At 44.3% G+C, this 102,500-nt stretch overlaps 2 protein-coding genes across 2 annotated transcripts in view; both read right to left on the bottom strand.

The window, feature by feature from the left end:
• Nucleotides 1–25,079: 25,079 nt before the first annotated feature.
• On the bottom strand, nt 25,080–88,338 carry LOC311309729 (E3 ubiquitin-protein ligase rnf213-alpha-like; the record flags this gene model as incomplete). The annotated part of the gene is made up of 68 exons (XM_084439052.1): nt 25,080–26,178; nt 26,431–26,609; nt 26,729–26,818; nt 27,509–27,706; nt 27,797–27,874; nt 27,976–28,177; nt 28,710–28,890; nt 29,018–29,101; nt 29,307–29,439; nt 30,670–30,921; nt 31,401–31,495; nt 31,937–32,111; nt 32,307–32,463; nt 32,733–32,833; nt 32,947–32,981; nt 33,093–33,168; nt 33,447–33,692; nt 34,135–34,245; nt 34,351–34,473; nt 35,250–35,438; nt 35,838–36,074; nt 36,488–36,602; nt 37,522–37,624; nt 37,796–37,962; nt 38,158–38,340; nt 38,677–38,777; nt 38,900–39,020; nt 39,412–39,599; nt 39,708–39,920; nt 40,048–40,205; nt 40,436–40,566; nt 40,698–40,889; nt 41,012–41,153; nt 41,242–41,395; nt 41,562–41,626; nt 41,733–41,855; nt 48,677–48,801; nt 48,880–48,993; nt 49,106–49,230; nt 49,335–52,949; nt 53,042–53,197; nt 53,283–53,464; nt 53,554–54,832; nt 59,579–59,743; nt 59,834–59,971; nt 60,053–60,270; nt 60,375–60,534; nt 60,643–61,262; nt 61,404–61,556; nt 61,701–61,874; nt 62,006–62,198; nt 62,353–62,475; nt 62,567–62,665; nt 62,814–62,981; nt 64,504–64,663; nt 64,796–64,851; nt 64,935–65,127; nt 65,234–65,449; nt 65,644–65,903; nt 66,012–66,301; nt 66,474–66,676; nt 66,859–67,029; nt 68,924–69,111; nt 71,090–71,806; nt 75,291–75,448; nt 86,305–86,363; nt 87,442–87,563; nt 88,294–88,338. The coding sequence occupies 68 exons, from the start codon at nt 88,336–88,338 to the stop codon at nt 26,025–26,027; spliced, it is 15,897 nt and encodes a 5,298-aa protein (XP_084295178.1). The 3' UTR covers nt 25,080–26,024.
• Nucleotides 88,339–99,910: 11,572 nt separating this feature from the next.
• The window catches only part of cacna1ha (calcium channel, voltage-dependent, T type, alpha 1H subunit a), a gene marked incomplete at its 3' end in the record, with an annotated part of 95,854 nt that continues 93,264 nt past the window's right edge, over nt 99,911–102,500 (bottom strand). The window contains 4 exon segments of the mRNA XM_084439051.1: nt 99,911–100,087; nt 100,089–100,286; nt 100,289–101,113; nt 101,881–102,059. Of these exon segments, the coding sequence (XP_084295177.1) occupies nt 99,911–100,087; nt 100,089–100,286; nt 100,289–101,113; nt 101,881–102,059 (1,379 nt within the window).

Genomic DNA, 102,500 nt, shown 5'->3' with positions numbered 1-102,500 from the left:
TTAGTGCTCGGTCAGCGACATCAAAGTGCGCTTGAGCGAACACGAGCAGCCTCAAATAAGACTTCAGCGGCCCGGTGACGCGGTCGTCTCCTGCTCGCTGCCAAACCCAAGTCATCTCCGAGGGAGGAGGAGGAGGTCCCGTGATGCCGGCTGAGGTCATGATGTCCCACGCTGTGACTCCAAACCAATGTCCTCATCCTCTGGCGTTCGTCCGTCGCCCACAGGAAGTGACCGCGACGTCTGCGCGGCCAGAGAGACATCAGACAAGACGGACAGACGGACAAGGTAGGCGAAAGAAAGAAAAAGAAAGAAAGAAAGAAAGAAAGAAAGAAAGAAAGAAAGAAAGAAAGAAAGACCCATGTAGATCACTGGTTTAAAGTGAGACACGCTGCGCTCTGTCAATAGGCCGCTGCCAGCCACAGTGGTAAACACAGCCTTACCCACAATTATAGCACATCTGTCCACATCTAGACTAGTGCCAGATTCAATGGTCTAGAATCAACCTAGAAATAAGGCCGGAGCAGATGTTACACAGCTATCCCTGGTTAATATATACATATTTGTGGTCGATGGTTTAAAACACAGCAATAAGCTGTTAAACAAAGTCAATAAATCTTTTCGTGAGATTATTATATTTTGCTGTATCATGTACTAATATAATATGCCTTGTATGGTAGAAAAATCAGCCCACCTCTTTTCTCTAAAGGTGCATCAGGGATCCAACCTTTCAACACTTTCCACGGTCGTCGTACATATAGGCTATACGGCCTGTCATAAATATCACTGAACTGAGCGCTAGAATAACAGGCTACGGGTTACGGTGCACACAGCCCACAATCCACGCAGGGCCGAGGCTAACTTCACACCGAAGTTCCTTGACATCCAGCCAACGCTGGGTCTCTGCCGTACCCCGGGCTTTCCGTTGCTACGCTACCCGATGTGGCGAAAGGCCAGCGTAGCAGGACGCAGAGGAAACGGCTCCAGGTCATCTGACGGGGCCTGCGCTCGGCGGTGGCCGCTGTCATGGCTTACTAACTTTCATAGCTGGGTTTATAGAGGAGGTACAGGGTGGCACAGGCGTTAGCCCCCCCCACCGTGGACCCAGGCATCCTGTACCCCCCCCACTGTGCGCCCCCCCCCTTTCTGAATTCTCCATGACCCCGGTGCAGAGGGGGAGGCCAGGGGCGCTGTCTAACTGGTCAGGGACTGCAACCTAAGCTGGATCCAGGATGGGAGCCCCGTCCGACCCCGATGCCCAGAGGGGGCCCTTACGGCCCCCGGCTCAGACAGCTCCATCTCCCAGGACCAGGGGCCAGCTGATGGGTCTGTTTCATTCGAGCGCAGGGACCCTGCGTAGGGGTGGTGTGCTGACAGATACACAGGAATATAGGGGGGAATAGAGGGCTTCCTCCCTCAGAGCTTACCCCCACCCCGCAGCACACACACACACACACACACAAAACACAAATTCTCTAACATGGGCTACAGCTGTTGAGCACATTAATTTCCACACAGCCCGGTCGCAGCCGTGTCCACAGCGACACGTCCGCGCCTGTTAGGGGCCGCGGCACCCTGCCTCTCTGACTGACAGCTTCCCGTCACCAGTCATCACCTCTCGATCGCTAGCGTACCGTCCAAGCAAACAGTCCATCAGCGGCACGCCGGAAGATTCTGTCTCTCGGCGCTAGAGTCAACAGCCTCGCGGAATATCCGCTGATCGCTGGACAAAGGCTGTCAAAAAAAAAAAAGTCTGATTATTTGTCTGCTGAAGTCCACTGCTCTGGGAGTCTTAATCCTCCCGGACGATTTATATTGAGCGATTTATTAGAATGTCTGTGTTGTCCTAGGTGACTGTGTGCGTGCGTGTTCATGTGTGTGCGTGAGAAGGAGGAGCACTAGGTTATCTATGTCTGTTTTCTAGTCTGAACTCTGAGATGGAGGGGAAGTGTTATTCCTGTGCCCTCCCCCCTCTTGGCCGGAGTGCATCCGCCCCCAGACAGACACACACCCGGGGCTCTATAAATCTGCTGGTCCTTCACCGGCCCCCCCCCCCCAACACTGTTTACTCTGGATGTTTAGTGGCACAGAACGATTATCAGAAGAAGAAAATGATCCCCTCAAGACGTTATGAGAGATAAGACACATATGGAATGTATGCATGGAAAGCACCCCACTCTAGCGCAATGACAACGAAAGATTACTGTAAGCAGAACTTGGTACTGTAGCTCGCTTGACACAATATCTTGGCAAACTGGACACCTGCATCCAGCGGGTCATTTGTGCGACAATAAGCGACCGTTCTGTTTGGCACTGCGTTACAATGTGTTAACATGCCGTACAAATCAGCTGGATAGTTTTTTCAACAGCTTCAGAAATCCCCCAAGCAGTGCCTTCTCTACCGGAGACCTGCTAGCTAGTGATCTATCTGTTTAAGACACGCGGTTGACACAGTCATATATTCTCCTGCTTGTTTTAACGGTGAAGTCTGTTCTTCAGGTCTGACACAGAGACCAGTATTTGCTGGTGGGGTTGTCTCTGAGGTTTATTTAATCTATTCGGGCAGATGAGCAGGGCAGCTAAAGCGGGGAGGAATGGGTCCTGTCAGTGATAAGACCGAAGGAGAGAAATGGCCGCTGTTATCATAGAGAAGGATCACAGGGGTCAGAGAGGAGAGATGGGTGTGCGGTGTGGGTCGGCCAGACACGTCTCGAGTCTGATAGCACATCTGAACTCGCTATGAAAACAGAGCAGGTCTCCTGTAGCCAGAGCGACCCGACTTCACGTGCTCCCCCCTCACGTTCGGTCTCCGGTTGAAATATAATTTGCCCTCTTTGTCAAACGGTGAATCAACAAACTTCGAACGGCCCTGCGTGTGGGTGAGTGTAGTCAGTGTTGAGTATATAAGATGAGTCGCCTCTGAGAGCTATAAGGCTGTGGTTGGAGGCCCAACGCCAGCTGGCCAGTCTTCCTACGACAACTTGAGGAAGTGCCCAGAAATTCCCCCTCTCTCTCTCTCTCTCTCTTTACCTATCTATCTCTCTTCCTCCCTCTCTCTCTCTCTCTCTCTCAGCCGTTCTCTTTCTCTCTCTCCGTCCCCTTCAAGTGACAGGTGATAAAATGGCGGCCCCTGAGTGTGTGAAACACCTTGCTGGCGTGGACTGTGATCTCTCATTGTCTGCTTATCTGGGAGCCAGACCTGTGGTACCAAGACCGATGGGCTCGCGGAGAGAGCCGAGGCCGTGTGCTAAAGTCATCACGCCATGATGTAACACAGCAGTGCGCTAGCCCAGGGCCCCTCTCTCTCTCTCTCTTTCTCTCTCTCTCTCTCTCTCTCTCTCTCCCTCCCCCCACCAGTTTAAAAGGAAATGAAATACTTATTTGATTTTCATTTCACTCTTCGAGAGCCTAACCTCCTCCCTTGTCTGCCCCGATGACCATCCCTTAAATTTATGATTGTTATTCTTTAAGATCATCTGTATAATGTATATATGAGATTTACATGGCTGACCCCGTTCGGAGCTAGTGTCATGATTTGACATAGTAAGCCTGATGCAGAGAGCCCCAGGCGCTGAGAATGGCCCAGTGGACTTAGAGGATCTACTGAAGTGTACAAGTGTCCTTTTAGTGAAATACTGCTAATTCCCTCTGTAGAATCTCAAACTTGTTTTCATTTGCTTTAAAAAAAAAAAAAAAATGTGTGCGTGTGTGTGCATGTGCTTGTAGTGTGCATGTGTTTGTGTATCCACATGTGTGTTTTTGTGTGTGTGTGTTTATGTGCGTCTTTTCCTACTCTGTTCTGCATACTCTAATTATCCATTAATTATCAACATTGTGAACATAAAAAGTCCCCCATTCATATAGATAGACAGTCCAGTAAAACTGTTTTCCTGGGTGAATAATCTCAAACTGGAACGGTGATTGTCCTTGCACAGCTTCTAGTCTTTTTCCTACTTGTGGGAGTGCCTCTCTCCATACTGTACCACCCTCTCTCTCTCGCTCTCTTTCTCTGTCTTTCTCTCTCTGTTATCGGGCGGGGCTGGAAGCCTTCCCAGGGTCTTATCAGCCGGCGTGTTCCAGGGCCACCGGCCCTCCTGTCGGGCCTTGGGGAGGGCTGTACACTGCACTGCTGCCATTCTGCCCCTTCGTCACTGATAGGCGATAAGGAACAAAAAGTAGCAAAAAAGTATCTTTCCGGCTGCTTCCAGATAATCCACAGCTCAGATGGGGGTCCTCATAAACCCACTGTGCCACATCTGTGTGGGTCTACAGTATGTACTGTAAGTGTCTAAGTAACAGTAAATATATATTGTAGCTAAGTAAAGAAACGGGCCTTCGTTCATGGACTCAATGTTCACCTATGTGTAAAGAAGATTGATAAGAACAACAGTAGATCATCTAGAAAACCCATCAGATTCTTCCTGGTGTTACAGTAGTTTTGTGGAGTCAAACGCGCTGCATGTGTTGCATGTTGAAACCTCATGTTGAGGTTTGGGGAGTCTTATGTTTTATGACATCAGCTGTTGTCATTAGCTCATCCTCCTTATCCTTGACAGAGCCCCTCCACTGAGCCCCGAACGCCTGGGGAGATGAGAGAGAGAGAGGAGGAGGAGGAGGGAAGCCTGGGAGAGAGACCCCTACTGCAGGTCAGAGGGCTTAGCGTTGTCCCCGATCCCCTCTGTGAAAAACCACAGAGAAGCCTGTGCCGTTCACATGTGACAACGCAGGACTAGTTTGACAACTTTACAGCCCATTATTTCTCTCTCACACACACACGCAGACACACACGCACACACATTTTCACATACCCACTTCCTCCGATCATCAAAAGTCTGGAGAGTGAAAAGACGGATGCCCCACAATGATCTGGCCCCATTGGCTGATAGTCCCAGCTGCTTGTGGACCATAATTCAGCAATTAGGGCTCTCGCTGGCAAGCGGCCCACACCACCGGCTGTGCCGGCGGCCGAGCCAACTATCTGATGGCTTCGGAATACTGATGCTCAGCTGTGGAGTCTATGTGGGACGCTCGTCCTTTCCAAAACTTCAAGGCCCCTTTCTTTTTACCCTTCCCCCTGCATTGTTTTTCTGTTTTGTTTCAGGCTTTGTTGTTTCTGGAAAAGGGGGGTTTAGGCTAATGAAACGAGCTGGCAATAAATTAGAGCCGAATGAGGGGCTGGTGTGGGAACTTGTGCTTTACAGGGGTCTTTTCAAAGTCAGCCTTCAAGTTTGTTTAAACAATAAATTGTTGTTCGATGAGATGCTGATTATGTGCGGAGGTGGCCATGAGAACTGGCAGCGGCACACACACACATACACACACATCTTTAATCAGATGTGTATTTCTGAAAAGCGTCAAACTTTGCGGAGGATACATACGCTTTTCATTGAATCTCGAGCTGATTGTCAGTTTATACTGATATCGGGATCGTCGCATTCACACGAGGGTAGGATCATTTAATGGTTGTCATCAATTTCCCCGTGTTGTTGAGGCTCTTTTTTGGAACGGGGAGGATGTACTGTATATTTGCCTCATATATCTGTCTGACTGTGAGGTGAAGAGCGCACAAGGCCGCAGTCTGGGGCCCAGACCGAGGCTCTGCAGGATATCTGAGCAGACAGCGGCACCGTCAGGAACGCGCTCAGAATGGAAATGTCTGTCTCGTTTCTTCAGAGGGGTTTTTATGGCAAAATACATCTGGGGTCTATGATGCGGGATATGATGATTATGGCAGCGTACAGTACAGATAAATTAAGTGTCTGTCTATCTATCTGTCTATCTATCTATCTATCTGTCTGTCTGTCTGTCTGTCTGTCTGTCTGTCTGTCTGTTTGTCTGTCTGTCTGTCTGTCGCTTTATCTCTCTATCTATCTATCTATCTATCTATCTAGTATATCTTCTCATATAATGTAGGTTTTACGGCGGAGAAAGAGAATGTAAGCTAGGGCGTTAAAGACAGAGAAAGAGAGAGAGGAAGGGAGACAGACAAATAGAAGTCGAGAGGGTGGGAGAGAGAAGGGGAAAGAAAGAGGGAAGGTGGAAGAGAGAGAGAAATAGAGAGGGAGAGAGAGAGAGAGGGGGAGAGAGAGTGGAACACAGGTTGAAGATAGTGAGCACCTAACAGCATCCATGTAGTCAGTCAGGTCATTAATTACATTTAATTGCATGTGACCTTCCTGTTATCACTCCTGTAAAAGCAGCTAAACATCATGTAATTCAAGATACTTTGCAATTAGTCACTATTGTTTGTCTAAGCTTTATATATAAACAGTTTGGAAATCCATCATTTGCAGCATTACAAGTTAGAGTATATAAATATGCTATTTCTCAAAGCCAAGGTTACTTCTGGAGCGTATTTATAAATGGCCTGATTCAGACATTTCATACAGTTCATTATAAACTGAGATTTTCGAAACCAAGACCCAGAAACCTTTTGGAACGCAATCTTGATTTGCCTGGAAATATTGCCTCTGTCGACAAAAGAAAAATATACATGTTTCATTTTGGAAATCAGAGACAGAACATGAGGCCGCCGCCAGCGTGCGGCAGTAATAACCAAATGATTGCCCCTGGCAGGAAATGACACGGGTGTCGTTCCTGGGCATCGAAGGGCGGTGCTGACTTGCCCAAAAACGGAGCCTGCCAGGAACAACAATTGCACACAGATCTCCTTATGTGTGTGACAGGTTAAAGCAGCAGAGACTGGCGCGCCTTTCTTCCTCTCATTATTGTCCATCTCTTTCCCCTGCTAGAGAACCCTCGGCCCTCCGAAGCCATCGCTAATGGCCGAGACAACCAACAAATCACAGGCTATACCTGGACAGGAGCTCTGCAGATCTGCGCATGATGGTACCGTAGGCCTGGTTAAATGAGATGGACGATCAGGAACTATGGGGTGACAGAAGGTATAAAAGCTGCAGGTAATGGGGCACTGATGGCTTGTGATGGGCCAAGTTAAATACCAGTCTGTGTACAGAAAGGAGCAGTTTCCTCCCTGTCTGCCCTCTCCACACAGTCAAATAAGCCTCATAAACACATCGTACGGTAGAAAACGATTGGATATTACCGATGCATTCGGAGCCATGCGGCGCAATATGGCACGCATAGAAGTACAGACCTTATTTAATCGCATTCATTAGTCAGAGTAAAACCATCCATCATCCATCAAGAACCCCACACGCCGAAAGCTTCTGCAATAGGCTACTCGGAGGAGACAGGGACGTACGGGGAGTGCCAGGCCAGGCCACGTCTGGGCACCCCCCCCCCGCGCGGTCCCCGCCCATGCGCCCTCTCTACACCCCTCCCACCCTAGTGCAGGTTTTCAGTGCAGCCAAACTACGAAGTGCTGAAAGCTTGTTTTCCCGGCAGCGGAACTCTGTAGAGATTCCATTCCAACCCCCCCCCCCCCCCACACACACACACACACATCCCCCGCCCACTCATCTGCACACAAAAACCGACAATCTGACAGCGTTATTTCCGCACCGGCCATTATTCATCCTTATTATGGTTGAGGCTGAGGTGAGCCAGGCCGGTCAGAAGTGTTTAGCCAGCGGAGTCTGAATCAAGGTCCCCGCCGGCATAGGCCCCCATTCCTCATATCTGCGGGCACGTGTTTGACCGATTTATGGCTTCACGGTTTATGGCTTTGTGTTTAACTGGAGTCATTAATATACTTATCTTTGACACTTCGCACTTATTGGGTTAAAAGAGACGAGAGGGTCCGGGGGCTTGCTCCGAGCCCGCCTCATTTGTTTGAACTGAGGCCACCACCACGCAAGCCATACTTAGTGTATAATTCGGCTGGTTTCTCGTTTCACCCCCCCCCCCCCCCCCCCCCACCCAACAGACTCTCATCGCAAGGACAAATATACACCGAAGTGTTCCTACATTGCATCTCGTGCCCTTAATGGCCGCACTGCTTATTTTGCCCTGGTGCTTGGAAGTGCAGCCCGCAAGCTCTCCAGAGAGCGGAAGCCTGGCTCAGCAAGGCCTAGCCAGGGGCCTCAAGGCCACTCCCTCTCCCTGTGCCACTGTACCTCCAGTCACGAATCCATATCTGCGGAATTATAATCGAGGATAAATATTATCAAGTGCAACCAGAGAGGGTGCTGTGTATTTGTGCTGGGGCCGGGGCCCCGAGGGCCGTGAAACGGAACACCGCGGCGGCCCCTGACAACGGGGCCAACCGGGAGCAGGCTGGGCCTGGGAGCATCTCCCCGAAGGTCTCGGTGAACGTCATGGGAACGCCGAGGTTCAGGGGTCAAGGTAGATGCTGACGCCAGCCCCGCGCCCCCAGGCTCTGTGTGATAGGCCTCCTAATAAACAAAGATGGCTGAATGAATAAGCTACCGCAGGGAACAGACCGTCCCGTGTGTGTACGTATTTATCTGAGGGTGAGATCATAGACCTGTCTGCGTGTTTCAGACTTGTGACGGGTATCCCTTTCCGACTAATTAGTCTCTCATCGCAGAGGCAGGGCAAACACAAGCCCTAATCCGGGTTGTCTAATCTCGTACGGGAGATCCCTCAACAGCTCCATAGACGGTGGCAGAGTCTCCGAAGCTTGTTCTGACACTGGCACCACTCATAATCCTCTGGTAAACAGACACACTCACAACCCATTATCTAGCCACAGCCAGTAGCCTGTCAGATAACAAAAAAATCTCAGGAAAGAGGCAATGAATGATGGGAAAAGAGAAAGAAAGAAGACAGAAAATGTTAGAGAGAGAAGGGGGGGGAGAGAGGGAGAGAGAGCATTGGGACCTGTTTCAAGACTTTCATTGTATTATGTAATATTATTTTCAGTGTGCCAGGCATCTGTGTTTCTCTTTCAGTGGAGAGCTTTCTATGGTGAAAGCCACAGTCTCACTTGGGTCTGATATTTTCACTCTGACGAAAACTGATATTGTACATTTTATGTTTGATTTATCTAACAAGTTTGTCATATAATGAAATATATATATATATATATTTCATTATATGACAAATATATATATATATATATATAACTGGAAAACTGGACAGTTTGCTACATTTTGGGAAAACTCAAATCCTGAATGTTGCTGTTCATAAGTACCATTTCACAGATGACCAATGTTTTACTGGTTATGATACTTTAGAGAAACTACCCATCTATCCCTCTCCAACAGGGATACAGAGAGGTCTTAGGAGTCCCCACATCCCCAGGAGCTGAGAGGTAAAGGAGACCCTTGGGTACCTTAAAACGTTTCTTAGCTCCTCTTCAGTCAACTCCACAGGTTGCTGAGGTACGGTAGATCGGGCTGGTGTTTCTCGGTCGCCTCCACGACCACCTCCCCTTAACCCTCTCCTCTGGGCTCTGTGTGGCCTGCGGTGCTGGGACCCATTAAGAGCCCAAATCCAGCAGAACCAAAGTGCTAATCCTTCACACAGGAACTCCTGGGAAAGTGGGAACAGCTGAGGATCTGCTGGAGGGCTTGGGAATGAGGAGCAGCTGCCGCTTGCCTGTCTGCTAGCCCCACAACCAGGGGTCCAGGCTGCAGTCGCTGTGGGGGGTAGGAGGAGGTGGCGGAGCTGGTGGGGGAAGAGATGAGAGGAGAAGGAAGGGAAGAATGGAGATATGAGGGGAAGAGGATGGACTGGATAGACAGGGTAAGCAAGACATTAATTTAGTGCGATGGCAGTTTAGAGGGAATTCCTGTAAGGCAACAAGCAACAGAATAGAATAGAATAGAATGGGACTTGTGTTTGACAAGACTTGAGAAGATTTGTAGTATCTAAAGCCATTAAAACGACCTGTCGACAAGTTATGGGCAATATCAAGTTGCAGAGCTGATCCTAAATATCCCTGTGTGCTCTAGACCGGGAACACAGCAGAAAGCATTTCTATTTCAGCACCTTATAAAAATACTCTTCTTCGGCCTTGAGACATAGTGTTCCGAAACCATTTCCCATCAAACAAAATACAATCCTGGTGAATGTGCAATGTGGAGGGGGGGGGGGGGGGGTTTGGCCCCAATAATTGTATCCAGTGACTGTAGCTTTCCCAAAACAAGAGAGACGGAGAGTGAGAGCGGCATGGGGCTTCTCACTTTGTAAACGTAACACAGCACCTGATACCACAACCTCTGCCTGCCCCGTTTCTTATTGTTATTTGGGAAATGCTAGACATATTTCTGGGCCTCTCAAACACCCTCTCCTCTTACCAAAACAAGCCAATTCAATATGTGGTATTATTGCTGTGGAGCGCAAGGGGCAGAGCTGTCTACCGGCTGCAGACGGTTTGGTAATGCAATTCAAGCTCGCATAATGAAAGTGGTGTGAAGTCTGGTTAAGATTTCATGGCCTGGGCCCTGCTTGATGCAGCAGGCTCCACTTGGCCTGTTGTGTGATTACGGTTGTCGTAAATTAGGAAAAATCCTTGGTTTTTAAGGGTATCTTTAGTTTTTGATAGATGGCATGCAGTCAGTGCCTTAATGCAAGCAGCAGTGTTTTGCTATGACTGATAGTAAATAATCAAACATGAGATTGAAACAAATTGTGGAATGCAAATGTACACAATCCATAGTTTGGATGGCCTAGAAACTAGCTTTGTTATCTTAACTGTCACAGTGGACCCATAAGCTTAAGATTTAAAATATTTTTTCAACAGACCAATTACTTGTGCTGCACTGTTACATGGATCAGCTTTTACAGAAATACAGTATGGAAATCTTTTGGAGATTGTCATGAGATGGCAAGACATGGCAAACTTCCCCTTAGACCTAGACTAGACCAGGTCCAGCCTGGACCTTAACTGAAAGGACATGAAATTCAACATCTGCTAAATTAAGATAGGTCTTGTTACCTGGACACATCAGTTCCAATTCTTCCGATGGTAATCCAGCACAATAAGACCGTGATAGCCAGTTAGCTCATGAGCTTACAGCTAGCAGCAGCTTCCATAACATTAAAGGTCGCTGTCAGTGGCTAAAGCAGTTACACTGATGATTCCTGTAACATTAGCTATTTTGCTGCTGTTGGTTCAACTGCTGTTTCTCAGACATAAACAGAGGCAAACTCAAACTAGCAGCGAAACAGCTAACATTACAGGAATCATCATAACGTTAGATGCAGATGTCCAGCCAGCTCTTCCTACCCCTGTCTTTGTTAATCCAGCACACTAAGACTGTGATAGCCAGTTAGCTCACAAGCTCACTGAGGTCACAACTGGCAGCAGCTTCCATAACATAGCGGTAGCTGTTGGTGGCTAAAGCAGGTAGCTAACGTTACAATGGTGATTTCTGGAACGTTAGCTATTTTCTCACTGTGAAGTTTTCAAATAAAGCTATAAAACATCAAAGCAATGGTTTAGACTATTTAAGCTGACTAAAGCAGCTGTGGGGAGGTCTGGGCCCTTGTTGGAATGGGGGCTGGGTCGATGGGCCGTCGGGAGGGGGGGGGGGGGGGGCATTGGGGAGGTCTTGGCCCTTGTTGGAACGGGGGCTGGGTTATTGGGTGGGTGGGATGGCGGAGGCGGGGCACTGTTTGTCAAATCTGCACTAGAACGCGTTCAGGTCATTGGCCGGGCGTAGGTCGTCAGTGGGCTGGGGGGATTTGGGTTTGTAGTTGGTGATCTGTCTCAGACCTTTCCAGACAGAGGGCGTGTTCCCCTCTGAGAACTGATGTTGTCGTTTCTCTGAGCATTGTTTAGCCTCCTTTACTGGCTTGCTAAACCTGTACTTTACATTACATTACATTACAGTCATTTAGCAGATGCTTTTATCCAAAGCAACTAACAATAATTGCATTTAACGTAGGAAAAGCCACTGTACTACTACTTGCCAGAACTCACAAGTGCATCTCCTTTCTAAAACAAGTGAGTAAGAGCATAATCTAGTGCTGAAGGCCAAGTGCAAAAATAGCAATCTAAAATACATTTGGTGCTTAAGAAGGAGGATCATTGTAGTACTTCTTGAAGAGAGCAGCGACTCTGCTGTCCTGACGTCAGTAGGCAGTTCGTTCCACCACTGCGGGGCCAGGACAGAAGAGCCGTGACCATGTCAATCGACCGCAGGGGCCTTGGAGTGACGGGGCAACCAGTCGCCCCAAGGTAGCAGAGCGTAGCGGTCGGGAGGGGGTATAGGGTTTGACCATAGCCTGGAGGTAGGAGGGGGCTGTTCCTTTCATTGCCCTGTAGGCTAGTGCTAGAGTTTTAAACTGGATGCGAGCCGCTACAGGGAGCCAGTGTAGGGAATGGAGAAGGGAAGTTGTGTGGGAGAACTTGGGGTGGTTGAACTCCAGGCGAGCGACAGCTTTCTGGACAAGCTCCAGCGGTTTAATGGCTGACGCCGGGGCCCCAGCAAGGAGGGAGTTGCAGTAGTCCAGGCAGGAGATGACCAGGGCCTGTATTTGGCCTGTTTAAACTGTTCCTTGTCTCCACACTTCCTCTTTCTCCAGCCTTAACTGCCTGAGTATGGCTGTGAACCAGGGCTTGTCATCGTTGTAGCTAATCTTGGTGCGACTTGGGACACATGCACTCACAGTGGCTGACGAATGATGTTACAGTAGCCATGTTTCCATCCACTTGTCAATCGAATTGTGTGAGGATCGCTAAAAATATGAATGTGAATAAAGCCGGTGAACGTGCGTTTCCATCTAGAGCTTTAAATCGGATAAAGCATTTATCACAAAAGACTTTTATCGAACAAGAGTACAAACTTTTTGTTGATTTTCATGATTTTTAATCGAATTTTACTGTTTCCATAAGGCATTTTTAATTCGATATAACTTAATTCGCATAAAACGTGTGGATGGAAACATGGCTAGTGTCTGTGCGCTCATCCTGGTTGTTTCCAGCCTCCATACCCACCCACCCACCATCACAGCCAGCGTGTTCTAGCAGCGCGCATGATTCCTCCTTAGCTTCTAAGGCTGTACCTGACTCTGAATTTTGTGAGTCGATTCAGATGTGCTTGTTCAAACCAGAGATTTGATGATTCAATCATCAAGCCCACATTGTCCATCTACTTCAGATGCTCCCATGTTTTTATGCAGTGTTTCCAATAGCCTACTTTAGGGTTAGGCGATTTGACAATAGTCTCCTCATGCACGTTTCAAAGCGTGTGCAAATAGGCTTAGGCTAATGCTTTGGGCAGCAGTCAACAAGGAAATGCTTCGGCTGTCACTAAAGCATTTTCACAGATGTTAGGGTTCAATCTGTCTATGGGAAAAAAATCTTAGTTACGGTAATACAAGAAGATTGATCTAGGAAACCATTTTGACCACAATTCAATGTTGAATTAAAAACTTTTGCCTTCTGGGTAGGATTTGACCGGTTTCTGAATTTATGGGAACTAGCCTTCTACACAGGCCACACCCCATCTAGCCACAACACTGCACAGTACTGTATGTATGTGAGTGGTGTTCTGCTTTCAGAGTCGAAAGGAAGAAACAATAAGGAAAGTTAACCGTGACCTGGAAAACTGGATCCCAGGCGAGGTGAAGTCGTAACAGGAGGAGGAGGAGCAAGAGGGGGCGGAGGAGCAGGTTGCAGGAGTCGCAGGAGGTGCCTCTTCTGTCTGTAGCTGAGCAGACCTGTACTGAACCTGAACAGCACTCAGCCACGCCCACAGAGGGCCAGGCTCCCACCCCCCAGGTGAGTGAATCTAACTGAACAAGCCGGCTCTGTTGTGGGGCAACAACTGAACTGAACAGCCTGGCATGTGGTGGAGAGGAGGATGAGGGGCAAACTGAAGTCTAGACAGCCCCTCCCATCCCCTCTATGACGGGCTGTGGCAGATGAGGAGTACTTTCATCCATAGGCTCATCCCACCCAGGTGCAAGTTGCAGTTCAGACGTTCCTTTGTGCCAGCAGCCGTCAGACTGGTTGAGCGTTCATGTTCAAGGAGGTGTGCATGTGTGTATGTATATATGTGTATTACTAGATATATCCATACGGCCTGTATGCATGTATGTATGTATGTATTCATGATAGAAAGAGACTAAGGCTCTACAGCAGGGGCACTCAAATCCAAAAGATTTTTTTTGCACCAATAATCCAAAGGTCCGTCTTTTAAGAAAACAATTATAATACAACCCCCCCCGACCGGTTCACATCTACCCAACAAAGGTCATTCAAACCATTTCAAGTCCTGTCTCCTCTCCTATCTGCTCCTATTGTCTCCTTCCTCACCTTGTATAACGTAACTCAAATCGATCTTTATTATTTCATGTCTGACCTGTATAACCAGAATTTATGTGGATGTGGGTTTGTGAGAATATTTTTACCTGAACACTCTTCCTTTCCTGTCTCCTCACCTCCTGTCTTGCCTGTATCTCCTCACCTCCTGTATCCGCTGGAAAGGTCGCTTCAAAATTACTGTTTTGTTACAAAGTGGCATTTCAAATTGCCATTTCACAAGAGCTACCGTTTCTTGGCATATTAAGCACATCGGTTTAGTGTTTGCTGGAGGGAGGTTGAAGGCATATTTTTCAATCCATTCTTCTGAATTGTCTATTTTTACTGTCGACTTTTCTTTTGGCCACCTTTGAACATGCCAGCTACACTAGAAATAACTGAGGCTAAAACTAACGTTAGCCTAGCTATTAGCTAGCTAGCTGCAGATGTAACATTAGCTGCACTGTCAACTCATCTGCGCTGTCCACTCACATGAACCCAGTGTTGCCTGATCGGATTGACAATTTCCCCACCGCCCAATGTGATCAAACGTAGCCTACATGGATGGAAAACCTCCAAATTTGCCAACACTGCCAACACCAACCCCTCAAAGCAGAGGACATTTGAAGTGTTGCTTGCAGTGGAGAAAGTGGAGAATTTTGCCTTGTTGCAGCAATGTCTCAGAAAAAATACAATGAGAAGTAGACCTAGGATAATTTGCTCAGTCCAGAGACAGTTGTGGTTCGGTCTGGATTCGGCCCAGAGTCCGGACAATGAGGATGGATGCTCTGGAGTTTACGTTCCGTATTGGGGCACAGTAAGAGTCAGTGGGCACAAATTTAACATGACCGCCACTCAACATCAACGCAACGTAAACAGGAAGTGAGGTCTCATTGCTTAATGCATTACCCCTTTGACATTATACTTAAAAAAAATACATTCTCTTTTATTCACCACACCATGTTGACACACAAATACACACAGTGAATGAGTGGCGACAAACACACAACACACACACCGCTGGAAATTATTCTTTGCATTTCACCCATTCCAGCCGTCCCAAGAGCAATGGGCAGCTACTCCACATAGAAAGGCCCGGAGACCTTCTTGCTGTGAGGCGACTGCTAAGTACTGCGCCACCATACTGCACGTGAGCGATTTTTGGATTCGGTATCTTGCTCAAGGACACATCAGCACACTGGGCAAACGGGGATTGAACCGGGGATCTTGCTATCCATAAGGGCGAATGGGCACAATTTAACATGGCCACCATTCAAGGTCAACGCAACGCACTTGTGAGTTTACACTTAATGCTACCTGCTGACTCAATCAAATATGTGTTCATGTCCAGATAAGCCTTACTTCACCACCTAAAGGGAAGTGCATAGGGCAGGCAATGAAATCTGTCCAGAACTACGCAAGAGCAGCTTTATATACGTACACATCAGCCATAAGCCAGACTGGAGAGATTCATACAGAGAGCAATAGTTTATATTTCAGGTAGCTCTCTCCTTCCCTGCAGATTCAGCAGACCTGAGGTCAGCAGGTCGCAAGCTGGCCTCGCACCCCCCAGCTGGGGTCCTGGACCCATGGGAGCTAGACGTCACACAACCAGGGTGAGGGTTCACTGGTTCACCTCCTAAAATCAGCTGGAGGCCTATCTCTGACATAGCTCAATGTCATGTTGTTGTGCACACAGATTAAGCTTAATCTTTTGTCTTTTTAACCTCTAAAATGGAGCTTGGATAGTTGAGGAGCAGTGTTACATTCTTACTATGATGTTATTACCAAATGTAGTATGGTGAAGAAGAACATACAGTCTGTGTATAACACACAGCTGGTAGATGGAACGCAACACAATACTCTGGGTGTGGGGCATTCAAAACACAATACAATGTCCAAATCCAATGTACCTTTGGTCATCAAAAAGGATTTATTTCCACACAAAACTCATGAGTATACTACAACAAGAAATGGACAAGACAAGGGGGGAGAAAATAAACAACATAACACTCCTCCGGACGCTAACAAAGGGTAGGAGAGGGGGGCAGGGAGAAAGACCATGCGGCGGTACCACACCACAAACACAGCCCTAAAATTCCCTACCCTTCTAACCTACCTACTCCACACACACACTCTAACTAATTAGACCTGCCCGGAACCTAACCTTCCTGCTACAACAAGTGCACCACACGCGTCTTACTTAATGTGTATAGACAGTGGTTACCTACATGGTGCAAAATGTAGACCCCAGGGTGTCTTACCTAGCCCTTCTCCCTGGACCAAGACGACAAAGGACTAGGGGGGCACGAACCAACAATCAAACTAGGTAAAACAAATCAAAAGTAACAGGCAGAAAACAAACATAACAACTCCTCTCCTCCAACTCCTACACAGGACACTCTTATAGGAGACAGGGAGACACATGATTGGACAACAAGGAAGGTAGATAATTGAACACAGGTGGGAAATCAATGAGGGACACAAGGACGGCACACACTCAGGGCAACGATGATTGACAGGACAGGACAAGGCGGGACCAGGAACCACATGCACCACCGCTGGCCAACACCTGGGGGAGACAGGAAGGAAAAACAAACACAAAAACAACACCAAGCATCCTTTCCCGTAACAACTAGTCAGACTACCGAGGCCAAAATCATCACTGCATTTTATTTCTATGTTCAAAGTACCTGAGGGCGTGTTTGTATGACTTTGTTATATGTAATGTTCCTCCCAGGTCAGCAGAGGGCGGCGCAACAGGGACCAGCGATAGCAATCCCTTTTTTGTACGTGGCTGGAAGCCAGCACCATAGATAGCGTTTGTCGGGTTGTCACTCCCTCCCTCCCTTACTCCATTAAATGTTGACCTGCATTTCTCTGTTGGCCCTCATGTGGACCTCTGTTGGGATACCGTCGGAATTCCGCTTGCATGGCACACCCTCCCCTGTCCCTTTTCCCATGGTGGAACTCGGTTGGGATACCATCAAAATTCCGCTTGCAACCGTCACGGGAGGGTAATCTTGAACAACCTAGTCACTGATGACCAGCTCAACACGACACCCCGGGTCACAGGTCAGGTAAATTTTGGTTAAAAATGGGAAGCTGTATACAAACATAATGTAATGTTAGCCTATCCGCCAGCTACTATGTTGTAGCCTTTTAGTTGTAAGTATTTTATTAGTATAGAGATGGATAACAGTGTGAGGGATGACTGCATTTGAGCAAGGTGATGAAAGTGTACTGGTTCAATCCCTTTATGGTGAGATTCTACTACAATGTTTTATCATTGCTTAGAAATGCCTTTGAAATCGAGAGTTTAACATGTTTTTGAATGATTTTTTAAGATGCCCATCCACATCCATTGTATTACCAAAACGGTGGTAGAGCAATTATCAACTTTCTCGAAAATGCTAGCTTTGTCAATGTTTTGATCTGAACCATTGTATATGATCATAAGTAACCTTAAAACAGGGCTAAACATGCATTTTCCCTTTACTACTCCTTTAACTCAATCATTTCTGGTCTCTGGTGTCTTTCCACATGCTTGGGACTGATCAGATGAAAGAGGAGCATCAGTTACAGTGACCTCCTGAAGGCTAAAGCAGGGGCAGTCCAAAACACCTTCCTCCCTTTTACGCAAACATGAAAGGTCTCTGTATTTCATCTGGCCGGGTGGATTCTCATAATGCCTTTTACAGCAGCTATTGCAAGTACCTATAGTAAAGAGTATGGACTCTTTGGCTATGCTATAGAGGAAGGGGTGCCGTTAACGCCCACTCTGATGCAACGTCACAAAAAAAGGAAATGTATAAACCCAGACGTTTGGTGATAACAATATAGCTTACTTTGTTGTTCAAAATCTCCTCTAAACAATTCTAGTTTTCAAATCTAACGGTTTTGTGTCAGTTTAAACTGGGTTGCTAATTTTCACGATAGCGCTGCAATTTGGAATCCTGGAGGAGGGCTCCGCTAACGCCTATTCCACCCACTCCTATGTACAGTAGTAACGTTGGTACAGTAATATGGAATTCCCATACAATGACGAGGCATCGCTAAGCAATATTTTCAGGATGACACTTAACATAATTCATAGTGATGATTTGATGTAACTAAATATGCATAGAAATAGCTGAGAATATTAAGGTAGACCATGATATGTAATTGTAGGAGAGTCGGTTACTTTTCTGTTGCAGTTTAAAATGTCACTAGCACTAGCTAGCTAATGTTAACTAACACTTGGATAATATTGAATTAAATTACACTCAACTTGACATTTAGCTGCACTGCTGCATATGATTCACTCAGTGACTGCAGTTTGCAGTTTGAATTTGCCACTCCATGCTAGCACAACACTTTGCTGTGTCTACTAGCCTGATAGCGCTCATCTTGTTGTCTTGTTCTAAAGCCGGAAACTGGGGCGCTTGTGCACAATGGTTCGTTTGGTGCTATGGTGTGCTGCTTCTACCAGAAGATAGCAATATATTATAAGAAAAGTTATTAATCTGTGATGGTGTGCTGTGTTGTGCTGCTTGTGCCAGAAGATCGCAATTTAACATAAGAAAAGTAATGTTCAACACAGAACTTATCTGCGGAGGGACTACTGCCTCTGGTCGTGTTCACTACTGCCTCTTGTGGTGCTGTCAGAACATGACAAGTGTGTGAGTTCCCGAGGGAGAAAGAGACAAAAGCAAGTATAGGGGGCTTGGCGTAGGCCTCAGCACCCCAAAAAAGGATACTTTCAAAGTAACATTAAAGGTACCCTATTATGCTCTTTTTCACCAAGTTCATCTCTCGGGTATTTGAATATTTTTTGCTGGAAATATCACTTGAATTAAGCATTCTATCATATCTCTATACCCATCTGTTTCAGTCCTGTTCTGGATACGTTGTTTCATGTGTCTGTATCTTTAATGGAAATGAGCTGCTGCTCTCTGCCCTCTCAACTGCCTCCAGAAATTCAAACAATAGCTGTGCAGAGGGATGGTAGGTCCTACTGTAGGCTACAAGTGACTCGCCTGCTATACAGTAGCCTGTTCTATCGTGGGGCTGCTGCAAAAGAGAGAAAATAACTCATTTTCAGATTTCTGTCCATGAGAAAACATTTTTTCCAGCAGATGTCTTAGTTACAAAAGATTGAACTAGGAAAGCAGTTTCGTGTTTACACATATGGTATTTAGGCCTATGCAGTTTAGTTTGAGAAAAGCCCTGCTTAGCAGTTAAATACAGAAGTGTTTGCTTGTCATCACAGACTAATAAACCTTTATCTTTCCATGGGATTTTTTTTCCAGCAGATGTCTTAGTTACAACAATATTGAACTAGAAAAGCAGTTTTGCTTGTGGGATTTATTCCGTTTGGAAAATCAATGCAATCGTTAAACATGAAAGCTTTTTGCGCTGTGAATTTAAACATGGCGGTGTTGAAATAAAACGTTGACAGTAGGCTCCCTGCTCAGCCAATCAGAAATGTTCATCATTGCCGCCCCACCCACCAAGTACCATCCCCCGGCAAAAGTACCACCTCGCCAAGGGTGGCATTCTTAGTTATTTCTTTTACTTCACTGTGAACTTCCCCGTAGACCCAGGTTCCTGCGATGTGAACACAGAGTACCCCAAAGGTTCTTAGTTCCTGTGAAAAAGTACAGCGGTCTGAAAGCACCTTGTGCAAATGCAGCAAGACATTTCTGAGTGGCTAGTTAACTTTTTTTTTCCCCCCAGATGGGGTGCTCGTGATGTCAGCAGCCCAGGACAATCTGAAAGGCTTGTTGAATCACATATTCAGAATTTGGCTGCCCACAAAAATGACTGGGTCATCTTATTTCAAACTTTCCGTGTTAGGAGGCCCATCTGAGACCCACATATATGTGCACAAGCACTTAAAAAGTGAGTTTTTCATAATAGTTCCCCTTTTAATTACACCACTCAGACCAATGTTAAAATCGAATCATATTTTTTCCTCCATCTGTGCAAAGAAAAATTAACTCGTTCTGAAAACCTGAAATGACGTGCTTCGAATAATCCCTTGTGGTGTGTTCCCACTTTACTAGTAATTGTATTTTTACTTCACATATCTAATAGAACAACATGGCAGCAGTGTTTTTAATTTCTTCCTTGTGCTTGGAGGGCGACCCAAGTGTTGAGAGCAGGGAGAAGTGCATACAATTAGCTAATGTAATTCACAGATGTGCTCTATTGGCTAGGGGTGGAGTTCCTCTCCGCGACAGACAGAGCAGACTGTGGATCAACCTGAGAATCTGGACCCAGGTCTCAGCTCTCACCCCGGCTTGACCCACTCGCGCATACATTTCAGATGACGTAGTAATTAAAATACACTAATTTGATAATAATGTAATAACACCAGCACCCCGGAGGGCTAATTTAAAGAAAACATTCTCCCCGACCGCCAGTACGGCACATGCAATTCCCCATAGAAGATACAGTAGCGATGGTCTCTGGGGGATTTTGTGGTACTGATTTCATAACGCAGCCTAATCATTAAAATCTCTGCTCCCTTTTGGCAGGGAGCGACTGTCTGGCGTCAGCCTCGCCGGTTGACATCGGATCCCCAAGGTGTAAACCTGATGAATATCTGATGTTGTTTTCAAAGGGTCAAGTAGGAAGCTCGTCCTATATACTAGGGAGCAGTGGCGGTCCAGGGATCTGAACCGAACTGGTCTTTGTTTTCACAGGGCTCAGCGGTGGAAGGCTAGGAGACTAGAGGGCAGCACCCATACGGAGGAGGACTTTGGAGGCTCTAATTCAGGGGCATGCCTTGATGGCGGCGCAGCGTTTGAGGCGTGACCTTGCGTGAACCATCTCCGCCGTGCTCTCTGACCCCCCCCCCCCCCCCCCCCCCGCACCGCCCCGCCCGTGGAAAACAACAAGCATCTTCTCATATTCACAGCTGGAGGAGGTGCACTTAAAAGTTAAAGTCCCGCTCTCGAGCAGGCATCCAACATTGCAAATAACGAGAGCGGAGATCACAGCCCATTAGGCCACGCACGGCGTTTTCTCTTCCATTCACTTCCCTTTACCCTGGTGCTAAAATTATATGCAGCGATTCCTCTCCCACCTCACTGACAAAGCAGTGAAGATATTCAAGCCTATGCAGGAGAACAGAGAGAAGGCCGTTGGTGCCATCTAGTGGTCTTGGTCACCCTGCAGCTCAGAAGCCTTGTGCACTGGCCCCTCTATCTGCCCTGATAGTTTTCCGCACATACACCTGTAGTAGGCTATGCTCACAATAAAACGGCAGCTTCTTCGAAGGCCGAGAAGATGAATGTCAAGATCATGCTGTTAAGCTTTCCCAGGAGCACAGAATACCCTACTATGCAGCGGGGAGCTGCAGCTCCATGAATCCCCTCTTGTCCATCTTCACACACACACACACACACACTCACACACACACACACACACACACACACACACACACACACCCATCACCCAACACCAATTGTCCTCCATCCATGAATATCATTAGATGTGCCCGCTGCCATGCTGCATTTCTGCCCCTAATTTCTCCTCATGGAGGGGACAAAGACAATGGCGGGGCAGGGCACCCGTTTGGCCCCCTTTGTGTCCCGTCCTGTCCTTTGTGCCGTCCGTACTGCGGCTCAGAAGCCCAGAGGAGTGGAAGGGAGCGTGATTGAGCTTGCTCACTGAAGCTTGTTCCGCACAGGCCTGCCCGAGCGCTGTGAATCACGCCTCGCACCCCAACCGCGGGTGGCGTGTTCATCTTCATGCGCTCCCACAGCAGGCTTCGCTAACAAACACGGGGCCGGCAGGGGCCAGAGAAGGGGGTGGGGGGTAAGGTTTCGACCTCAGACAGAAAGACAGGGACGGAATGTGCCAGGCCGGCGTGCTTGCTTGTGTCTGGGCACCATAGCATCCTGGTCCATCATATATACCGTCAAAGCCTTTCTGAAATGCTCTTTTGTGTAACGTGATATTGTCACTGAGGATTTAACCCAAGGCTCGCCCACTTTGTGTCCACCTTGCCGTATGCGCTGTGAAAGGGCCCACATTGTTCAAAATGAAGCAGTCAATCAATCAATCAATCAAAGCTTTATTTGTATAGCGTATTTCATACCCAGAGGCAACACAATGCGCTTTACAGAGAACAAGGGAGGTGGGCATACGACCCACCTCTACATATTCCAGAGGGAAGCAAAAAAACAGTAATCACCCGGGGGCCAGATAAGTGAGCTGTAAAAACTCTTCCCTGACCCCTCTCAACAAGGCGATCGAGCAAGCTCCAGGAGTATGTTTGTCTACTGGCTAAGAACATTTATAAAGCAATACATTACATTAAATTACATTTCAGAGTAAGAGAGGCAAAAAAAGCATCAAAGGAGAGACATATGACACCATTCAACTACAAACAATAAAAGCTGAGTTTCTGTAGGCCGAGGGGAATCCAATGATGTCCACTTCTTAACATTTTATAATTTTTAATGACCGCTCGATGAACGTCTACCAATTTCATTCCACTAACGTTAGGCCTACTCTAAAATATGATGAGACGAGCATCCGCGTTGAGGCAATAGGGGAGTTTGTTCGTGTTAGCTAGCTAGCGTTAGTACTATATGCAAACAAACACAGCATAATTACTTACAGTTTCTGCATTATTTCCACAGACAGTTGGTATTGCTTGATCATTCAGAAAGAGTTTATCTGAATATCCTGCATTGTATGACACAGGTTGGAAAAGCAATCGGGCAAAAAATGGCTAGCACACACAGTCAGTGTTTTGCCAATTTCAGCGGGAACATTGCCATCAAAAATAAATTGTGTCCACTCAGCTCTGCTGTCCTTCGAGCTTGGGAGAAGATCCTGTGCTGCTTAGTACATCCAAGAACAGAGCATTTTTCGTGCTTAGACATTATGCTAGCTAGCGGGGTCCCCGAACGTGACGTAGAGTGACACTGGAGATTTGAATGGCTTGCAGGGACTGACTTTTTTTTTCTAATGTTTTCATTTCGACTGACCACAACATAATGACTGGGTTGTTTCACTTGATACTTTGTGTGTTAGTAGGCTCATCAGAGACTCAAATGTACATGCAAACACAATGAAAAAGTTCGTTTTGCAAACGTGGACCCCTTTAAATATGGCATAATGCCACAGGCTTAGTATGGTGTTTGGTAATCTTCCAGTCTGAACCTCCATTGCAGGATATCGCTTACATAGACTGGCAAGCGCACTCAGGGCTCCATGGTCGTCAGGCCAGAGGGTGGTCGCCAACATGGTTTACTTTTTAAGGGTTCTCTGCACCCATTTGACATTGTTATGCTAAACAGTGCTTTGGTAAAGAGGAAATCAAATTAAGGAAGGGTCCCAGCAATGCAGCTCTCTGGTCTTATCATGTTCATCAAGCTGATCAGAAACACATTGAGCTCCCACCAGCGCAGGGTCAGAAAGTCAGGTGACCTGGGGGAGACAGGCATTTCCTGTGTGGTCAATCACAGATGCTTCCTCTAGCCTTTAGCCAATGATGTAACAGCTCCATGCAGCGGAATTCCACTGTCTCACTTAGGTCAGGGAAGGTAAAAAAAAAAAGCAGACACAAAATAACGCATAAAGTCACTAATAGCAATAAAGGTTGATTTATCAAACTTGGTGAGAAGGTGACAACAGTTGGTGCGATTATTCGCAAATGAAAGAAACACAAAATAACTGTCAATCTCCCTCGGTCTGGGGGCTCCACGCAAGATCTTGCCTCGTGGTGTTTCAATGATCATGAGAACGGTGAGGAATCAGCCCAGAACTACACAGAAGGATCTTGTCAATGATCTCAAGGCAGCTGGGACCTCAGTCACCAAGAAAACAAATTGGTAACGCACTACGCTGTAATGGACTGAAATCCTGCAGCCCCATAAGGCCCCCCTGCTTAAGAAAGCACATGGCAGGCCTGTACAGGCCCGTCTGAGGTTTGCCAGTGAACATCTGAATGATTCAGAGGAGGACTGGGTATAAGTGTTATGGTCGAGACATAAATCGAGTACTTTGGCAGCAACTCAACTCGCTGTGTTTGGAGGAGGAGGAATGCCAACTATGACCCCAAGAACACCACCCCCACCGTCAAACGTGGAAGTGGAAACATTACGCTTTGGAGGTCTTTTTCTGCTAAGGGTACAGGACAACTTAACTGCATCAAAGGGAAGATGGACACGGGGGCCATGTACCGGCAAATCTTGGGTGAGAACCTCCTTCCCTCAGCCGGATCACTGAAAATGGGTCGTGGATGGATATTCCAGCATGACAATGACCCAAAACACACAGCCAAGGCAACAACGGAGTGGCTCAAGTAGCACATTAAGGTCCTTGAGTGGCCTAGCCAGTCTCCAGACCTTAATCTCAAAGAGAATCTGTGGAGGGAGCTGAAGCTTCGAGTTGCCAAACGTCAGCCTCGAAACCTTAATGACTTGGAGAATATCTGCAAAGAGGAGTGGGACAAAATCCCTCCCGAGATGTGTGCAAACGTGGTGGCCAACTATAAGAAACATCTGACCTCTGATTGCCAAAAGGGTTTTGCCACCAAGTACCAAGTCATGTTTTGCGAAATGCAGATAATGCCAATACTTATTTAACTAATTAAAATGCAAATCAATTTATAACGTTTTTGTGATGCATTTTTCTGGACTTTTTTTTATTTTTTTATTAGGTTAAAATAAACATACTATTAAAATTATAGACTGATCATTTCTTTGTCAGGGGGCAAACTTACAAAACAGGGGATCAAATAATTATTTCCCTCACTGTGTGTGTGTGTATATATATATATATATATATATAACTATTTTAACTCTTAGGAGAAGTATTGCATATAAAAGTTTCAATAAATAGCCAAGAGACAAAGGTTCTATAGTAGCCTACATCTTTTATTTGTAATACAGAAAGACTCTTGGAACAATGAAATGGAATACATCAAAACTTTGGTCTTATTTGAAATTTAACAGCAAGAACAAAAAGGTGCCAAAACGATCAGCTTGATTATTCCCTAAGGCAGTGATCTGAAAAGTGGAGAAGAGCAAGCAATGGAATGTTCCAGCAACTTTTGCTGATAGGTGTAGTAAACAAACAACTTATGAGGTAAAAGCAATGAAAAGAGATAACCAAGAACAAAATGGAGAACCAAGAACAAAATGGAGAATCGGGATTATGTTTTTATCATTTGTTTGTTTATCAAATGATTATCAATTATTTTTTTATCTTTTTATATTATAGTAGTTTTTTTCCATCATTTTCATATTCGTGAACAAACTAATGATCTTAACTGCACATGAAACATCAAGAGCAACCACAACAATAACACCAATGATTATCTTATTGATTGGTAATTATTTTTTGATTTAAACTAAGTTTCATACTGAATTGCATCCCTGAGTCAAAAACAGCTTTCTAACAGGTAGAATTCAGTTTTTTTCTCCACTGTCACCATGTGACAGGGTAATTCACATTCAAGCAAGTGCAAACACATACAATAAGGTTGGAGACTGAAATAACAAAGCTGCATTGCATTCTCAAAATTAATCACAGTTCAGTTTTTAGACTTTAGAGTAATTGCACATTAAAGTGTTCCTGTGTTGTGGCACTTGGATGCTAAATATGCTGTTTTGGCAGCATACAAAAGGCAGTCTTAACGTGCTTCGTGTAAACTCAGTTCATCACCAATCCTGCAAGGTACAAAGTGGTTTATAAAACAGGACCATGAACATGATCTGAGACTATGAGATACAATATATATATCTGTACGATATAGGTATAAAAGGCCAAACCGTAGATATACCATTGGTATAAAACTGGTGGGTATAAGAGCGGTCAGAGTAATGTGGATGGAGCTATGTGGTTAGAAGCAGTCAGAGTAGAGTGGATGGAGTGGATGGAGCTATCTCTGTCTACGCTCCTGTTTGAAAGCCACAGTGAACTTCCAGGCCTCCAGGTACTGGGACAGGAGTATCTCCTCAGGGAAGAACTCCTCCACTTCAGGGGACACGTCCAGGTCCTTACGCTCCATGTAGGACACCAGCGTGTCTCTCAGACTGGGAGTGGAGGGAGGCAGAAATTCAGTCATTTAATTTCATGTTTTTGGGCAGAGATGTGCAGTTTAAAACTAAGCCCATGCCTGAAATACGATGTCTGTACCAGCATACTGCCAACGGGCTAAAATGTTCCACAGGATATTTCAAACTTTTATTTTATGTTCTTTCCCCTATAGCCACAGTATTCCAGGGATTTTTTTTGCTAAGATTTGACCCGATGTTGCTGCAAATTCCGGTCCCAGTGTGACTCACCTCCACTCGGGCCTGTAGGTGTCGGGGGCGCCTGGGCTCCTGAGGACCAGCAACAGGAACTCGTGCATCTCCAGCAGGAAGGAGTCGGCGCTGCTCTTGGAGAAGAAGCCGGTCAGCAGCCTGCGATCCTCCTCCCCCAGTGGCTTCCTGTACACCCCAGAGACCCCCACGAACGGGTCCTAGGGGTAGGCGGGGGGAAGAGGGGGGGTGGGGGTTATGTCACATGACAACAAATAACCTCAGTCCGTTGAATCGCAAACGAACTAGCAAACGAAGCAGTGGCGTTGTGGTTTCTCACCCTCTTAAGGCGGAGCATGTTTTCTGACTTGAGGGAGGTCAGGAGCTGCCACAGGGCCACGCAGTGCTTCAGGCTGCACCTGCTCAGGGTCTGAGGGGAACAGGACAGGAGAACAGGGACTGGGCTTGGTCAAATGGGAGGAAACGGTATAACCCAGGCTTGAGAGAGAGGGAGAGGGAGGGAGACAGACAGATTTGGCCTACATCAGACCAGCTCAAACACAAACTGAAACGACACAGAGAGAGAGAACTGTAGATGACAAAACATGGCGAGAGAGTAAGTTGGTTGAAATCTGTTTTAATACCATTAAAGGTAGGATAGGCGATTTCGGAGAAACCAGGAAGAGTGAGCTAGATTTACTTACCTTGATCAAATCTACGCAAGCAGCAGGATACGAAAATGCACTTCTCAGTCATATTGTAATAAATAAATCAGTCAAGCAAGTCTGAATCCAGCCTCGCTCTACTGAACTACCAGGAAGAGGAAGCTCGATTTTGAAAATCCAACCAATCCAAAAAAATAGGTAAGCTTACAGGCAGGTAGACCACCAAATTATTTCAATGCGGCACAGTGAAATGTTCGGACGGAAAATCACCTACCGTACCTTTAATTCCCAATGTACGTGGAAATAACTATCAAGTTACTCAAGCAAATAATTTTAAATGTTATCGAAATATATGAATACATGATCGGTCTGAAAGAGAGAGGGCGGGAGAGAAAGAGATAGATAGAGAGAGAGAGGTAGAGAGAGAGAGAGGGAGAGAGAGAGAGGCTGCTGACCTTCAGGATGTGCGGGTCGGTCTGATCTCCCATCTGGAGCACCTCCACCAGGTAGCGGTCCAGCTGCTGCTGGGCCTCTCCCCCGGTCATGGCCAGGAAGCCCAGGGCCACCTCCACCGTGGCCAGGGCCTCGCACACCTCGCTGTAGGACTGCAGCTCCCCCGCCAGCCCGGACAGCGTCAGAGACGCCAGCGCCTCCTGGAGGGGGGAAACGCACGCGCGGGTTACATGGCGGGGGGGGGGGGCCGAGAGTGGAGAAGACTCAGAGAAGACTTCACCGAGACTCACATGTCCAACTTTCTCTTTGACGTCCTTCAGTATGTTCTCATAGTTGCGGTCGTGCCGGTTCACCAGTGTTGGGATCCCCTGATTTGAAGAAAAAACGTTGAAATATCAAAGGCACTCGTACGTAACTGTTGAACGAATGCACGTATCATGCAGGTAAGCGTGTTTACACAGCTGCTCACGTTCAGAGTGACGAGGGGCTTGCCCTGCAGGAAGCGGGTCAGGATCTGCTGCTGGGTCTTGGGCAGGTCGTACTCGTTCAGGGTCTCCTGGCCGCGCTCTATGCTGTACTGGCAGTTGGACAGGAGCAGGGGCATCAGGTCCCTCTCCACCTCGTACCGGATCACGTGAAGGTCCGTCAGGTCCGCCGGGCTCACCGTGTAGCTGGGGGGAGGGGAGGAGTGTCAGGTTGATGGTCTCAATCGGTCCGCGGGAGGGTCAATAATATAGTAGCTCAGATTTTCCTTTCTCTCTCTCCAATATGAAATAATACATAATACCACCAGAATGCATGGTGTGCGCTTAAGAAGAAAAAAGTGAGCGGCTTTAGTTGATTTTGATAGTGTTACCTTTCTTATAATGTAATATTTATGCTATGCATATGCGCTCTGTAGTGTTCCTATGATATAGCTAATACAGAAACAAATCCAGGAGCTTGCTCGATCGTCTCGTTGAGAGAGGTCAGGGAAGAATCTTGACAGTTCTCCGATACTGGCCCAAATGGGTGAGCTGTTTTTATGCTTCCCTCCCTAAACCCAACTTTCTTTCTGTGAAGCGCACTGCGTTGCCTTAGTGTATGAAATGTGCTATAACTTATGGTTCGATCTGATCAGTGGTGTACGCTGGGAAAAAGAGACCCCCTGCACAAAGATATACTGTAGGTGAAATAAATAAGACGGATCAACAGCGCCCCCACCTGGTCTCTTCTCCCGTGTGCTTGTCCACACAGTAGATCATGTCGTTGTGCAGGGCGATGAGGTAGCTGACCAGAGCCGTGGAGCACAGGCCTGGGCCGTTGCGCCGTGGCAACAGCACCTGGAAGTCACTGCTCATGTCCAGGTCCTCTTCACAGAACTCACTGGGGATCTTAATCTCACCTGCACGACCCAAGCACAGGGATTATAATCCATCTGGCTCGGGGAGAGTTTTGACAAGAAGTATCGTTCTGGAGTTTTGTGTTATTGAGCCGAAATGATGTCCTGCTGTAGTTATCTGTGATCCTACCGTTGGTTGCCAGAGACACCCTGAGCTGATTCCAAGTCGTCAGGAAGATTTTGACACGTTTCTCGTACCAGGCTGCGAGTGAGGCTGGGATACGACATTAAAAAGGGCGTTTGTTAATAATCGGTGTCGTAGACGTGCGCCCTCAATATCACCTCCTTGTCATGCAAGACATACATGAGTTACACATAAACAGCGTGGGCCGCAACGACGATCTGGGGTCTAACGAGTATGTCTGCGCGGCCCAGTGGTAAACATGTACACGTGTAGCTGTGCTGTAGGTGGGAAGTACCCGCTCCTTGGCTGCGGATGAACTCGGTGATGGAGCCGTCAGGGAGGTCTGTGACGTTCTGTAGCTTCCTCACCAGGTCCCTCTGCAGGGCCAGGATGTCAGGCAGGAACTTCACCAGACGCAGCTCCGCCTCCTGCGGCCAGGGGCAGGACGACACCGTCGCTCATCAAATAGAACGTTACAGAGACCGACCGGCTCTGACCACAGCATTTCTACTGTATGTTTCAGGCCAACGAGTGCTGAGCAAATAAACACCAGTGATACTATACAGGGACATACTGTACGTCTGTCATGAATGTTTTAGTAGAAAAAATATATGTTGTCATAAATGTTTTCACATTCTGCTGCAAAACAAATGTCCCCATGAGGGATAGCAACTTTTTTTTTCTGCTACTGCTACTACTACTACTACTACTACTACACTACTACTACTACTACTACTACTACTACTACTACTACTACTACTACTACTACTACTACTACTACACTACTACTACACTACTACTACTACTACTACTATCACTACTACTACTACTACTATCACTACTACTACTACTACTACTACTACTACTACTACTACTACGCTGCTACTACTACTACACTACTACTACTACTACTACTACTACTACTATTACTACTACTGCACTACTACTACTACTACTACAAATTAATACAAAATATATAGACTATAGAGGCAAAACAAAGTTCCGCCTTATAATGAAGGCAATGTTTCTCCTTAGATTTTTTTTCAGGTTTGGTGCACCATGGGGGGGGGACACATTAAGGGGGTGGGTCTGGTGGCCCAGAGGGGAATTTTGGGTGTCACAAACACTACATTTCATGGATTCTGGTGAATGCGCCAGATGGTTTCTTTGCACAGCCATCTGGGAACTCTCCGTTGGAAACTGTTTGGAAAAGGGCAGGCACTTTAAAAAATACTTGGCAGGTGATTCGGTCCATCGCCGTCTATCCCGCGCTAACTTCAACCGCTCCTCGCCGTCATCACACCTCAACCCGCCCGGCGTAGCCGTTTGTATTTCAAATTCCTCAGAGCTGATTGGCGAGATCATTTTCTGATCTGGCACACGGATCTCCACGGAGAGTATCCAGACTGATTTGTGAGAGAAAGAATGTGAGCTGGCGAAATCAGGACGGTCTCACGAGGCTAGCTGCTATCTAGCTAGTTAGCTCACTTGAATGCCAATTTTATTTTATTTTTTAAAAAATTTGGGGGCTAAAGAGCCACATACGGCATCCGGACCCGCACTTTGCAGACCCCTGGTTTAAGGCAATGACAATACAACAGCACCCGGCGTGTCTGTGGGTTTGTCGGTGGTTTTGGGTCGGCAGATGTTTCTCGTACCTTCTGCAGAAACCTCCAGAGGACGGGCAAGGTGTCCTTGCCGTCGTTCTGCTCCACGATGTGGGCCAGGCTGAGCAGGGACACCCTCTCCCTGCAGCTCCACACCACCGAGTGATGGACCAGGGACGGGCGTGGCAGCGAGGACAGGAACAGCCCGGGGTCCCCGAACACCAGCGTCATGATGGGGCTGGTGGACACCCGCGTGTCGGCCCGGATTAACCCGTTCACCTCGTTCAGGTGCCTGTCCAGGTGCTGGAAGGATGAAGGAGGATAGGAGGAGAGGAGTTAATGAAATTTCAGTCCCACACCAACACCATTTGTTCTTTTCTGTTTTCCTACCCGTCTGTTCTTCTTCAGTTTATTATTTTACAACTTGTGTGAACTACTTTGTAGTTCGTTCTCATAAGACCACCGCCATTTGTTTGTGTGTGACATCACTTCCCTGTCCTGTTCGTCCTGATTGACGTCACTTCCTCTCCCACGAATATAAGAAATATATTACACTCCCTCGTTCATTCATTCATTCTGAGCTAAGGAAACACTTCCTGTTCTAGGATCCTTTTTGCAAATTGTAACACAGAATAAACCTATTGTCTTCGTTGGATAAACCGGCGGAGAGGAGAAATGGGGGGGAAAAAAGGACAGGGAGGAAAAAAGTGTTCGAGGGTCTCACAGAGGTGCCAGAGGGCTGTTTGTCTGTGCGGTGCACGTCAAGATGTTCCCGTGGCTACCTTGAGCTGCAGGGTGATGATGTCACTGCCGACGGTGGTCTCCCAGGCGTTTCTGGCCTCTTTGGTGGAGAGCAGGTTATCATATCGAACAGGCCCTGGAACATGGATGGTAAGCAGGTTATCATATCGAACAGGCCCTGGAACATGGACGGTAAGCAGGTTATCATATCGAACAGGCCCTGGAACATGGACGGTAAGCAGGTTATCATATCGATCAGGCCCTGGAACATGGACGGTAAGCAGGTTATCATATCGAACAGGCCCTGGAACATGGACGGTAAGCAGGTTATCATATCGAACAGGCCCTGGAACATGGACGGTAAGCAGGTTATCATATCGAACAGGCCCTGGAACATGGACGGTAAACAGTCTTCAATGGAATTCAAAAGTTCTTTCAACTCAAAGTTCTCCCGATACACTTAAGGGGGTCTACCCCTCTGTCAAGCACAGCTGAAAGTGAGTGAGAATGGAACCATCTGATCTTGAGGTATACGAGGACGGATGGGGGACGGTGAGACTTGTTAGTGGTCTCTTACACTGTCCAGGCTGGTGAGGCTCCAGCAGGCTGCTGATCACCAGGTGGACGGCGCTGACCGTGTCGTCCACTCCCTTCCCCAGGGACCTGGTCAGCTGACCCAGGTCCTTCTGCAGGTGGTCCACCAGGAACACCCCTGGGTCTGGCACCTGAGGCTGGATGATAGCGCCGATGGGCTGGAACCAGCAAAGAAAAAGAGAGAGATCAAAGGGAGAGGGAGAGAGAGAGAGAGAGAGAGAGAGAAATACTTAAGAGTTGTGGTACTGGCTGAGCTTTGTGTGTGTGTGTGTGTGTGTGTGTGTGTGTGTGTGTGTGTGTGTGTGTGTGCACGCGCGGAGTACGTGTGTGTGTCTGTGTGCGTGCGTGTTTACCTGAGGGTGGAGGCTGGCCCCCATCAGCATGGCCATGTGTGTGAGCAGGCGGACCAGGTTGAAGGGTACAGGGGACATGTCCTTGGTGTCCCGCATGGCGGGGTCGTCCCTGCGTCGGGGGTCTCCCAGCACGTGGCCAGGCTGGGTGCGGTCCCCCCTGAGGACGGGCACAAGACAGTCTCATTCTCCGCGGTTGGAACTCAGCAGCTAAAGTAGCCAACTTACAGACACGTATCCATTTGGACTATATATCCATCTGTACTCAGTCCTGACGACTTGGGCCTTGGGCCCCAAAAAAAAGGCTTTGCTACTCTATTTCCATTGGTCTACCAAGCGTATCCATGTATCGAGTCAGTAAAGATGCGTAGTTTTGTGAGGCCTAATGGCCTCTCTCAGCCGACTGCAACGATCGCGCCCCCCACTCACATGATCTGAATTGCAGTGAAGCCCTGGACCGGTCTGTGGTTGAGCCCCCCGATCTCGGCCCCGCAGTCCAGACAGCGACTCTTCTCCATCGGTTGGCCGCACTTCGAGGACGGGGAGAGAGGTCGGCGTGAGAAAATGCGGCCGGGCTACGAAGAAGCTAAACTCCGAAACTGAGGCCGAATAATTCCGACGGACTGAGCGAAACTCAACGTACCTCGCCGATGGTGCAAGGGTGACCGTTTGGACAAACTGTGGAAAGGTTTAAGAAAGCTTGATGACTATTGGAAGGGGACAGTATAACCACGTCTTGAATCTTGCATGTTCAAACGGCCGTGTTGGGTTTCCCAGGCCTGTACTTACAGTACCACTGCAGTGGCCCCATGGCCTGATGAGCAACTGCTAGCATGTCCTCTGGCATGGTTGGGAGGAAGGCTCTCTGAAGAAACAAACATAAACAATACATGTGAAATTACTACAGAAAGAGAGAGAGCGAGAGAGAGAGAGAGAAAGAGGGAGAGGCGGATGGGAAGGGGGAGAGAGAGGGAGAGAAAAGAGGAGAGAGTGAGATGAGAGAATGCGAGAGAGAAAGAACGCCAGTTCAGCCGCAGGAGTCGAACCAGAAAGACAGTTAAGCTGCAGTTAAGCTTGTTGGAGGACAAACTGAGCCCGGTGGGCACCAGTTAAAATACGGACGGGGGGACAGCCCGTGCCCACCTGCATGTTGACCGGCGCCAGCGCCAGCTGCTGGAGAGGCACCAGAACCCCGTGGGGGTGCCCACAGAGCAGGACGGCGGCCAGGTGCACGGTCATCTCCACCGCCGCGCACTCCGCTCCCGGGGCGCCGGGCCGGACGCCGAGCGGGCCCAGTCGGTTGGCCACGAGTGCCTGGGCGAAAGCCTTCGCCTCTGGGCTGGCCAATACCCTGGAGGCCTGGATGAATGCCACCAACGCTTGGCATTGCTAGGGGGAGGACAGGAACATTCAAACTGAGTAGTGAACTATAAAGACACAAGCCTTGTTTGTTTATGCTCTGAGGCGACGTTAAAGGGGTAAGTGTGCTATTTTGGACATTTAGCCATTTAGACATCTAACCCTAACCCTATTTTTGGTCCGTCTACGATGAACCTGAAACATAGAGACCATAATTTCACTGATTCTTCCAGTTTTTCTGCAGGCTCTTACTGGGCTACAATGGGAGTCAACAGGGCACCCGTTCATGTGTTGGAAAATCTATAAATGTGCTTTTCCAAGACAGGAACTATACTGGAACTAATAGTGGAACAATCAGTGAAAAAATGATCTATGTTTCAGGTTCATGGTAGACAGACCACAAACAGGGCTGAATGTCCAAAATAGCACACTACCCCTTTAAGAGCATCAAGTTTGCTGTGGGGCTACTGACCTCTGGCTTGGGGTGGAAGGTGGGGTTGGTAGCTCTGTAGAGAGAGGTGACTTCTCTGAACAGAGCCAGAAGCAGGTAAACTGCCCTCTTCTGTGGCAGACAAGTACAACTCTACACACGGGCACAGACAAACACACAAACATGCATTATTTGTAAACAACGTAAAATATATCGCTTGCATGTCAGTTGCGTATTCAAAACGAAGTACAGCGTTACCTTGCAAGCCTCGTCTATCCCCTCCGCTTTGCCATCCATCATGGTCTTGGCAACAGCATCTCGGACAGCCTTGTAATCCTCTCCACACACGAGGTACTGGTCTATAGGGCTGCCCTCCTCAACCTGAGACAGAGCACAGACAGAGGGAGCACAAACAACACAATGGTACAATAGAACCGTAATGAAAGACGCACACAGTTGCAGCAGGTCAATAACAAAACACACACATGACCACCTAACAAGATACTGTACAGCAGCGTTTCGCAACTGGTGGGTTGCGACCCATCGTTTTGATTGGGTCGCAGCCTCGTGGCGGTTTCCCTTTTCTTTTCTTTTTATTTAAGGGATTTTAAAATATATATATATTTATAGAGAAAATGTTGGGTTTTTATTTTGCAGGACACACAATTCAATTCAATAATTTCAATAATTTATTTACGAGACATGACAGGAAGTGGGCTAACGTTAGCGTGTGCCAATGTTGTGTTATGTGTCACTGACTGACACGCGCCGGTCAAAATTGACACGTCAGTATCACAGCGGATCGGATGGCTGCTGTCAATCGAGCATTGTACGCTAGTATAGCTAAACATGGCGAAACGCAAGTACGACGCAAACTACCTTAAATATGGGTTTTCCTACATTGAAGACAGTAAAGGGCAAAAACCGCAGTGTGTTATGTGCAGTGAGGTGTTGGCACATGACAACTGTATGAAGGCATTCTGTATTGTTGCACTATCTTTCTATTTTTGTGGAATAAATTTGAGTGCTGTGGAATAAATGTGGGTCGCGACTTCATGATAAGGAAAAATGTGGGTCCTGAGGCTCCACCAGTTGAGAACCACTGCTGTACAGTGTTGGCCTCAAAGACACAAAGAGAGAATGTGGCCGACAGTTACCCGTTGCAGAAGCTCTTCGGGGAAAAGCCAGCGGACGTCGGCCACTTTCAGAAGCTTCTGGACAAACTCCACTCCATGTTGGCTGCAGATCTTGCGGATCAGATAGACCCTGTACCAGTCATTCCCACTGCGACGACACAGGTCCACCACGCTGGACAGGAAGGCTTCAGTTCCATTCTGGAATCCCTCCTGGGTTTCTATTGAACCATAAGGAGAGAGAGGAGTCAAATATTTTGTTTTCAAGCGGACATAGCCGATTCACACGCTAAAGAAGACTGCCTTGCCCAAAACATCCGCGTGGCAATTACAAAGTCAATTTGGAGGTCTGTCTTGAGCTTTTTTTAATTTTCGAATTTTAGGCTCCAGCACCCACTCCAGTTATAATATTATCGTGGGTTTAGGGTGTTGTATCATATTGTTTATGAAAACAGTCTAACCAATCAGATGGTATCACTGTTGGGCTTGTAGCACACTTACACCACAAGTAACTCATGGGTCCTAAACTGTCATTGTGTTTCTTGGTAGCACACAACAATCCAAAGATAGTTTTGAAATGTTAATGCGTTTGAATCCTGTATTGCTAAATACTTGTACAATGGTTATGCAGGATGAGGTACCTGCAGCAGCCAGTTTGTCCACCAGGAGGCCAGCAGCCATGTCCAGACACGCCCGTGTCCTGGCCACCTGCTGCAGGTACTCCACCGTGGCAGCCTGGGCCGAGGTGGCGTCCGACTGCAGGAAGTCCCCCAGGAAGACGCTCTCATCCCGCAGACAGGCCTGCTGCTCCGCCACCGTGTGACACTGCATCCTCTCAAACATGGAGTCCTGGAAACAACAGAGAACAGAGAAAATCTTGGGGTCAGTTCCGTTTCAATTCAGTAATTTCATGTTTTAGATTGAAGTAAAAATTCCCATAATTGACGTTATGTTATTTAAAAAATATATACTCTAAGAGATCAATGATAAGAAGCTAGTGCATTAAATTATTGTATTTCACATTTTAGATTAAACCATCATTCCCTGAACTGAAAGGGATTTGATGACACCCTGCTCTCCAGTTCATCAGTCAAGCATCAGTCAAGCCACAACATCTGTGGACTCCATCTTTATCTGTACAGTATGAAGCTATGATGATGTGTTCATTTTTTTTAGATTCATACAGTGGGTTTTTAATGCTGTGTTTTCATGTAGCTATCATTGGGAAGTGCCACTTTAACAAAATAGTCATAGTCAAGTACCTCCAGGCAGTTGACGTAGAGGGAGTAGAGTTCGGTTTTGTCCGTCTCCTGCAGGATGTTGCTTTGTTCAACTGCCACCAGGTGCTGCTGCAGGTAGGACTTCACATGGTCGAAGCTTCGCAACAAAAATGAGATTCAAACAATGGCCAAATCTGCGTCCTGAAGGTACCTGCACACTGCCCCAACCAACTCCCAGAACCCAACACTCTAAGGTTGGCAGTTATACAATGTTGGAAGTTTAAAATGTATTATGTTCTGTTGAGATATTGTCTGCGAAACGTGTTGCCACCATATGGCATCATCATCCTACAAATATAATATTCTCAAACTTATTCCAACAACAATAAGATCAGAGGTTGATATGGCATTATCACAACGTATGCAATTGTCTTGTATTGTATCTGTACTCATGGAATTTCAAGTCAGACTATGTGTTTTTCCTACTGATATTGAGTTATTGAAGAATAATTGTTTATTTCCTACTGTTATTGAATTATTGAAATGGTAATTACCTTTTTCTTAATATTATTGAACTATTGAGTGATATTTCTTTGATGAATTATATTTTGGCTCTATAGTCTGTAATGGCATGAAGCTAATAAAAGCTAATTTAGTCATACTAAATTCATAAACGTTGACCTAGTTAAAGAGACATGGCTGTTATATTGTGACATAGAATGCTATATTATTATAGGCACACATGCGCTACCAGTAGGCTCTTCCTGTTGAACTGCTGACATATTGAACTGTATTGACTGGCGTGTTTCTTAGAATTCTAGACTCAAAGTGCATAAATCAAACACTGTTTCAATTTATTGCGATAAATTTGATTAAATTTGATCACGGTTTATCATTATACCGGTTATCGTTACATCCCTATTCACCAACAACAAAAAATAATTCCAACCAGCGCCAACAATCACCAACAAAGAGCACACCGATCAAACATGGGTGTTGGTTGGCGTTGGTTGGGACAGTGTGCAGGCACCTTACAGTATACATTTAAGAACAGACACTAGATCCCTGCATCTCACCTGTACTTTAGCAGCAGTTTGAGGACTACCGAACGAACCACTGGGTTTTTATCAACAGAGTCATCGAAGGGAGAGAGAGCCTTGGTCAACATCTGACGACGTCCTGGTCGAAAGGAACAATATAATAAGACACACACACACACACACACAAACACTACTGTCCACTGCACTGAGAATAGGCCCACCTGGCCTATTCTGACACACACACGCACGCGCGCGCACACACACAGACACACACACACACGCACAAAGGAAGAACAAGTCAGTTCCATACTTCTGACGCAGGAGAGGGGTTGGGCCTCCACCATGAGGAAGGAGAGCAGGTGAAGGATGATGTTGTGGCAGGGGGGAGAGTTGTCCTTGAAGCACACCGTAGAGACCAGGTCTATGAAAAAAGCATTGCACTGCTTCCTGAACTGGGCGTTCTGGCTGATGAGTTGTCTGCAATTAAAAATAGGAAACAAAAATAAATCACAAATGGCCTTCTTCATCCTATAATATTGATTAAATTGACACATCAAAAGGGGTCAACTTGTGAGCCTGACAACAGTGTCACTCAATCATCAAGCAAAATTAAAAATTAAAAAAAGCATCTTGTCTTCATTAAACCTCTGAAATCCAGATGACTGTGCTCACCGTATTTCCTCTGAGGACCTGAGGTCGAGGTCGTCAGGGACAGGCTCAATGCAGAGAGGACAGAACATCTGGCCTGGGATCAGCCACTGTCTGATGCAGGCCAGGCAGAAGATGTGATGGCACGGCAGGATTAGGGGGTCCTGGGGGTCGTCCAGACAGACCGGGCACGGCTGGAGGCCGAACCTGGACAAAGCGTTACAACAGAGAAGGATTAGGCATCCTTCACTCATAACCCATAGTCTAGTTTGGTTTTTCACTTCCGTTTAACCCTTTTTTAAACCCGACAAGACCCTTGAGGTTAAACACCTCTTTCATGAGAGAGGTCTGACAAGACTGTTGGTGGGTAAAGTAAAAATAAATTATAAAACAAAAATACAATACAACACAACATGTAATCCCACGTTTCGGCCTTGTTATCATACAATATACCTGTATCTCTAGTAGGTGATGTTATGACTGAGGTAAATACACCTGCTGTAAGAGCAGTACACAGCAGAGAAAAACACCACCATACTGTACCTGAAGATACGTTCACTGGCTCCATCTTTGCAGGCTTTCAAGATACCGATCACCTCTTCAAACGGCTTCTGCATTTTGAGGTCTGGATTCTTTTCCAGTACCTTGATGGGAGTGACAGATAGAACACATGATACACGATATCAATTTGAAGAGAACACCTCGTTCTGTATTGTGCAGAGCAATTCCAGTGTTTGGTGTCAGCAAGGAGATGCAACAGGCTTACTTGGCCCAGCTGCCGTGTGTGCTCCAGGACAAGTGTGTTCAAGTTCTCCTCCACCCCCTCGATGCCCAGCAATATGTGCTCCACAAACAAGGAGAGGGAGAAGATGCGGTTCCACCCGGTCCTAAAAGGAACCACAGGAACATCAACTCACACAGTCTGACTGATGTATGGCGTAGTGTTTAATATCAATAGCAATCAAGATACAAAAGTGAAGAAATAAATACTTTTAATGACTTTGCACCTCTTCAATCTGAAATTGTATTGAAATCGTGCAGTCTGCTAAAGTACATCTGATCGGGGCTTGTAAAGTAGCTAATCTAGGACCGGTTGTACCTTTTTAATGTGACAGACAGTTGAGGACCTGATCTTAGATCAACACTTCTACTCTGAAACACTGTATAGTCAATGATGTTCAATCAATCAATCAATCAATCAAAGCTTTATTTATATAGCGCATTTCATACCCAGAGGCAACACAATGCGCTTAATGATAAGATTCATGTGGAACTCACTGGACTCTGCGAGCCATGGTCCTGCATCTCTCCCCGTAGTGCCTCATGCTCTCCTCGGAGAAGACGAGCTCTATGGGGACCTGGAGCTTCTTGACTTGCCTGAGCCAGGCCTGTCGCTGGGAGTCTGTGTCCAGAGCCTCTGGCTCCAGGAACTCCACACAGGCAATCGCTGCATACACATCCTGAACCTGGGGGGTTGGAAATTGCATTTCCATTTGTGGCGTTTAAAAATTGGGAGTGTTTGGGTTGCCACGACAAGCGTAATTACAGGAGGAAGGTTCAAGGCAGAGTCTCACCAGCTCCAGCCCCTCTCTGGTAGGGGTGTTCCTTAGGAGATATTCGGCCAACTGGGGCTCCATGCGGATCATCCTGGAGAGGTTCTGCAGCCTGTTCTTAAACTCATGGTAGGCCGCATGGATCCAGGGCAGTGACGTCACTTCGTTTTCCATGGCGTCGTCGTGACGCAATCGCAGTTCGTCAACACAGCAGTTCAAGGCAGCAGAGAGAAGCTGGAGGGTTTGAGAGAGTGTTCATTAACTCATACACACACACATTCACAAAACACAATATAATAACAACCCATTAGAAGAGTGAACCATAAAAGGATTATGGTGGACATATAAAAGATGCCACTACCTGTAGATTGTCCTGGGAGGCCAGGTTCATGGTCATGCAGATGAAATCCTGAAGGTATCTGTGGAAAAACTCTGTCTGCATCTCCTTGTCTGCTTTCCTGATGTATCGGCCCAGTGGAGTCTTCCAGAAAAACTCCTCAAACTGATGTTGGGTTTGGCCTGTCAGATGATGGGCAAACACAATATTATTCACATGACAGTGAAACGAGTACAGTGTGATGTTAAGTTGTACTGATGAAAGATAGAACAGTAATCTAAAAGCTTGTCAGGCTCAACTCTTTTCAAACACACCGACTTGGAGGTGTTGAGGTGCTGTTGCTCATGAACGATCATAAAATAAAGAATGGACTGCCATCACATGCTGACAAATATATCTAATTTGCCATTACCTTCACGTTGCAGAGCATGAACCCAGAGTTCATCCAGGTAGTCCTTGATTCTCCAGCTGAAAGGCATGCTGCAGCCAACATTCTTATCCAAGGTGATGTAGTTCTGAACCAGAATGGTACTGGACTCAGCGCTGTGAACAGATAGGTGGTTTAAGAGTGAGAGAATTTGTTACAATGGGTCAGTTTCACAGATCCAAGCCTGGTCCTAATCTTGGATAATAGTCTTACTTTATGACAAAGTTACACCACTAATTCTACTTACTTTCGGTCCACTCTTGTACAGGGGACATCCAGTAGTTTATCATTCCCAAAGATGTCAAGCCACAGCTTCTTGACAGGCTCTTCAGAGTTGGTGTCCAGCAATATGTCCAGGTTACGGTCGCGGTCGATGACAGAGACCAGTTGAGCCAGGAAGGGAATGACCACAGCTTGGACACGTTTCCATAGGGTGTGTCTGTCAGGGTACAAAAACAGTTAAGTAAGGTGTGAGTCTAAAGTTCAAGATGGACTTCCAAATCCATTAACTGTTTTGCTGCCTTGGTTTTCGAAGGTGAAAAGTGCTAAGTATCGTCTCACCTGAATGTTCCCCCCTCCTGCAAGGCATCAATGTTGGACGCTTCCTTGATGACCCAGTTGTTTTTGTTTGATGAGAGGGTATTGCCATCGTAGGTCACCAGAAGGGAATGAAGACGTTTCTTCACAGTTCTCAGGAACTCTCCTTTGTACATAAAAGGAAAAAAGTTAGTATCATGAAAGGATGGTATTAAGATAATTAACAGAACAGAGTTGACACATCTGACTCATACCTCTTATTTCCTCATTGTCAGTCAGGAGAGCCAAAAGTATCTCCACTCTACTGGTGCTGCGGGAACCTCCCTCTACCTGGTCTCTGAGCATGCCCACTGCACTCTGCACACAGCTACGCACCAGTGCTGTAGTGTCAACAAAATTCTCCCAGCCCTGTGAGTAAAGCAGTGAACACAACATCACCAAACATGAAGAAGCTGCTCAAACAAAATACTGGTAATGGGAAAACCATTATTAAACAAACCAATAAACCAATAAATTATATAAAAACATTGGAAAACCAATAAATTATATAACACATCTCTCAATTTAAACTCACAGTTTGGTCCACATGTTCCATCTCATGTTGCTCTGCCTCCGTGTACATGTCATCGACCTCCATAGCTGTGTAAACATTGAGTTCTTGTTATTTTGAAAATATGAATTAATGTTTACAGGAATAAGGACAACACCCCAAGAAAATGTCATACAAATGAGTGTTGACATTCACCTTCAGGCTGATCCTGCCTTTCTTCAAACAGTTGGCTGATCGTCAGGTTTCGCAAGGCTTTGATGTCTGACACGATATCCTTGGACCTTCTCAGATCATCAATATGAACTGATCTCCAGGGATCTTTGGGAATTACACATTTCATTGTTACCTTCAAGTGTATCATGTTGAAGAGCTACATTATAAGTAGGGGTGTAACGGTACATGTATTCGTACCGTACCGTACGGTACGAATACACTCTGCTACTTTGAACCTTTCACTCTCTCTGCCATCGCTTCTGTCACTGTGAAAACGAGTCCTCGCATCGCACGCGTGTGTGCGCCCCCCACACTCCCCCCCTCAGTTCGGCTCCCTCACACAGCGAAATAGGCTATACATGGGGACCTTTGTAATCCATCTCCCATCTAATTGTACCGCAAGTTACTTAGGCCTACCATATTTTGCCGAGCACATAAGTCATTTGATATAGGCTAGGCTACAGTTCCGTGCGACCTGTCTGTGATTTGGAAACGAGTAGCCTAGTGTCATCATATCAGTGCACAACTCACATTTGTCAGTGGGCTCGCGTTGATATTCAGTCGTCCTCATTACTGTCCTCCTGAGGTAAAACTATTAATTCTGTTTGTTTGCCTTAGCCTAATACAGTGGTTCCCAAAGTGGGGGTCGCGACCCCCCGAGTAAAAGTATAATATTTACATTCTAAATAACACAATGCAGATACAGATTTTTTTTTAAATGTCATCAGCCTATAACGATCTTCTTTGTCCACACGTCACCCCTGAGGCGACAACATCCCATCAGGCAAGCCCGATTTAATGCACGGGCTTACCGGGGCTTCAGCCCCAGGGCCCAACGGCGTAAAGGGCCCACAGCCCACTGTGGGCCCTTTCCGCTGCACAGTCCGCTACGGGCGTGTTGCGTTCCTTGGAGCGGACTCGAAGTGGTTTAAGTTCAAAGCTCCGCTAATATAAGCGCGATTCGATTGCCGATTTGATTGGCTCTGTGACTGGAGTATTTACATACCGTGATTTGATTAGCTGGTAATTTGACTGGCTGCTTGAGTGAAGTTTTGTGAGCGACTTCGACTTGAGAGACGACATAATATAGCCAAAGATGTCAATGGAAACTCAAAGAAAAGTGAAAGTGGGTCGACTAAACGTAAAAAAACAAAGCGATAAATTAGAAAGGGAAACACATTTACTGACAAAAATCCCAAAGTTAACGGGGTATTTCAAAGTAGCTGCAAGTGCTGGGCCTGAGGACGAAGACCCTGCGTCAACATTGGCCGATGAGTCACCGGCAGTTAGAGCTGAGGAGACGGGCAACATCTGCCACAAGCAGGCTAGGCCTTTTGCACTACCAGATATTTTGAGCTTGTAAACGAGAATTACAAGTTTAATTAACAAGGTCGATTAACGTTCTACTCCATTGTAACAGGGCCATAATCAAAGCTATTAATTACACCGATGTAGGCTACGCCTACGATGGATGCCCTGTCAAAGTAGCTAGCTACCTGCCTGGCTGTGCAACTGTGCAACAGGGCTATGTTCTATAGCTAAAGCATAGCTTGACTCGTATTTGTAAATGTAGCGAAAGCTTTAGCTAAATTCAGCTGCTGCAATGCTTCATAAGAGATACCAGTCAGATTAATAAGAAAGATGGACCTGTCTTCAGTATTTCCAAACATGGATATAGCCTTAAGGATTTACTTAACTCTGCCTGTATCCAATGCCTCTCGAGAGCGCTCCTTTTCAAAACTCAGACCTCAAAAACAAACTGCGCTCTACAATGGGACAAGAAAGACTGAACCACTTGACATTGATGTCTTTGGAAAATGACATTCTTAGAGCCCTTTACTGCTCTAATTAAGAACTTTGCCAGGCGTAAAGCCAAGAAGAAGCCTTTTTAAAGGTAAGAATGCATTGAATGCAAATCAAATTTAAACCTAAGGCATTATTAGCCTACCTGCGCGTTTCTATTGATCAGTAGGCTATCTTATGCTTGCTGTACTTGTGAGTGGACAGAATGATGCGTGCAGCCAGGTTGTATGTGATGAATACGTTTTTGTTCTTGATGCTCAGGGCTTGTGTTGGTGAGGGAGGGGGGTTAAAAGGAGCGTGCCTGCGTCATTAGTTAGATGTTGGCGCTAGAGTGTGGATGTTGAGTTGCTGGACCGGAGTGTGTGCGCCTAGCTTAAGAGTAGAATTGTACATTTTGACTTATAAATATGAAACTTGGCTCAAATAATAAGCAAATTAATAATGCAAATGCTGAGTTGCAGAGATTGTTACAATATAGTAAAATTGTGTGTGTGTTGGTAGCAGTGGCGGGGGTGGTGTTGCTGGTGGTGGTGAGGGTACTGTTACTGGGAGGGGGGGGGGGGGGGGGCTAGGAAAATGCCTTGCCCCGGGGCCCATGGGTGCCTTAATGCGGGCCTGCCATCAGGTCATTTGCAGCGTCAAATAAATATATTTCTAACGCGTGCAAATTGCTAATTAGCCAAATCCTAAAAAGCTTGCATTATTTTCCTAAAATGAAACGTTGGTTAATACCGACCAAAGATAAAGCAGAGAGGGCAGCAGAGAAGAGCGGGGAAGCAGTTCCACCAGAGAGGCCACCGACACCTGAGCATGCCGAGTCTTGTGGTAACTTTACGGGAGGAGACCACCGTGTGGCTAAGGCCAAGGGAACCCACAAGCAGTCGGACCACCAGTCTGCCTCCAAGAGTCGAAAGTATAGAGAGGAATATATCCGGTATGGATTCGCATGCATCGTTATCAACGAAGTACAACATCCCCAGTGTGTCGTGTGCACGGAGTTGCTTGCAAATGAAAGCCTAAAGCCCGTAAAAATGCTTCGACACTTGAAAACCAAGCACCCATCCCTCGCTGAGAAATCACCAGACTTTTTCCGCCGAAAGGAGCGAGAGTTCCTAGGCCAAAATAAAGTGCTAACGGAACAAGCAACAATCCCCACCAAAGGGCAAAAGGCATCATATGAGGTGGCGTACTTAATTGCACAGGCAAAAAAGCCACACACAATCGGGGAAACCTTAATCAAACCCGCTGCTATAGCTATAAGTCGGAATATGCATGGGGATAAACTGGCCCGTGAGATTGAATCAGTGCCGCTGTCTGACAATACCATTGCCCGGCGCATCACCGACCTAGCCCAGGACATAAAGGCTCAACTGATTGACAGAGTAAAGAAAGCAGGGAGATATGCTTTGCAGTTAGATGAAACCACAGATATAGCAAACGAGCCCAGCTGCTTGTATTCGTCAGATACAGTTTTGATGGAAAACTCGAGGACATGCTAATGTGCACTGCGCTGGATGGGACGTGCACAGGCCAGGACATTTTCACAAAACTTGACAACAAACTAAAGGAAAAGGGGCTGTCCTGGGACGAGTGCATCAGTGTTATACTGATAGTGCTGGGGCGATGCTGGGGAAAAATAAAGGACTGAAGTCAAGAGTCTTACAAGTGGCGCCTCACGTAAAGTTCACGCACTGTATGATACATAGAGAAGTTCTTGCAAGCAAAACACTCGACCCTGAGCTTAAAAGCAAGGGCGTAGTTTTGGTTTCAACATCGGTAGGGACCATATAACAGTGTAGCCTGCATACACATTTTTTGCTGGGGAAGAGAGGTTAAACCTCTTAAATATGCATATATTTATGAAATTGAATAATACTAATACAGTGTATCACATCCTGCCTGCTGCTGCGTCCCTCCACTCTCTCTTTCTCTCTCGGTTGCTGCTGCGTCCCTCCACTCTCTCTCTCAACTGCTGCTGTGTTTCATATATAAAAATGATTTGATAAAAATTGAGATTTTCATTGGATTTTTAGACTGACATTCAACTCATAAATTCTTGATATATCTGTCCATTAGGGGAGTCACAAAATACCAGAAATTTAGTTGGCAATACCAATTGAGAAATTCCACAATCCTGGATACCCAATTCGATACCATAGTTGGAAAAAATGTACTTCAACATACACTACTTTATCTTACTTTATTCACTTAACACCCTCCGGCCAATATGTGAGGAAAATTATGGGATTCCAGTTAGCAAGTATAGCCTAAGTTAGCTAATAACTGTAGGCCTAAGAAAACAGGCTACACAGGGTATAAAGAAAAACAGACCCGAGTCCTCATAAAAGTAACTTTAACAGCTCGATCACACGGGCTGGCTAATCTCTAGTATTCCGTTTCCCCTATAATTGTAACAAGAACCCATGTCAGGCTAAAACAATGTATTTATTTTTACATCAAAACTTACGACTTTAATATCACTGACGTTTTTTAGCATAAGTTAATGGGAATTTAATATGGCGAAAATTAGCATCACGTCTAGCACAGACTGGGTTTGACAAAGCTATAGCTAGCTAATAGCCCGGCTAGTATGCTGACACTAACGGTTGTTAGTTGTGAGGACGCCGTGATGTCCCACTCAATTAAATCTCTGGTCGGCAGCTAATGTATAATAATGTAATGGCTGCTGCTATCCTAATGTTACAGGATGATAGAAACCGTCTTAACAGTTTGCTAGCTAGCCAGCTATAGGCTATCACCAGTTGATAATTTGCCACAATGTAAAGACAAGTGATGTTAGTTTAGGTAACGTTAGCTAGCACCAACCTAGCTGGTTTTCACGTGGCTAATGCCTACATTAGCTACTTAGTTTACCAGTAACTAGCTAACCTAGCTAACGCTAACGTTACTTACAGTTGCGGAGAAATGCTCCTAATATCCCTCATCCTCTTCGGAGGGGGAGGCGATCGCCTGGCGGAGGCATAAAAAATACTGGGATGGCACATTCACGGTGGAGGAAAGGGGTAGGCGGTCTAATGTAACTCCGAACATAATGCAAAGTAATTAGTTAACTCACTCAAAATGTTACCAATTATGTCCTTCCAAACTATGGGAAGGCCATCTAAATGATCTAATATCCTCCACTCCAAAGATAATGCGAACAAGATCGCTTAAAAGTTGGTAGGGACAATTTGGGCCTCCCAAAATGTTGGTAGGGACATGTCCCGATCGTCCATACGCAAACCTACGCCCTTGCTTAAAAGTGTTCTTGATACTGCGGTAAAAATGGTCAACTATATAAAATCACGGCCACTCAACACCAGACTGTTTGCCACTCTCTGCAACGAACTGGGCTCGGAGCATGAGGGCCTACTGTTCCATACTGAGGTGAGGTGGCTTTCCCGGGGAAATGTTCTCACCCGGCTGTATGAGCTGCGGGATGAGGTGCGCTCATTTCTGATGGAGAACAGGTCCCAGCTCGCTGACCACCTGACTGACCCTGACTGGCTAACAAGGCTAGCGTATTTGTCTTGCATATTTGGCAAACTGAATGGGCTTAATATGTCATTGCAAGGTGAAAACACAAACATTCTGTCGCTGAATGATAAAATCCACACATTCGTGAGGAAACTAGAACATTGGACTGCGCGAGTTGAAATGGGAAGGATATGTTTCCTGAGCTGGACGAATTCATGGAGGAAAATGAACTGAGCGTTAACACCGTGAAGAAGTTTATCACTACCCACCTTCAAGCCGTCCTGGAACGCTTTAACAAGTATTTCCCAGAGGAAACGGCTCCGGAACAATATGACTGGATAAGATCACCATTCACTGTAATATCTGGACAACACCTGCGATCCGACCTGGAGGACGTACTGTCAAGCGATCGATCCCTGAAGACAGTATTTCAGTCCAAGACGCTGGCTGAGTTCTGGATTTCAGTCGAGAGGGAATACCCACAGCTATCCAAGGCCGCAATGGAGGTACTGATGCCGTTTGGATCTACCTACTTATGCGAAAATACTTTCTCGGCACTGACCTACATAAAAAATAAGTACAGATCGCGACTGAACGTGGAGGATGATCTCAGAGTTGCCGTCTCCAAAATTAAACCCAGACTGGACTTACTGTGCGCCAAGCATAGTGCCCATCCATCGCATTAGGTAAGCTTACTAAATGTAATTACTATATACATTAATATTATAGTTGTTAGGCTGTTATGTTATTTTGTGTTGTGTGCCGTTTATGCCCGTGTTTGAATAGCGTAGGCCTAGTAGTGCGTGTGCGCGCGGACATTTAACCACCTCCGGGGATAGTGGGGGTCGCGAGTCTCTGGCACCGTTATTATGTGGGTCGCGGGCTGAAAAGTTTGGGAACCCCTGGCCTAATACACCGTAATGAAACACAGGTAGGCTAAGGGAATAATTTATATATCACAGAGGTTCCAATGTAGGCTATAGTCCTTGCAATGAGAGAAATGAAACTCCGAAGCTGCACACAGCGCGCGCTCATTTGTACACGCACGTTTGCACACATAGTCTATATCTCTGTGGGAAAAAAGGCAGATTTATTTTTTAGTAAAGATTTTAAATTATTTAGTTTAAATTTTTATTGCATTTAATTTGTTTCAAATAATTGATTCAAAAACATATTTTTAAGTAGGCTATTCGTTTTTATTTCCTTTTCTACTGCTGGGGACATCGTCACTCTTCCCTGTCTGCTGACAGTGTTGACATTTTTCTAGCCAAAAATATGAAGGTTGAGTGAAGTGGGGTAAATGGGGTATGAATGAGGGAGAAACACTTAAAAGAAAATGAAACAGCATTGTAAGCTATTCCACTGGTCAACATTCTTTTTTTGTTTTGTTATGTTGTTGTTGTTTTTTTTTGGGGGGGGGGGGGGGGCAGTGATGCAGCCTGAAAGGTATTGCTGTTTGTAAATAAAATTATATTAAAAAGATTGATTCAAGATCATTTTCAAAGAATAGAAAAGGAATCAGAGTAGTGCAGGCGCGCCGCTCTTGAGCCGAACCGAGACGTCCATACCGAGATACGTACCGAACCGTGATGTTTTCGTACCGTTACACCCCTAATTATAGCCTATGTATTTCCAGAACACCTTACCTCCATGGAATCCGACATAGGAAGTTCCTCCTTCCATTCTTGGCAGTTTGGTAATAAAGTAGACAAATACCTTGCCACCCATCTCCTCATTTTTTAATTTGCCGATTTCATTTATGGCAGAGTACCTAAGAACAATAGACAAACTGTTAGAACCCTATTTAGTTCTATAGATTGATAAAGCACATATTTTTGACATGACCTACTTTGCTGATGCAATGAGATTTGCGCTGTGGGATGCTTCATCAAAATCAGACTGAATGATGAGTATCCTGTTGCCAGATGGATTCTGTCTCTCATTTTCTCTAGTCAGAAAATGCCTAAAGCAATAATATTGAGTTTTATAGGCAGACCACGTATAGCAGTTAGTTTCAATTCATACAGAAGAATTTCACAAATTATCGTCTTGTCTAAAATATGCTAAGAACTGACCTGATCTTCTTCAGGAAAGAGTGCTCTGTGTCAAACTGCTGTAGGGCAAGAAGCTCCACGTTATGCACCACCTCCTGCAGCGGTCCAATGTCAGATGCTGTCAGAAGTCTGGAGAAAGTTGTCACCTACAGTAAAGAAATTGATCAAGAATTATGAGTGATGTAAAGTAAAATGGACAACTGAGAAAAATAGAGTTTAGGTACAGTATGAATAGTCAATAAATATTTACCTCTGTGAAAGAGGAGTGGCACTGGTCAGTCTGATGTGTGTGAGAGAAGATGAAGTCAGGCAGAGAACTGTGCTTCTGCTCTTCGAAGTAGACCTTCGCCAGATATTCACTCTCCACTTTAGGGAGACTGGCACAGTCCAGCCGTACAATAGAGTCTGGGGTGGCACAGTTGAGCATTATGAGTTTTGCCTCATCCAGTACCTTTCTTTGGGGGTCTGTGGTGTCCTCCATCTCTCCCTTCTGTTTCTCTGTCACTTGAAGGACCACAGAAGCACATGTGTCTGAATGGTAGCCGATGAAAATATCAGGTGGCAGGTACTTGTGCGTCAGTGGAGCCATGCCATGTTGGCTGTTGAGAGCAATGAACTTTCCCACCCATTGCTCTAGTTCTTGGACAATTCTCCTTTGCTCACTCTTGAGGACAGTGTGGATGTCCAAGTAGTGTTTCTCCAGCCTGTTGATGAGAGGGATCGGGAACTGTCTGTAGACCACCTCTTTTTCTTCAATGACAATGAGCCTGAAGTCTTTGTGCACTCTGCATTTGACACGATGGGTTCCCAGTCCCAAGTCCACATACTTCTGTCCTCCCAGGCTGACATAGTACTGGTTGAGAGCATCATAGAGGCTTTCATAAAGATTCTGCAAGTTCAGGAGCACAACGGTTCGACCGGTTTCCATGCAGATCTTGACTCTGTTGATGTTGCGGCAGATCTGGGTGTATTCTTGGTCCTTGGGGAAGCTTGAGCCAAAGATGATCTCAGGCTGGCAGGTCTCTGAGAAGAAGGTCTGCTGTAGGATCTGTAGTGCAGCATAGTTTTTAGTCAGAACCAGCAAGTAGCGGCACTCTTCCTCCTGACCAATAGCTCTGATGTTTTCTCTCACAAGCTCAATGGTGCTGATGCTCTCCAGATCTGGTTTGATCTGTAGCCTGTTGCTGAAGACGGTGACTGCGTCCACGTCATCTCTGCCACTGAAGTTTCTCAGAACAGCCTCCACAATCTTCTCTGCACTCGGGGTCTGTTCTGTAGCCTTAGTGATGGCAAAAACCATCTTGATCAAGCTGTAGTAGTCACGCAGGCCAAAGAAGCCTTTTCCCTGTTTACGGCAGATCGTCAGGTAGGCCCTGGCAAAAGGCTGAAAGAAATCACTGACCTTGGCCAGAATCATTTCGTCGGATGAACATATGCCTTTAGCACTCTTGATCAGCTCCTTCTCATCTGGGTCACCACGGGAGACAAAAATGCCTCTGTTCATCTTGGCAGGGTCCAATGCCCAGTTGGAGATGCCAATGAATCCAACCTTTTTGTGGGGTAGGGGCTCATCATCGATGCATCCCTCTTCCAACAGCGGATGGAGGGTTTTCAAAGGCATTTTAGGGGAGTCCTCAGCCAAGCCGATTTCATCCAACACCACCACAGAAATGTACTCTTTCAGATTCTTTCCCTCCTGGAAACGGCCGCATTGCTTGAACGTGTTGATGATGCCTTCTGGTGTGGAGTGAGGGCTGCACTGGAAAGACACCAAGTGAATCTGTTTCAGCCTCTTGTAGAGGTCGGAGTGTGCAGCTTGGCCCTGCATGGCATCAGCAACCAAGGTTTTTGACAGCGATTTTGAGCTTCCTGGTTTTCCTACCAAGAAGAGTGGGATTCTCAGCTCAATGCAGATCACCATCATGAAGACATTCTCCTTGAGTGCATTGTTTCGTGCAATCGTGTGTCCCATAGGCACTCCATTCAGAAGGAGATCCTGCATGACCGAGATTTCTTGCATCAATTTCACTGGAGTGTATGTTTCAGGTAGGCTTTTGCAGATTCTGCGTCTGTACTTCTCTTTGTTTTCCAAGCAGGCGTGGTAGCACACTCCAGCTGCTATCACCAGTGACCACAAGACTGGATCCCTTTCCTCCAGATCTCTCTGGTTCCTCTCACCCCTTTCAGCATTCTGTTTCTCCTTGAACTGCTGAAGCTCCGCGAATAGCATCTCATGGTGTTTGTAGAACCAGACAAAAGCTTGCATACAACGTTCCACGTCCCTCAAGCTTACAAAGCTGCATTCGTCTTTCCTTGTCCGCATGTACCTCTGCGACGTGGACAGGACATCTGTGATCACTGCGACATATTCTGTACCGATTGTGTTGGTAGCAACCACCCTCTGAACAATTTGTTGGATGTACATTTTCTCGGTATGATCATTGAGCTGTCCGAAGTCCCAAACCAGAGGGATCATGCTAGGTGGCAGCGACTGTACTCTGTACACCAACTGGCGGAGAGGGATGGACCCCAGCTTTTCATCCGTCTCTTCAGCTCCGACTCGGTATCCGAGGCCAGCTGATTCCAACCTCTGAATCATTTCATCGGTGTGTTTTCTGTAGGGGTTGCATGCAGCAATGATTTGCAAGCCACAGTTGGGCGTCAAACGTTCTCCTTCGACGGTGTTGTCACAGAGGATCTCCTTAATACTGCTGATGGCTTCTGTGGTGTTGGCCTCGTCAAAGAAGAGGACAGATTCAAAGCCGTAGTCTTGTTTGTTGGTAAATGCAATGACTTCTGCCTCTCTGACTTTGGTGTAAATCATGTTTGAGCTTGTTCCTCCATGCACTTTCACCAGCTTAAGGTTCTCAGTAGCAACTCCACTCCTCCGCAACTCACAGAGGAACTTGATGAGCCTCGTCTTCCCACAACCTGTCTCTCCCATGATTATGACGGGAATGCCACACCTGAATCGCATGTGGATTGCCAACATCTTCAATATGTTGTCAGTGGTCAGCTCATAGGTCTCATCAGGATCAAGAGGCCACTGGATTCCCAGAACATTGCAGATGCGTTCAATTTTTTCTCCTCGAGGAAGTTGATCAAAGTCAATGTTGAAAGGGACCCTCTGTAGCTTTAAGCCTTCGTACAGCTCTCTCGTCATGATGTTCCTTCTGATCACACATCGTGTAGATGGATCAATGGCGTCAACAGAGTTCTGTTCATTGGGTTGAAGGTGGAAGCCAATGAAGGTCATGGACACATGATCATCATTGAAGAAGATGTACGGATGTGGTTCTGACTCCCATCGCTTCCTGATCTGGAATGGGGCCAGGTCTTCATCAGTCACTCCAGTTAGGTCCATCAGCTGCCTCCCAGGACTTTGATCAGAGATGCTGAGTGATGGAGTGGCAAAGTCCTTTGCCATCAGAATCATGAAGTTCACCACAAAGGTCTTGAATCCCTGAAGTGTGTCCCCTGTGATCAAGGGATCACAGAAAACCGATGTCTCACAGTCCCTTAGCTGAAGGTTTAGGAACCATGCAAAGTTCCTCAACTCCGCCCATGATGGGTCCATGATTCCACAGTGCATGAGGAGCATCTGTAGACATTCTCCATATGTCCCTTCAACTCCCTTGTACACAAAGGTATCAAGATCCTCATGGTTATAGAACCGTTTGAGGTACTGGTATGGTCTTTGAAAAGCTCCGCTTCTGAACTCCTGATCATCCATGAGCGGGTCCTCTGACTTCACATGGATGGACTGATCTTCTTGCATCCTCATTTCCAGCTCCAGAACCTCTTTTGGAGGACGGCAAGTGATTGTCGGGAACACATCCAGAAATGTGGAGTTCGCACTTGGACCCTGTGAACACAGAAAAACACAAAAAGTGAAGGTCTCACATCATTACAACATGTAAATGTACAATCTTTAACACAAGAGACTTAAAACCATACCTTTCTCAAGGCATTTATAGGCAACTTCACTGGTGACTGTAGGATCTCGATGACATAAAGTTGCTTGCCACTGCATTTCCACATCCTTCCCTCTGAGTCCATCAAGTAACGCAGGACCAGCAGTTTGAACAGGAATTCATAGAGGCCTTTCTGCACCTGTTGGAACATTTAATAAAATAAACACCTATACTTTATATAAATATTTAGAACCCCCATCGCTTTGTTAAATATGTGTATTTACCGAGGATGTGACATCAAACTGGAAGATGGTCAGTTCCGTTTTCTTGGGGGTACTGAGCAGAGACTGAAGAATGATGTTTTCATCAACCTTTGGCTCAATCAAGCGGATACATTTCAGCAGTGAGGGTTTCTTGGTGCCTTGCCTCAGTTTTTCATACATCCTCTTGATATAGAGTGATTTACCTTCAAGTAAAAAAAACAGGTCATCAGACTAGAATCATGGACAGTACATCACAGCCCTTTACAAATACTCATATGCATAACACACTCACCGACACCAGCTCTTTCAGATGACACAACTCCAACACACAGTCTGTCTTTAAACACGGCAGCAGCACTGCACTCCTCTGTTGGGACAGTGAAGTGTCTGTTGAGGTATTTCTGAATGATCCCCAAGGGCTCCTGGGGCACCATGTGCAATCTGTATTGGCTGAAGGCTGAGGGAAGGTATGCATGCTCTCTGTCTGAGCTGCAGATGATCACAAGCCTGTAGTCGTTCCTGCTTTGCATTTTCATTTGCTGAAAGAAGTTCTCGACTTTGGAGCTCACTTCGTAGGTCAGCTGATCCCCGTACAGCATGGTGTGGATCTTCACTCCTCTGTAGCCTGTGGTAAGGCAGCGTCTGAGGAAAAGCTCCACCTGCTCGAAAGGCGTAGAGGAGTTGCACAAGAGCACCTCATCGTAAGTGGGCAGTGGCTCATGTTTGCTAGTCATGTAAATGGAGATGCAGGATGTCAAGACTTCGTCGTGTGGACACACAATGAGGTTTGGGTTCCCGACAGCTAGACCATTGGGCATCTCTCTCACAATGAGGTTTTCCTTCCTCTCATCAGAGACATCTTCAATCCTGTCATCATCGTTGGCCAGTAGCTCCAGAAGTCTTCCAAGGCTTCTGACATCAAGGGTATTAGGGAGGAAGTTCTTCATGTCTTTCATGTAAGCATTCCACATCAAATCCAGCTTCCTTGTGCCACTAGCTTGTTCCACAAGACTTGGCAGATTGTCTGGGGGATCCGACTCAACCATGAATACTGGACTTCTCTCTACACTACTCGACACCTCAACAAAGGTCTGAAAGTCAATGTCCTCATTTTGCTCTGGTGGTTTGGTGAGGATTTCGTACTGAAGCACATGCCACACCTGTCTCATATGTGAGGCTTTGCAGCTGGGCTTGACAAAAGAGAGCATCATGAGAACTTGGTCCTCCAAACTGGTCATTTTCTGCTGAGTCAACTTACTGCACAGGTAGACAATTTGCTCGGCGGTGTAGTAGTTCAGGTGGTAAAAATGAGATCTCTGTTTATCTATGAAGTCCTCCCAATACTTCAGACAGGTCTCCATTTTCCTGCACAGTTCAGGAAGCTGCTCCACCACGTTTCCCTCCACCATAATGACAGTGATGACACAGTCTAGATGGAAGTCCATAATAACCCCTGGAACGTTGCTGCTTGAGTTACAGGTGATATGGGCCTCCCAGTGTCGGAAAAGGGGATTCCCTGCAGTATAAAGGGCAATGAATGCCACAGCTAGTCTTTGAACCCCGGCGAAGACCTGAGAAAAAGAGCAGAAAGTGATCCATCACTTATTACTCTTGATGCTTACTACTCATGTTGTTTAAAACATGGCACACCTCCCTTATAAAGCATGTTTACTGAGAATTGATTAGATGCTAGGATTGGGTGATATCAACATTTTTAAACCTTTAAAAGACCCCCCCCCCCAAAAAAAAAAAAAGAAAAAGAAAAAAACTGCGGTACTCGGTATTACAGTGTTATTGTTTTATGTTTTTTCCAAGATCATCCAAGGGGGAGGAGTATGAAAATTTCAAATTTACTACAGCAAACAGCACACTGTCAATGTCAAAACAACATAGCTAACACTACTCTAAAAAAGATTAGTCAATAGCACGGTGGTTCTTAATATTTGAAGAAGACAGAGCACCCACATGGCAGACAGAGAATTGTATGCTTACATTTCTCTAACATTAGGCTAGCAGGTGCCGGTGAATAAATTAAATAAATTGAACTGTATTCTCGAAATGTTACCAGCTAGCCAGTTCAAGTACCCTACAGTGAAACCCCAAATGACCATGCTTGCCCAAAACTAGCTGGTGTAACCTAACATCTAGACTTCAATGATTATTAAAATAGAGAACAAGACAGAGACAATAATCCAGTGACTGGGGAAACTTTAGTTGACTTCAAGCGGGAAGATAGAATAGAATGCCCAGACTTGTATGAGTAATGTTACCGCCTACATATGACTAGGGAGAGGTATCGGGAGGCAGTATTTTTTGGAACCGGTATGTTATTGGGTCATTACTGAAATATTGATAAGCTCATGGACAAACAGTGCTGCTATCGGTATTTAACACGTTTGTTCCATGAAGAGATGGAGCCACATTCATTTCATGAATCAGCCAACAGCTGGCATCCGTCCCCTAATCATGACTAAGCTGCTGGTGACAGGTGATGTTTAATTGTTGTTTATTTCCCGAGGAAGTAGGCATAGTGGCGGACAAGGCAAAACAATACTTTAGCAAATCTACAGTACCGACGGTGCTAAATGCAATTTATGTAAAAAGTTAGTTGTGTCCAAAGGGGGTAACACCAGCAACCTCATGAAACACAAGTTTCACATTCATGATAACTTAAAAATAAATGTGAAACAGTCCAGCGTGTCTGACTGATTTAGAGAAGCGGCTAATGCTAACGCTGATAGTAGCAGAAGAGCCAGGCTAAAGATGCAGGTAACACTCATTATCATTATTATAAATACGTCTGTAGTGTTTCCCCTTTTAGTGCCGGGGGTTGCATAATCTTTATTTTTTGAGTTTCTGATTGATTTTGCTAGCTCACTATCAGCTATCAGCTACACATACACGTCTAAACAATGATGAAATCAGTCCACACATGATTAAATCATTAAAACACAGCTAAACTGCAGGTCTCACTTGTAATCTACAAAGTAGCAGGAAGAAAAGGTTGCTCATTTGGAAAACAAGAGGTGATGTGACTGCTTGCCTCTGCACACACAACTTCAACGCGCATCATCAAGTCGCCTTTTTTATGGCTTTTCTTTTGAATGGATCAAAATCTACCAGCATAGCTTCTGCGACCTACTGGTCGATCGCGTATTGGGCACCCCTGCTGCAGGGAGATGACCACAGCCCTTAACCCCAGTTCCCACTCCCCTTCCAATGCACATTATCAGCCCGCTGGAAAAAAAATCTCTGTGGAGAGAGAATCCCCTCGGTAGTACAACACTCAACCACTATATGTGCTTGAAATTAACCAGAAGTTTAATAAATAGGCCATCACACACATGCCAATCATGAAAGCCTAACATATAGCACACACATCGTATCGGATGAGAAATAGACGCGACATTGCGACAAACACCTATAATATATTTTATACAATAAAATCTTTTTTTTAATCTTATGTTGTTTTTGTTGCTGTTCATTTAAGATCAAGACCTTAAAGGCTTTAGCCTACATTTTTCAATTTGGACAGAACTGAATGCGCAGCCCATTTGCCATCACTCGTTAGGCGTTCATGTTATTTTTATTTGATTATTACCTAGGCCTATTATAGCCACACAATAAAGATGCTTATGATTAAAATGAAATGTTGTTGTAATGGCAGTGTATGCAATTTAATGCATTTAAATCATTTGGATGGAATAAGGTGGAAACCATGTTACACCTAACCAATGTTTTACCAGATTTTAGAGAAATCGGAACACATACAGACATGTACTGTGTTAAAAAGTTCACAACAGGGAAGATCGCTGCAATAGTTTTCTAGACATTGCCCATTCAATCAGTGCGTGACCCAGGTGAACGACATGTTCGGGGAAGCCATGATGAATTTAAAGTATAATTTTGGAAATTTGGGTTTGGAACCAGCTGTAGGATTGCGTAACCTGGGAACATGCAGACAGGACAAAGTAAAAATTTGAAGATTAACTAGCATTCACTAATTGATTTGCATTTTCTTTTATATGAACTTTTATGTGTTGCACTTTGTCTTGATGCTTTTAATGTCGCATGCAAAGCACTTTGAATTGTTGCTGAAATGTGATATACAAATAAACTTGCCTTGCCTTGCCTAGGCAGTAGGGTTGCAAAATTCCGGGAATATTCAAAGTTGGAAACTTTCCATGGGAATTAACGGGAATTTATGGGAATTAACAGGAATTAATAGGAATAAACTGGGAATTTTGGGGCTATTTATACCAGGGTCTATTTATACTAGGGAATTTGTTTAGAAAGGAGGTGCACTCCGGCTATTAGTAGTAGTGAGTAGAGTGGTATTACAGTCGCTTTGGATAAAGCCAGTCCTGCTTGTGAACTTGCTGGCTAGCATAATTTAAGCATAACAAGGGTAATGCGCACCAGCCATGTAATGCAAACTGAGATGGAAATGTACTGTATGGTTAGAGTAGGCTACATGGACCGCTGTGCTTAATCCTCCTTCTCTTTCTCATACATTGACAAAACCAATGATGATATGATAAGGACACAAAAATGGACCTTTATTGACATGTTCTTGAAGCATGTAATGTGCATTGCACTTTAACTTTTGAAATGTTTAATGTTTTTAAAGGAGTAGTAAAGGGAAAATGCATGTTTACCCCTTCTATGCTAAATATTTTAAAAAGCCTTTCCAGATGAACTAGAATCTTACTTTATGGCGAATAATATGTCAGAACGCCAACTAACACCTTGGTGAGTTTCTTGTCTTTGAAATTGAGAGTTTAACATGTTTTTTGGATGATTTTTCACGGTGCCCACCCACATCCATTGTATGACCAAAACGGTGGTAAAGCCGTTTTCTCATCATTTGGGGCGACCATCTGTCATGTGGGGTAACCAGCGTTTGGCAATATCTGTACTAAATTCAAAATAGAATATCCATCAGTTTAAACTCAAATATTAATCAATGGTATACTATGCTTAAGTAAATACTATCTGTACACATTTTAAATCAGTTTTATGGCTTTTAGAGTAAAAATTGGTATTGTAACTGCATTACGAGGGAGACACTGCCACTATAGAATAAACTTATAAAATCATGGTTTACAAAAAATGAAAGGATACACAAGCCTGTCTTTCTTAAACTGTTTATTTAATTACTGATACTTGTTAAAATATTAGTAATGTTAAGGAAATATGTTAATTTTGAGATAAATTACGGTCGCCCCAAATGACTTTTTTTTAAGCCGTGTGCTATTAATTCAACTTTAAAAACACTAAAATCTCTTAATTAGGGGTTTTTGCATAAATGCATGTGTACACTACATTCCAAATGTTTGAACAATGGCCAAATATATCCTTATTTTTAGTGTTTTAAAATTGGCCTATTCAAAAGTCTTATCCGTCAATGACCCACCAACTGTATATACCTCATCATAAACAGACATAAATATAAACATTTTGTATTGTCATAAGCAGACATTTCTAATACAAATTTTAAAGATACATTTTTTTGCTTAGTCTATTTGTGAGTGGATTCTACAGCCCTCTTTTGGTGTGCAGGATTCTAGGGATTTGCTGTGCATGTGATGGAAGAATGCCACTGCACCTGTGATGGATAAATGCACAGTACTGGGTTGAAATTCAACTGAATTTGCATTAAATCAGTTTGTTTTAACCAAGATCATGTTGCAAGATCTAGAATTGCATTTTATGTTTTTTCCCTGACTAGGCTACATTTAAGTTCCCTGCTATAGGGGTCTGTGGTGGTGTAGCGGTCTAATGCATTGTGTTCCAGTGCAGCTGCCCACCGGGAACCGGTGGTCTTGCCAGATCCAAGTATGGCCGGATCCCAGAGTGGCCTATTGGGTCAGGGTCAATTGGCTACCAAATTGGATGAAAAATTGATAAAATCCTAAAATAAGTATATAAAATAAAATAAAATAAATTGTTGAAAAAAAGTTGTTATAGGCTACAAAAAAGGTCAAAATTTCCAAAATTCCTGAGCTTAACTTCCCTTGGAAAATTTCCAGAAAGTTTCCGGAAATTTACCGGAAATGTTTCACCCCTTTGCAACCCTACTAGGCAGCCTGAAAATAAATCAAATCATATACTGTAGGCCTAGTCTATCCTAATAAAATAACAAAGAATAATTTATGCCAAATAACAAATTACTAGTTAGTTACTAATGAATACTAAAGAATAATCAGTTTAATTTAGAAATGTAGGCAAGGCCTGAGAAAAAGAAGGAAAAAAAAGCATTGCGGTGTACCGTAATACCGGAAAATTGCCCAACCCTATTAGTTGTTTTGACATACCTCAGCAAATTGGTCCACCTCACACTGCCCCTGGTCCCCCTTCCCTGACATGAGCATGAGTTTGTTCTGCAGCTCCCTCAGGTCCTCAAGAGAGTAGCAACGCATTTCCTGCCCCCCCTCGTGGTCCTCTGGAATCTGCAGCTTCAGGGCTGTGTCCATGCTCAGCTGGTTAAAGAAACAGAAAAATGCTCACTCTCCCTCTCAATAATAGGCAGCGTTCTACGGAACATCCTGTTTTTTAGTAATTCTGTTTACCTTCTTTACATTCTGTGCACTGATGACATAGATGCCCTTGTTGTTGATAGCAGATGCTAAAGAGAGAGAGGACAGCTCCACGGACCCATGGCTGTCCTTCACAGTCTTCAACCACTCAAGGTGGCGAGCAGTGTCTCTCTGGAATAAAAACATTGACTGGTCAATTAAACTTTAACAGCACCTCCAAAATCAAGATCAAGTTTCTCCTTTTATTCTCACCAGTTTCTTTGGGAGGTTGCAGTCATTCTCCAGTGCCCTCCAAAGCTTCTTCAGCACATCATTGAGGGCTTGGAAACCTGAGTCTAGCTTCAACTCATACAGCATTGGGGAGTAGCCAAGGACAGCATCATGGAAACAGGCTACTCGGTCAACATCAAGGTCATTCTCTCCGGCAGAGATGGAGGCCAGGTCAACAAACACTTTCAGCTCATTGATATCTGGAATGACATAAGCCATTGTCATGTTTCAAATATGTATGCAGCTAAATTATGAGGGGGAAAAAACATTGCAAAAAGACTAAAGAGCAATTATCTGACAATACCTTCGAGGGCCTCTTTTACCCAGTTGACAAAGTTTCTTCTGAGGCCGAGCTCCTGAAGGCACACTCTGCGAGGCTCTGTAATGTCCACCAGAACCCTCTTAGCCTGCATCAGATCATTGTCTATACGATTCAGATGCTCCCTCCTGAAATCAGCATGCGTCTGGAAGTGGTGTAACAATATAAAAAAAATAGCTGATGAGTATTGAGAGCTGTTATTAAATCTGTGGGGATGGAAGACATGCAAAAGAACAAGAGAGAGGTCACTTACAACTTCTAGCAGAGTCTGCAGGACTTGGAAGTCGCCTTGAAGGTGAAGGGTCTCCTTGACCAGCATGATGACTTGAGCCGACTCCACAGCGAGGTGAAGCTCATGGTACTGCTCGATCTGCTGGGCCCGTCTCTGGATCCACTGTTTGTCGTTGGAGTTGTCGATTTTGCACATGATCTCCAAGTCTTTGACCAGCTCCTCGTACCTGCCCTTGTAAGCCTTGAAGAGGGTATCAACCTCCCCAAGCCTAAGACTTCCCTTTTTCAGGCATTTGTAGATCTCATGGTAGTGAGCATAGCAGGGCTGGAAAATGTCATGATAAATCTCCTCTAGCGTTACCATGAAGTCAACCGCTTCTCCCTCTTGTTGTTCATCACCATCAGGATCTCCACTGGCCAGTATTCTGGCCGCCTCCTCCCAACACATTTTAAATATGAAGCTGTCTTTGTAGGTAAGCAGAACCCCTGCCATGGCTCGTACCTCTTCATTAAGGTCGAATAATGTGACCTCACCAGCTATTGGAGAAGCCAGCTGTTCAAAGGGATGAACCTCCATAAACTGGTCTAATGTCATGGTCTCAATGTTCACTCGTTGTCGTCCTTCCAATTCTTCTAAATCAACTGCAACACATTTACATCATTAAAACCCATCAGCATGCTATAATGATCCAGAAAATCTGTGATTCGATCGATTCAACCATAAATCCATTCATTCATGAATTCGTCAGTCATTCATTCATTCTCCCTTACAAAGGCACACACCTCGGATATGTTGCAGAAGTTTGCGACTCATCGTCAGCAAGACCTCCACCAGCTCCCTTTCATGGTACACAGCCTTCACCTCGTTCTGCCTCCACTGCAGCAGCCGCCTCATGGGGGTGCTATCCTTGTATCGCTCATTCTCCGAGAGACAATCTGAAAATATTTTTTTTATTTTTTATTACAAGCCATTTGTTTCATTAGGTCACAGTCACGTCAGCAGGAGGAGGCCCCTTCAAATATTATCCATCATATAAATGAAACTACTGCATGAAGACAACACAACAATATTAGACCCACCTATCTTAAGCAGTTCTGTGAACGTATCCCTCCTCTCCAGGATGTAGTTCAGCAGGTTAATCTTGATGTTTCCATGGATTAGCTGGTTGGTGATGGCTGTGAAGGATGAAATCGCTACAGCAATCCTTTCTCTAGCCACTTCGGTTAGATGCTCAATCAGCTTTTGATCGGGACCTAATAAAAAATAAATAATAATACAAAAATTGATATTTAGTGAGAGTTGGGACACTGAAATTGGCCTCATGGGCCTCGGTAGGATGGGAGTGACACCGCTACAAGGACAGTCAATAGTTTGGTGCATGTACCATGCAGCTGGAATATGTTCCTGGCGGCAGTCCAGGAGAGAAGGTGTTGAAGGACTACCTCCTCTTCTCCTGTGTATCGACCAAGGCGGTCTTTTGGCCAAGATTTCTCGATTAAGGCAGAGATGAGTTTTCCAAATTTCCAGCTCGATGTGGTCATTGTGACCCTCTCAAAAAGTTTGCCTTCAGACTTACTCTGTATGAGCAGAAAAACATAAAACAAAGAACATGATTTAAGTCTTATTTACAGTAGCTATGCTCCACACAAACACCATCATCACTTACCTCACATTCAAATGTGGGTGAGGACCGGGCAATTAAATGCATTAGGCGCACCAATAGTTCCATACCTGACACAAGGTGGTGACAGCTTCGAGGGCACACTTCTCAATACTCCTGGCTACGTGTGGGTGAGAGTCATTCAGCTCCTCCATCTTTACGCAGTAGACCTCAATTTGATCCAGGTGGGCCTCCTAAAAATGTGGTTTAAATGTTTTAGACATAACTCAGATGGATACCAGAGACACATATTAAAGTACTGTATATGCTGGTTTCGTCTGTTACCTGTTGAAATTTGCCCTCTAAATCTTTTGTGAAGGTTTGTCTCCATTCATTTGTGAAATCCTCATTCTTGAACTTGAGAGAGAGAATGTTGTTCCACATCTATGAAAAAAAAGAACTTACGTGATTTTTTTATATGGCATTCATTGATGAACTTCAGCAAAAAAACAACAGACGATTGACAGAGTAGTTCGGGATGCAGGAGGCAATACTCAGGCAATAAGAGAGGGCATAGTTTAGATCATCTCACCTCAATCTCTGAGGTGAAATCTTTCTTGAGGTACAAGGAGTTGACATTTCTGCTCAACAATTTGCCTCTGAAGGAGTGGCTGATCCAGGCCCTCATGATGGCCATGGCCTCATACAGCAGCTCTAGGTCTTTAGCTTGTGTATGATCCCTATCCACTTCCTGAGTCGCCTTCAAAAAAGTAAAGCATTCATTTTGTTATCAAAAATCAGCCGTCAAATACCAATGATATGTGTAAATACATAGAGTTATATGTTTAAATATATTATGTAACTAGAGATAGAAAACCGGAATGGCAATACACATCTGTATAGCTTGTTATCACTAAGGCTGCTAAAAAACTAAAAACGTTTAGATTAGTCTGTTGATTATTAAAATCTGTTTGCTAACTGAATATAAGCTAAATATTTATCAATCAATAAAATGTTTCTAGTGCATTACAGTGCAAATAGCAACAAGGGTATTTTTCAGCATATATTTTAGCCTAACAATGATTTACCTCAACAGGGGAGCATGCTTAAAATAAATCATGGATAAGATTAGAAGATTGGGGCTACAAATGTATTTGTAACACTTCTGTTTTTTAGCTGTACAGAACTGATAGCATTTAAAATAACTGTTAAGAGTTGCTTGTGTGTGTGCAGGTGCAAGCAGTAAAAGGTCACAGAATATACAAAACGGACAGGATGAGAAATCTACAGGAAACCTTTTTAACTTAGGCATAGCCTTTTGGCTATAATTCTGTTCATTAATGCACATTGTCCATCTTGATCAAAGAAAAAAAATAAGATTAGGGAAGATGTAGCAGACAGGAGATGAGGAGGTGGGAGTGGAGTACAGCAGATAAGTTTAATGAGCAAAAAGGCAAAATTAATAGTATGCTCAGAATTATGTGAATGGGAAGCTTATTCACCAAAATAAGGCAATGCATGAGCTCACACCTTGCTTATTCGCCATTATGAAGGAAACTGTGTCTGAATGTATCTTTGTATTTTGATCCTCAACTCTCTGGGAGTTAGACTACATGCAAGCTTGCATTAAAAGTTGGTCTCCGGGATGTTTTTGTCACAGACTAGACTATCAAACCTAGAGGGACATCCTTTCGCAGTCCTAGTTATCGGCCTGTGCGAGGGGCAGTATTAAAACTGAATCTTATCTATAAATATCCTTACATACTTGCCATATATCCATGTCCACTGTAAATCATGGGCAATGGTCTAAATCATGGGTTCCCAAACTCCATCAATGTGGGCCTCCCCTCTGAAAACAGTGACACACCCGCGCCCCCCCCAACCCCCCAAATTTGTCCATTTTGCAATGCAGCGTTAGCTAGCTCATAACGTTACACAGCTAAGTTGGCTCGGTGGCACCTCTTGCTAGTTCACGTTATGACGTTTTCGCACAATACATTAATGCCTGCGGGGTGAGGCTCTCTCTGCACTATCCACAAATTTAGTATACATCTCGCCCATTTATTTCGATTTTCTGACCTTTAAAATCACGTTTCATTCATAAAACCCATAGAAAATTCAAAAATAAAAAATGTTTTCCTTTTTTTTTTTTTTTCAACCATCCCTCCGCGCCTCCCCTGCATTTCTTTGGGGCACCTCTGGGGAGGCCCGCCTCACAGTTTGCAAATGCCTGGTCTAAATGAATCACTGGTTGGCAGTGACTTTATCTTTCAGTACTGTACCTGTGACTGGGACTGGTCAAAGTCTGAGACTGACGTGACCAGATTCATGGCTGCTACAGGGATGTCAGTGAAGTTCTGATAGGAGATCGCTTTGCAGATCTTGTCAAGCAGTTTCACTGCTGTTGCCAGGCACTCTCTCCCATAAACCTCATTGTAGTGACTGGAAACAAATTAACAGTGGATGTTCAGACCATTGAACAAAGACACAAACTTGGAAACAAACGTTATGTTAACTTTTTTTTTTCACCATTTACAGAATAATTCCATCATGTCAAGTGAGTAGGTAACTGACCTGTATCTTTCCTCAATGAGACGACCTTGAACATGCAAGAGCGTGTCGGACACTTTCTGCAAGGCGGAACACAATATTTATCTCATAACGGGTCTTTGACATTCTCTTAGTCTACTTACGCAAAAGGGCTTTGCCTCACCTCATAGTTGCTAAAGCTAATTTCCGAAGGGGCTCTCAGGTTGAAGACATGAAGCATGTCCAGGAGCTCAGTGTTGATGATCGAGCTGCAATCTACCAGTTCATCCAAGGTCATCACACACATCCAGGTGCGGCCTGTAAGTCTGTCCATCTCCACCATATGGCTATTCTTTTTCATGAGGTTCAATATTGCCCTAAAAAGAAAAGGAATAAAGTTAAATTCAGACAGTCAACATGCTCTGGCGGGTGAGAGGAGTGTTATTTGCCAGTATCGTATGCAGATGGACACAACTACTGTACCTCCTGTCCTGGCTGGTCATCAATGAAGGGTTTCCCACTTTGAGTCCTTGAAGGCCTGCCCAGGATGGCTCATATCTGGGATTGTTGGTGACAGAGGGTGGCTGGAAGGGTTTGGAGGAGCCCTTGAGAAAGTGGAGCAGAGGAATGGCCAGAATCCAATGTGGCATCCCCTCTGCCTTCACATTGTTGATCAGAGCAGTCAGCATTTCCAGCAGGCTGTCAAGGAGAACATATCAGCTTTACGCTCACAAACCCACTGAAACACAACAAAATAATGAATAGCTGCATGCATGTAATAGCTGCACGCCATACAGTATCTACTGTGGCATCTGGGTTTTACACTAAGTGTTAATAAATTACAGCAAGAGTGAAGCATGACACTAAAATTCAAGCCAACACCAAATACCCACTTCTGGAGACCTGAGACATCATTTGAAAAGTTTGTCCAATACTGGAGAAACTCTTTTTCAGGCAACTTGGGCAGAGTGAGGGCGATGCAGAGGCGGGAAAGCTCTCCTTTGTCCATCTTGAGTGCGTACTGTCTCCACACGTACAGCATGATCACGGCAGCTCTCACAGGATCCTGAATGAAGGGAGCCTTCATCTCTCCCTCCTTCTGCAGCTGAGGAATCACATTCACCAGCATGAACTGCTTCAGCAGCTTTCTGACCTAAGAAAGGAGACAAAGACAGGAGACCGTTTTAAGCGTATTGTATTACAATGGGTGAGGGGTCTGCGTGGCATTTGAACAATTTGTAGATTATTTATCAAAACTCACATCCTCTTCATCGTATTTCAAGGATGACCACCTCTTTTGTCTTTCCTCATACACAAAGGGGTTTGCATATATCTGGAAAAACTGTTTCAGTTGAGTGATGAAGCTTTTGAGATTGATGTCACTCCAGCTCCTTATGAGATCAAATATAGTCTCCAGCATGATCTCTCCTGCGATCTCTCTGCCCTCGATGACACTCTTCCTCTGTTCAGGCCAAATAGCGGCTTTGATGCGTTTCATTACGTTTGTGGACGGCTCTATGCAGATAATGTCATCATACTGGTGCCAGTCACCTGAAATCAAAACATAGCAGTATAGTATTAATAGCATTCCAGATAGCCGTTCACATAATCCAATGCACAAAATACAATGCCAAGTCCACCAGCTGCTGGGAGTCATGAGTAATCCATGTGGCATGAAACCAAGAATAGGTATGGCTTGGTCAACTTGGAAAATTGGACTCACCTTCTGAATTAAGCAGATGGGATTTCACAAAGAGACACCTATTGGTAGGGTGTGTGGAATCAAGTTTGTAGATGTACTCATACTCGTATTTCTCCTTTTTGTACTTGTAGACAACATACTTGTACGGTATGGACACAGATCCTGCTTTAGCCTTTGTTGTGACAAGATTGCCTTCAACTAAGAATCCATGCTCTCCAAGGTCCCTGCAAATATAGGGGATAACAAAACAGGTTGAAACGAAATGACTTTACATATGCACTTGTGCAACGAATCATTGATGTGCACTAACACTGTACATCAAAGGAGATATTTTCTTTTTGTCCTCATATAAATCTATATTAGCAAAGTATCAGGTTAAATCTGCAGTGACCACTGGTCTACCTACTTAGTCACAAAGAGCTCTGTCCCAATGTCATCCCACGTCCCAATGTGCTCTCCTGCCCTGATGAAAATACGATCCTCAGACGGATCAAGTTTGAAATCCTTTGAGAGGACTGCATGGAAGTAGATTGTGAGTCTCTCGTCCGCAGAGACCTGTGTCTTCGCTGAGGTAATCCTGAAATTGGACAGAGGAAAGACAATCAGGTGGATGATGTATAAAAAGTAAGTATGAATCAGACCTGGGTCAAAATACTATGAAATCATTTGAATTAATTCATGATTTGCTTGAGTCTAACTGGAGTGTCAGGTGGGTGGGGGTTTGCCATTTTGGGAAAAGACAATTGGTTCCACTATCCCAGACAAGAACAATCAAGCGCATAAGTAATTTAAATCCTTTCAAATCATATTTTGATCCAGGTCTGGTAAGCACGATAGCTAGAGGCATAGCAGTGTTTCCGCTGGTAAGTTTGACACGGCACAATCCTTGCCGCCACACCATACATTTGATATAAAAAATAATAATACAAATTAGGCTATATACTGTATATTAAAGTCTTGAATTAAAAATGTTACTTTCTAAATATTTCTGTCTAAATGTGCTTTCAAAACCATGATAATGCCATGCCCGCATTTTTATTTTCAACAAAAGCTTGGGCCGCGCGCTCTGTGAATGCTGCTTTCTGTGGTCAACTCAAAAGACTGCGTGTGTGCATTCACACACACATTCACACACCAATGGCGGTAGCTGCCATGCAAGGTGCTAACCTGCTCATTGGGAGCAATTTTGGGGTTAGGTGTCTTGCTCAAGGACACTTCGACATGTGGACAGTCGGAGCTGGGATTCGAACCACTGACCCTTCAATCATTGAACGACCCACTCTACCAACTGAGCTACAGCAGCCCCGACAGCTCCTGCCCCTCTGGCCTATTTGGTCTTATCATTCGCTGATGACAACTGGCGGATCCTAAAGCCTAAAGCCTACATTTCCCGACAATATTTGAAGAGGAACAGAAAGTAGAATGATGTTGAGAGCAGTCAGGTAGGCTAGCCTATTGCTTCCCCGGACCAGTAAACTCAGTAAACCCAAAAGGCAAGTGCCTCATGCAGTTGTCTGATCGGCCAAGAAAAAAATATAGTTGAAGTTTGATAAATATGTAACATTTTCTAAAAAAAATAAAGTGAAGAAACATGACTTGGAGCTACACATGCACCCAGTAGTCTAGCCTATGTTTGATCCGAAGCGGAGCCTCCATCTACGTAACCTACGCGCTGCTGTCAGTCAGTCAGCAAGCATCGTCAAGGAAACGGCTCACACCACAAGCGCGAGTACAACATGTGAATCAGAGTCGCTGCCCTGACTGACTGACTGACTGACTGAGCGACCGTCTTTTTGGCTGGCTGAACCGAAAGTTTAACGATGCTAGCTTGCGTTAATGTTCCTCCAGCCACCTAAAAAGTGCCAGTCAAAGCAACAGCAAATGCAACGAAATATCAGTTAAGCGTAGCCTAATCTAGCCTATTATTTATGTAAGCTATGTAAAAGCAGCGATTGTGGTAGGAGAAGACAGGACCAGTACATAGTTGAGGGACAGGTGAGAGAGGAGAGGATAGAGGTTGTTGAGAGGAGAGCAGGAGAAGAGAGAGGAGAAGGAAGGGGACAGGACAGAGTGAAGATGAGAGATTAGAAAGATTCTGACGATTTAGACGGTATGAGTTGAGCATCAATGGGCATCAAACATTAATTTTTATTAAATAAAACATTCTTTCTTTTATTCTCACCCCATAACTCAAAATTAAAGAAAGCATATTTCATGTAGGCTAAACACGCTGTTTCAGTATACTTTTCAATATATGTCTCATGATTTTGTTATTTTCATTCTTTAAAATTCACCAGAAAATACAGGAAACTAGGTCTCTGAAACTTTTTTTGTTCTGGGGGAGGACGCCCAGACCCCCCACTTTGGTATAGAAATCCTCTTGAGTCTTGAGCTTGGCACCACCACACCAATTCCACAGGAAACACTGGATAGTCACCCAGTAAGATTCTTGATAGTAATTATGGAGATACCTTTTGGGTGGTGGAGCGTCCCGAGTCTTGGTTTCAGAGTCATCACTCGTGTCGTCTTTCCGCTTCTTCCTGGAGTCTGGACTCGGTGGCGTAGAGGCGGCGTCTCCTTTCCCATGGGCGGACTGCTGGACCTCCATGTGCTCCACCTTGACCTGCAGCGGGTCAACACTGGAACCTCTGTCCTGCCCCTAATTCATAGGAGCAACCGATACAGTCAGGGAAATAAACACTTACAGTACACAGACATGAATTTACAGTTGTGTTCAAAATAATAGCAGTCCAACATCACTGAGCAGATCAATCACTGTTTTTGGTAGAAATTATATTTGTACACAGCAAATAATTTACTAGTAGGTGGGGTAGAGTAATAGAAAACCAACAGACCCAACAGTCATGACATGCATACTGCTGATTCTGTGTAATTGAATCATTAATTGAAAGAGGGTGTGTACAAAATAATAGCAGTGTGGATTTCAATTAGTGAGGTCAATTATTCTGTGAAAAAACAGGTGTCAAACAGGTGGACCTTATTTAAGAAAGAAGGCAGTAAATGTTGTACATGCTGGTTATAGTGCATTTCTCTCTGAAAATTTTGAAGACGCCTATGTGAAGCCAAACTATCGTCAAGAAGTCCCCGCAAAGTCCCATTGTTGAAGAAGCGACATGGGCTGAAGAGGTTACAATTTGCCAAAGAACACATTGACTGGCCTAAAGAGAAATGGGGCAACATTTTGTGGACTGATGAAAGCAAGATTGTTCTTTTTGGGTCTAGGGGTCGCAGACAGTTTGTCAGACGACCCCCAAACACTGAATTCAAGCCACAGTACACTGTGAAGACAGTGAAGCATGGTGGCGCAAGCATCATGATATGGGGATGTTTCTCATACTATGGTGTCGGGCCTATTTATCACATACCAGGGATCATGGATCAGTTCGGATACATCAAAATATTTGAAGAGGTCATGTTGCCTTATGCCGAAGAGGAAATGCCCTTGAAATGGGTGTTTCAATAAGATAACGACCCCAAACACACCAGTAAGCGAGCAGCATCTTGGTTCCAGACCAACAAGATTAACGTAATGGAGTGTCCAGCCCAATCCCCGGACCTTAATCCAACAGAAAACTTGTGGGGTGACATCAAACATGCTGTTTCTGAGGCAAAACCAAGAAATGCAGAGGAATTGTGGAATGTAGTGCAATCATCCTGGGCTGGAATACCTGTTCACAGATGCCAGAAGTTGGTCGAATCCATGCAGCACAGATGTGAAGCAGTTCACAGAAACAGGGGTTATACAACCAAATATTAGCTCAGTGATTCAAAGTAAAGCTAAATCTTGAAGCGTTTTTTCAGTTTTCAGTAAATGTTTGAGTTTGTAAAGACAAATGCAGACACTGCTATTTTTTTGAACAGCCTAATATTCCTTTTTCTTCACTTTCTGTAAAGTAATAACAAATTTGATACATTTTTATGAATGGAAGTTACGGGTTTGACTGCCATTCCAGTGCATTTTCACATGTAGAAGCTTGGAAAAACACCGGTTACGGGTTGCCTGGAACACGCCATAACTGATTACATTGTGGGGGTCACTGACCTCACAAAAGGTGTTTTTGGCCTGCTGAACATGATATCTCAAGAACGGCTTGACAGAATTTGTACATATTTGGCCAAAATGTCCAGTTGGACTTAATTAGATTAGATTTCGGTATTCAAATGTCAAAGGTCAAGGTCACCGTGACATCACAAAAGGCACTTTTGAACGCTAATGCTAGCTAGCTAATGCTAACAATAGCTAGCAAACACTAATTCTAACACTAATGCTAGCTTTAGCTAGCTAGCATTAGCATTAGCTAGCTAGCATTAGCGTTAGGGTTAGGTTAGCAGTTAGTTAGGGTTAGGGTTAGTTAGGTTAACTGCAACTTGCATTGTTGGGCAGAGGCATTTAGCTGCTGCTATGCGGTTTTTCTAGTTCTTCATGTTTTGATTTGGAATAGAATGTGCAGTGTTCCCAATGCATTTGCATGTATGGAAATAAAAGCTATTATAAGGAAGGATTTTGAGCTTCACTCACTTTTTTAAACACACTGCTATTATTTTGAACAACTGTATATAGGAATAGATCTTATATAATGTAAGGATGTATTTGAAAAGTCAGAGAGCACAATTACCTCCGGGCTCTTTTGAGGCCCAAAAACCATATCTGTATTGGCAGCAGGGGTTTGTTTTTGTTGCTGCTCCTGTCTGTCAGCTTTCCCTTTCTGTTTGGTTTGCCTACTCTGGTCGGCGTTCTGCTCCACATTAGCATGCTGGTCCAGCTTAGTTTGTTTGGAGTTGGCTGTGTCTTTCTTGTCCTTTGTGCTATTGGTGGCCGTCTTTTGATCTTTCTGACCAGGGGTCTTTGTTCGCTCCCCTGGCTTGGGAGTGGTAGAGGAGGACTCGTCCTCGGACCTGGGCAGGGGGGTAGCGGTGCCGGTTAGGGCTGGCTTGGAGGTCTTCTCAGCAGGTGACAGAGGGGCATCCCCCTCTCCCTTGTTCTGGTTACCTGGCTCTGCAGCAGACTGTGTCTCCACACTGCCCTCTGAAGAAGAGGCACGATCTTGATGGCTGTGGCTGTCAGATGGGCTCTCTGATGGTCTGGTTGTGTCCGGGGCTACCGGTGTACTACTCGGAGTCGGGTCAGGGGTGACGTGAAGAGAGCCAGGACTCTCGTCCATCGCATTGACCGAGCTGCCACTGTCAGACAACTCTGCTTCTTCCTGTTTCTTAGTCATCTGGCTGTCAGCCAGAGAGATGTCAGAAAGGTCAGAGGTCAATGGATCCAAGAGCAATGACGCAGGGCCTTCGTTTCCATCCTTCTTCTTTTTGGTCTTCTTCCTCTTTTTTCTCTGTTGGAGACAATGGTCGAAATATAAGTAGATGTAACATAGCTCACACTGACCTGATATAAGTTTAACCTTAGGCACGCAGCTGTACACGTCTCAACGTAACCTTCAGGAGTATAACTGGTTGAGTTTGCAGGTAAATTACAAGGGCTATCGTCAGATATTTCTCATTGCTACAGGCCCAGGTTTAATTTAAACTTTATTTATACAGGGGAGGCCCTTGAGAGCAAGCTCTCATTTACAAGGACACCCTGTTACAGTGCATTTTGAAACAATACAAAAAAACATAAAAAAGCAAGATAATAACATAATTCCAGTACATATAATAAGACATTAAGAGAAGCAAGAGCAATCCCTATGAAACCTATCATCTAGAAGAACTCTAAATGACTCTACGGAGATCAGCCGGTCCAGTTTTAGTGAGTCCTGGAGCCTGTTCCATTTCTGAGGAGCGTAGAAGGAGAAAGCAGTCTTTCCTGATTCACTATTCACACGGGGAAGATAAACAGTCGGATGTGTGACTGTGAGCATGTTTGGTAATTTGAATCATTAGTACTTAGGAGTGAGGACAGATACATAGGGAGGTTGCCGCCCGACTCCATGTTCTCCCTACATCAGGGTCACATACCTGGGGCCTCATTTATCATTGTGGATACACCCCATTTCATTTACACCTGATTTGACCTGATGTACTTGCTTTTCTCCGCAAATAATGTGATGTATCATGACAAAACTCGATGGGAAATATTGTGTATATATCTCACAATATTTCCCACTGAGTTTTGGCATGATACGGTACATCACATTATTTGCAGAGAAAAGCAAGTACAAAAATCAGGTGTAAATGAAAAAGGGTGTATGCACAATGATAAATGAGGCCCCTGGATTCCTCTTATATCCACGAAGAAACAAGTTGCAAGCATAGGTAAAAATCCATGGAACAGGACAGACAGTGCAGATATAGACAGACAGTGCCGATATAGAAAAACGATAATGCAATAAATATAATAATAATAATAATAATAAATATATTCCTTTGAATTAGAATTTCGTTACAAAGAAACACATAGGCCTATCAATTCAGAAAAAGGATATGCAAATAGTAATTTATCATTTCACAATTTGAGATTATGATAGAAAAAAAAAAAATCTATGGCAATACTGACAGCCATTGCTATATCTCCCCCAAAGCAACATGACATTTCATATTGTTGGCTTTAGGTGTTTTGGTCTTGACTCTGCGTTGCAACAGCCATAACAAAATACCAGATGGTCTTCAATTGTAAATGATTATTAAAATAGAGAATGAGACAGAGACGATAATCCAGTGACTGATGAAAGTTTAGTTGACTTCAAACAGGAAAACGGAATAGAATGTGCAGACTCGCATGAGTAGGCTAAAGAAAAAAAAAAAAATCCAAATCAAGCGCAGTCACAATTGTTTTTGTTGATGTCCTCACCTCATCTAGCGGTGGGCAATCTAAGCCTCTATCTCTCTCTCTCTCTCTCCTCACTCTTGGCGACCTGCAGTCTCAGGGCCCGGCTGACACACGGAGCCTGAACTGACACATAGACCCTAGGTCTATCATGTTCTTAAATAGCCTAATACTCTTGTGCGTCAACAGTGTCCTTATTTATATATCAATAATAGATCAATAGGCGTGGAAATGACCGTACGCCCAGTTTTCTGTCCTGCGATTGCCTAGTAAATGAGGGCCAGAGTGTCTTTAGCCTACTTAAATGACTCAATCACACAGCACCATACACTCTGCTGACTTGCACTGAATGGATCAGCCAGGGTTGCATAATTCTGACTTTCTTTTGATTTTCTGATTGATTTTGCTAGGCTATCAGCTACATATACAAGCCAAAACAATGATGAAATCAGCCGACACGTCATGTGTCAGCCGACACATGACTAAATAATTAAAATACTCAGCCGAACTGCAGTACAAACGGTCACACTTGTAATCTACAAAGGAGCAGGACGACAAAGTTGCTCATTTGGACAACAAGAGAGGTGAAGTGACTGCTTGCCTCTGCATATGATCTTCAACGCGCGTCATCAAGTCAGCTTTTTTATGGCTTTTCTTTAGAAAGGCTCGAGATCTACCAGCATAGCTTCTGCGACCTACTGGTCGATCGCGATTGACGTATTGGGCACCCCTGCTGTAGGGAGATGACCAGTCCACAAACCTCAACCCCAGTTACCACCCCCTTCCAGAGGGACATTATCAGACACCCTCATACCTACTTGGCATGCAGTGGAAAAGAGAAACATCATAGCTGAGCTTGCCAATGTATGAAAAGTAACCATAACCAGCAATGGCTGGACAAGTATCTCACAGGATTACTACATGTACATCCCAAAAATTTTATATTGTGAAAAAGCTCATTATTTTCCGTAATTTAATTTAAAAAGTGAAACTTTCATGTATTCTAGATCCATTACACAAAGTGAATATGTCAAGCCTTTTTGTTTTAATCTTTATGATTGTACAGTATGTTCAGTATGTTCATTTATAGACTCAATACTTGGTCGGGGCTCCTTTTGCACAAATTACTGCATCAATGTGAAGTGTGGCATGGAGGCAACCAGCCATGAAATATTTCACATCATGTGTAATGAATCTATAATATATGAAAGTTTCACTTTTTGAATAAAATTACAGGAAATAATGAACTTTCCAGAATATTCTAATTTTCTGAGATGCACCTGTATATTACAGTGACAGTCCACTATGTAAATGAAGGCCAACTGAGACAGAAACATCGACCCAGGCAGTGTATGAGTCCCAAAGTGGTAGAGTAGTATCTATAAGAGTATCGGCATCGATAAGCAATATCTGTATCGATACCGGTCTGGATAAAATCCTAATGAAACCCATCCCTAGTTCTAAGTTCTAAGTAACCAACCCTAAAAATAATAAATAAAATAAATATCTCTCAAATCCCACAATCCCCCCTATGATTCTAAATATCCCATGATACAGAATCCTTTTTGGGCTCTGTAATTTGCGCTCTTAAGCGTTTGCAACTAATATTCCTGCTGCAAAGTCAGCCTCTTAATGGCAGCCCTACAAACTTTGCATTAAGTTTCATATTCTTATTGAGGTGGTTACATTACATACTGTTGATCTTCAGCCTCCATTCTTCCCAGTTAAATACTTTCACAAGCTGCACATGCCCAACACAATTAGAGGCTTCACCCACCCAATGATAATGGCTTGGCTAAAAACATTAACAAAATGTATTTAATAAACTCCCATGATGCAGACCGGCTAAAAAAACCTTTAACAAATACAGGTCCATGGTACATATGACAGACAGACAGACAGACAGACAGACAGACAGACAGACAGACAGACAGACAGACAGACAGACAGAAAAAAAGACAGACAGCCAGCCAGACAGACAGAAAATGTCTCTCCCGCCCCTCCAAGGCCCCTCGGGGGTGAGACAAAAATCTGAGATGGTTGATATCCACCTTTTTCTTGGGGTTGGTTTCAATCTCTTCATTTGGTCTTGGGGATTTGTTTGTGTCCTGGCTGTCCAGTGATGACGGGTCATCCTTTAATTCTGTCTTCTCAGCCTCTCCGTCCAACGCTTGTTCTGAAGCCTTTGGAATAGTTCCGGCACCTTTGACTTGAGATTAAGATAAGATAAATTAGAGTCCACACCTGATGTCCACACCCAATACTGTAATAGATAAATTCAAATAAGTGTATTCTCTGTTCAAGTCATTGTCATAGGAAATCAAAATTATTATCCTGTGTGTTGTACAGTGTAACAGCTGTCTCCAGTTAATTTGCCCTGACACCTATTCTCCAGGCCTTAAACGATTTGTGGCAGGTGAACCCCCCCCCCCCCCCCCCCCAAGGTCCCCTGTTCCCAGTTGTCTTTCATATCTGTTGATGCATAGTCCAGCTGTTAACCCTCAGACCCATCCTACTCACTGATAATTGTTTAGTGAAGTTTTGCATATGTATGCATGCATGGGTTGTACCCACAGTGTTTATAATGGTGTGTTATGAGGATATTCTTTGCTCTCTTGGTGGATTTCCTTTCCCTGAGAGCACGGCTTTGCAAACTTGTAAACTATTTGGAATAAAAATAACCAGCTTGGACTTACTATGATGAACCTTGGCATTCTCGACTACTCTTTTCTTAATTATTAGAGCAAATCGACTACAATACTAAATGTAATAGCAGTTTGATATGCTCCGTTTATACTGTTGGCTTTTGAGGGAAATTGTTCAGTTGACTCTGCGTTGTGTTTGTACCAACAATAAAAAATGACTGCTCAACCAATCACACTATGAGGATTTCTTGATGAATGAAAATCCAACACGGGTGCAGCGCTCCGTTATAAAATAGATGTTTATTGCATATCAAGGAAAAAGGTAAAGTTCCAGCCCAGCTCTCGACGCATGCAACCATCTCTTACAAAGGAGACACAAGAGATAATACATTCCTTCCTCCTTCCTAAGTTTCTCCTCCCCAGTTTCGTAATCCTAAAATGCCAACACCACCAGGTCATAGTGACCCCTCTGGCCTGAGAGTGATACATCTGGTGGTCGTACCAAGGACGCACAGCCCAGAGGCTTTTAGCGAAAACATAGCATGTCCCTAAGGGAGGGGAGCATGTTAGTCTCATTGGGCCTCACTCCCGAACGAGGTTCAGAATTTCTTAGGAAGCATTTCTCCTTCAACTCCACTTACACCGTTTCAAAGAAGATTCTGGCCATTCACCATTGTTCTCACATGTGGGAACTAAGAACACATGTGGGAACTAAGAACATAATCTACAAACACGGAAGAGCAGTCTTAAGCAGGCTACGAACTATTCATGCAAAAGACATGTTCATTTTAAATGATTTGTAGCCCCAATCTTAACTTATCCATGATTTATTTTAAGCATGCTCCCCTGGGAGTTAAATCATTGTTAGGCTAAAATATATGTTGAAAAATACTCTTGTTGCTATTTGCACTGTATTGCACTAGAAACATGTTATTGATTGATAAATATTGTATGGCAAGTATGTAAGGATATTTATACAATTCTGTTTTAATACTGCCCCTCACACAGGCCGATAACTAGGACTGCAAAAAGATGTCCCTCTAGGTTTGATGGGTGAGAGTCTAGTCTATGACAACCAGGCCAGGTCAAGCCTGGCTTATGTGTGTTGGCTGGCTTGTTTCTGTGCGGGACTGGTAGGATGGTAATGTTTGATAAATAAAGATAGGTCTTGTCACCTGGACACATCAGTTCCAATGCTTCCAATGCTAATCCAGCACAATAAGAGCGGGATAGCCAGTTAGCTCATGGGCTCACAACAACTAGCAGCAGCTTCCGTAACATTAATGGTAGCGGTAAGTGGCTAAAGCAGTTACACTGATGATAACATAAAGTCATCCCCACCAGGAACCCCGGTCTCCTGGGTGGGAGTCCAATGCTCTCACCACTACTCTACTTGTGCAGTGGAGATCGGCGGGTGGGTTTTGGTGTCCTTCTTCCAGTCCCTAGTGTGGGTTGGGGTTAGAATATGGGTTGGGGCTGGGACAGGTTCTGATCTATAAGGCAAGGGGTAAAGGTTGGAGTGAAAGGATGAACATGTGGAGGTTTGGGGTATAGTCCCATGAAGTCATCCCCAACGGGTCTTCAACCCCAGTCTCCAGGGTGGGAGTCCAATGCTCTCACCACTACTCTACTTGTGCAGTGTAGATCGGCGGGTTGATTTTGGTGTCCTTCTTGATTTTGGTGTGCTGGGACTACTGCCTCTTGTGGTGCCAACAGAGAAATGCAGGCCAACATTGTCCGCAGTAACGGAGGGGAGGGAGGGAGGGAGTGACGACCGGACGAACGCTATACTAGGTGCGCTGGCACTGTAAGTCACGCACAAAAAAGCAGATACATTAAGCTCATTTCTCCATCACCACCTAAAGCTGTGCCAGTCAACAGTCAGTCTAATCACTGAAAATAAACCACATAGGCGTAGAGCGACTGGTGCATCACATCCTATACAAAAATTAATTACTATAGGATTTGAAGTGTCCTACTCCTATTGTAATGAGGACTGTCTGTCTATAATGCAGTAGCGTACCGTGGGGTCTTGCACAGGGTCTTCTCCAACATTGTTATTACTCCCAATGCCCCCCAACCCCCCCCCCCCCCCTGCACACCCCGTACACACACGCAGATAGGGAGAGAAACTACGCATGTAGGGGTCAGTGGAGTCTTTTGGTTTTGATGTTCTGGGACTACTGCCTCTTGTGGTAGCAGCAATTGAATTGCAGGTCAACAACATGCCGCAAGAAAGACACAAGACGCAAGAAGCATGGACAAAAAGGATTCCCTCTCCTTGGTGTGTCGGCTTACAGCCAATACACAAAAACATCCCGCCTTCGTTTCTAAAGGATACCACAGATTTTCTCAATAAACTTTCCGCTATTCAAGATGTCAGTGACACTGACATACTATGCAGCTTTGACATTACTAGCCTTTACACCAATGTACCTAGTCAGCAAGGTATAGAAGCTCTCACTTATTTTCTCCATTTAAGAGATAATCAGACCCCCCCCACTGGTTTCATTGTGGAACTCACAAAACTGGTCCTCAGCAAGAATTACTTTAAATTTGAAAATTATTTTTTCCTTCAATGTCAGGGCGTGACTATGGGTATTGCCTGTGAAGAATATAGGTAAAAGTCTACAGAGTCTTAAAGTCAATGTAAAGCTGTTTGTGTGTTTCTGTTCTCATGTGGACGGTCTAAATGTGCAGTGGTAGGGATGAAAGGAGACAGGTGTGCTGTGCTGGGGCCGGGGGTCAAGAGGCCACGCTGGGACGTCACAGGGTGTCCGATGCTTTTCATAGAATGTCATAAAAGTACCACTGGCCAAACAATCAGTGGGATTGAGACTTCAGATGGTGGATGACAGGTCATGCACCTTGTGCCTGACAGGCTACGCATCTTGTGACAGTAGGGCCCCTCCGGGGAGCCAATCTGACTACACTAGACCTTAAGGGAGGCGTGGGGGTGGAGCAAGAGGATACTATTTAGTGTCTTGAGTTAACCTTGAGACCCTGATTTGGATGCGGTAGACTCTCTGTGCTTGTGGCTGCCCAGCCCTGATTAGACCAAGCGGGGGAGTAGGGAAGAAGATTGAGGCCTCGTTTTCTGCCCACAGCTCCAGCCAGCCGAGAGACAGGGAGAGACAGGGACTGTACATGTGAGTTTAAGTTCTGTCCAATAAATCATTGTTTGCTTCCAATCCCGTGTTGGGGTGATTTTATCAACACTATCACAACAAACAAGGCTATCAACATCGTGGTCCATATTAGATTTGCTGCAACTTTTATTAAGGCTTATACAAAATTACACAACGCAGAGCAACAGAAGAAGAAGAACGCCAAAAGCACCTGTTCTCCAAACTACGCCAACCTGTTTATGGGAAAGTTTGAACATGATTATGTGTATCATAATAACCCTTTTCTCCCTCATCTAAAGGCTTGGCTCCGAAATATAGATGATATCTACTGTATCTTTTCGGGCACTACTGAAGAACTGCAGGCTTTCCACAGTCACCTAAACTCCAAAATGGCCTCCATCAAGTTCACCTTGGAATACAGTCTAGACAGTGTCATTTCTGGATGTACTTGTTAGCAAAAAAGATATGCTCAGCACCAGTGTCTATAGAAAACAGACAGACAGAAACACACTTCTACATTATGCCAGTTACCACCCCAGTGGCCTCAAGAAGGGCCTTCCCTATAGCCAACTCCTGAGTGAAACGCATTCGTAGTGAGGATCAGGCCTTTGACACACAAGCTCTTGACATGTGTAACCGTTTTAAAGAGAGAGGCTATTCAAATCAGTTTGTCAATAATGGCTTAGATAAAGTCAAGAACATTGACAGACACAGCCTGCTATCCTCTAAGCCCCCTACCAAGAAGGACTCCAGAGTAGTGTGTGCCAGCACTTTTTCCCCTATTTCTGCACAGATTAAATCATGTGTCAATAATTGATTGATTGATTGAAACCTTTATTTATACTCAGGTGAGTTCTGCGGTGAGGCCACCTCATTTGCAGAGCTGCTGAGTGTACAACAAAATAGAACAACAAAACAACAAAACAATGTACAGTGCACTTAGTTAAAAACAGTTACAACATGTATCATAAAGAAATGAAATCAGGCATTTAAATTCCTTTAGGGAAGGAAGAACTTCCAGCTTTAACTTGGACTGAATGTCATTCCAGGACTTTGGGGCTGCATAAGTAAATGCTGTCCTGCCAAATCCTGTACTAGTCCGTGGAACTTTAGTGTGATCCAGTCACTAGAACGTGTTTGATGGGCTGGAGCATACCTGTCCCAAAGGGCAGCTATATACGGTGGCTGTTTGCCGGTCAATGCCTTGAAAATGAACAAGAGCCAATGATAGTCTCGCCGAGCTGCCAGGGATGGCCAGCCAACCTTACTGTAAAGGAGACAATGGTGTGTGTCATACCCATCCCCAGTAATAAATCTAAGTGCAGAGTGGTACACAGAGTCCAATGGTTTCAGGTTGGTAGCTGAAGCGTGACGATAAATTACATCTCCATAATCAAGAACAGATAAAAATATTGACTCAACAACTTTTTTCCGACAGAATCGAGGGAATCTTTCGAGGAAAATTGATTTCTGTACAGAAAGCCAACCTTTTGGTGCAGCTTAGAAGCAAGTTTCTCAATATGAGATTTAAAAGTTAACTGTTCATCTATCCACAAGCCCAGATATTTATATTCAGTGACTCTGCTAATTTGTGTACCATTTAGTGATGCTATCTGTAGACTATTGTAATCCACATTTTTTGCCCTGGAAAATATAATGAATTTTGTTTTATTAAAATTGAGAATAAACTTAAGTTGATATAGGGCATCTTGCAAAGCAATAAAAGAGATCTGCAAGTTTTCAGTAGCTAACTGCACAGAATCCGCCATACAATAGATAACCGTGTCATCAGCATATAAATGGGCTTGACAGGATCCATTCAAAGATGATAAAATATTGTTTATGTAGATTGTGAAGAGGACAGGGCCCAGCACCGAACCCTGCGGAACTCCCTTGCCTATGGACAGAAACTCAGACCGGACATGGCCAACTCTCACACACTGACGCCTGGTTGTTAAATAGTCATGAAACCAGCTAAGGGCATTGTCATCCAGACCAAAGAAACATTGGCATATTCTGGCTAGCGACCTGGCTGTAGGACATTAATTTAAAAATATCCCCATCTTTGCAAATTAACGGGCTAGCAACCTTAGGAATAAGTTGGTTAGAGCAGATTGCTACACCCCTCCACCCAATTTTCTATCAACCTTGCCAGGAGGAAACATCCCCTGCACCAGTTGTGCCCTGTGCAATGCCATGATTAAAGGTGACACTTTTATCCATCCTCATACAGGCAAGGTGTACCATATCAAACACAGGATTTCATGCAAAACTAAGTTTGTTGTTTACCTGCTCAAATGCCCCTGTGGTCTGGCTTATATAGGCAAAACCAAGAGAGAGAGCTAAAAACCAGATTGAGCGAACACAAGAGCTGCATTAGAAATAAAGATGAGAAATCCCCGGTCGCTAGGCATTTCACAGCAGCTGGCCACGATGTACACTCAAATTTCAGGGGATTGAGGTCATTCCTCCTTTAAAAAATGGGGGCAATAGGGATCGACGCCTTCTCCAAAGAGAGGCCATACCCTGCAAACTGAGAGCCCAAAGGGCCTAAATGAGGAGTTACTGCTAGGATGCTTCTTATAATAGTCCAGACTAGGGTAGCTCCATAGATGTCTTTCCTAGATTATTCTACATGTTGTAGTCCTACATGTTTCTTATTTCCCTTTGTTGGGGTCTAGTAGCTCCTAACCCTCTATTTATTTATTCCTTCCCCTTATATTGGGTACAGTTTTTATGTTTTTATGGTACCCACCACACAATGGAGGTTTCTTAGATCAAAGCACCAGTGATGTATCCACTTTTGGACCACCTTATCCTCTCTAACCCCCATTGTATTGTTTCCTTTTCTAATGTATTGTACTGCAATGCTTTGTCAGATGACTTTCAATATTTTTGTATCTAATTTGCTTAATCCCTTACTTCCTTATTGGAACCTATAGCTTTCTTATTGTATAATTGGCAGTTCACTGTCACCTAGTCCCCGCCTAGGGGGCAGTATTGCTACAAGTACACACTCACCCTGTGACCTTTGGCCCTCGATGCCCTTTGGCGCTTGATTCCCAGAAGCCATATATAGGCATTGGAATGTTTGTCACATCATGCTGAAGAAGGCCCATGGCCGAAACGTTCTGTGTCTGCCCTTAATAAAAGAAGACTGAGAAATCATAAGTGAGTGAAGCCTCACTCCGACGGCCTCGGAGCTGATATTGGATTGCGGCAGCCATGCAGAGAGGGCCCTTAGACTAGGCTGAAAGTATCTAATGTATGCTGAACTTCTGTAATAAACCTGTATCTGTCACCGCTTCATATCCCGTGTTGGAGTGATTTCTTCAGTGATTCTTCATTGCAAGAAAGCCAATTAAGACCGTGGTTATAGTTGGGTGATGCTGCACCTCTTTATTGAACTTAAAAAACACAACACAGATAACAGACAAGAAACATTATCAAGACAGACAACAGCCAACACCTCCCTAAAATGTTGGCACATGTCTAACGCTAGCTTAGAGCGCACACAGACCAAAGAAGGAAGTGATCACAACCATGATTGTGTGTGCATATATGGACTTTAGCAGGCATGTGGATAAACTTGTTGAGTACAATATAGCCTAGACTTTCCATTGCTCAAAAGTGATAATTATCTGCATAGACTAGGGTTGCAAAATTCGGGTTGGAAGTTGGAAACTTTCCATGGGAATTAACAGGAATTTATGGGAATTAACTGGGAATTTTGGGGTTATTTATGCCAACTGTATTTACCTTGTCATAAACAGACATAAATATAAACATTTTGTTTTGTCTTAAGCAGACATGCAGCCAAACATTTCTAATACAAAAAAATACTTCTTTTTTTTTTATTAATCTATTTGTGAGTAGACCTTTAATGGATTCTACAGCTCTCTTCATGTGCAGGATGCTAGGAATTAGCTATACAGGTACATGTGATGGAGGAATACACAGTGCAGTACAAATTCAACTGAATTTCCATGAAATCAGTTTGTTTTAACCAAGATCATGCTGCAAGATCTAGAAGTGCATTTTGTGTTTTTTCCCCAAATAGGCTACATTTAAGTTCCCTGTTATATAGGTCTGCGGTAGTGTAGAGGTCTAATGCATTGTGTCCAAGTAGAAATTGCGCCAATTGGTTGCCTTATTACCCACCAATTGTATGACCCTCTGACGGCATTTCCAACCACATGGCTTTTGTTTACTATTTCTGGACCATTTGAGTATTGGCCTTTATGAACGCAAACTCGACCAGTTGGAAAAATGAAACAATGTATAATCCTTCAATTCATTCGAATCAGAAAACGGACCTTTAGGTGTGAACGCGACCTAAGAGACGCATCGCCCCCTGTTTCTACAGTGTCAGGAGGCCTTTAACTATGATCAGAGAATACCAATCAAATCTCTCAACATTCAACAAATATTCAAATTTTGACAATACCTGTATTTCTAAAACACTGATAGAATGTGATCGAGATTACAAGCAGGCAGTACTGACCAGATGCTTTGACCGGAGGCTGTGAAGATAGTGCTCGGCCACACTCACTGCAGAACTTGGCTTTTGGCTCCACTGCAGTATGGCCACAACTGGAGCACTTCATCTTGAGGTTTCAACAGTTAGTGTATCTGCAGGGGAAACGACACTATTAAAATAAATCAATAATAAAGCTGTGTTCAGACTGCATACACGCACTGAGAATTTCCCAGAATTAGTTCCCTTTCACTTTCGATTCAGTGTGAAGTAGGATAGGTCAACCATGATGCCAACTGTGCAAACCCTGTGCTGAGACTGTCAAGAATTATCAGCAGGAATGGGTAATAAATGACTCAAAACAAGTACTGTGAATTCACTCACTCAAACTACTTTGGTACTAAATACCATCATGGATGTATTATTTAAGAAGCAAACGCTCAACAGTGACTTCATTGCAGAGGACCCTAGCCTCAGAGATGCGGGTGTGCCCCGCCCACCGTCTGGCAGTCAAATCGCAAACGAATACTCTTCTATATTTCAACCAATCAGATGTTGCGGTTTACTTGCGGTACCTATTTCCTACTTCTACTGCGATGAAGTCCGCGAACTACAGCAACGTTACCTGCACGAGCCAAGTTTTGAGTAAAAGTTCGGACTCCTCATGATCCAGCTCGTCCTTGTGTAGCATGAAGCACTAGCAGGTTCGACTCATGGCTCAACTACATTGTAGCCTATACCTCTGCTCTGGTTGCCTGTCCATTTCTAACAGCGTCACGCGCTAACGTGTAAACATCACGCACACACCGACTGATGATGCCGTCATTTATGCCATACATGAAATAACAAAATCTTGACACGAATAAAAACTGTAGCTTGCTGACTTACAGGTCACTTCATGCCATTAGATTCAGCGTAGCTTGCTAGAAAACGGCTACCAAGCTCTGGTCAAGTTAGCTAATGTCGGCTAGCTAGCCAACCTCTAGCCCAAATGGCCATAGAGGCTCTTGTAACATTAACGTTACCTGTCTGGCTAGCTAATAACCCTATTGCCAGACCTAAGGTTACATGATACTTCAGGCTCTTTCTTTGGCTAGTCTTTTTATCTGGTCTGCGTAACGCAAGAGGCTTAGCTAGGTAGCTACGTTAGTTGACCAACCATGATAATGGGTACGCCAGATTAATTTGCTGATCAATAAATGTTGCTTTCTTGTTGCGTTCATCAATCGCGCATCCAACGTTATCGTTACCTAGCTAGTCACGCGAGCAGGCTGTATTCTTACCGCAGTTTTTGTAGGAGGCCTCGAAAACATGATATCTCTTCTTGGGTATGTTAGATCACTGGAGAGACTCGAGTCGGACACTACTGAGGGTAAAACTTTCGTTTCCACAGAAATGGGCGTTATCAAGCAGAGCGTCTTTCCTATGGTCCATGTGCGTATGCAATGGGCATTCGACTTCTGAAAGGCTATCTTCGATGGATTCATCCCAGTCCCTTTCAATGAACTGATGATATTGGTTTGCTAAGGTTTGAACTACGAGGTCTGAAAACAATTAAATACTGTAGCTGACTTGTTGTTGTTGGAACTGGACAGACCGTGGATGGGGAATCCCTGCTCTCCCGTGGCGAGTTTCCCGTTGAGACATTAAATGGTATTTTACTCTTCTAAAACGGTCAGCCAACTGCTTTTCAAACATATTTCATGAGAAAATTGATGTAACATTAGCTAGTCACGTTTTCTTTGCACCCTGGGAGCCACGCAAGATTAGAAACCATGAAGCAATTACTCATGTAAAAAATAAAATAATACTAGGCTATAGTTTGAACAGTAAATCAACTGTGTTTTGGACTAGTGTGGCATACAATCCAACATACAATTAGAAACATTATAAGAGTAGAAACAATGATTTAATGTATTTGATTCACACTTCTTGATTCTCTTCTGATGTATCTGATAGGGGGGGGTGAGATCATCACCAGAGGAGTGGAGTGGGAGACGTGATGGAAGTGTAATAAAGAGAAGAAAACAGTCGTGGGCAAGGAGATGGGTGATGGGTGTTCTGGGAGGAAGCCAGGGTCAAAGTTCTCTTTTGCACTATCCTGTCTCGTCCCTGCACCCCGTTCAATGTTGTCTCCATGTAATGCACCATTGACCAAAACAAATTCATTCAAAACAATGTTGTAAAACTACATGGGAATAAACATTTCTGATGTTTGTAGAAGGGCATGACACAGTCCTAGATGGAGTTCAATGAAAAGTGTTTTGAATTTGATATCAACAAATTTGACTGTTGGAGTCTTTAAGTTTAGTTAGAAATTGTGCATGTTTATTTTAAGTTCATCACTTATTAGTTATAGTTATACATTTCTAAGTTCAATGTTTAACACAGTGTGAATGCATTTGATCTTTATTTACAAAAAGGCAAAATAGATTGGATTAAGTTTCAAATGCCAGGAGGGTTATTTACAATGGGTACTGTCAACATTTGTGTACATGCATTTAAACAAGTAGAACTAGATACAGCTGCACTTAATAATGTGGATGAACTGGAGTTGCGGTCAGCTGGCGGTGTAGGGGGTCTTCACTGTCCTCTAGTGGTGAAATGGTAGTATTGAAGGCTCTGAGAGACCCAGAGTTGTGTAGGTAATGTCTGCCTATTTCCTAACCAAAACAAACCTCCAAAACGTTATTGTTACAATTCATAGAAGCACCATGAAGTGAGAGGGTCTATTTACATTTTGCCAGACATAAGTTAGCTGAGAGTTACTGTAACCTAATACAGTTTTGTTCATGCCAGGTTGGAAAAGTGTTACCTGAACACAGCACCATAGATGGAAGAATAATCTTGCATCTGGTCCCCCTTAGAAGAACCCTGCATGGACACCAACAAAAACGCAATACACAATTATAATGTGCATAGTATGATACAGGAATACAATTGATTGTGAATGTATCTTGTTATAGATCATAGGGAAACCTGCAGAGTGCTGTAACTTAGGTTGGGCTGCTTCTTCATTAAAGAGCTGTAGCTCGTTGCTCCTCACTAACAGGACACCTGAACAAAGGCAGTTGATTAGGATGAGGGTCATTTCATAATGTCGACTGATGTGTAGGGATGAGACGGTATACCGTAAAACCGTGAACCGCGGTATAAAATGTCCACGGTATTAGAACCGTGACATTCCCTGTGTTTACGGTATTACGTTTACGGTATTACACAATAATGCACTGCTGAAACTTCACATTTCAAGTTGCTTGCAATTTTGTAATTTAATATAAGCTTGCTAAACTGAGCTTAATTACAATAGTGTATATTAAATAGTGTATATGTTAAATAGTTTTTTTTTATTTTTATGTGTGTGTTGGGGAGGTGAAATGCCGTATACCATGAAATACCGTAATCCGTACCGTGTAACTAGATACCGTACCGTAATGCAAAAATCCATACCGTCTCATCCCTACTGATGTGTCTACTGATACATCTCCAATACAGTATACATTGTTGATGAATGATCATTACTCTCTTAGTGAAGTCATATCTCAACAGGACCTTCCTGGTTGAATACCTTGAATAAAATAGGTAAATAAATGTCTCACTGGCTGGCCTTGTGCTTGGTGGCGATGTGCACTGTTGAATAGATGACTTGGGTTGAGTCCTCCTCTCTCCCCTCTTCCTCTGGTGACGGTCTTGATTCACTCAGGGGGCTGTCATCATGGATCCCCTGAAGACAGCTGTAACTCCGGTTGGGTCGCTTCTTAATTAAAGAGCTGTAGATTGTATGCTTATCCTCTCGCTGCTCCTCAGGACACCTAAACAAAGACAGTTGGTTAGGATCAGGGTCATAATACAGTATGTATTTTATTGATACATCTCCACAATAAATGATTGACCTTCCTGGTCTATACATTGAATAGAAATATAGATTGAGTAGCCTAAATAAATATCTCACTTGGTGGCCTTGTGCTTGGTGGCGATGTGCACTGTTGTGTAGATGACTTGTGTTGCGTCCCCTTCCCTCTCTGGTGACAGGGTTGATTCTGTCAGGGGGCTGTCAACATTGATCTCAGCGGTCTATGAACAGTCATTCAGAGAGAGAACACATGAACAAACATGTTTGCAGGAAGCAGAGCTTTAAGTTACAGTTTAATTGAAGGCTTTTCACCCAAATTCTCATGTCAATATTTATTTCCTTCTTCCTCACAAACAGTAGGCCTGCTCTCAAAAAACACAGACACACAGAGATAAAGATCATCATGCAGTACAATATGAGCGCTTTAGGTTTCTCAGGCACCAGTTGCAGGGCTCTGTTGGCCTGCATAGGTTTTACCACAAGCGTGGCTGTATAGTAATTGTGGTTTAGTTTAGTCACGCTGACGACTTCTATCAAGCACACATAGCTTGTGTTCTCACTTTGCACTGCACATGTTGGAGCTTTTCCAGGTCAAATACCTAAACAACTGATTGTGATTTATTTATGATTAATGCATTGCATAATTAATGTGTGATAATACATAAAAATGTGTCAATTATAATTCCTATGAATAACAAATAATAACAAACCAATATTGAACATGTTGTGTGCAGGCATTTACTAAATTCCAGACTATAGCCTAAAGCTGCGGTAACTACAATTTTGTAATTTTGACACCTGCATGTTCTCCATTTTCACCTCCGGAATTGAGGCTGTCATCTTCCTTCTGAGGAGACAAACCAAGAGGACAATGGATGATTTGAAAAGTAAAAAAACAAAAGAATAGGGATAAAGATTTGTGTTGGGTGTGAGCTTGGTGATATACAGTACCCACCTCTTCATATAAAGAACCATCATGGCCACAGTGAAAACCATTGAGGCATTAGCAATAATCCCAATGACTTTTACTATATCCATACCAGGCACTGCTGAAAATAAAATAATTTCAGAATATAAGCTTTCTTTAAAAAAAAAAAGAGTGTAGGACTAATTGTTTTGTTTTTATTACATTAGTCATTTAAATGACGCTTTTATCCAAAGCGACTAACAATAATTGCATTTAACGTAGGACAAGCGAATGTACTACTCGCTAAGTGCATCTCCTTTCTAAAACAAGTGAGTAAGAGCATAATCTAGTGCTGAATGCAAAGTGCAAGAATAGCAATCTAAAATACAACAGGTGCTTAAGAGGGTGGATCATTGTAATACTTCTTGAAGAGATGAGGATTATCAAGCATGTTATGACAATACAGAAAATGTAATTGCACTTGCCTGTTACAGTCACAGTGGAAGAATTATTATTCCCATGTTTGCTGTTAACAACACAGTAGTACCGACCACTATAACCAGAATGAACATTATTAAAATGATACTGGAACTTGGACCCAACTAATAGATGCTGGTCTCCAACTATTTCAAACCAAGAATAGGTCTCCACTGGTGGGTTTGCAAGGCTGCTGCAGGTCAGAGTAACATTACTACCCTCCTCAACTTCAGAAGATGGTTTGATTGACACGGATGTGTTTCTAGGCCCATCTAGGAAAGAGATCAACAGATACAGTGCAAGGTTTCATCAGAGCCTGTAGTCTGACTGATGAGCAGACAATGTGAATCTTCTGTGTCAGCCAGGCAACTGAGGCCCACCATTTTTTTTTTTTTTGTGACCACATTTTTAATTTACATGTGCATGAAATGCTTTATGCTAATGTATCTAGTACTCACATTCAACATTGACATTGAAGACTTGTGAAAGCGTTTCACTGTTATGTTTCAGGGCACAAGTATAATTTCCAGAGTCTTGCGGGGACACACCACTGAAGTACAGAGTTGACCCTCCATTTAGGGGTTCTCCATTTTTATACCAGGTAACTTTAGAGTTGAAGCCATCACAGTTGTTCCTACAGGTCAGATTCACCATATCTCCTTCCACCATTGTCCCATTATCTCTGCGTGTTGCAACAGAAATCAAGTCTAAAAAGTATAAAACACTGTAAGTCTACATTCAGATCTATTGGGAGACATTCACAAATTAGGCCAATTTAACTTAAAGCAAGAAATAAAACTTACCAACAACTTTAAGAGTTAAGCTAGGTTGACCTGTCCATTTGTCACGGTTAGTCTCAAATCTGAATGCATATTCCCCGGAGTCATTCTGTGCTGCTTGGCTTATTTTAAATGAACAATTGTGATCTTTATCGCCAAGGAAAACAAAGTTGGTGGAACTGTATCCAGTGGCGCTAGTGCTGTCGTAGATAAAAGGTCCATCAAAAATGTTTGACATCCCATGACCCCACATCACTCTCCTCACTGTCTGGCCTTTGGGGTAGCCGAATGAACAGGGAATGACCACAGGAGAACCTCTCGTAACACAGGTCTGCTCGTGTTGATAATCCACATGCCAGTGAGCCAGAGTGCACAGACCACCTGGAGGACATCAACTACGTATCAATGTATGTTACTTCAATAAAACAGCCCAGTGTTCCCAAATGTAGTTTACAAGCCATGAACAACACGACAAACATGCGATGAGATATCTGCATTCATTCCCCTCTCATTTTAGTAACATCTTAATCCTCAATCAGTTGTTTGATTTACTTACCTGGCAAAAACAGAAAAACCAGCACCCAAAGGTGTTTTGAGTGTCCAATAGACATCTCTGAGGCCTCAACATACAATTAGGAGCAGAAACGACAGAAAACGTTACAGTACCTCAGGCTACAGCTGCTCTATATAAATGAATGTTGGAAAAAGCCAGTAAGTGGGATGAGCTTTTGGTCTCCGTGATGACATGTTCCGGGTAACCAAATCAGGTCATTGTCACTGCAAGCGCAGAGTGCCTCGTCAACCCTTTCCATCTCAGAGAGCGAGATATGAAACTGAGTGTGGCGAGAGAGAAGGGGAGCTGTGACCCAGATTGTGCCCACAGCGCCAAAAAAAAACACAACCTGTCCCAAAAGCTACACAAGACCAAATTAACAATGCTCTTATCGAAAGGCCATGTCTGTGATAGTGTACATAGCATACATTATACATCACAACATGTGGCACTCAACTGTCTGTGCATGGCTCACATCGTTGAGGTGCTCTGCAGATAGAACATATGGCAGAAATGATTTGCAGACAGTGAGACTAGAAAAACACATAGGCAGAAGTGAATAGGCTGACTGTAATGTGGAGAATAGTGTATGAAGGGCTTTCTACCTGCGAGTCAGAGGCCTTGCCTACAGGAATAGTTTAAATCGTCACGATTCAAGACATGATTCAATTAGCTAATTTAACAACAAAATATGAAACACCTAAAAGAAAATGTTTCAGAAATACATCTCCAAAACATATATGGTATCAGCAAAACAGAACTGTTTCCAAAAAAAGAAAGACAATGAATTTAAAACAGTCAAGCTAAATTGAGATCATTTTCAGCAACATTTATTTCATTGTTGTAATAGCCTACTCTGTGCTTCTACTCCTCAGCCATTTTGACCTTTTGTCAATGTTTATGCAAGCTGTTTATCTTTAATCGTCAGAGTTTCTATGATAACCCCCAGGGGTTAAAATGGGATTTGTTATGTGGGGCCCTGTGTTCACGGGAGTTGTCCGGTGTAGGCCTATATTTAATTGTGTTGTTCTCTGTATTTTATATGTCCTTGTGTCTTTCTATGTGAAACTGTGCTGCCTTCTTGGCCAGGTCAGTATTGTAAAAGAGATTTTATCTCAATGCTTTTTATCTGGTTAAATAAAGGTTAAATAAAAATAAAAAGTGTGCGAATGGGTGCGACTGTGGCAGCGTGAGGTCGTAAAAGCGTCGGCCCATAGTCGGATTTCTTCTCATCTCTGTGCTCTATTTCAAATGTCACAGATAGGTCTGTCCACTGTCTCTTTCAGCCAGCAAGCATTTTCATACGGCTCTCTGCAATATTCTTCTGTTGAATCTGCCACACGCTATACTGAGGTCCCTGACAGAGTAAAATTAATGTGTAAAAATAGCCAATTGGTGTTGTTTTTTCCTTATTACTGTGGGACAGTCCACCAAGCAACTCAAAACAAGAGTGAATACCAACAAAAGAATATTGCAGGCGGTTTTGGAACATTTTATGGGCCCGACCCACACGTTTAGCTGTGTTGCTCATTCCACAAATGTACGATCCTTACAAGTTGTACCTTGTTGTAAAGGTGACTAATCAGGCTTTCCAACAATATAAAATACAATACCCCCTGTAGCACCCGATAATGTAATAATCAACCGATAATGTAATAACGCCTGATAATGTAATAAAAGTTTGACTTAAGTCCATCGAAAATGTAATAAAACCTGATAATGTAATAACTTAACCAATAATGTAATAAAATGTCCTGACTGATAATGTAATACCATTTTTCTGATAATGTAATACCTTATTACATTATTGGTCAAGTTATTACATTATCAGGTGGGTCTTTTTTTTTCAAAACTGGTAATGTAATACTTGACTGATAATGTAATAATTTAAAAAGTGAATGTATAATACTGTTAGGGTACTTTGTGGTATACTTTAGCATACTTTGTGGTACTTGTGGTATACTTTGGTGTGTCTCATGATACATTGCAGTATACTTTGGGGTGCTTTGAGGTACTTTGTGGTATACTTTGGGGTACTCTGTGGTATACTTTTCAGTACTTTGCAGTACTTTGTGGTATACTTTGGGGTACACAGCAATACTTTGCAGTACTCTGCAGTATACTTTGGGGTACTTTGAGGTACTCTGCGGAATACTTTGAGGTACTTTGTGGTGTGCTTTGGAGTACTTTGCGGTACTTAGTGGTATACTTTGGGGTACTTTGTAGTACTTTGCAGTACTTTGTGGTATACTTTGGGGTACTTTGAGGTACTTTGCGGTACTCCGCGGAATACTTTGAGGTACTTTGTGGTGTGCTTTGGAGTACTTTGCGGTACTAAGTGGTATACTTTGGGGTACTTTGTAGTACTTTGCAGTACTTTGTGGTATACTTGGGGTACACAGCAATACTTTGCAGTACTCTGCAGTATACTTTGGGGTACTTTGAGGTACTTTGCGGTACTCTGCGGAATACTTTGAGGTACTTTGTGGTGTGCATTGGAGTACTTTGCGGTACTTAGTGGTATACTTTGGGGTACTTTGTAGTACTTTGCAGTAAACTTTGGGTACTTTGCAGTATACTTTGGGGTACTTTGTGGTATACATTGAGGTACTACTTTGCTGTATACTTTGGGGTACTTTGCTGTATACTTCGGGGTACTTTGGTATTTTGCAATATTTTGCAGTACTTTGCGCTTTACTTTGGAGTACTTTGCGATACTTTGTGGTATACTTTGGAGTACTTTGAGGTACTTTGTGGTATACTTTGGAGTACTTTGAGGTACTTGGTGATTAGTAGGGCCCTTCAAAAAGGGGTTCAGTATTTTATCTTAACCTATATAGTAGGAGACAGGATTTAATTTAAGACATAGATTTAATAATATGAATTGAAAGCAAAGTGTATGAGGCAAATTATGTGAGGCTGCTGTTCATCAACTATAGTTAAGAGCTGCTATCCATTGACTATATTTCAGATTGCAATACCATACCAACTTCTTATTAGCATGAACTACCCTTTATCCTCACATGTCACCTACCTCTCCAGAGCACATGAGACAAATGGATGGAAGTGAGGTCTGAAGATGTGTTTATGGGGAAAACCAATGAGGTGCACACAATAACTGACATTCAGTGCCACATTGCCCGTTTGTTTATACAAACTTTTTATCATGTTATTCCAGTTTTTCGGATAGCCATAGATGTTTTAAAAATCATAATTGCACTAGCCTTCACAGGCATTACATTAATGAGGACAGAATTAGTGAGGACAGAATTTAAGGTAGGCCTACTCTATAAATCCAGACAGTACCAGTACCAGATTTGTGGACAAGCCCATCCTGAAGCTAATCAAGGATGTCCAGACCAGACACCAGATTGATCTTGTAGATATGAATAGATGGAAAGTATGGTATGGCAAAGCCACATAAAGATATATTCTAATGGTGCCAGACATCTTCAGTAGATATTTCTGGCTTAAGCAGCTGACAGGGAAAGGTAGCAATGAAATAGCCAAACAAACAACCACATTTATATTAAACATGGTCCTCATACAGTAATCCAAAATGACCAAGGTGCTGAGGGAACTCATGCAGTAGCTTAAAGTAAAGATCAATGAAATTTCCCCTTATCATCCACAAAGTCAAAGAAAAGTAGAGAGTATGCATCGAATATTGCATAAAAATATGTTGTATGATCTAGGGAACTTAGAGGGTGAAGGAGTAAACATAGCATATTCAAGTCAAAGTTTTATCGGTAACATGCAACATACCCTAACAATGAGCAGTGATGTTTCCACTAGCTGCTAAATATGTACACTAGGCAAAGTAAAAAGGAGAAACGTACTATACACACCAAACATATTATGTAAACCAAGTCCAAAATATAAAATATTTATTAATGGAATGAAATAAAATGAGCTGAGATGACATATGAAATTGGACAGTTCACCTAAATAGAGAAGTATACATATGGATCTAGAGAGAGTAAATGTATGTATATTCACGTTTATTTACAGAATGTAGATTTTTATAATCTAGCAGGTATAAATATACAGTGCTGTTGTGCAGAGTATAGTACTGACTCTGCTCATCTCTTAAGGACAGAGATGAGCAGAGTGAACTCATTCCGGATGTGGATGGTCTGAAGGTAGAAGCTTCTTCTGAGCCTCTGTGAGTTGATCTTCTTCAGTAGGCAGTACCTGAGCAGAGACAAAGAGGCTGTTGTCCGGGTGGCTGGGATGTTTCAACATTCTCCTGACCTTGGTCCTGCAGCGCCGTGTGATGTCCTGGAGGTGTGGGAGATATGTTCTGCTGACCAAACACTCTCTACAGTGACTTGTCCTGCATGGTGTTGCTTCCATAGCATGTTGGTAGTGTTGATGTTCTCAGTCAGACACCCTCTCAATCATGCATATGCAGGGATGTTTGTTGTCCATGTCTAGTGATCTGTACATCAATATACTGTACTTGTAAATACACTGTCTCCACAGGGGTCCTACTGCTGTTCAGGCAATTGGCCGCTCCTGCTTCCTGCTAGTCCACTAGAATCACTTTCATCTTCCTGCTTCCTGCTGTGGTCCACTAGCATCTCCATTATCTTTCTGACGTTCAGGTGGAGGTTGTTGTCCTGACAACATTTAGTTTGGCATGCCACCTCCTCCAAGTAGGCCTTCTCATTATTGTTGGAGATCAGGCCTACCGCAGCTGTGTCATCAGTGAATTGATAATTGAGCTGGAATTGCTATGCAGTCGTGTTTGTACAGAGGATATGAAACAGCCCAGTGTTGAAGGTGAGAGGGTGACTTTTTCCAGTGTTTAGGGTGAGAGAAGATGATGCCCACTCTCGCCCCCTGAGGTCTGCCCGTCAGGAAGTTGAGGATCCACCTGTGCAGGAAGGGTTTAATCTCCAATCTCCATCCTGCGTTTGGAGATGAGTATGGGGAGTTATGGTATTGCAATTTGAAATATAGTCGATGGACAGCAGCCTCACATAATTTGCCTCATACACTTTGCTTTCAATTCATAGAATTAAATCAGTTCCTGTCTCCTACTATATAGGCTAAGATAAAATACGGAACCCCTTTTTGAAGGGCCCTACTAATCACTAAGTATCTCAAAGTACTCCAAAGTATAGCGCAAAGTACTCCAAAGTATACAGCAAAGTACCACAAAGTACCCCAAAGCATACTGAAAAGTACCTCCGTATACCACAAATTACCACACATTACTGCAAAGTATGGGTAAGTACCTCAATGTATACCAAAAAGTACTTCAAAGTACTCCAAAGTATAACGCAAAGTACCCAAAGCTTACTGCAAAGTACTGCAGAGTACCGCAAAGTACTCCAAAGCAGACCACAAAGTACCTCAAAGTATTCCGCAAAGTACCGCAAAGTACTGCAAAGTCCCCCAACGTTTACTGCAAACTACTGCAAAATATCAAAGTACCTCAAAGTACCCCAAAGTATACTGCAGAGTACTGCAAAATATTTGCTGTGTACCACAAAGTATACCACAAAGTACTGCAAAGTACTGCAAAGTATACCACAGAGTACCCCAAAGTATACCACAAGTACCACAAAGTACTCCAAAGCACACCACAAAGTACCTCAAAGTATTCCGCAGAGTACCACAAAGTTCCCTCAAAGTACCCCAAAGTATACTGCAGAGTACTGAAAAGTATTGCTGTGTACCCCAAAGTATACCACAAATTACTGCAAAGTACTACAAAGTACCCCAAAGTATACCACTAAGTACCGCAAAGTACTCCAAAGCACACCACAAAGTACCTCAAAGTATTCCGCAGAGTACCGCAAAGTACCTCAAAGTACCCCAAAGTATACTGCAGAGTACTGCAAAGTATTGCTGTGTACCCCAAAGTATACCACAAAGTACTGCAAAGTACTACAAAGTACCACTAAGTACCGCAAAGTACTCCAAAGCACACCACAAAGTACCTCAAAGTATTCCGCAGAGTACCGCAAAGTACCTCAAAGTACCCCAAAGTATACTGCAGAGTACTGCAAAGTATTGCTGTGTACCCCAAAGTATACCACAAAGTACTGCAAAGTACTGCAAAGTACTACAAAGTACCCCAAAGTATACCACTAAGTACCGCAAAGTACTCCAAAGCACACCACAAAGTACCTCAAAGTATTCCGCAGAGAACCTCAAAGTACCCCAAATTATACTGCAGAGTACTGCAAAGTATTGCTGTGTACCCCAAAGTATACCACAAAGTACTGCAAAGTACTGCAAAGTATACCACAAAGTACCTCAAAGCACCCCAAAGTATACTGCAAAGTATCATGAGACACACCAAAGTATACCACAAGTACCACAGCGTACGCCAAAGTATACCACAAAGTACCCTAACAGTATTATTCATTCACTTTTTAAATTATTACATTATCAGTCAAGTATTACATTACCAGTTTTGAAAAAAAAAGACCCACCTGATAATGTAATAACTTGACCAATAATGTAATAAGGTATTACATTATCAGAAAAATGGTATTACATTATCAGTCAGGACATTTTATTACATTATTGGTTAAGTTATTACATTATCGGGTTTTATTACATTTTCGATTGACTTAAGTCAAACTTTTATTACATTATCAGGCGTTATTACATTATCGGTTGATTATTACATTATCGGGTGCTACACCCCCCCCCCACCACACCACACACACACACACCCACGCACACACACACACACACACACACACACATGCTGTACAGACTAACAGCGCACAGTCAGAGAACAGAGGTAGGACACCAGACACATTCTTGTCTTGGAATAAAAAAAAGTTTTTATCTCTTAGATAGGGAGACAGGGAGCATCCTCCAGGACAATGTTTGATCATAACACAATAATCAGCAACAATACCATGTATAAAGTACTACTTTTCTGCCTTTATAAACACTCCCCCCTCCCCTCATCCCTCCATCCATCCCTCCCTCTGGTCTCTGTTCTGGAGTTATAAGTGTGTAATTATTGCAGACAGTTTGCTTGCCTAAGAAAGCCAGAACACACCTCCTCTCCTCCTTACAAGGACTGGGGAAGATGCCTGGACCAATCACGGTAGGCTTAAAAACACACAAGGATCTGATTGGTCAGTAGTGGGGTCATCTCATCTCAAATGTCCATGAGTCTGGTGTTGTTTTATGAACACTCAGATACTCACCTACTGTAGTCCCTCTTTATCATCATCATCATCAATCCCCACAAATTCAACATAATCACTTTCATTCACAGACAGGGTGAAGGGTGACTCCATATTGAAATACAATATACATCAGTTCCTCTTCGTAGAAATTAACTTAAGACATCCCTATCTACTGTGTTTGCCTCAGTAACAATGGGCTCTAGTCAGCTCTAAACGTCCGACATGGTTACTGAATCTAGAACAAACCACGTTTTAACCCCCTAGAAAACTACATCAAGAGGTTTCCTTACATGGTAGACACACATCACCCAGAAAGTATTGCATTGGACAATAAATAAAAGGATTGTTCTATCAGTATTACATCAGATACTAACCAAACAGAGCCCAGTGCAATTAGGTAGTCAGTCTACAAATGGAAACATCTGAAAATTTAAATATCAAAATATCTCAAAAACATCCAGATGTCTTTTTAAAAGATTTTTTGAAGCACATGCAGTTGTCAAAAAGTTTCCTCAAAAAACATGAGGATCCAAAGACTTGTGGTTCACACCTGTGGACCACGTAGAACTATTATTTTTTCATTCTACCAATTAGTATTGATCATGGCAATAAGATAGTGTGTGCATTAAACCACAGAGAGGCAGAGAGGAGAGTTTATAGCTAATACGGGAACTAGTGTCTCTGCAGGGCGAATCATGTGAGAAAACAATGGATGTTCAAGCGTGAACATGAACAGAGAAACATCACAGGATGACCAACCTGGGCTGCGTTCAGGACACTACCACGTAAGAGAAACGTTACAGAACAGAGCCAACACTGATAACTTAAGATGAGACTTAATTATATCTGACCGTTCCCTGCTGAATGCAACCCTGCTAATACGTCACAGATCTGGAAGCACCTTTTCTGGGGTGAGATCTCAGACTTATTGACCTGTAGGGGAATCGGGCTCGTCCTCCAAGCAAACTAACAAACAAATGTTGTCTCATCAAAACTCCTCCGTTTCCCTCTATTAAGATCAAAAAGGGTAGAAAAAGAGAAACAGGCAACGTCTCTCTAGCAATAAATAACAAACATTGAGAGATATTTTCTCATATTTTCGGATATATTCTCATCCTCATGCATATTGCGAGTGCACCGCCGAGGATCACATCATTCTGATGGGGGTCAAAGATCAAACGCTGCTTGGGGGAGGGGGGGGGGGGGGGGGGGTCGGTCAGGCCTACAGGGTGGAGGGCTATAGTAGGTATGGAGTTATGTGTCCTCCATTAATTGATTTGTATTGTCGGTGAATTAAAGGCGTTCCAAGTGATAATGACTGCCACTTCCCTAGAGCTCAAGAGCCAAGAGATAAATATGTCTGGATGTGTGTGTGGGTCTGATGTGGTATGAGTTGAGATTGTAATGGGGTTGAGGTTATGGTTGGGTTATGGTTAGGATTGGAGACGACCTGAGTATGGCTTATCTGGTGGTGCCAAGGAGATGCTTGTTACTGGCCCACTCACAGGTGTAAGCTACTACAGGTGGATGTAGATGACCATACACACACACGCAAACACACACACACACACACACACACAACAGGGCAACGACTGTACTGTAGTATTAACACTATGGAGAAAGATGGAAAAAGCAGACATTTCAAATAACTGATCGATATAACCCTATCTATAGTACTGTAAGAAACTAGCAGAGTCGTGTGTGTTGTTTTTTTTTAACCTGGTGTGTCTGTTACTACGGTTACACACTGGTAGTAGTATTATTGCACTCTGGCTACACACGGTTAGTTTGGTTCTCTTTACATCTACACAAACAGTAACCGGTCCCAAATCAGTACCAGCCTGGACCAGACTACAGAAACACACCACACTCCTCCTCTTCCTCCTCCTCTTCCTCATAGAAAAATAAAGGTCTCCGGCACACTCTCCAGCAGGTGTGAGTGAACGAGGACTCGACCCTCTGCTCTTCGGTTAAGAAAAGAACGCATACATTCACAAGAGGACGACAGAGGGAAAACAATCAACTTGAAATTCAAATTGTTGTGTGCAAAAAACATTATAGTTCTCTATAAAAATATGTGCATATGGATAGAGCTATTTCTTTTAATCTCACCAATACAATAAGTTTATTTATTTACACTGCGATATACACAGAACAAACTTAACTCCGCCCCCGCTCCACTCACAGTCTGTGCGGGAGAAGACATGGCCGCCTGACAAGTAGGTCTGTACCGAAAATGCTTACAATACACACGCGCGCGCACACACACACACTCCCCTCCACTCTGATCAATGTGATCCAGTAGAAAACCTGAAGTTGCATATCCCACAAGTCCCCTCACACTTGCAGCACAACCACTTCCTGTTAGGGTCAGAGGTCATCAGCCAGACGCTGGTTCCTGATTGGCTCGCATGGGGACAGAGTGTCTAAAATACTTTGGCTACAGAATTAGGTGACTTTAGTCCTGGTGTGCTATGATTGGCCCAGTCCTGTGTAACAGGTCCACTGGTGGGGCATCATATCACCATCCAGCCTCTCTTTTCTCTTCCTCTTTCTCTCACTCTCTCTTCTTGTCTTCCTCTCCTCCAAACCATCCTCAGTCTTGATCAGGCCACACTCTCTCTGGACCAGGTTTGAGGGCTCTCTCTATCCAATACCATTCCTCTCACAAGATCAAGATCTGCTTTCATTGGGCAGTCCTCCTGTTCATTGAGCTAAATCCCACCTCACCCTCCAGTCTGTTGTCAAAGGGGGAAGGGCATGTGGCTGGATCATTGTCCGATAGGACGGTTGACAAGCCACTCACATATCTGGCCTCTGATTGGTCAAAGGTGAACTGGGGGAGGGGCATATAGTCACTGCAGTGGGAGGGGTGTCTTGGGTCCGGAGACAGGGTGTGTGTGGGGGTGGGGGTGTGAGAGTGAGAGATGCTGTGAGTGTGAGTAGGGGTATGACCTGGAATAAAGGGGTATACTTGGGTATTGGTTGGAGTGTGGGGGTGTGTTAGTGTGAAAGGGTGTGTGGGTTTGAGTGAACGTTGCAGTGCATGGGCGGGCATGGGCGCCAGCGTGCGCGTTGGCGTGTGTGTCGGTGTGTGCGTCTGTGTTAACGCGAGTGTGTGCGTAGATGTGTGTGTCTGTGTCGGTGTGAGTGTGTGCGTAGGTGTGTCGGGTGGTGCCCCCGTGTGTGTGTGTGAGGTCAGGTCGTGGGTGGGGGTCCGGCGCCTCAGCATCATACTGCAGTCAGACAGCTCAGGGGGGGGCGGGGCCTCTCTTTCCGATGGGGGGTGGATGGAGATAGAGGGGGGGCTCATCTTCTTCTTCCTGTGACCCCCCCCCACAGACTGGACCCTGACAGGGAAGGCCCTGGCCCCCTTCTCTGCACCCCCCCTGCCCCCCTCCCCAAGCTCCTCCTCCTGGGGCTGTGGGGGGCAGATCTCGATGGAGTGCCGGCGCTGGTCGTCAGGGTAACAGGGGGGCTTGTCCAGGAAGCCCTGTGTGTCCACACTGAAGCCTTTCCTGAGGTCGCGATCCCTAAGCCCCACCCCCAGCAGACTGAGCGCGCTCCCTCGGCTCCTCAGGACGGAGGGGGGGTCGGTGTCGAGGGAGAGGGGGGTGGTGTACGGGGAGAGGGAGTGGCTACGGCCCCCCTGAACCCCCATCCGGTGGCGGGCGGAGCTGGTAATGTGACACACCTCCTCGTCTGCGGGGTCGACCGAGGAGGGGGACGAGGGGGGCGTGGACCTGTGCAGACTTGGGGGGTGGGGGGGCTGGCAGGGGGAGGCATGGGATGGGCCTGGGATGCGGGGCGGGAGAGGGAGGGGGTCTAATCTCTCCTGCTGCTGCTGCTCACAGCCCTGGGACTCCACAGAATCCACTTTAACCGCCACCTGGAACACACACACACACACACACACACACACACACACACACATACACAATCAGAATTTGTCATTGAGTGTGTTTATTTATATAAGTATATGTATTGTTACTGACTCAGTTCAATCTATTCCACTAGAGGTCACTAAAGGTGAACCACAGGGCTCAATTTTAGGACCTTTACTCTTCACATTGTATATTAAAGGAGTAGTAAAGGGAAAATGCATGTTTAGCCCTGTTTTAAGGTTGCTTATGATCATATACAATGGTTCAGATCAAAACGTTGACAAAACTAGCACTTTTGAGAAAGTCTGATAATTGCTCTACCACCGTTTGGTCATACAATGGATGTGGGTGGGCACCTTGAAAAATCATTCAAAAACATTATAAAGCTAACTAACTACCTAACATCCCTTATTACACGGCGTTTGCCATTCAAGCAATTACCAAATCAAATCAAACTTTATTTGTATAGCGCATTTCATACACAGAGGCAACACAATGTGCTTTACAGAGAGCAATGGGAGGGTGGGCATAGGTCCCACCCCTACATATTCCAGAGGGAAGCAAAAAAATAGAAAACCAGACAGGGTGTCAGGAGGATTGGTTGCGGGATTCGAACCACCGACCCTATGATCACTGGACGACCCGCTCTACCTCCTGAGCTATACAGCCGCCCCTGGCTCAATGATTAAATAAAGGTTAAAAACAAAGTGTAAGTGTGAAAGTGTGTACCAATGTGTGTGTTTTGTGCAGGCGTGTTTATAAAGACGCCCACCTGTCTGCGCAGGGCCCTTGGCGAGGGGCTGGGCTTGGGCAGGGCGATGCGTGGAGGCATGAGGGAGGGGGGAGGGGCAGGATGGGCGAGGGGAGGCAGAGGGGAGGGAGGGGAGAGGCTGGGAACCTGCAGCCAACCACGCCCCTCACACGGCTGAGAACGGACAGACGTCACAGAGCCTGCAGAGAGAGATAGAGAGAGAGAAAGATGGAGAAAGAGATGGAGAGAGAGAGATATTCTCGTCCTGCTGGGTAATATCTAATAACCATATTTACTCAGAACATGTCATATCTGTTTAGATGGTGCCGTGCAGTATTTTTCCCACCTGTTCATTAACATAACACAAAGCCATCAAACATTGTGGTTAACATCACTCTTATGGTCCTCACACACGTCTCCAATAACCAACACTCCCTATGTGGTTCACCACCACTCATGAACATAGGGGTACAGTAATAGAGCTGTCCCAGGTCTGGATGTTGTACGACAGTACAGTATATCAGGGAGTAGTGTGTTATTGGAGACTGAGCCCGCTGTCATGCGAGTTAGTCAGCCACCCCAGAGCAGAGCTGAGTGGATGAGTGTGAATGAGATGGCTGGAGTTCTCAGCCTCATCCACT

The sequence above is a fragment of the Borostomias antarcticus genome (genome assembly GCF_949987555.1).
Source record: "Borostomias antarcticus genome assembly, chromosome: 5".
Taxonomy (NCBI): Eukaryota; Metazoa; Chordata; class Actinopteri; order Stomiiformes; family Stomiidae; genus Borostomias; species Borostomias antarcticus.
This window is presented reverse-complemented; position numbering and strand designations above follow the sequence as displayed.